The sequence below is a fragment of the Crocuta crocuta genome, unplaced genomic scaffold (assembly GCF_008692635.1).
Source record: "Crocuta crocuta isolate KB4526 unplaced genomic scaffold, BGI_CrCroc_1.0 scaffold36, whole genome shotgun sequence".
Lineage (NCBI taxonomy): Eukaryota > Metazoa > Chordata > Mammalia > Carnivora > Hyaenidae > Crocuta > Crocuta crocuta.
In genome coordinates this window covers 3,638,136-3,782,314 of record NW_027532203.1, presented here as the reverse complement: position 1 = coordinate 3,782,314, position 144,179 = coordinate 3,638,136, and the positions used below count along the sequence as shown (strand labels likewise).

At 40.9% G+C, this 144,179-nt stretch overlaps 3 protein-coding genes and 1 long non-coding RNA gene across 5 annotated transcripts in view; 3 read left to right on the top strand and 1 right to left on the bottom strand.

Moving 5' to 3' along the window:
- The window catches only part of SERPINB7 (serpin family B member 7), a 66,964-nt gene extending 29,887 nt beyond the window's left edge, over window positions 1-37,077 (top strand). Inside the window, exons 2-8 of the mRNA XM_077777629.1 lie at window positions 14,476-14,661; window positions 20,547-20,597; window positions 21,174-21,290; window positions 27,759-27,876; window positions 31,650-31,792; window positions 33,178-33,324; window positions 36,057-37,077. Of these exons, the coding sequence (XP_077633755.1) occupies window positions 14,494-14,661; window positions 20,547-20,597; window positions 21,174-21,290; window positions 27,759-27,876; window positions 31,650-31,792; window positions 33,178-33,324; window positions 36,057-36,455 (1,143 nt within the window). The 5' untranslated portion in view covers window positions 14,476-14,493 and the 3' untranslated portion in view covers window positions 36,456-37,077. The remainder of the gene's footprint in view (window positions 1-14,475; window positions 14,662-20,546; window positions 20,598-21,173; window positions 21,291-27,758; window positions 27,877-31,649; window positions 31,793-33,177; window positions 33,325-36,056) is intronic.
- A 13,231-nt stretch (window positions 37,078-50,308) lies between these two features.
- LOC144242723 (uncharacterized) lies at window positions 50,309-55,239 on the bottom strand. The gene is made up of 3 exons (XR_013338439.1): window positions 55,088-55,239; window positions 50,979-51,517; window positions 50,309-50,354 (listed from the first exon to the last, which is right to left on the bottom strand). It is a non-coding gene; the product is annotated as an uncharacterized LOC144242723 (long non-coding RNA).
- Window positions 55,240-93,550: 38,311 nt separating this feature from the next.
- SERPINB2 (serpin family B member 2) lies at window positions 93,551-108,693 on the top strand. 2 transcript variants are annotated; one of them, XM_077777677.1, is made up of 8 exons: window positions 93,551-93,613; window positions 97,717-97,893; window positions 100,841-100,960; window positions 102,286-102,414; window positions 102,916-103,033; window positions 105,966-106,108; window positions 106,692-106,856; window positions 107,713-108,693. In XM_077777677.1, the coding sequence occupies exons 2-8, from the start codon at window positions 97,726-97,728 to the stop codon at window positions 108,115-108,117; spliced, it is 1,248 nt and encodes a 415-aa protein (XP_077633803.1). In that variant the 5' UTR covers window positions 93,551-93,613; window positions 97,717-97,725; the 3' UTR covers window positions 108,118-108,693. The 2 variants fall into 2 exon arrangements, with proteins under 2 accessions (XP_077633803.1, XP_077633804.1); XM_077777678.1 differs by lacking the exon at window positions 93,551-93,613 and adding an exon at window positions 96,140-96,365.
- Window positions 108,694-112,930: 4,237 nt separating this feature from the next.
- On the top strand, window positions 112,931-138,540 carry SERPINB10 (serpin family B member 10). Its single transcript, XM_077777622.1, has 8 exons — window positions 112,931-112,980; window positions 117,354-117,529; window positions 120,294-120,356; window positions 121,031-121,168; window positions 122,938-123,055; window positions 132,057-132,199; window positions 135,131-135,286; window positions 137,461-138,540. Exons 2-8 carry the CDS (start codon window positions 117,362-117,364, stop codon window positions 137,863-137,865), a joined length of 1,191 nt encoding a protein of 396 aa, XP_077633748.1. The 5' UTR covers window positions 112,931-112,980; window positions 117,354-117,361; the 3' UTR covers window positions 137,866-138,540.
- Window positions 138,541-144,179: the final 5,639 nt, after the last annotated feature.

Genomic DNA, 144,179 nt, shown 5'->3' with positions numbered 1-144,179 from the left:
CGAGCCCATGGATTGCAAAATATAAACCTGAAATGAAAGGCGGATCTTGCTTAGACTATATGGAAACTTCAGAGTGTTCCCTGCACACTCTAGGAGCTCACAGAGGAATACCTGATGCTGAAGAAGGTGATGATGATGATAGTTGTAGTAGAGGAAACAGTCAAAATACATCAGCCTCGTCCTTCAGGGGTCTCCTATAGGTCTCTGTCCCAGCTGTCAAACTTGACCTACACATGAATGCTATAAGGGACCCAAACTGATCTCTTTCCCCTTCAGGCAGTCAGGACATGAAATGTGTTTTTCTGCTTTTAGGCACTGTTTATCCTTTTTTTTTTTTTTAAACTTGATTTAATGGTATACTATTGTTCTATTCCTAGACTATTATTCCAATAGACATTTAAAAATTACATTTTATTGTTTATGAAGCATATGCAGAGAAAGAGAAAAGAGTCTGAAACAAACCCTATATTCGTCAACTAGATTTAACACGTGGCCAGTCTTGTTTCATCTATACCCCCATCTCATTCTACCACATCACGGGGTTATTTGGAAACAAATCCTTAATAAGGTATATATATTAATGCTCAGGTCTTTCCAGTGTGAACATCCTCGCCTGTAGTAGGCTTCCCGATTCTCTTCTAAATGCACATGTTCAGAACCTGGTTCTACATCATCCATGCCGCCATCGTGACAACTTTAGCCTGCGGGGACAGTCTCCTTAAACTCTATACACTTAGACTCTGTATTATTTGTCATGCCACTCCATTGCTCTCATATTTATGCATTTTAATGTCATTTCATCCTAAGTATACTGAAATTCCATGAGGGACAGGGACTTTTTTCTTTTTTTTTTCATTCCCCACATGTGCTTTTATCATGCCCATTTTAGAATCTTACTAATGGAAGGCATATAATAAAGAGGTTTTTTTCTGTTCTTTGGGAAAATTAACACTAACCCCTAGGCCATTCCCCTTTCAGAGCACCCCTATAGATCTGCACCCTCTACTATGCCCTTTCCATTAGTATTCTTTTTTTAAATGTTTATTTATTTTGGGGAGAGAGAGAGTCAGAGCATGAGCCAGGGTGGAGTAGAGAGAGAGAGGAAGACACGGAATCTGAAGCAGGCTCCAGGCTCTGAGTTGTCAGTGCAGAGCCTGACATGGGGCTTGAACCCTAAAACTGTGAGATCATGACCTGAGCTGAAGTCAGAAGCTCAATCAACTGAGCCACCCAGGCGCCCCTAGTATTCTTTCACCACAGAAACCATGTATTCTCTGTCTAACTACAGAGCTCTAACCAGAATTCACAGCCTCCTCAACCCATACCTCATATAATCCTGAATTTATTCTTAGTACTTGCTTCAAATCCTTCTCAAGGGGAAGTTGTTTATTCCCTATGAACTCCTTTTCTGAGACCAGGAGAAGAAGATAAGAGGTTTACTCTGGCTCCCTACCATTTTTAGAGAATTTTTCTATCATCTTCGTGTATTGCCCTTTCTCCTTTGAACCTAAACACCTACATCTGCCCTTTTTCTCCAAGCCTGGCCGCTTCCCATCTGCCAGACTCTTAGTTATGCCCTTAGTTAGAACCCTAGAGGACTTTGGTATCTTAGTTACTTTTTTTGATTTTTCTTCCAAGGTGTCCCTGGCTTGAACATTAACGTTGGTATACCACCTAATATCTAGTCTCCTGTCCTCCTCAGCGGCCCATTTCTCTGAGCACTTATGGACCTTATTATCTGCTGAAGAGGATACACTTTGAAGTTTTGAGCTCTTTACCCCAGTCACACAGACTGACTTCATGTGGTCCACATTCCCACTAAATGTGCTTAGTAACATCTTGTCTTCTGGCATAATGATGTACATAATCTTATGTTCCATCTTTTTTAAAAAAATAAATAAACATTTAAAAAATGTTTATTTTTTTGAGAGAGGGAGAGAGCACGCCCATGAGTGGGGGACGGGGAGAGAGAGAGAGAGAGACAGACAGACAGACAGACAGAGACAGACAGAGAGAGATTCCTAAGCAGGGTCCACTCTGTCACTGCAAAGCATGATGCAGGGCTTGAGCCCATGAACTGTGAGATCATGACCTGAGCCTAAACCAAGAGTCGGATGCTAAGCCGACTGAGCCACCCAGGCATCCCACATTCCATCTTCTCTGTAGACTGTCAAGGCTCACCATGCTCACCACAGTAACAGGAATTTGGGGTGGGAGCCCCATGTGTTGATGATGTCCATGGTTCTGAACAGTCACTGGTCTGGATATTGTGAAGAGGGTCGTGCTCTCTCTTTACTATATTACGTCTAAACTGAACTTTGTGTTTCACCATTTCAACCACACTTTCATTAACACTAAATTTGAATCTACCTCACCTGCATTTAAAACTCAAAACCCAACCAATTTTTTTTCTCTTGGGCTTCCTGCTGCTATTGCAGAAATGTCACATAACCTTGCTATTTAGCTCCTCTTCAGATATTTAATTTCTCACCACAGCGGNGCCATGTAGTATTCCATGGTATAGATAAACCACATCTTCTTGATCCATTCATCTGTTGATGGACACTTAAAGCCTGGGCTTTCTAAGTCTCTTTACTGGTCTAGATCCTTGCTTTGCCTATATTGTAAATGGAGAAATGTCCCAGGGAGCCTACCTAATGAGGTTTTATTCTTCTTGCTCTGGACCCTCTTTGTCTGGTAATCTCATTCATGGTTTAATGCCCATCCAGGTGTCAATGATTCCTAAATTAGCATCTGTATCACCAACCATCTCTTTCTTAGACAGACCTGAGTCTCCAGCTCATTTTTCCCCAGCTGGATGTCCTATAGGCATTTCAAATTCAATGTATCAAAACCAGACCTTGTTATCTCTTCTTTTTCTGTCACGTATACTCTTCCTGCTGGGATCTGTGTCTCTGTTCATGACATTGTCAACCATCCAGGTGGCAGAGCCTCCGGCCCTCCACGCCACTTCACTAGGTACTTGCCAGCTATTCCCAGAGCACACCACGTTCAACACCTCCCACAGGCTTGTACACCCGCTGCTCTATCCCTGGAGGGCCTCTCATCTTCATTTCCCAAGATCCAGATCAAATGCTTGCTCACTTGTGAGGCCTACTTAAGACTCCCACTTCCAATTAATTATTTCTTCCTTAGAGCTATCACTTGTTTGCTTTTCTGTCATAACATTTATTTTACCCTAGGCCCTTTCATTAATTCAATAGTATTTATCAAGGCGGAATGAAATATCAGACACTGTCATATACGTGAGGGAAGAAAGAAATGCCTTTGGGTCTTGAAAGACTACTCTGTTTTTATTTTCCCAGACTTCTTTTGGGAAAGGTGGGCATTTTATTCACTTTGTATTATGCCTTTAAAGAGAATATATGCCTAGCAGTTCCTTTGAGGACAGTAGCAGAACATGCTTCAGATAAAGCCTTTGTATGAAATGTTAAAGATAGAAAGTGTAGTCGTAACGGTGAAGGAAATGCAGACATATTTGGGTCACATGATGGCTTGGTAGTCCCCCAAAGTGCCTACTTATAACTGTTAGTTTAACTGAGGCAAGGAGCCTAGCAAAGGATGCTTATGCACAGGTATCAATGGGCACCGTGGGTGAATGAAACAACAGAAGAACCTCTTCTATTCACCGGGTCCCAAGGAGGAGCATCAGCCAAAGACACCGTTGAGATGACAAATCCTGGGAGATGTATCTCTGCTAGGTGCCTGGCAATCAAGTATAATCTGAGCAGGGAAGGGACCTTCTTCCCATTTCTTTATGGGACCAAATGAAGATGTTGAAAACCCCTCCTTGACAGTTGTGAGGGCACCAGGAAAGTATTCTTGGTGGGGACATCAGTGCTCCCTCAGTGAGCACCAGCAGCGGTAACAAGGGTGAGGGAGCCTCAAGGATCCTGGAAGCTGAGGATGTTGATGAAGGCACCAGAACAGACAAGGAATATGGAAGGCTCATGTGGTGGCTCTAGCTAATGAGCAAACTTGTTTCCTTGGGAACGCCTCAGACATCACAGGAGGCTTCAGTCCTGAGTAAATAAGTGGGAGCAAAAATCAGTCAAGTTTAGCTTATTACAATTTATGAAACCTCATCTGAACTCATCAACTGGTGAGGCCTGTGGAGATTTGAGTTGTTGCTGTGTGGCAAAGGAGAACTGACATGACACACCAGTTCCCATGGCTGAACTTCCTTCTCAGGCCTATGTCACTGTGGGATTGGTTAGTTCTAAATAGACTGTTGCAAGCAGGGTAGTAGGAGAGTTGTCAGGGTTAAAGTAGAGAAGGAAACAGTAGTGAGAATAACCTTAATTATGGTTGGCTTTTGGTAATTCCAGGAGGATTAGCCAGTTTATGTGTCACGTGAATCTCTTACCTTTACCTATCGACTGTTTCACCACTTGGAAGTACTTTCCGCCTATAATGGGTAGATGGTAGAAAGAATTTGAAATTCAACATATTTCCTTTCTGTGCAATCAGAATACAGAGAACAGGAAATCCGTCTGTAGCCCTGTTTTCCATATTAACAACAGCCTTCTCTGTCAGAAAATGTATTGAAACTGCTAAATCAAAATCAAGTTTCACGGATGAATTGCAACTTATTTTTCTCTACTGTTATATTATTCGTAAACCATCATGGAAGTAAATGATCCATTTGATTTTGGATAAGCTAGTTGGATCTCCTTCTTCTTGGGAAAGAAACAAAACTAGACAAAACTGAGAAGCCACTGTAAGATTATGGCTCCTTCAGAACGCTATAGCTCTTTACAATAAAAGATCCAGTCATTTGGGGAAACATTGGCTACTCTCTGGAAAACATTCAGCCAGCAGAACTAGGCTTGCAGTCCCTTCTGTGTCCAGCAGAGCAGGTGGTACAGCAAGGAGCTCGACCACGTGATGTTAGCACCGACACTGGAATGTATGGCCCGGTGTGGTATGTTCTGATGCTAAAGATGTCAGCACCCAGTTGGCTCTAGCCTACCTTTGTTGACAGGTGGCCACTTAAGCAAGGGGCAAACCCACTTCAGTGAACTCTAGCCACTATTATAACAGGGAGGGGCTAGGTGTTGCAGTGTGGCTTTCCTGTGCCAGGTCAGAAGGGTGGAGAAGAGTCTGGCTGAGTGACAAGAATGAACTAACACCCCAAGTTTCAGCTTCTATCTGAGGCTGGTCAGTTCAGGGAAGCGTCTAGAGAAGCCAGCTGAGATTACAAACCCAACAGATATGTTTCTGGAAAATTTCAGGTTAGAAAAAACTGGGATTAAAGAGAAAGTGGGGAGGGGTGGAGGACAGTATAAAAAGTATAACAAGAAACCAGTGAAAATAGTTTGAGGTCCAGATGAACACTGGAGCTTGAGGAATGATGAAGATATTGTGTTAAATTTCATTTTAGGTCCTTAAGCTAAGCACATCTACACAGGATAGGGTTGAATTAGATTGCAAGAGATCACTGACAAGGTACGATAAAATTTTATAGAAAACTCACAGAGTCCCTGCTCACTTTTTTTAATCTACTGATGATTTCTCCCACAGAGGATATGTTTTGAGACAGGCTGATAAATACTGGAGATCTTGAAATTTTGTGTATGTTTACATTAAAACCATTGGCATTGTAAAGAACAGAGGTGGGCAAATTACACCTTTAAATCTGACTCACATACAGAGCGAATCCCATAATGATCGTCTTTAGTCAGATACTATTCTGAAACCTGGTGGAAAGGTCTAAATGCTTATTAGCTTCTTTAGAGACATTGCTTAGTCTGAGTCACAGGGAATCCATCCCAGAAGATAAGTCTACACATCAACAAGCAGATGCTTGGGCAGGGAGGGTGTAGACTGCACCCATGGACAGCCTTTAAACCTAATCCTAAGGTTTTCAGAAAAAAAATTCTACTTAGAAATGTTTGTTTCTTTTTATTAGAGGGTGGTAAATCAGGCTTTCACCTTGCATCTTTTTTGTCCCCTTCAAGTGCGTAGGGAACACATGGAGTGGCATGGAAACATTTTCTTTGTGAGAATGCATCGCTTTGAGAAAGGAGATCAGATTCTCATCACTGCATCTGTGCACCAGGATGTGGGTGTGAATGTGCATTATTGATTTGCATATTCAAAAGGCTGCTCTTGTTTCTGCCTGGGGAGAGGAAAGCTCCCTGCTCAATCTCAAGAAAGATGTAGGAAAATGGCCGATAATCACATGCAAAGGCCTGAAATCTCTCCAGACCGCTTCTCTGGAGGGATTGCTAGGTTTGGGAGGTTGCTGGAGGGAACACAGACCCCTGGTGTCCACCAGGTACCATGTCTGTCTGGTATCTCAGTCTTACGTGGCATCCTATTCTTTACCTCACTGCCACTCTGTTTATCTTGGGCTCAGGGTCCCCAGTTCAACCTCCATCAAAATCTGCTCTCAGGAATAGATCAGTTATCAGTTATATCCAATGCACTCTAGCCTATTCCTGGGGTATTTTATTTCCTAATGTATTTTGATCGACTTTTTAAAATTATGAAATATAACTTGGATATATAAAAGTGCATTCAGTATATGCATACAATTTAACAAATAGAACATTTTTAGAACCTCCGAAACCTCCTTCCTCATTCTTTTACCAACAGAAACTTCTCTCCCCCAAGAGGTAAGTAGAACTAAGTAAAGGGAATCATTCCATTAATGTAGTCTGCTCACCTATGTAAGCATCCTTAAAAATGCAGTTTTTCTTGGCCTGATATTTTCATAAAGGGAATCGTCATGTGTGTATTCTTCTGTGTCTTCCTTCTGACTGTGGCTTGGGATCCCATGTGTCCTGTCTCGGTGATTTCAGGCACCAGTGAGCAGATGAGGACATATTTTGGGTGTCAGGAATACATGTTGTGTGTCTCAAGATAGTTTGAATTCAATGACCATGACCTGGAGTGGAGCACAGTTTTGGGGTGCGCTAGATAAACAGTGGTCTGGGAACTGTCGCTGCATCCCACCAGGACTGAGGGGGTCCCAGGGTGTGGGACTTTCAGGCAAACTGGAACCAATTGAGCACCCTGTTCTTTTGTCTGCATATCCATCTCCATGCCAACAGGGGCCCCTTCCCCTGCTCTTAACTCTCAGCTTTCACTCCCAACTGCCCACTGTTCCTAAAAGCTTCCCCATTCCTATGATGAAAATCTCTTGAGTATTTTAAGAGAGGGAGAGAGAGAGCATGGGGGGGGTGGGCAGAGGGAAAGGGAGAAAGAGAATCCCAAGCAGGCTCCACGCCCAGCATAGCCTGACTTGGGGCTCGTTCCCATGTGACCGTGAGATCATGACCTGAGCTGAAATCAAGAGTTGGATGCTTAACTGACTCAGCCACCTGGGCGCCCCAAAAATCTCCATATATTATTTCTCACTGTATTGTTTTCAGAAGGATGGAACTATCACACTAGATGGATAGTAGCAGTAAAACCCCAGCTTCTGGAAGGTAGAATGCTATATAAAAACAGTTGAAGCGATCCAACTTCTTATATTGTGTGTAATCACATGCAATACGATATAGCAAGGGCAAAGTGATCAGTGAGGGGGAAAAAAATTATCGAGGGCCCATCCTCCAGCAAATGCTAAGCTGGTGTATATAGTATAGTATATAGTGTCTATGTACGTACACATGCATTCGTATGTTTTCAAATAAAAATAAAAATAGAATTGATCTGAATTCTTATTTTACAAATGAGAAAATGGGGACTCAGAGAAGTGAAGTTATTTCCTCGAGGTCACACAGCTAATAGAGTTGCCAGGCTGGAATGTAACCTTAGATCTAGTATTTTATCCTTCATCTATTTGCCAAGTTCATATACGATCTAAGCAGTGAGGAGTCTAAAGGAGACCAAGGAGTAGAGCTGATGGAGTAGACCAGCAGTGCCTTCCCCACAACGCCCCCCTACCTCCTCCCCCCACCCCGTTCTCCTATAACAGGAAAAACAACTCTCAATGCTTTTGGTTTTAAAACCACTTCATTAAAGTATGATTGATTGTGGCAGTGATTTCATGGGTGTATATTCTTGCCAGTCTCAAATGCTTCTAATGCTGGCTTGTGTCTTCCTTCAGACATCTCAATGCCATGCTAATGTCGCTTGTTTTAATGTTTGTTTTGTTTTTTGTTGTTCTTGTTGTTTTGTTTTGTTTTGCATTTTACTTTTATGGACTATCTGTAGACTTCCTTTCATGGAAAGAAGATGTGCCTCAGCATCCTTACAGAGATATATCATGAGTCTTGTTAGCTCAATACTTAGTATTTAAATCATTACAACTAAGAGAATATTCCCTCCGGCTGAGCTACAAGGTATAGAAGGATGTATGTTTCATTGTGGAATCTGCTTTTTCATTGTTAACCATTTTTTCACCCCCTTCTTTTGGTTTTTTGTTTCGTTTCCAGGGTTCTTATCACCAGCTCTTTCCTCTTCTGGTGGAGGCGGGTATCACCCCATGTGTTCAATATGTTCTGACACATCTGTCCCTCTGATGGGGTATTCACCTTAGAGAACTGCCAACGATCAGGAGATCAGGGTATTCCCTCTTAGCATTAACACCTGCACCTAAGGCAGGGTGCGTGAACGCTTGTAGGAATAACGTGAGGCAAAGTCAGAAACACTATGTGAAGTAAGACCTGATGGCTCTGGAAAGAGTGAGCTCACCTGCCGTCCTCAAACACAGAAACCCTCGGTCTCTGAGCCAGAACAGTGCCTGCTTTCCGCACTCAGTCCTCCAGCTGTTTGCCCTCTCCCCTTCTTTAGGGCAGAACGGATGCCCCTCCGTGCAGTTAATTTTATACACGCTGGAGTAGGAATCCTTGAAGGGGAGGCTCTGCGGCATTTCTTGTTAGATACCCAAGTCCTAGGAGGAGGAATCCAACAAACAGGGATAACAAAAATCAGTGACTGAATTTGAAAAGATGCCTTTCCGTATGGAAAAATACCAGGTGTCCCATGATACATGAATATTTACATAGACTGCATAAAATATGATGTGATGTTAATATCAAATTAGATAAAATTTCATGCTAAAATTTGATTATTAAAACCTATCTGACTACTTTGAATTAGATCTGTAGGACATACACATTTCTCTTCATTTGCTTTCTAAAGGGCCTTAACATAATTGCATTTTAATGCCATTATTTAAAATGTCCATGGTCATTATAAAAGGGAGTAGGGAGTGTCTGAGTCAGAGGCTTTATATTTCAGAGTAATGCAAGGAACTTTTTCAGACTCACCCAACCAGCTGCTAACTTCCTCTATGAAGAGAGTAAGGTAAATATTTCTGAAGCCCACAACTTAAAGTCGGGCAGACACTTTGATGAGAGAGACAAAGAGGGTAAGAGAGAAAGATAGAGAGACAGAGGGAGAGAGAACAATGGCTGTTTCTCTGTACCTGAGGGTCTAAACTCATCAAACATCAAAATCATTACCTGTTCTGTCATCAGCTTCTCTGTCTAATGGCTTGTCTGTGGCTGACTTTACGTGGTGTCATGGGGAGGATGGCAGACACTATCCAGCAGGGGACCAGCGACAAGTTGAAGACCTCGTATTCCATTTTGAAACAGATAAATAGCATGCGGGGAATTATGTACAAACCTAGATTCTGTATTTCCAGTGTTCTTCTTTAAGGCATTATGTATGGGTTATGTATGGGTTGGAATATACTAAGTTTTGAGATTAGAACTGAACTTTAAAATCACATAGCAAGGTGTTTGATAAGGGAGTTATCAAAATTTGAAACCATATTTTAAAAGAAATAGATTTGAAAATACTTCTGTAGAAAAGTAACTGCCAATAGCGTTACATCTGACTTATGTGATAGGAATAAAAATCAAGCATGCTTAATAGTAGCTACTGCTTACTGCTTCCTCCCCCCAGTATGTGTATTCAAATTTAGTAAATATAGGAGTTTTTATTTTCTTCAATAATGTACCATGAAATAGGATTGCTTTTCCTTGTATTAGACAAAATTATCCTGAGATTGGTAATATTTTGATCAATCATTTAAGGCACATTATTTATCAATCAAGTATAGTAAATTTAGGTCCATAAAATATTATTATAATTTCATTTTATAGTTTTTTTTTTACTGTGTTTGTCCCTAGCTTTTCCTAGGCTTTATTTAAAAAGTATTTTTCTTGCCTTTTATGAGACTTAAAAAACTTCAGTGAGAACCTATGTGTCCTTTTGTTTTGACATTTAAAAAATGCAGGAGGGAAAGGATAACACATTCCTTGGATTAGGGAAATATACCATTACGTAAGTAAATGGGCTTTGCACTCCTTTGGACTTTTAGATCCTCAAGTTGGATGTTTGGGGTTTAAAAACCTTCATGAATCTTCATCAGTTTGTGTTAACCTGTAAATTATAAATTTCATGTCTGTATATTAAAGTAAAATATTTGTGTAAAGAATATAAGATACAGTATTTTTTAGTGGAATGAAAAATTAATCTGAAGCCAAGTTCTTTCATGATTTGGAAAGAATATGCCTTCACTGCTATGTCTGGACCACAGCATACTGAATAGGATCATGTTGATGTCTTCTGTGGCTTCACCTAATTTATTTTCTTCTTCAACTTCCTTCAGTTATTTAACTGGGACCCAAGTCACTGGATACTTGTGAATGGCTTGTTTGAATTTACTTATTTCTGTTGGTGCTTTTTTATTTCTTTAAAAGTTGCTATACAAAGTAATTATAGGAGAAAGGAAAATCACACTTTTGGTACTCACGCTAATATTTACTCATGTCACCAGATGGAATCTTGGGAATGTATAAAAAGTAATGCGACCTTAAATATAGTTGTCTATTTGCCAATGGGATTTAGACTTTATATCAAAAGAGAAGGAAAGAATCTTGCTTCATTCCTGGAAACTACCAGGCACCTGTGTTGAGAAAGATAAAAACAAGTTATGTGAAGTGGAACATACTATTTGGTATTTATTTTCAAAGTGCATAAACATGTCTGCACAGGAATGTTTAAGGATAAGTGATCTAGTACCATTTATCATTTTATTTAATGTTTACTTATTTTTGAGAGAGAGAGATAGAGAGAGTGAGTGGGGTAAGGGCAGAGAGAGAGGGAGACAAAGAATCCAAAGCACGTGCCAGACAGTCTCTCCGAAGTCTCAGCACAGAGCCCGTCACGGGGCTCAAACCCACAAACTGTGAGATCATGACCTGAGCCGACGTCTGTCGGTTAACGACTGAGCCACCCAGGTGTCCCGCCATTTATCATTCTAAAAGTCATTGCTTGAAAATGTAGAACTCGGAAAGCCTCAACTCATTTTTGAAATATTTGTCTAGGATGGGTTTTCTCTGCCATAACATTCATCTAATTCATAAAAAAGTGCACTCAGTTGCCTCAGTAAACACATTGCTGTGTAGCTTCTCTTCCATATGATGATGGTTTTGTGAAAAGTCACCAGGATGATTAAAGAATTAGAAAATGAATATTCATGGTTATTGCTTAGAAAATAATTTAAGAAATGATTTTTAAAAGCATTCTTTTAAAGAAGAAGAAAAGTTGCTTCTCTCACCCCCCTCACCCTTTACTTTTGTAAAGCATCTAGAAGAGTCAGGGCTTGACCAAAGAAAAGTGCACTGAAATTTTGTACTACTTTAGTATATACCACGAAGTAGCTTCCAGACCCCATTGGGCCACACAGGCAGGTCCCCAAACAGGGTCATTTTTAAATCTTTCAATCTTTCAGGTCTTAGAGGTTCAAATTATATTGAACATACCAAATATATTCTATAGACGATGTCAAAATGAACCCAGAGTCCTCTAGTTTTCACTGTAAATATTTGGAAATGATTATTATAATTTTGCTTTTAAAATCACTTTACTAAGAGTGAGTAATTTCATTTACCATGTTCTTCAGCAGTCAACATGAAATATTGGAAATTGTTTGAAAAGACAGAGTCTAGCACACAATTTCTCTCTAAAATTAAAGAACTTCTTATGAGTAAAAAATTTAATATGAAAACCAACTTATGTTCCAATTTAAGGATATTTACTTGTATGTTCATTAATTTCAATTTTGTCATTTTAAAAAACATTTTAGAAGCAATACTTGTCTTTCCCGTGTAAAATGTGATTTTGAGCTCCTAAAAAGTCTGGGGTCTTAGTCCCCCTCCAGTCTTCACTAGATGAAGCTGTCTGGCAGCTCTCCGCCTGTGTCTTCTCCTTTTTCTGGTTCCTTCTCTCCTTTGCCAGAAGGAAGGGTTTTTTTTTCTGTTCTTAAAATCACAGCTGCCACTGCTCTTCTCCCTAGTTTACATGGATCTGATAGGAAATCATTCCATTTTCTGGATAGCTATTAAAAAAACATAGATGTTCTTCCCTAGAGTGAAGAGTGTTTGGAGTGTGAATGTTTTTTTCATCCTGTATTTCTGGGGGCATAACTGAGGAGTGGGGACCTATTCTGAAAGCTGAATTTCACCTTGCAAAACAGCATCATTTATGGGCTAGTTCCTCAGTGATGTTCTCTTGAAATTCTGAAGTGCTGAATGTGGGTTCTTCAGGAACACTCTGGAAATGTCCAATGTGTTGTCTTTTAGGAAGAAAAATTTATATATATATAAATAGTATTTTAGGAAGAAAAATTTATATATATATATAAAATATATATATTTTTATATGTGTAAAAATATATATATTTAGTATATATATTTAAATTTTTTAAAAAATTGTTTATTCTGAGAGAGGGAGAGACAGAGAGAGAGAGAGACAGAGACAGAGAACAAGCAGGAGAGGGGCAGAGAGAGAGAGGGAGACACAGAATCCAAAGCAGGCTCCAGGCTCTGAGCTGTCAGCACAGAGCCGGATATGGGGTTTGAACTCACGAACTGTGAGATCATGACCTGAGCCGAAGTCAGACGCCTAACTGACTGAGCCACCCATGGGCCCCAGTGTATTTATTTATTTTGAGAGAGAGTGTGGGGAGTAGAGAGAGACATACAGAGAATCCCAAGCAGGCTCCACACTATCAGCACAGAGCCGCACGTGGAGCTCCATTCCATAAACCATGAGATCATGACCTGAACCAAAGTTAGACACTTAACCGACTGAGCCACCGAGGCAACCCTGAATAAGATGGAATTTAGAAGCTTAAGGAAGTGAAAGACTTGACCCAGGTCACACAACTGTTAGCAACAAGGATGAGGTTAGGAATGGGTCCCTTAAGAGACTCTTAGAATCTGCCACACCGTTCGGTGTAATGTACGGAATATTCAAGGAGAAGAGTGTGGAGGACCCACGTTAACTCATTTAGTCTGGACAGCCCCCCCTGTGGGACTGGGGATCAGTCTGAGCATTGTGGAAAAAGTCTGCAAAGAAATACCAAAGCAGATTCCTGAAGAATTCCATGCTGGTGGCCGCCCTCTATATTTTAGAAATGTTATCAAGAATTTGAAAACAGTCTCATTTTCATCCTGGATTCTAAATTAGCTGTTATACCTTAGGTTTTCTGGTAAGAGATAGACCTCTGTGTTATAAGGTCATGTGCATGTTTGTGATACATAATAATGGTTAATAACATTTCCATTCCCCTCAAATTAGAAAAAATGTGTGAAAATAATAAATACAGGATCAAGGATGCATAATATTTGAAATTTGGGCAGTCCTGAAAAGAGTTAGGATGTAGGATTACTCTAAGCACGTGTATGGTGGCTATACTGGAGAGAAGGGAATTATGTGTTCAATCTCCAAATATTAACCATTTAAAAGCATTTTTTTAACGTTTATTTTTGAAGGAGAGAGGGACAGAGCATGAGTGGGGAAGGAGACAGAGAGAGGGAGACACAGAATCGAAAGTAGGCTCCAGGCTCTGAGCTGTCGGCACAGAGCCCGATGTGGGGCTCAAACCCACGAGCTATGGGATCACGACCTAAGCCAAAGTCAGACGCCCAACTGACTGAGCCAGCCAGGTGCCCCAAATGTTAACCAGTTTTAAAACTACAGATTTAGAAAGCAAGGATTATAGCCCCTTTAATAGGCTGTCTAATGTCTTAGTATTTTACTGCAAAGAGCACTTTTGCTGTATTTCAGCTTAGGAAGTTGAATTAATTCACTGAATGATAGGCCCCAGGAATGTGTCTGCTTAGGAGGTGAGAACAGAGCTATCTGAGGCCACTGATGACAGATGTGCCCCGTCAAGGAGAAGTGGAAGTATGTCCTAGATGTGATTAGGAGAGCAGAGGCAGAAACAGAGAGACACTGCGCTGAAGTGTATCCGTGTAAAAAAGATGAGCGTATCGTGATGTTGCTGCAAGAGATCATTTTAGAGTGTTGGTAACAAGGATACTGGAAATTTTTTTCTTTTTGTTCTAAGTTATTTGATTATTTGGTTACCTCCAAAGCTGAAGAAATACAGCTTCAGATAGAAAAAACAAATGAATATAGAAACTTCCATATGGACAGAGAATGTACTTGGAACTCACTCCATGTCTCTGTGTTCTCCAGGCTGCCCACCATTCCACAATGGCCCCCCTTGCTGCAGCAAATGCAGAGTTTTGCATCAACCTGTTCAGAGAGATGGAAAACAATCCAGGGAATGGAAACGTGTTCTTCTCTTCTCTGAGCATCTTCACTGCCCTGGCCCTGGTCCGTTTGGGCGCACGAGGTGACTGTGCTGCTCAGATTGATAAGGTCAGTCTTGGGTTGTGCCACCACCCATGGTTTCCGCAATTAATCATTTAGGGCAAGTTGTTTCCTGCAAGAGCATATTCTACTGCAGTGGTCCATGTAGATGAGGCCATCCCAACGAGGCCCCCTCCAGGGGTGAAGGACACACGTACTGCTCGTAGTACTTGTGTTTGAGATGAGAGACAACACAAATATTCTCAGAACTGTCGCTTTGGTGCTTTGCCTTGGTCAAGTGGCTCTCGAAGTGTGTTTCCGAGACCAGCAGCGTCAGCATCACAGAGAACTTGTTAGGAATGCAGATGCTTGGGCCCCACCTGAGACCTAGTGAATCAGAAATTATGGGGGTGGAGCCCAGCAATCTGGGGCTTAGTAAACTCTCCAGGGGACACTAAAGCTTGGGAACCAGTGCCTGTCAGAGTTGACAAGAAAGAAGAGCAACCAGAAGATACCAGAGTCCCAGTTTAAACATGAGTGGTGTGGGTACAAATGACACAATAGTACATTCCGGATAATAGCAGCCTACCAGAATGGTAGTCACATTGTCATCAACAGCATTAAGTGCTTTTTAACCTGCCTTCGTACACTACCCTGAACTAGGCTGGCCTCGGGAGTTGTAGGAGCTTGATGGCAGGTGGGACACCAGGTCCAGGCTGCGCACGGAGGTCTTTGTATCACTTTCTGCCCACTTGTTCCCCCCATTGTTTTGGTCCATAAATTAGACCTAGAGGAAGCTTGTCCATGTCGTAACCTTTCACAACTAAGCACTGGTTAAAGAGTGTTTGTGCAGGTAATTTAAGCTAGAATAACTCATTTCTCTCTCCGGATAGCTCAGTGAATATTTGCTGCTAGGGAATAACCACGGGTCTCGGAATGCCATTTTTTCCAAGGGCTGGAGGGATTCGCAGCCACAGTATATTGAGCACCTTCAGTGTGATGACGCAGCTAACTGCTGAGAACCTGGTCAGTGTCCGGCTCTGGGCTAAGCTCTACAGACACCTTATTTGTTGCTCGCAGTGATATTGGGGTAGGTCATAGTACTCTGACTGTGTGTTCCTGGGCCATCTTGATTGGTAAGTGGCAGAGTTACGGTTCAAATTCAGGGTGATCTTCTAAATCAGGGTTTCTAAACCTCAGACATTTTGAGCAGATAGTTCTTCGTTGTGAGGGGCTTTTCTGCACGGTGCTGGAGATTGACTAGCGTCTCTGGCTTGTCCCACTAGATATACCATTTGGGTACCTCTCTCCGGTTGTGAGAAGCAAAAATGTCTCCAGATATTACCAGATATCCCCCACGAGGCAGAATCAAAACAGTGGAGAAGCATTCTCCCTAAAGCTACCAAACTGAATGCAGCCCAAAGTACATTATTACAAAGCCTCAGTTATTATGAAGTTAGCACTTCAACAACCAAATAGAGCCTAAGGAGGGGTGGGGAACCTAGCCACTAATAAAAATGTATTCATTCATTAGTATAAGTACATAATGCTTTAGAACCAAGTAAGGCGACTTGCTTTTTGGAGTTAGAAAATTAGATCCAAATTCTGATTTGGGAAAATTAGGTCATCTGTGTTAGCCTCAGTATCCTTACCTGTAAACTACAGGGTGGCGGTTGGGGTGGGGAGGACTTGTATCCACTTTAAAAAATAGCCTAAAAGGTGTTCCTAGGGGCGCCTGGGTGGCTCAGTCGGTTAAGCGTCCGACTTCGGCTCAGGTCATGATCTCATGATTTGTGGGTTCGTGCCCCGTGTCGGGCTCTGTGCTCATAGCTAGCTCAGAGCCTGGAGCCTGCTTTGGATTCTGTGTCTCCCTCTCTCTGACCCTCCCCTGCTCACACTGTCTCCCTCTCTCTCTCAGAAATAAATTTTAAAAAAATTTAAAAAAATATTAAAAGGTGTTCCTAGTCCAAAGACATGTAGGCTTCACAGCTATGATGAAACACCATGCCTTTAACATAACAGAAGACACAGTTATTTATTATTGAATGATCTCAGGTTAGGAACTTTCTTGGGCTATTGCCTGATTCATTTCCTGAGGTCTCTTTGCCAGCCCACACCCCACTCCCCCCGCCAAGCTGCCTGGTGGACCAGTCAACAGCTCATGCGGGGTGGGCCACAGTGGATTCAAAGAGCCTGTTTTGCTGGGGTCTGCTCTTTTATGGTCACTGACGGAATCAGTGCCTTTCCTGAATTACTTTTTAGCCCTTGCTATTATAACCTCCTGTAAGACACATGTAAGAGGACTCTCTCTCCCCTTCCACCCTTCCCCTGCACTCTCGCTCTCTGTCAAAATAAATTAAAAAATAAAAAAGAAGAAATATGTAATAGGAAAAAATGGCAACTATAGACACAAGACCATTCATGAGATGCATTTGTACAAATATTTAGCCCTCTGCAGTATACCTTCTTGGAAATCAATTGTTTAGCTTCCCCCACTTGCCCCCACAACCCTGTCCCAGTTAGTTTCTTGTTGCAGTACCCAACACTTGATGCTGTGTGTCATCAATGTATATTTTCTCCGTTTAGTAATAATCTGTGGCATCCATCTATCTGTCTCTCTTAAGTATTGCCGTGGACCAGTGGTCATTCTTATTTCTGATGCTCAGATGGTCACAGTTGGCCAGTAGAAATCCCTTTAATCTTGTCCTATTTTTTTGTTTTTAAATTTGACAGTGAGTGAACAGGGGAGGGGCAGAGAGAGAGACAGAGGGAGAGAAACCCAAGCAGGCTCCTTGCTGTGAGCACAGAGCTCAATCCCGGGAACTGTGAGATCATGACCTGTGCCAAAATCAAGAGTCGGACACTTAACCAACTGAGCCACCCAGGTGACCCTAAACTTGCCATTTTTAAACAGTCCTCTCAAATGACTCTGAATCTTGCAACCCGACAGCATGAGGTTCTGGGCCTGTCCTGAATTTCCTTGGTTCCACACAGCTCAGCTACTTTCAGCGAAGGCGTGATTCCTTTACTGGATAACAGTGTTGAAATCCAGAATTGGCACGAAATCTAGAATCCTTTCAGTGGAATTCAGGTGACACAGAAGCTGCTTCCCACTTGAGTAAAAGAGCAGAAAAGTACATTTATTTACAAGATCATGTGTTCAGGTTCATAGTTTTTCATTTAGCTCTAATAGTACTGTACTTTTTGATTATAATGGTTTTTAAAATTTAGTTTTCTTTTCTTTGAAATACCTACTTCCTCTCTTTTCTCTCACATAACAATTTCATTGAAATAAAGTATGTCATAAATTTTTGTCTTAAATCATGTCTTTATATCACAGGGTTTTTTTTAAAAGTTATGCAAATTTGAATTTTCTTAAACAATTGAGTTTTACTAAAAACGTTTCAAAAATAATCACTGTAATATGTTCCTTATTCTACCAATTCTGTGAGAAGACATAATAGTGTTATCATTTGGCAAGAATGCAAAGATAGAAAGAAGGCCATTGGGATGCATATCATTCAGTCTTAAAATTTTTTTTAATGTTTATTTATTTTTGAGAGACAGCAAGAGACAGAGCGTGCATGGGGGAGGGGCAGAGAGAGACACACACAGAATCCGAAGCAGCCTCCAGGCTCTGAGCTGTCATACAGAGTCCTACATGGGGCTCGAACTCACAAGCCTTGAGATCATGACCTGAGCTGAAGTTGGATGCTTAACCGACTGAGCCGCCCAGGTGCCCTAGTCTAGTCTTTTTTTTTTTTTTTTTAACCCTCAATTTAAATTTCCTGAAATATCTTACATTGTGTAGATCCAGGATTTTCCTTGTTTGCCATTTTCTGAACATGTTACCAGTTATGAACAAGAAAAAGAAATTCTGACTTTTCTACATGGGTCAGTCAGGGAATATGAGACCACAGGACTGCGAGCATTTTGGATTGTGATAACTATGCCCTTTGATATTTTATTTATTATTCATTACATTTGACTATTTACTAGTGTCACCGTTCATCTTCAGTCATGGTAGTTTTATCGTTGAATGCATAATTTCTTAGAGTTTTTGAAACTATAAAAACATATATGTATCACCTCAATATTTTACCAGTCAGGTTTCCTAAAAGCCAATTAGGAAGATCAAAAGAGATGACTAGATTATCATCCAAAGAGAGTAAAATTAGAAATGGTCAAAGAATGATGTTCAGTGTGTGTTTGTTAAAGTTTTATTCAAAAAATTAATAAGGATGACTTCTGGGGATTTAGACGCTTTTTATAATATTGCTTGGGTTCCACAAAGTTAGTTCAGCAAAGACATTAGGTTTTTTGAGTCCTGACCCTATGCCATGATCTTTTATTTTTCTGGTACACCCATATATTCCCAAATACCAGTCTATCCAATGCCATGGCAAAATGAGAGAGGAGGCTGGTACTTCACATGCTCCGCAATGGCACAGAACCAGGGGGGAGGGGCGGGATGCCCCCCCCTACTCCCCCCATTGCAGGCGTGGTGACTTGATGCCTGCAAAGACCCCACTAGTGAATTTAAATCGACTACCAATTTGTATTTCAAATGTGCCTTGTTGCCTTTGCCTTACCTCTCACTCCACCTCATATTAATTATTATTCCAGATGAAGAGGATATAGAAATTGAGGTAGGCTCCAATTCCCTGTGACCTATTAAGACTAATTGTGACACTCGTAGCCTTCATACATCTTCATTTTTCTTACTGAGCTGTTCCATTTTCTCCTACCCAAGAAGATGGTACTTGATTAGGGTTCTGAAGCCTTGAAGTTGAAAGCCTCACAGAGCCACTGTTAGCCACAATGACTTAGTTAAGTTCCATGCATAATTTCTAATGGACTTCACCCCTTCTCCCTACCTCCACCTCCCACTAGGATATGGTTCAAACGTAGCACATACGACCCCTTCAGGAAGACCTTCATCTTTCTTTTGGAACACCTTAGCTGGCTCTATGTCTCACCCATCCATGCCTGGGAGGCAGAACACATTCAGTTCGGTCCCCACAGTTGCATAAATGAGTATCATAAGCGTAGTGCACTTTGTCACTTCCTAGTAGAGAAGCTGTTTTGCATTTCAGATCCCATGGACATAAGGGCCTGCGGAAATTCAGATAAAGTCCAATAGAAAATTAAAGCTTGGGCAGAATAGCAATTATGAGAACAATGGGATTATGAGAGCCACACTGGAAAAGGAAACACCTAAAATGACTTAATTCCAAATAATTGCAGGATCTGAAATTACATCTCTCAAGTCCCAATTTCGCTTCACATTTAGGATTTCCTAGATATTCAGTAACTACTTCTCCCTTTTCCATCTTGGTGCCTATGTGATTAGCCCTAATCTTGCCTGCCAGGTAGGTAAATAAAGTTTCCGTGTTTTTTAATGTTTATTTATTTTTGAAAGAGAGAGAGACATAGAGTGAGCAGGGTAAGGGCAGAGAGAGACACACACACAGAATCCGAAGCAGGCTTCAGGCTCAGAGCTGTCAGCACAGAGCCTGATGCAGGGCTCCAGCTCATGAACCGTGAGATCATTGCCTGAGCCAAAGTCGGACGCTCAACCGACTGAGCCACCCAGGGGCCCCAAAGTTTCCATTTTTTATTTGATTCATTTTGATCCTTGTCTACTTTTAATCAGGGAGCAATTGTAAAATTGTTCCACTAGAACGAGCAAACCAAAAATAGTTATCAAATACATTTCATGTTGTAGCCATCAATTGATTAACTCTGCCGACCTGTGCCACTTTCCCCAACAAGCAATCTGTGTTCTAACCATGTCAGTAGGGCGGCTGCACCTGTCACTGCTCCCCGGAGCGCTACCAACCACACACGCAGACTCAGCCATGAACAATCAAGTGTCTTCCTTTCTTGGCTCTGTGGGGTCCTTTCTCATTGGGCAGGACCTGCTAACTGCTTTCCTCGTTCTCTGTCTGCAGATGCTCCACTTCACCAGGGTCTCAGAATGGGGAAACTCTTCGAACTCTCAGGTAAGGACAATACGTTCTCCTAGGGAAAGGGAATGTGGGACTAAAATTCGAGAAATTTCTATCTCGCCGTTGTGTTTAATTAGGCTCACTGTCTTCTCAAAGCAAAGGCGTATGTCTCACTCAGATTGCCATAGTGTAGTGTGGTGTCTCAAGTACAGCTCTTGATAATTTACCTGTTAATTATTAATTTCCCAATATTTCACTTGTGTGTTGGCTGGATTTTGGCCAGACAGTATGGAACTAAATGTTTTGCTTTTATCCTTTGATATCCATGGCCAACTTAGAGGTAAAATGAATTATTTAGCACACATGTGACGCAGATTCATTATCTGCTGTTAATAATTTTATTCTAAGGTTAATGACTTTAGTAAAACTTTTAATTAACTTTGATCACAGATACTACTCTGAGAAAGGGCAAGAAATCATAAGTCTCTGTGGCATTGCTGCTTTTACAAGCATCATTCTTCTTCAGTTCCTTTCTGGCACAACATACATGTTTTGTTTCATGTGTAAATGAGACTGTGGATATATTTGCGGTCCCATAATACATTTTTTTATAAATCTTTTCAATAACAGCCAGAACTTCAGTCTCAACTGAAAAGAGTTCTCTCCGACATAAACACATCCCATAGAGATTATGAGCTCAGCATTGCCAATGGTCTTTTCGCAGAAAAAGTGTTTGACTTTCATAAGGTGAGTGCGACCTCCCATATCACAAGGTTATTTCCACTCTGGATCGCAGTCTTGTTCGATCCATCATCTGTAAGAGGGCTGTGTCTTTCTACAGAGCCAGACAGTAGTGATTTTTTTAATTTCTTATAGCTGCTAATCATGTTCCCAGAAGTCTTTGAAATATCATCACTGTGTTTCCAGAGTTCAACTTTACTTGTTCGGCTGAGTGATCCCCACGTTCAGGGTCACCAGACTGAGAGGCTCCAAAAATAGAAGAGACTGTGCCCTCCAGCAGTGAGGTGGAGCTATCAGGGGGAGGGGGAGGGGAGGCGAAGGCGGCCCATGTGGGGTTGTCGCTGGGCAGTGGAGAAAAGTCTCCACACTTTTCCTCTAAGCTCTGTGTCTCCTGGGATTCCTGTGCATCCCGAGTTGAGTTCACCTCCTCTGTTCTCAGCTGTGCCCAGTCTTCTCTCCTGCCAGCATGAACTTTGCAGGGTGAGCACTTGCTAAAGAGCCCCTTGTGGGGGACATAGTAAGGACACCGGCAGCAGAGGAGCAGATCGGGCTGGACCGAGGGCAGGGATGTGGTTCACTCGAGGCCGGCAGGTGCATTGCTAATATTGCTCTGTGGTGTCTGTGCTACCAATTCATTCATCATGGAGTCCCACTCACCCAAAGACCAGTGAGATCCAGACTGTATTCTTTATGCTACTGGGCTCCACCCATGTGTTAGAGCCACCGTCGCTGTGACAACCGGAAGCTGGTTAGTACTCTTCAAGCAGATGCAGTGCCCGTGATTTTCAGGGCATGTTTGTTCTTCTTTTTAATTTTCCACTTGTCAGACAACCGTAAAGCTCGGCTTCCGTGCCATCTCTGGGCTGGTCTCCACTTGTATCTTTGCCAGCCTTCTGTGTTCCACCCAGCCTTCATTGTCTCCTCTGTCTGTCACCCACACGGATTCCTTGCCCCCTTCCGACACCACTCCCCAGCCCTTTGGCAGCATGCCGGTTATGAAGCATGAAGCCACTTTGTTTTTTCATCTTTCCAAGAAGAATCCCGCACGAGCTTTACAAGGGCCACCATGTATGTTCAGATCCACGTTCTGTGTCTCTTTTCCCACACATACTGCTGAGTTCCTGAGGGACTGCCAGGAGGTTGAGGTGTCTATCATGTTACTATTTACAGCACATTTCCGTGTTCCTTTTTCCGGAGCTCAGCATGTGTAGGGAACAGGGCATCCAGAAGCACAATGAATTCGAGATCTGGTCACGAACATGGAAAATAAAGATACTGTCATCTTTTTCCTCCCAAACATTTGCAAGTAGAGGTAGTTATTCTAAAACCTACTTTTTGGGGGGTGCCTGGATGATTCATTTGGTTTAGTGTCCAACTCTTGATTTCAGCTCAGGTCATGATCTCACAGTTCATGAGATTGAGCCTCTAATTGGACTCTTCGCAGAATGTGAATCCTGCTTAAGATTCCCTCTCTCTCTCTCTCTCTCCCCCTACCCCTCGACCTTCCCCTGCTTGTGTTCATGCTCCTTCTCAAAAATAAAAATAAAACTAAATACAAACTTTTTTAAAAAAGTTTATTTATTTTGAGAGAGGAACAGAGCACAAGTTGGGGAGGGGCAGAGAGAAGGGGAGAGAGAGAATTGCAAGAAGGCTCGATGCTGTCCGCACCAAGCCCAATGCAGAGCTTGACTCACAAATCATGCATGAGATGACTGGAGGTGAAATCAAGTATCCAATGCTTAATCGACTGAGCCATCCAGGCGCCCCAATAAAAACTACTTTTGATTAAATATGGAACTATTATTAGCTTTTGGTTGTCAGATCAGCATACAGATAGATCATCTCCAAATTTTTTACATTTTGTGTTACAAGTTTTTAAACTCATATTTGAATATGGATGAGTCTATTTTAGAATTGATAATGATAATAATAATGTATAAATTATCTTTACAAAAAGTATGGTGGCATAGAAGACCTAACCACCGTCTCTGATACCTTCTCCCTCCTCCCCAAATCTGTGCTAAATCTTGGTCAGACCTCTGAGAATGTCCTTCTAGTACTCCCCCACGCTCTGTTATCATTTTGGGTAACTTCAGTGTCCTGTGATACCTAGCTGTGAGGTCAGCTTCCCTCCGTACAGTTCGTGACCCCCGCTCTCTATCCCATTACAGTAACGAATGCCCAAGCCACACCCTGAAACTTATCAACGCCCAGAGTGTTCCACTCCTGAAATCTGTAACTTGAGCTTCCCCATTCGTGGCCACATCATTCCATACTTCTCAGTCTTTCATTATTTCATGCCCAGTCTACCTGTTCTTCAACTGCACTGACCTCTGCCATTTTTCCAACTCCCCATCGGCTCTCAACCTGTCAGCTCTCTCTTTCCCCCAACAGAGCGACACCCGGATCAATCCCACGATTTCTCCCAGCAGGTGTGCCTCAGCTACTCCCTGACAGCTGTACCAAGTCTGGGTGTGTGGTCAGCACCCCAACACCGTGGGTCCCAGCCTAGCGAGTGTTCTCAGTGCTGTCCAGCAGTCAGCTGTGTGCTCAGGGCCGTGTCTTTCTCCCGTTCCTCACAGCATCTCTTGAAATCTCCTCTGCTTCTCTCAATTTCCCGATAGCCTCTTATTGCCACCGTCGGTTTCAACCAGGTGTATGCCTTGAGCTCCAGGTCTCTGAGGCCTTAGATTTTTCTAGTTGGCCCTGGAGCAGGAGAAGGGCCCAGTGCGGGAGGAGCCCATGTGAGGATGGGAAGCCATGGGATTTAGTGGAAATACACCTGGGCTTTCTCCGTGCACTTGTGCTGCCTCCCTGGTCACCAGAGTCATCACAGTAACAGGGTATCAACCACTGCCTTTGAGTGGGTGGGTGTCTGGATCATCAGGGGTCACCTGAGACCGCAGGGTGACACCCCTTCGCTCCTCAGAGCTGCTGCTCTGGGCTCCTGGGATGACTGGCCAGGGGGAAGGGACGGCTCTGCTCGCCGCCCCCATGCCGTCTGTTCTCCGCCTGGTCATGACCACAGACTGGCACTTGATCCTAGATTTTCCAGTCATTTGTTGTGTACTCAAACATAGTTTCTATACCTGGCACAAGCACTTTCAATGTTCAAATTTATTTTTTTAATAGAAAATTATTTAATACTGAAATGGAGGTACATGTTGTAATATATGTAGGATGAATATTTTAGTTCTTTTCTAAAATATGATTTATTGTCAAATTGGCTTGCCTATGACAGCTAGTGCTCATCCCAACGAGTGCCCTCCTCAGTGCCCATCACCCACTTTCCCTTCTTCCCCGCCCCCTCATCAACCCTCATTTTGTTCTCTGTGTTCAAGAGTCTCTTATGGTTTGCCTCCCTAAAGAGTATCCAATGGAAAAAAGACAGGCTCTTTAGCAAATGGTGCTGGGAGAGCTGGACAGCAACATGTAGAGGAATGAAACTAGACCACTTTCTTACACCGTACACAAAAATAAAGTCAAAATGGATGAAAGACCTAAATGTGAGACAGGAAACCATGAATATTTTAGTTCCAGATAGGCAATTTGATCTTCTTAAAGTTAATGGAGGAGATTTCAAGAGACAAAGCAACAGTGTGGCTCTTTCTTAAAGATGAACACATTATATACGTTCATGGAACAAATTGTGTATGGAGAAAAAGAATTGGACTTGAGTTGTCTTATGTTTCAGCTTGTCTTCTATAAGTAGAAGCACAGCCACCTCAGAATAATGACTTTTCATTTTCAAGCAATAAATTCCCATCTCCGCTTGTCTTCTACTTGACAAAGAAAAGAGAGGCCATCAGGGGGGTTCACATCCCAACTCACATCCTGCCCCCTTTCCCTTTCCCTTCATTTTCAGAGGGAATACTTTGTTTAATGGATAATTCCTTCATCTCTTTTTGCCTCTTTACCCCCCAGTTCCTTGGTGACATGTTTCTATCAGTATTTTTCTGGAACATCTCTCACTCTACTGACTTCTTCCTCATAGCATATAAATGTGCTCCAGGTGCACATCTGTTATACCCAGATCGCAGTATCCTCACCGACCAGAGACCACCAGGGAGACCGAGTCACGCATGCAAAGGCAAAGGGCTTTATTACGGGTTTTATTACTTCACCAGCGCATGGGTCCGTGCTGAGAGCCCCGAACAAAGGCAGAGTAGGGTTTTTATGGGGTTTGTGACGGGGGAGTTACAGAAGTTGTGGCATGGGAACAGTGATCCAAGCATAATTATTCAACATCATTGATNTAGGGTTTTTATGGGGTTTGTGACGGGGGAGTTACAGAAGTTGTGGCATGAGAAGAGTGATCCAGTCATAATTATTCAACATCATTGATAGCGGGTTTGACCATACACATTGTCTAGAGTATTCGTTACTTTTGGCGGGATCCAATTACAATTTACAATCCAATTACCTTTAAATTTAACCAATCGCAGAGTGAGCCTAGGGTCTTGTTCGGCGAATAAAGGGTTAACTTTAACATTAGGTAACAGGGTCCTATCCATAGTTTCTATCTCCAGGCCTCTCCCTTAACAATGTGGAGGGTGGTCGCTGGCCTTCCCTGATTGGGTGCTGCGAGGGTGGTTTCTCCTGCCTTGGGCAATGTGTAACTGCCTGATAGTTTCGGGAAAGCTGAAACTCAGGCCTTCTAGTTCAGAGGGGAAACTTTAAGCCTGTCATGGAGTCAGTTTGGTTTAGACGTTTAGACTTGTGGCCTTACACATCTTCTAAATTTTTCTCTCCTTTTTTTTTTTAAACGTTACCCCATGATTCTCTTCCTATTTTTGTACTTCTGACTCTGACAATCTAAGTTTGAAAAATCAAACAACTCCGAAGACTGATATGTATAGGCAGAATCCATTTTCCACCCTCTCTCACTGCTCAATCTGTTGCGATGCAGCTTCTACCTTCTACGTTCTCCAGAAGCTGCTCTTACCAAGGTGACTAATGGCTTTCAATGGACACCAGGCTATGGGAACTTTGCAAGTTTCGATATCATCTGCTTCTTTAGTATTCTACCCTATTGTAGCTCCCTAAACTTTCCCCTTTCGTGGTTTCTATGGCATTGATTTCTCCTGGTTTTCTACCTTCTCCTTCATCTTCATTTCCTCTGTTTATCTGTATTCCTCTACTCATCCCTGAAGTATGAGTGGTCTTTAGAGTTTTGCCCTCAGGCAACTTCCAGTTTGAGTCTACTCCCTGCCTCAATTCGGGACCTTCTGTATCCCTCAGGATAAACTAGAAGGACATTTTAACAAGTCTATTTCCAGTCCATTTTTTTTCCTTACACTGATTTCAGAGTCACCTTTACAAAATGCAGATTTAATTACATTACTCTCCTATTTAAACTCTTTTGCTAACTCTCCCTAAAATAAAATGAAAGCTCCTTATCAAGGGAGACAAGACATTCATGCCCTTCCTGTGGCTGGGGTCCTCCACTTCCCCCATCCACCCCAGGCCTCAGGCATTATAAACTCCTGCTGGGCTCCTGAGTGTGCAAAAATCCATTCCCTCCCCTGAGAGTACTGCTGCCTGGAGGGCTCACCTTTGCTGCTGGTCCTACTCAACACATCCTTCTTTCTTCCTCTCTCTCTCTTTCTTTCTTTTTTTTTAAAATTTTTAATGTTTTATTTATATCTTAGAGAGAGAGAGAGAGAGAGAGAGAGAGAGAGAGAGAGAGGCAGCATGAGCAGGGGAGGCTCAGAGAGAGAGGGAGACACATAATCCGAAACAGGCTCCAGGCTCTGAGCTGTCAGCACAGAGCCCGACGCGGGGCTCGAACCCACGATCTGTGAGATCATGACCTGAGCCGAAGCTGGACACTCAACCGACTGAGCCACCCAGGAGCCCCTCTCTCTTTCTTTCTTTGTTTCTTTCTTTCTTCTTTTCAGTTTTATTTATTTAAATAAGCTTTATACACAATGTAGGGCTCAAGAATCACATGTTCCTCCGACTGAGCCAGCCAGGCGTCCCAACTTCATTTCTTTCAAATACAGGCCAAGTCTAGGGCACTTGGGCTGTATCTTACATGCAGGAAGTAGCCTGGAAGCCTTCCTACTGCTTTCAGTGTGAAGGGGGTGACGCAATCAAGGGATGCAAACTAAGAGGCTGAAGTGTTTCTGATGAGAGAGTAGTGGTAAAGCCAAGGGAGTGGGCTTTAGTCATAATCCCTATTAGTCTCCCCTAATCCATTTCAGATACGTGTACATCAAATAGCGTGCTTGCTGTGCAAATTCAGTTTCAGGTTTTCCAGCTCCTCTTCCAACCATATTTTCATATTTCTTGCCATATTTCCCCATCTTTGAGTGAGGAATGAGCGGAAGACAGTAAGACAATGGAAATAAAGAGATAAGTTCAAAAACAGATGTGCTACATGCTTAGTTAAAGCTGTAAACACAAAAACTGTGTATTACTTACAGACTTACTTATTAGTGAACTTATTACTGTAATTATTAATGTTTCTAGAACTATATTGAGCGTGCTGAAAAGTTATACAAGGCCAAAGTGGAACGAGTTGACTTTACAAATGATGTACAAGATACCAGATACAAAATTAATAAATGGATTGAAAATGAGACACATGGTGAGTGCAACCTTATTTTTCTACGGGATTTGTCAGTGATATGTGAATACAGAGAATGGTCAACTTTAGAGCTGGAAGGCTTTTGTAAGACATGAAAGGAAGTAGTTCCTCCCAAACCAATGTAATGATTGCTGTTATTGAAAATTGCTCGTGCACTGTTGGTGAGAAGGCAGATTGGTGCAGCCCCTGTGGAAAACAGTATGGAGGTTCCCCAGAAAGTTAAAAAGAGGGGCATCTCAGTTAAGTGTCCAGCTTCAGCTCAGGTCATGATCTCACGGTTCATGGGTTGAGCCTCGCAATGGTTTCTGTGCTGACAACTCAGAGCCTGGAGCCTGTTTCAGGTTCTGTGTCTCCCTCTCTCTCTGTCCCTGCCCCACTTGTGCTCTGTCTCTCTCTGTCTCAAAAACAAACAAAAAATTAAAAATAAAAAAAGGAAAGTTAAAAACAGAATTATCAATATGATCCAGTGATTCTACTCTTGGGTATTTATCCAAAGAAAATAAAAACACTAATTTGAAAAGATAAACACATGCCTATGGTTATGGCAGCATTATTAACAGTAGCCAAGTTATGGAAGCAGCCCACAGCAGATTAATAGATATGAAGATGTGGTATATATATCTAGATCTAGATAGAGAGATATATAGATAAATACATAGATGGGTAGGAATATTACTAAGCCATAAAAAAAGAATGAGATCTCACCATTTGCAACAATGTGGGCGGACCTAGAAGGTGTAATGCCAACTGAAATAAGTGAGACAGAGAAAGACAAATATTATGATTTTACTCACATGTTGAATTTAAGAAACAAAACAAATAAACAAAGAAAAAAGAGACAGACAAACAACCAGATTTTAAATACAGAGAACAAACTAATGGTTGCCAGAGGGGAGGCCGGTGGGAGTATGAAATAGTGAAAGAAGTTAAGAGCACACTTATCTTGATGAGCACTGAGTAATGCATAGAATTGTTGAATCATTATATTGTACATCTGAAACTAATATAACACTGTATGTTAATTATACTTCAATTAAAAAATAATACAATGCTGGTTACAAAGGGCTGGGGGTTGGTGCTTCAAGGGGATTTGTTCAGTGCATTTAGAGTTTCAGCTTTGTGAGAGGAAATAAGTTCTGAATATGTGATATACAACAAGGTGTATATCATTAATACCACTGACTTGTTAAGATGATAACTTTTATGTTTTTTAATCACATTAAAAAATGGGGAGCAAAATTCCTAACAATCCTAGCACCTCAACAAATCACTGGCTTCTTTTTCCCATGTTCTATTCTACCCTTGGCCTTATGCATAAGGAATAAGTTGACTTAGTTATGTTTATAGTTTATGTTCACATAAACTGTGTCTAGATTTTTTTCTTCACTTTCTATCTCTGACATTTTTATAGGCTGCTTTGCAATTTTTCATAACCATTTAATTGCACAGACCAATTATGAAATAAAGAATGTAAACATACCCTTATTATATGGTAGAATAACATTTGAGACATATTGGCTAAATAAAATATATTGTTAAATAAAAAAAAGAAAGAGAATTGTATTAGTATTTGTCCACAATGTGGTTTTGAGCAATCTTAATAATTGTCATGTGTTATACTTTTCAGAAATCTTATCTATTACATTTTCTCATTGGATTGGTCAATAATCCTATGAGACAAATACTGATTTTATTATGACCATTTCATAAATTAGTGACAAGCTGAACTAATATGCCTCAATATCTTATTCTTAGTTAGTGAACAAAGACTAAACGTGGTTTATAGGATATTATTTTCCATGGCCCCAACATAACATTTCATTCTAACGATTAATCCAATATCTTACTGTTTTCTTCTTGGGTTGAAGAATCTCATTAAAATTATGACATCCTACTGTCTGTGAAATATATTTTTATATGATTCCTTCTTCTAAAAGATGCATAGTTTATCTCTCATTTTAAAATTCTCTTCATTTATCAAAATAATATATGTGGCAAAGGTAGTATCTTATGAAAAAGTACATTGCTTTATTGGTAAGTGTCTTGCACAGTTAAAAACTGAATTCTAGAAAATGTTCTGGTTATTTCAAAACAAAGAAATGTATTCACTGCTATTTTGTTAATCAGTTGATTCCAAACCCAGTCATTTCTTTACCAAAGGCTGACCTTGATTTGTACTCTAAAAAATATACATGTACTTGCCGAGTCTGGTTCTGTTTCACAAATATGAGACATTACTTGCATTCTTAAATGCAAACATTCAAGATACTGTAATTAATCCTGGGAATAAGAATACAGTGTTTCAATTTACTTTTTGTTCATTGGTCATTACCTCAGTAGACGGTTGCTATGACCATTAGCCACCACATGTTTCAAATATACTATTCACAAACCAAGACAAAATATGCAATTCCTTTTTCTTTCTTATTTTTTAAAGTTTATTTATTTAGTTTTGAGAGAGAGACAGAGACAGAGAGGGACAGAGAGAGACAGAGTTTCTAAAGTACATTTGTGCTGACAGCAGAGAGCCTGGTGTGGGCTTGAACTCCCAAATCGCAAGATCGTGACCTGAGCTTAAGTCAGAAACTTAACTAACTGAACTACCCAGGGGCCCCTGCAATTGCTTTTTCTAATAACTGAGCGGGATTCTATTTAGTGTTTAGTGTTTAAGGGTATCAGATTGCTAATACCCTTTTCCATCTGGACCATTTATTCTCTTCCTTGTTTTATTCAAATCTATCCTAAAATTATTTAATTTTGGTAAGCACTGGTTCTCGATTCTCAACACTTCGGAATGTTGCTAACATTCCACCAAACTCCGCCAGGTCTTATTGCCCTTGCCCCTCCTCCACACACAACCAGAGCACTCATTTTGAAACGTAAATCTGACCCATCATGACCGTGTCCTTTCTTATCTTTCAATGAATGCTCAGCAATCATTTTCCATTGCTCTTCAGGATAATCCAAAATTATTGCCAGACATTCAAGGCTTTTCATTAGCCGGCCCCTCCCTGTAACCTTTCCAACTCTACTTTCCCTAATGCATCAGAATGTGCTGGGCTTCCCCCAAATACACTGTGCTCTTCCAGCCTTCCAGGTCTTGGAACGAAGAACTTCTCTCCACCTCCCATCTCACCCTCAGCTCAAGCAGAGGGCGCCCCTAGTCTGTGCTCCCACAGCACACTGAGCACATGGCTATGGTACCCGTGTGGACAGCTCCCTGTGCTGGACTGTGAGTCCAATGATGGCAAAGACTGTGTCTTTCCTGGTTGTGGATCAGGCATTGAGCATAGGGTTGACATCCAGTGAAAATCTTGTGAATGTGGAATGAAGGAAGTAATTAGCCCTCTCAACAGAATGGAGTTAAATTCTATCTAGAATCCCGTGGCCTCGTCCAGGTGGTAAAGGTAGTTTGGTGCTTACCAGCAAGGAGGGGCTTCGGGAATCCTCTTTCTGGGTTGGAATCCTATGGCTGGGACTTTCTTGTTGTGGGTTGTTGTACAAATTACTTAACCTCTCTGTGCTCCAGCGTCCTTGACAGGAAATGGAAACAATCATCGTGCCTACCCCACAGAGACTTCTGTGAGGATTAAAACAAATCTTGCACATTAAAGTGTTTAGGGAGTCCCAGGCGGAGTGATTGCTCATAGGCTATGACAAATATCATTGTTATTATTCTAATTGTGTCCTAAGGAAAAATCCATGTTCATTGTGTCTTTTTAGAAAAATTGCATTAAAAATTAACATTTTTTTCTCCACTTATTTTTCAAAAGGCAAAATCAAGAACATCTTTCAAGACGATAGCATCAGCTCTTCTGCTGTCATGGTGCTGGTGAACGCTGTGTACTTCAAGGGCAAGTGGGAGTCGGCCTTCTCTAAGAACGAAACCCTAAATTGCCGTTTCAAATCTCCCAAGGTACAGAAATCTATTCAAGTTAAGTTCTTTTGCCAATAGTATTCCTTTGCAGAAATTATGATATTTACATAGACAAAGGATGGACCCATCATTTCTTTATTTCTTTCTTCTACTGCTCACCAGTGCTATATGGTGCGTCGCTTATAAAACACACTGTTCTCCTGATAATGCAGGTTATGAATCACAACTGGAGGTGTCCCAGGAATTGATATTTCTTAAAATACCTTTGTAATTGAGAAAGGTAATAAAGAATGTGTTGATTTTTAAGATATGCTAGTTGGATGCCTATAAGAAGTAAATGGGACAAAAGGGTGCCAATTTTAATTTTTTCTGATTCTGACTGTGGAGCGTACAGTTCTAGTCACTTAATACCAATGCTTTTTCCTGAGTCAAAGCGAGGATGTGTTTCCTTTTATAGAGGAAGAAGTTATGTTCAGTGAAGTTACACATTTCCAAGTGTATATATTCTTGTGGCTTTTTGTTTTTTTGTGTGTGTGTTTTTACCAATTTGTGCACAATAATCTTACAGTACAGTAGAAACACCAAAGCTTTGGAGTCAGAAGTACGGTGTGGGCATCCCTGCCTCGTGTCACAGAATCTGCGTTGTCTTAGGCAAGGCAGCTTAACCACCGTAGACCTTCCTACCCTCACAAATAAGTCAATTCCTCTAATTGACTGGTAAAGTTTCCTTCAATCACTCAGCCTTTTGTGTTCAAGCAGAGAAACTCAGCTTAAAGTTTCAGGTTGAAACTTAGTTTTATTTATTGAAATGTTCTTTCTGCATTTTTCCGCATCAGACGTTTTGGGCATAGGAGAGCTGAGTGCTGGTAGCAATCAAAGATCAATGAATGAGTGATAAATATTTCTATGAATACTACAGATGTTTTCTTTCGTTGGAGGTAAAATACAGACCAGTACTATCAAAATTACACAATTTTAGTTGAGGTCTTATTAAAAAATATATAGCGTTCATTTTAAAGAATTCTATTTAATAATTATTCGTTACTTATCATATTGACATTTTCAGGTAAAATACTAAGTGCAAGGCAATGTACCAAGTGCTAGGTATATTAACTCACATTATCTCTACAATGGTCCTATGCAATAGAGACCATTTTTACCCTCATTATATTGATGAGGAAGTGGACTCACAGAGAGGTGAAGTAACTTGTCCAGAGCTACACAGCTGGGAGTTTTAAACCCAAGCATTTAAACTCAAAGTCTGTGCTTTTACTGCTAAGCCATGAACCAATGCAATACAATCACTATTGGCAACAAGTCAGGAAAAATCCACTGAATCGACTGGACAAAGACTGAAGAACTATTCTTACTGCATAACTGAAAGATGGTGAGTTTATAAAACTTTTTTGTGACTTGACTTTCAGTGTCCTGGGAAAGCGATCACCATGATGCACCAAGAACGGAAGTTCAATTTGTCTGTCATTAGGGACCCACCCATGCAGGTTGTTGAGCTCAAGTATCATGGCGGCATATGCATGTACATCATGCTGCCTGAGAATGACCTGTCCCAAGTAAGTTACTACTGCCACTTTCACTATTGGGGACTTAGAAGATTTTTAAGATATTATTGATTGTGTTTTTATGCATCAACTTTATGATTTTAGGTTGTAAGAATCAGAGATTTACCCGCTTATTCATTTATTTAACAAATATTTAAGAAGTGCCTACTCTGTGCCAGACACCATTATAGATGTGAGATTGACTTACTTCGGTTTAGCCTAAATTTTAGTTGAATAGCTATGAAATTGGAACCCTCTCACACCTCAGCTTTGGAGGGAAAAGGGTATGAGTTTAGGTCTTTGCTCTTGGCCCTCATAATAGTCTTGCATGTATTATTGGAATTTTGATCGACTGAACATTTTTAGGCAGGAATGATTCAGTGGGGTTTTGAAGTCCTGGGCCTTTGAGCATCAAAATGTACGGTCCTACTCTGAGTTGCTGTGTCTCTGGGAAAAGCAGTGTTTAGGGACTGCCCTGTGATTGATGTAGCCAGGGCAACAGACCAGCATAGCGCAAGGGACAAAAAGAGGCATCAAAGGGGCCCTGCAAGGCCACATAGCATCACCATGTCTCAGATCCTAATTTTCTTCCAGCCCTTCTTCCTCTTCTCCTCCCTGTGAATTTGGCCTCCTAAGCCTATGACCTCAAATCCCAGAAGCCTGGATCTTAGGTTGCTCTCTGTACTTCCCATCGAAAGGAAGAATAGACACCGTTCATTGAGCACCTACTGTGTGCTGGGCTGTGTGCTCTGAGCTTCATTCATGTTTTCTTATTTGATCCACACAACCATGTGAGATAGGGAAAGGAGGCTCATGGAATTTGGTCAATTGGTCTGATAAATACATATGTACAAATGTGTATGTGTGTGTGCACATATATCAACTACCCTAAAAAGTTACGAGGGTTTAAAATATTTTTGTGTTTTGATTCGTAAAATAATGAATGTTGCTTATAAAATAACTGGAAAGGAGAAAGAGTATGAAGAAATGCTCCTCCTACCCAGAGACATTATTTTTCATTCCATCTTTATCCTATGATTTAGAAACTTTGGACTTTAAGACTTTGGAAATATAATTTCTACAGGGACAAAACCACTGAATCATTATAATGATTTTCAGTTAGTTTTTATTTTAATTACCTTTTCTGACATGGACAGCAAGAAAAATGCCATAAAGTTGCTATTATTAAATCTAAAGCTGACAATATAAAATATTGGTATTCCGATTAAATCAATAATTCACTCAATAATCTTTGTCAACATTTTTGCACACATGAATTATTTTAACCTCAAATAATCTACAATAATAGAAAAAGTAGCCCATATAAAACAAACCGTAGGTAACTCGAAAGATAGATTTGTTCTTGCATTTATTGTCTGAGTTTTTCTTTTCTGTCATGGATTTTCCTAACAATTTTTCAATCAGATTAGTATAAATCTACTGTGTACCTACATAACAAAATAATGATGAGGAAATTGGCTTTACAGTGAGCTAAACAAGGGAAGACTTCTAAGTCAGAATGAGAAGTTATTATAGACTAACCATGAACTGGATAATTTACACACATCAAATTTAAATTAGACTAAATTTGATTATATAGGTTTAGGTTCTCGGTAAAGATAGCTATGAAAAACTCTTTAGGATTCCAGTGAGCCTGAATTTGAGAACAAATTTCTGTATATAATATTTGTAAACATTGTGCACGTGACTAGTTTCTGATCAATTCATAGCATTCAGAGCTGGTCCTACTCATGAATCATTTGGGGCAGCAGTGGTGCGGGAGAGAGAGCTGTGGGATCCTAGCTGTGTAACCGAAGTCCCAGCTATGCAATTCAGCACATTTCCTCACAATGTTTTGGGCTTCAGTTGTCACATGTGTTGAGTAGGAGAGTGGATTTGGATCCAAGCCCCCTAGATGGTATTGGTAACTGTGCTGGAAGGCAGTGATCACCTAAACCCTGGAAGCTAGAGCTCTGGATTCCTTGCCTTGGGTCACCTGGGGTCCATTTGGTTATTCCCACAAGTTGTGCAAACATTACCATTTTCTATGTCTTTAGTGATGAGAAATGGTCAAGAAATGCTGACTTAAATGACTACTGAGTTCCTTTCTCCCTCTGATGATCTCTGATACCCTAATTCCTTCACTTTCCCATTGTTCCACTTTGGCTATATTTGTGGCTATATTTGTTCATATGGGGGCAGAGAACAGAAATGCCTAGAAATACAAGTCATACTTTGTCATAGCAGAGCAAATTAAGCACATGACTTAATAAAGAGTGCTTGAACTATTTGTGCTAATAGTTTCCCATTTTCAGACTTCCCCGAATCCATTTACGTACTTACATGCAAATATCCAGGACAGGATATTTATGGAAAACCATCTGTCTTTGTAGCTGATGATATTTCATCTGTCTCTTAAGCATATGGTTCTTTTTTTTTTTTTTTTTGAGAGAGAGAGTATGTGTGTGAGAGGAGGGGAAGGGCAGAGAGAGGGGGAGAGCCCTAGTGGGGGAGAAGGCCAGAGGGGGAGAGGGGAAGAGAGAGAGAGAGAGAAAGAGAGAGAGAGAGAGAGAGAATATAACAAGCAGGCTCCATGCTCAGTGCAGTGCCTGATGTGGGTTTCAAGCCCACGACTCTGGGATCATGACCTGAGTCAAAATCAAGCATCGCATGCTCAAGTAGCTGAGCCACCCAGGTATCCCTTGAGCATATGGTTCTAAATTGCTTTTTCAACATTCCTACAGATTGAAAACCAGCTGACTTTTCGGAATCTAATGGAGTGGACCAATCCAAGAAAAATGAGCTCCCAGTATGTCGAGGTGTTTCTTCCTCAGTTCAAGATAGAGAAGAATTATGAAATCAAGAACCATTTAAGAGCCCTGGGGCTGAAGGACATCTTTGATGAATCCAGAGCTGATCTCTCTGGTATAGCTTCAGGAGGTCGTCTGTATTTGTCCAAAATGGTGCACAAGTCATACATAGAGGTTACTGAGGAGGGCACAGAGGCGGCTGCTGCCACGGGGAACAACATAGTAGAAAAGCAGCTCCCTGAGTCCAGGGTGTTCAGAGCCGATCACCCGTTCCTCTTTGTCATCAGGAAGGATGACATCATCCTGTTTAGTGGCAAAGTCTCTTGCCCTTGAAAATCCAACTGGTTTCTATTACAGTACTTCCCTGCAACATCAGGGAACCACCACAAGAGAATAGATTTGAGTGTGATCGAAGCACATGGTGTTTTGCTTGCTTACTTCCTTCTAATAGTGGTCGGGCAGGTGACTTGGGTGGCTTGACCCTTTGTAGACACCCGGTTGATTGTCCTGATCCTGCTTTAGCCAACCGTGTGCCTCACCCATTTCTAAGTTCACTCTCTTTTTACCCCCACTCATTCCGGCTGTTCTCTGCTGTAGCCCCTTGCACCCAGAGCTGGGCACCGTCTGGGAACTATAGGGGGGTCTGTTGGCAGTGACGATGCAGAAGCAGCCCTGGGGTGTTGTCTGAAATGCTGTAGTTATCCCGGTTATTCTGGTTTCATGGTTAATGAGCGTGGAAGGAAGCCCAGCTGCTGAACCCGAGTGTGAAGGCTGACCTTTCCCTGCCGACCTAAGAAGACATCAGAGCTGACTTTCACACATCTGATTTGAAATCAGTAACTAATGTAGATGCTAAAAACTATAGATTTGGGATAAGGGGACACCTAAAATATTTCATGAGTAACTTTATGTTCATGTCTTTTGGTCTTTCCTTGATACAGACTTTCTTTTTCCTTGATAGAGACTTACTATGTACATAGTTTTTCAAATATTAAATATCTTTTAACTATTGCCATTTGTTATTTACAGTATATATTTTGTGTGCTGCGTAGTTTACAAGTTTTTGCTCTTATTTATCAGAATAAATAAGTACAACGGAGCTGGACAGTGTGATTTTTGTCCTCTAACCAATGGTGAGACTACCAGCACTTTCTTTATCTGGTAGGTCAAGGCAAACAAGCAAGAAAGAATGCTTTTTAAATATAAATCTGATTTGGTTCAGGGTTGCTAATTTATGATACATGAAAGTTACTTTTACAGACACACAGGCTGATAAGGTAAGTATAAATACTAAGATTTAAGTTCATTAGGAAAAGGATTTGCATATATGAATATTTATAATAAGACACAAGTAACTTTACAAAAACAGATCAAAAATAAATTGAAGGGGCGCCTGGATAGCTTAGTCGGTTAAGTGTCCGACTTTTGCTCAGGTCATGATCTCGCAGTTCGTGGGGTCAAGCCCTGCGTAGGGCTCTGGGCTGACTGCCAGCTCAGAGCCTGGAGCCTGTTTCAGTCTGTGACTCCCTCTCTCTCTGCCCCTCCCCTGCTCACGCTGTCTTTCTCTCTCTCTCTCCTAGACATACAAAAAATTAAAAAAGAAAAAAAAATAAATTGAAAATGAGTAGACCAAGCTGAACACACTTAGAATTTTATAAACAGTAACAGTCTATTGAATTATGTTGTTTATCACACATGACTTTCACCTGAATAGGAACTAAATAAATCTGGAGTCTTCTACAGCATGGCACTGTGGTGCATGATACTTACCCTGGCGGCGATCTGATTTTCAACAAATATTTTGAAGTCCATGAAAATAGCATGAATGAGTTAACGTCACATGACTTGAGAGAGGTAGAAAAGCCTCGACCAGGGGCGCCTGGGTGGCTTAGTCGGTTAGGCGTCCGACTTTCACTTGGGTCATGATCTCGCGGTTTGTGGGTTCGAGCCCCGCGTCGGGCTCTGTGCTGGCTGCCAGCTCAGAGCCTGGAGCCTGTTTCAGTCTGTGACTCCCTCTCTCTCTGACCCTCCTCTGCTCACGCTGTCTCTCTCTCTCTCTCTCTCTCTCTCCTAGAAATAAATAAAAAACATTAAAAAAAATTTAAAAAAAAAGAAAAGCCTCGACCAAATAATTAATCACTAACCTGCATACCTGAAATCATTATTATGTCTGTAAGAGATATTTATGGGTGGGAGTGAAATTAACCTGTATTCAGTGGTATTTTTTTTTGAGGAACTAATTTTTCCAATTAACCCCATTCACACCTGTTGCCATTCAAAAATGGCATACTTCTAGATTCTGCTCTTAGGTGATGAAGATACAGGATGGGGGTGCAGGAGCATGCGTTGTGACGGCAGCCATAATGTCCAGAAGCGTGGATGCCCTTTTCTGCTGATAGTGTTTTCTGTGGGGCTCAGAGCTGCTGAGGTTTGAAGCACATACCAGGGGGGATGAGAGGTCTGTAAGGAAAGACCGGAGTCAGGTCTGTAAGGCAATAGTATGGAAAAACTGATAGAAGCTTTCCCTACAATTTTGGTTGGTTGGTTCTGCCCATATGTCCACCTCATGGTTAAGGACTCCCGCTCACTCAGAGAAGGACTACCTTGTCTAGCCGTGATCTAGGCTTGGTTTGGTGTTACTTTCACAAGGCTGTAACTGTTGTCAGTACACCTCTGGCTTAGTGACAGCAAAGGTAACAGTTGTCGAACTTCTCTGTTAGCACTGAGCTCCATGCTTCTTGAGGCAGGAGCCATGACTGGTTTGTTTCTGTAACCAACACCCACCTGGAACAATACTTAACGTATAATAGGCACTCATTGTGTCTTTAGAATAAATGTAGCTGTTAGTCCCAAGGGTGTGATTTGAGACGGAAATGAGACCTCAGGGACCACTCTGGTATAAGATCAGGTCACTGATCTTGTAACTGATTTATTTTCATACAAAGACTCCTTTCTATCTTTTAAGGTCATGTTGTTTTTTTTTTTCTCTTAATCTGTTTATTTAACCATAAGTATTTCCAAAGCTCTCCTTCTCTCACTCAAAATTCTGTCTCTGTATGATCCCACCTGAACGCATGGCTTGTGTAATAGCTGATGACACCTGTCTGTATTGTAGCTTCATCCAGACTCACGACTGTCTCCGGAAACATCCACCTGAATGTCCTAGAGTAAAACTAAACATGCCTCAGCCACAACACATCATCATCCTCCACGTGGTCGCCTTCGGGGCCCACCTTTAGTTAAGGACAAATATTGTCTAAAATTCCAAGCTCACAGGGTGCCTGGGTGGTTCCGTCGGTTAAGCGTCCGACTTTGGTCATGATCTCACAGTTCATGGGTTCGAGCCCCGCGTCAGGCTCTGTGCTGACAGCTAATTCAGAGGCTGAAGCCTGTTTCGGATTCTGTGTCTCCCTCTCCTTCTGACTCTCCCCTGCTCATGCTGTCTCTCTCTCAGAAATAAACAAAACAATGGATCAAAAAGATGTGGNATAAAAAAAAAAAAAAAAAAGAAAGAAACAAAACATTTAAAAAATATTAAAATTCCAAGATCAAAACATCAAGATTATCTTTGTATATTCCTTTTTCACAGTGGAACTGTTCACTGGCCTTACCACTAAAACTCTCTTGAATTTATTTCCTTTTCTTTCTTCCCATGAGCACTGCTTGAGTTTAGGCAAACTCAAACTACTGTAGTTTGTTGCTTATCTTTTATTCTTGCTTCTTGCAACTTGGATTTCTCTTTCACTCTTAAGCCCAAAGTCGTGAAGATTTTTGTTTCCTTCTTAAGAAAAATTTTTTAATGTTTATTTATTTTTGAGAGAGAGAGAATGATAGAGTGTGAGTGGGGGAGGGGCAGAGGGAGAGGGAGACACAGAATCCAAAGCAGACTTCAGGCTCTGAGCTGTCAGGACAGCGCCTAGTGTAGGGCTTGAACCCACAAACCTCAAGCTCATGACCTGAGCCAAAGTTGGATGCTCAATGGACTGAGCCACCCAGGCGTCCTGAAGATTTCTGTTTTCATCCGTAGATGCCAGTTATCTTCCTGAAACACAGATGGAAACAAGCCACTTTCTTATAAAACACTTGGTGGCTCTTTACCACCTAAGGACAGAGTCTAAACTCTAGCATAGCACTCCAGGCCTTCCCCAATTTTCCTTATCCTCCTATCTACCTGGTTTGGCCACTCCCTGACAAGGCTCTGAACTCAACACACCTTGGACTAATGAAAGCCAAATCCACAATTTCATGTTGTGCAGTCTGTCCCCCTGAGTGGCACACTCTCTCCATCTTCACTTAATATCCATCAAATTGTTCAAGCACCTGACCATGTTCGTATTCCCTGGGGAGATCTCTGTTTAGGTAGACCCATCGAACACATCATGCTTCCTTTTATGAGAGCTGTGCTCCAGTGTCTTGCTATGTTCCGCTAGTGTGTGTGTGCAAGTGTAGGTGTGCACGTGGCTTGCTACAGTATGAGCTCTTTAAAGGCAGGGTATGGCATATGGTAGGTATGGTGAGTATCCCTTCCTCATTTTAGATGAATAAATTCTCTAAAGGTCCCCAAAAAAGACAGAAGTCAGAGAGTGTAGTGTAGACAAAGACTCTGGCCAGATAGCAGGTACCCTTGCCACCACTTGTCTCTACCTCCATCAGTGCCTCCTTGAGAGCATACTGTGTTCTGCCAGTCATGTGCCAAAGTCAACGTAAAGGCGAACTCTCAAAAGTGGGTGAAAGAGCACTCTATCTCTGCAGGACCAGGAAGAGGTTTTTTTTCACCCATTCTTCAATGAAGAGAAAGGGCAATATTGCCATCTTCGTTAACTCCCATCACTGCTTTATCATTTACAAAATGTTTTCACAGACCCCATCTCAGTTCTGCTTACACTCCTGTAACGTGGAAACTATTATGATTATTAATATCATTTTTATTTCATAAGGAAAATTAAGGTCAGAGAAGTTGGGCAATTGCCCACGATCACGTGTGCTCTTTCCATCATAACACGCTGCCGTGAACTTCGTTATAAATCTCACTTGCACCTTGGCTCTGCTCAGGGTCCTCTCATCTCATGCTCCAACACCTCACATGGCTCACTCCTTCTTTGGGACCATACTGACTGATGCCACGTGTCTCCGATGACCTCAGGCTTTCCTAAAATACCACACCTCTTGTAAATTTGGGCAAATCCATAATTACATGACTCTGTGTTCTTATATTTGGGTCATTTACACTTTTATGATTTAGGTGATTTAATTTGACTGTGCATTATTTGTTCTAACAAACTTTTTGAGAGTTTATATGGGAATGATAATGATAGTACAAACTCTTCTAATCGTAAACCCTCCTAAATATAAACTCTCTGAGACAAGTGACAATTATCTTCTGCTGTCTTTGTGATTTCTCGTCCGCACATTCTATAACCCTTCACTGACTGAGTTCTAGTCATCAACAGAGAAAGGCAGCATATGCATCTGTAATCTGGTTATCATTTGACACTAATATATCTGTCCTGACTGCCAAACCTAGAATTTGTAAAGACTCATGACTAGAACAGCATTCATAAGCTTAATCTCCCCTAGAGATGCCGGCAGCACCTTGAAGAAGAGAAAGCCACAGTGAGTTTACCTCCAAGGGGCTAAGTGTTGACTATCAGAACTTAGTTGTGTTATGGGACCTTTCTTTGATATTCTCTTTACTTCTTGCTTCTTGCCTGTGGCACTGTGAACCAAAAACACGAATACCATTCTACTTAAAACATGAAATTATTGAGTGAAACTAAGGTGACTCATCTTTTCTAAATACTGAATTTTATTATTGGCTTGTGATTTAAACAAAGACAAATAATGTACTTTGATATACTCAGTGCATTGAGAGGGAGAGGAAAAGGAGCAGAATGGAAAGAGTGTGGTGGGAAGAGAAGACAGACAAATACTTTCTAGATATTTCTACAATATTCCATTTTAAATGTAAAATTTCTCTCCAAGTGTGTCTCTTCAGACAATACTTGTCAAGGCTGTGAGTTTGAATCTTTGGCTGGACAGGACTATCACAGTGTTTGCAAATCGTAGCAGTGTGACTGCTACATTCTGTGAACGAGGGCAGATGCTGTGGAAGCGTGCAGCATGCGCTTCTCAACCAGTCCTGGAAGGACAGGAGGGCTTCCTGGAGGAGGGGACTCTTGTAGTTCAAACCAGGAGGGATGAGTAGGTAAAGGGAAAAGAAGGAGAGGGGGAGAGGGGTCCAGTAGAAGCAGCGGCCTGTCCAAGGCCCACCAGTAAAAGACCATGGACTCCTCTGAGAGCTGCAGGGGCGACCGCGGAATGTGAGGCCAGAAGGCTGTGGAAAGTGGACTGAGAGGAGCAAGAGCAGGGCCCTGGGCACCACTATGTGGGGTTTGCCTTTGTTCTAAGTTTAGTGCAAAGGCAGGAAAGGCTTCAAGGAAGAGAGTGACGCTTTCAAGTTTGCATTTTGAATGATTGTGCTTGCTGCGTGGTGGCCGGGCCACAGCGCTACAAGACTGTTAACAGGGAGATGTGGGCAGCGGCGCACCTGGGAAGCAGTGATGGTCTGGACCAGGATGCAGGTCTTAAGGGTAGACAGAAGGTGACAGACTTAGTACATAGCTTTTGGTTGAATGAATATGGGGTCAGGACTTCATGACTGAATGAATTTGGGGACAAAAGATAAAGACTTCTCAAGATTCCGTTTAGCAGTCTTTACACGATGGGGACATCAAGTAGCCAGAGCAAAGGGGGTGGACATCAGAGAAGGGGAAGCCTGAAGCACAGGGGTTCCGTGTGAAGCCTCTAGGAGCTTTGATTGTCATGACCCTTTATGTTTGAAGTAAATGCTCCCTTTAAGAATCAGATTAAAATATCAAAACAGGCACATATATCAGAATTTACAAATTTAAGTTCAAAGACCTCTTGAATATTATCCATAGATCTGCTGGATTAAAAACCATTGTTATATATACCTCAGGGGCGCCTGAGTGGCTTGGCTAAGCGTCCAATTTGGCTCAAGTCATGATCTCATGGTTCATGCGTTTCTGCACCCTGCATCAATCTGTGTGCTGACAGCTCAGAGCCTGGAGCCTGCTTCAGATTCTTTGTCTCCCTCTCTCTCTGCCTCTCCCTTGCCCATGCTCTGCCTCTCTTTGTTTCTCGAAAATGAATAAATGTTAAAAATTTTAAAAAAATCATTGTTATATATACTTCAGTTAATGCATTCTGGGTGGAAGCCAACCATTGTAACACAAAGAAACTAAATACAAGAGCCATGGTCCACTAGATGGGTCCAGTTGATGTGAAATTAGGGCTCTGGAGGTAACCGTGTACAATGATCTGTCCATTTAAACATCTAAGACAATAGGCAGGAACACACACACCCTCACTCCTATCTGTTAATCAGACTCTTTATAGAGAAGAGGCTTTCTATGCAAGAGAAACCAGTACATGCTCTTTTGTTAGTGGTGTTTATAGGTAACAGCACAAAAGTCGTTGAACATGTCCAGCCATCTCTTTGCAAATAACCCCATGGTTCTGTGAATAGTGAAGCAGTGAATTAATAACCTTTTTCTTTTAAAGTATCTGTTCCTTGGGGGGCACTTGCGTGGCTTAGTCGGTTGGGCGTCCGACTTTCGCTTAGGTCATGGTCTCGCGGTTCGTGGGTTCGGGCCCCGCGTCGGGCTCTGTGCTGACTGCCAGCTCGGAGCCTGGAGCCTGTTTCGGGATCTGTGACTCCCTCTCTCTCTGGCCCTCCTCTGCTCACGCTGTCTCTCTCTCTCTCTCCTAGAAATAAATAAAAACGTAAAAAAAATTTAAAGTATCTGTTCCTTGGGTCTCTTGGGGAACAGCATCTATAGACGATGAAAGCCCTATGAAGCTGATAGAATTCTTTATTCACTGGAACCCCTCCTCCTCCTCGAATCCAAATCCTCCTCAGGACTGTACATGAGAGAAGTCAAGTTCTCTATATCGGTGGACAAAATGTTTCAAGATGTATTTCTTTCTGAGTCTAAAGAAAATTTTAAGAGTCATTTAGAAGTTTACTTCTCTCCCGAGCATGAATATTGATCCCTTTCCCTTGCTCACGAGTCCCTATGCCCTTCTTCACTTCTCAATAAGGGACACCGTGTCTCCTGCATCCCTTTTAAATGGGTCTTTAACCAGAAGGGAGGATTGCAACTTGGAGTGCTTCAGGGAGGTGAGTGGACTCTTGACAATATAGTCTGAGCATCCAGGATGCCACTTGCTAATGTCATAAGTAATTAAGTTGCTTTATTTCTTCCCTTTTCCTTCTGAGAATCAGAGAACGCAACAGAACAAAGGGCTGTTTTCTACTGGCTTGTGTGCCATTTTCTTTTCACATTCATTAGAGTGAAGCTGAACACTGCCACGAATGGTCTGATGTGGTCGGCATTTGGCAATTCTGTTTTGGGAAGACCGTAATCCAAGTTTTATTCCTGGACGTGCAATAATTTTATAAAATTTTCTATCAATTCACTATAAAGTTGTATAAAGGGAACATTGGATTTGTTTCCTGGTATAACTCTAATTGGTGTCTATTTTTATGTTACCTTTACAAATCAGGGGCCATTTAACAGAAATACAAAGGAACTAAATCCTGCCCTTTTTTTTCTTTTTCATTGCCTTGAATCTTTTTCTTCCATGAGTTAACTTTCTCTTCCTCTGCACATATTTGTAGTTTGGATATCATTTTTAAAAAGTAGAAGCTTTTTTATGTATGTATATGTGTGTGTAATCTGATAAAAGGAGTTGATACAAATGGCTGGATCTGACTTCAACTGCACCCAATTAGTGTGAGATAGTAATTTATTGGGGTGATTCTTAATGAAAAAGGCAAAAATATATGCCTTATTTTTAGCGAAGAATGCATTTTTAGCATAGAGGTTTAATTTGTAGGGGTAAAATCCAAGCCAAAAGGTGGTAGGGAATTTAGGTGAAATGAATGAACTCAACCAGAAAGCCTAATATCAATATATAGACAAAATCTACAGATGAACACAAATGCCCAGAATTATCTTTTATGTAAGTTACTTCTCTGTGCTAAATGATTTGAAAACACGAATCCATTCTAGTCTAAGCACTGTACTAAATGCATACCTTGTTATATTAAACTTATTTAGGGCATCATTTCCTCTTTTGCAAGACGAGACAGTTGGGCCAGATCAGCATTTTCCAACTGTGGGATGGGACCAATTAGTGGTTTGCAAAAACAGTTTAGTGAATTGCTACCAGTGTTTAAAACATCAAAAAGGAGAGACTAGCAAAGGAAATCTCAGAATGAGTCATTAGTCCTAAGGGGAAGTATTTTTTGCGTAACTCTTGTTTCCATTTTGAATACCTAATTCTGGATCACAGTGAAAGAATATTCTTCACTGGGGATTAAAAGTCTCTGAAGAAACACTATTTAAGTTACCTTCATGTGTCACATTCTGATTTTACACCATATTGGTCTTCTTCTGGGTTAGAGCTATCATTGATTTGTAACTTGCTTCCTGTGAGAATCATGGCTATATTTGCCATGAGAAGTTTGAAATACTTAACTCAACAAGGGTTACTTCATCCCTGGGTGCTTCTGTTCCAGAGAGAACAACATTTCCTTCATCGTGTCTCATCTTAGGAGTCAAAGAAAGAAATCTGTTTCCAAGTTCCCAAGACAAAAATGCCTCCACTCTGCCTTTTATTTTTATTTTTATTTTTTTAAATTTATTTCTAGGAGAGAGAGAGAGACAGCGTGAGCAGGGGAGGGTCAGAGAGAGAGGGAGACACAGACTCTGAAACAGGCTCCAGGCTCTGAGCTGGCAGTCAGCACAGAGCCCGACGCGGGGCTCGAACCCACGAACCGCGAGATCGTGACCTAAGCAAAAGTCGGACGCTTAACCGACTAAGCCACCCAGGCGCCCCTCCACTCTGCCTTTTAAACACCAATAATTTATTGTCATAGCCAGAGGGTGTATGTAATACATACACGCACATTACATTTAATTTTTCAACATCCAACATATTCTGTAATTATAAAATAGCACTCAATTTATTGTATAAAATCCATGGCATCAAAGGTTTCATTAAGATTTTCCACATCTCAGGGTACCTGAGTGGTTCAGTCAGTTGAGTGTCCAGCTTTGGCTCAGGTCATGGTCTCATGGTTCATGAGTTCAAGCTCTATGTCGAGCTCTGTGCTGACAGCTCAGAGCCTGGAGTCTGCTTCAGATTCTGTGTCTCCTTCTCTCTCTGCCCACCATCCCCAAAAAAGAAAGAAACATTTAAAACATTTTTTTAATTAAAAAAAAAAAAGATTTTCCACATCTCTTGGGTCACTACATTGACCTGAGAAACAGTGTGTTTTATACTGCATACGTCAGCTGGCTCACTCTCTACGCCTTCGAATAAATAGTTTAGATCACTTCACGATGCAAAGAAAAATGACATGGACAGCCAAATTCTGAGAAGACGTTGGGCGGTGAGTACGTTGTGTGTCTGTGTGTTGGAGACATAGCTGTGGGCACACGGAACAGAATTTCAACCAACCTGAAGACCAGGGATAAATGCAAACTCTAAACCGTAGCTTCTTTGACATGATTTTTGTAGCAGCTGATGACTTGTCTAAGAAACTACAGGAGAAAATGTTTGGTTGTGATCAAAGGCAAAGGGCAGTGAGACGCGCCATGGTTCATTCAGAGGGTGGGGGCACAAATGTAAAACAAGGCATGTGGTTCTCTTTCCCACCATTCCCACTCACTGACAGAGCTTTTTGATGTCATGGTTTGCAACACTGGAGAGAGCCGTTCTTGTCACCCATCTCTATTCCCAGGTTAAGGTAAGGACTCTCATGGGGACTGAACTAAGGCTGGCTGAGAAATTTGCTTGTAAATGGCTGCAACACCTAAGAAGAAACTGTGCTCTGTGGTGCCAAATTTAGACCTTCTTTTTCTAGGTTGCATATCTTTCTGGCAAGTTAAAGGGGACAGTGAGTCAGGAAAACCGGGTGTTCCTTGTGAATTGGATGTGTTCCAGCTGTGTGGACTTGAGTAAATCATGTAACCCCACTAGGGCCACTTCAGTGTCTCCATTTGTAGAATTAATTTTGGGACCTGACACATTTCCTTCTCAAATCTATGACTCTGCCTCGAGTTAAATCCATAATCCCTAGGAGTGGGGGAGGGAGATAACAGTATTGAATAATGTTTCTATTCAGAGGCTTTACCTGTGTAATCATATTTCACCCTCACAACGACCTTGTCAAGTGGTCCTATTTTATACACAGAGATTTATTTTATGGGTAGGTTCGGAGAAGTCAAGTAAGTTACTCACACGTGTAGCAGAAGGCAAAGTTCATACTAGAACTCGAGTTTGTCAGATTTAAAAACTCTCTATTATCAAAACCCATGATTGGCCATTTCAGCTAATTGTCCTTTTAGCAATCGTATTTCTCAGATTCTGTGGATCCAGTTAGAATGAACTGGTGTAGCCAGAGGACTGTTTTTCCTTGTAGGGTGGCCATAGGGGGTTACCAGGAGGCAGAATTAAACAGTTGAATGGGGGGGGGGAACCAATGGGTCGGAGTCTCATAAACTCTGAGACACAGATCTTAGTCTGTACATCTATTTCTATTTTCTTGTGAACTTGAACCCCATCTGAGTCATATTTTTCTCCCTTCCCCTGCTCCAGTCCTAGAATGTACAGATATATATACTGGTGTCTTAGAGGGTTTTACATCCATGTTGATGGGAAGAGAGTGGTAGTTTTTAAGCAAGTGGTAACATTTCTGGTCCCTATGAAATGTCAGCTTCCTAGCTCATGAAATTGTTTAAACTTGATCTTCTCTGTGTAGGAACTCTTAAGGCTGTTTTATTGCAACCACACCCCTGGGTGGGGAAAATTGCTTCTGGGTTTCTGGATATTGGCAAGATGTCCTATAAGTTAAATACTTTAGTGGAAAAAATGATAATTTTTCTATTGATATTTTCACTCAAACTCAGCAACTATATTTTTCTTTTCAGGTGTTTCTTAAGGAAATGTACCATGTTGGGTTCTTTCCCCTTTGAAACATGCTAGAAAAGGAAGGTGTTTTCCTAAAACACTTTGACTTCCCTAAGGCTAAGATACTCCATTGACATCAACAATAGACAAAGGGAGAATTTCACTCAGATTCCAGAATCTTAATGGAAACCCCTTAAGGGGTCTGTAGTATAGTAGAACAGTACAGCCACCAGAAACACAAACCTTCAGCCTCCTCGATCCAAACCCCTGACCTTGAGTCTCAAGCAGGGCCAGGATCAAGGACAGGCAAGCAAGCTTCCCAAAGGAGCAAAATTTAAGGAAGCACTCATTCTTAGGTACAGGCCCTGTGACCTCATGACCCTGAGTGCACGTACCTGCTGAGATTTTGCTCAGTGGGTGGCTCATTCTTAAGGAGGTGCTCACTGCCAGGGACAGGGTCGCACAGGCAGAGGGTCAACACAGTCAAGTGAGTGCTTCCTTAAATTTTGCACCTTAGGGTCTTCCCTGATTCCAGTCCCCTGATTCTGAACCCAGGGGGCCATGACTCCGGGTGGTTCTTCAGAACAGCCCCATGCAGGCCACAGAGATGCAGAACATGGTTGTACAGTACATGGGGATCCATTACCTGATGCCACCAAGCACCAGTAGAAGCAAAAATGCTGAGCCCCCTCCCCCCCCACCATGCCATTATTTTCTAAACTCACTCCTCTAGACACTGCCCAGGGGAAGGGAGAATTTAGTGAGTGAAAAAGGAATGACAGGCCTGTCCTTCATCTAAGAATGCTCCATTCACCGGACTTTACATAACTCCCTTGGAAAGATTCAGAGCTTGAAGCCCTGGAGTGGTTGTGAGCGGCCACCGGAAGGCATCAAGGCAAAGTAGGGTTCTGCCAACCTGACACCCTAGGGCGGCAAGCTCTGGCTTTCTCAACAAATATTTGAGGATTAAAAATTTTTTTTTTTTCTTTTCTTTTACTTTTTTTTAGAGAGACCACATGAGCAGGTAAGAGGGGCAAAGAGAAAGAGAAGGGAAAGAGAATCTTAAGCAGGCTCCATGCTCACCACAGAGCCCAACATGGGGCTTGATCCCATGAGCCTGGGGTCAGGACCTGAGCCGAAATCAAGAGAGGTGTCCAACCGACTGAGCCACCCAGGCACCTTGAGGATGGTTTTATAGAAGAAAGTGGGTTAATACTTCTGTAGGACTCTAATGTGCTTACTTAATATTTCTTCCTTTCTTAAAAATATATGTAAAAGAATACTCTCCATTCCATATGTTGATGGCACTGCCAGCCCACAGTGGGACATGTGCACCTTGAGATGTTTTTTCCAGTGGTGCAAATGGGATAGGGGTGGTGTGTCCTTACTCTCTCACTCAGTCAGTCCCTTGTGTGCACTTTGGAAAGACTCGGCAAGGTCACATGACTGCTGGGATCAAAGCTATAATCTTGCCGTCTTTGTCATTACCCGAACCAAATGAACTACACTGAACTAAGAACAACATCAATAATGACAATATTCCCTGACATTCCTGACCACCTCCGATCTGCAGGCACAGTCCTGGGTCCTTTACAGCTATTACATAATTTAATCCTCACAGGAATCCTTAAGAAAGTGGTCCCTTAGCCACTGCCGGAGGGAAAAGAGGGACCGGGAGAACTAAAGTAACTTTCCTAGGTTTCTAAAGCTAGATTGTGGCAGAGATGGAAAGGCATTCTGTTCCAACATCTGTGTTCTTTTTGCTTCCATGAAGCCCCTCTTAGAGCATTTTGATTTCACGAAATACAAGTAACTATTTCCATAATAACGTGACATAAACTGCTAAATAGTGCTGGTTCGATGTACATTTTTGTTGTTGTGTGCCTCTGTATTCCAGAACAGAGGTGAAGGGATGAGGAGTTCTGCTTTATGTCTTTTTTTTTTTTTTTAAGGTTTATTTGTTTATCTTGAGAGAGAGCAAGGGCACAGGGGATGGACGCACAGAGAGAGAGAATTCCAAGCAGGCTCCATGCTGTGCTTAACAGCCCGAGCCACCCAGGCACCCCCTTTGCTGTCTTCAAGGAGATGAGCTATGACCTCGCCACTGAGACCCTCTTTTTTCCCCCCTTGAGTCTCCTCTTCATCCTGGCCGCGGTGCTCTTCATCTGGAGGCCACGATGCATCATCAGAGATGAAAAAGGTAAGTCACACACGTGCATTCCGCCATGTCTAGAAGAAAATCACAGGAGGATTTCAAGCACCGTCTTGTGAGATTTCATAGATGCCCCGCTCTGTAAACATAGGAGAATGTCCACCTTCCTTTCAGGTTATGTATCAAATTGGCTCTTTCAAAAAGGACTCAGGAGGTAACGTTTCCCATAGCTCTGGTCTGAGGGGCAGGGGATAAGTGAACACTTATCCTGGTAGACCTGACCCATGGCAAAACCGAGAGTCCCCACCTCCACCCTCACCCACATGCATCCTTGGGCCCTCCCTGTTGAGGTTCACATAAAGAATATTTTCAAGGACTTATAATCTAGACAATTAAAGTTTCAAAGAGATCACAAGTGCTTTAATTCAACCAATAATTTTGGGCGACTGGAAGAAACATTTCTCAGTAGGCCTCTGTCAGCATGCCTGAATCATCTCCCTGCTTATTACAGAGGGAATGATTGACTCGTGGAACAAAGCTTCTCCCCGGTCAGGATTTAAAGTGGAAATGAATTTGAAAAGCTGGCGTCAAATTCTGAATTGAATGAAATTTAAACTCAAGAAAAAATTAAATGTAAAAGCTCTTGTGTTCAATTTTATTCTACTTCTGTGCTTTGGAAGATTAGGTCCCAAGCGTCTTACCCACAACACATGTTCAACAAATACTTGTTTGTGGAGGAGAAATAACAGCGCCTGAGGATGCCGAGGGCTCGTTACAAGTCTTCATGGGATGAGTACGTGCAGAGTCACCTCTTCCTGGCAGCCCTCCTTCAGAACGAGGGATGACCTGCTCTCCGGTGGCTCCATCTACACTTGTTTTTGCTTCAGGTTTTGCCACCGGAGACGGCCTGGCCCACTGTGCTGAGGACATGCGTCAGGCAGGGTCCGGAGCAGAAATAACTCATTGTCTCTTCTGGCAGCCAAGCAGCCTGAGTTAGCAGAGAACTTAAGAATTCAATTTTTTTTTCTTGCAGCTTCCCATTGCAAAATGGAGGAAAATCTCTCATACTTTCATCCTCTTCATGAGTCTCTCTTACAAACATTCAAAGACAGAGACAGATGCTCAGCGTGTCGGGTTCAACAATTGTGCTTTCTTTTGATGAGGAGGAGGATGCTGGCCACCGAAGCTACACCGGGGGGCGCCATTCACGCAGAGTCCATGGATTATGGATCAGCATGTCCTATAGGAAGTAGGAAACAGCCAGGCAAGCTCAGAGCTAGAAGTCACTCAATCCCCACTCTCCACTCTGTGCTTCCGTCCGGAAGCCAGCAGGCAAGAGGTTGCTCATTTCTTTGAAGTCCTCCAATAAGGCCGAGCTTAATAGTGTGAGGTAGCCTTTTTACAAACATTCAGAAAACTCAACATTGTAGAAAGTTCTTCCTTGCCTGGAGCTAAAGTCTACCTCTCTATTACCATTGCTCCTTTATTTGCTCATGTTCCTGGTTTTAAAGACATGCACAAAAATTATATCCTCTCCCATGTGTATTTTAAGGTTGAAATATCTGCCTGATATCAACTGCCTCTTTATCACGTTTCTGCAAAACATGTTAAATGTATTCTTTGAAATATTTGAGGAACGTTGCAACATTTTATTTCAGCTGCCCTCTGACAAAGGTCTTAGGAAACTAAGTCACACCTTGAGTTAGACAATAGGACTGGGGAAACTTACTTTGTGGAGAAAATGACACAAGCTACCGGAATGTCAAAGGGATACTATGAACATCAAATCAGACATCTGTTTGCGAAAATAATTTGACAATAATTACCTATTGTATGAATTTAATCATCATCTTTCCATACTTGATGAGTAACCAATGATATTAACTGCCTGCAAATGATGTTAAGATCCCTTCATTAATTCACACAATCATTTCATTCTTCACTCAACAAACACTTATGCGGTTTCTACTATGTTTCACAATCGGGGAAGTAGGGATGAACGCAATTAAGTGACAACAGAAATGAATAAGACTGAAATTATTTTCAAGTACTTTCCTAAAACTTTTAAAAAATCTTCATCTTGCATTCTGTCACAGGGTTGTAAAGGTAAATACACACACACACACACACACACATACACACACACACATGTAAGTGCCTACAGCCCACCTCTAACACTGTAACACTNAAGTACTTTCCTAAAACTTTTAAAAAATCTTCATCTTGCATTCTGTCACAGGGTTGTAAAGGTAAATACACACACACACACACACACATACACACACACGTAAGTGCCTACAGCCCACCTCTAACACTGTAACACTCCTGTTTAAGAGTACATGAAAGATTTTGTTTTCCAAACTCATCTTTCCTCTTTGAAATTATATCTTCCCCTCCCCCCATGAAGAACAAAACTAAGGAACAGATAAGAGAAAGAGGTGATGGATAATAGAAAGTTCATAAAAATGTGAACAGCTTAACATTTATGGCAAGCGATCGATTTCCTATGTCACTATCTGGTCTCTTGGAGCAGCATTTGAACAGCCTTTGAAAATAATTCTTTGTTTCCCATTGTAGATGCTTCACTTGAATGAATTCACAAGAACTGCAAATTCTTGAAACACAAAGGTACGCACAGTTCCTATTTCTCTTTTCATTTTTTCATGTTTGGTTCATGAGGATGTGCACTAAAAGTTGAAGGCAGTAAAACAGGTATTTATTCCACATGCCCTATGAGTCTAGAATATAGATAGTCAAACTCCTGCACATGCTGTCTTCAAATTATCACACTGAGGTGTGGACACAAGAGATGACGAAATGGAAACTGTCAAAAAGTTGAGAGAGAGACCATTAGTCTTTAAGAAGAGAGGTTATTCCCTTCCTTGAACAATAAGTGTGGAGGGGAGATTAGTGTCAGATTGACTTCATAATGGAACCCAAAATACCCAGACAGTAGAAGTGCCTGGACCATAGTGAGTGCTCAAAATACGTAAATATATATATTTTTTAAAAAGTAACTAAAGATGGCTTATCTTTATGAGATTTATTGTTAAATGCTTTTTCTTATTGGTAATTTCCATAGAAACAATGTAGTATATTCCTTCATTTATGTCAGGAGGTCTATAACTGTCTAAAAGATGTGACCTTCTCACTGTTACTACGGTGGGCTATTAAGACCAAGCATCATTGCCCAGGATTCTTATTCATTACAAAATATATAGTAAACACACTTTTTTCCTGATGCCATCTATACTAAAATTAATGTCTGTATGGATGCACGTTCTGGGCCATCTTGTGGAGGAGACAGGGCAAGCTCTAACCAGGGCATGGCCCACACAATTGCCCCTGCACACCCATGAGGTGATTGTGACCCACTGTGGTACCTGCTCTCCAACCATGGTCTCCTTTTCAGAGTCAGTGAAAGGCAACAATTTCGACTTGTCCAAATGGTGGAACGAGTAGTCTTTTTTTTTTCTTTAATGTTTATTTATTTTTGAGACAGAGAGAGACAGAGCATGAGCAGAGGAGGGGCAGAGAGAGAGGGAGACACAGAATCTGAAGCAGGCTCCAGGCTCTGAGCTGTCAGCACAGAGCCCGATGTGGGGCTCAAACCGATGAACCACGAGATCATGACCTGAACCGTAGTCGGACGCTTAACCGACTGGAACAAGTAGTCTTTGATTCTTTTTTTTTTTCTTTTTTTTTCTGAAATTGCATGTCCTAATGCAAACCCAAGATGACCTTGTCTAACCTCAGCTGATAGTAAAGTGGGTGATGATACAGCCCTTGTTTTCAAGTATTTTCTAACTTCAACCTAGTGTGAACAAGAAACAGGGGTCCATTTACACATTCAAGCACTTTCCTCAGGAATCAACATGTCCAGGCAAGTCCCCGTGGCAAGTGGACTGTTTGTAGAAGGAGCCCATCCATTTCTCCCCCTGAGTTAAGATAAAGCCTGTTTCCAGAAGTTAGAAGCCTTTCCTTTCTCCCTTCATTTAGTTTATTCTAGCATTGTTTGTGTTATCAAAACTGTAGGAAAATAAACAAGAGATAATGTATATATTGAGATAGATATTGCTATATGGAAAACATGCAATATATTTTATATATGAGTTTATTTCATATAGAAGGGTTTAGGCTTCCAATTATCAGATGCTAATTTGTGACATACATGTTCAGTCATGTTTCAGACGAGCCCAGTTGAAGCATACAAAGAATACATTTTACACAGTTTATGATTAAAAACACCAACACTAAGAAGATTTCCATATCAGTAATAAAAAAGGAATTGGTATCTTGGAACCCAAGATATCCGACACTAATTACTGATGGCACTAATTCTCCCAGATTATCCTAATTATGTAGTTATGGTATGAAGTACACCCTCAGAGGCTGAAAAGAAAGAAAAATGTCCTTTGTAGAAAGAAAAATGTCCTTTGTCATTGAAATAACATCCTATAGTAATTTGTTCATTTAACTTCACTATATGCCTCAAATATGACAAATGTATTAGTTGGTCCTGCACACTTGCATTTTGTATATTTCTGTCTCTGTTTACATATGATTTCTACCACGTATGATCTAAATGTATTAAAATCGTAATTTATTTACTATACCTCTTCTTTTTCTACACTCACTTAATAGGAATATTTAGACCCTATGGAACAACTGTATAACTTGAAAATTTGGATTTCAAGAATAACTTAGTAGAAGTCAGAATGCGGATTAACTCATGGATTGAAATTAAAACAAATGCTGAATTTATAGGTGCCCACACTGGAATCTGACCATAGTTTTGCCACAAACTCACTCTCGAGCTGCTGGGTGATCATTTAACCTCTCCAAACCTTGCTTCATTCACACCATGAAGACAGTCCAATAAATGATTCCTATGCCTCCTTTCAGCTCTTCAACTTGATAATCTTATGAAAGGTCAGTGAAATGGCATCCATCTAATATAAGGTGTACAATTACATTGTCAGTGCTTTGTGGTATACTTCAATATCCTTGACCTGGGCCATAACATTGGAACATTTTAGAATAATGTTAAGCTCTCTGTGATGTAAGCAGATTCTGGAGCACAATCGCAGTTGGATAAAATGATCTTAAAGATGGAATGGGGGTGCGATTAGTTGGTCTTTATAGTCAACCAATTTTCTCCTGTTATGATATCTAACATTAATACATCTTTGTGGATAAGGACAGTGAGCCCTGGTTTCTTAAATGAGTGTGAGTTGCAGAACAAAAATTTTTTTTCCTGCTTGAGATTGCAGTGTTTAGTGTCTGAGCTGCCCTCTTCCTGGTGGAGTCCATCACCAACAAAGTCTAAATGAGTCATGGAACACTTAAATCTCCTCCTAGTAAAGACAACCGGAAGGAGGAGAAGCCAGAGAAGGTGCTCTGTGAAGAATGAATGAGGCAAGGGACACTTTGTCAGGGAGTACGTTGGTTGTGTCACAATATTTCATACCCCTCTGGAAAAAGAAATGGATAATGTTGTGTGGCTCCTGGAGTGAAAACTAAAACCAATAGGTGGGAATTACAGGGAAGAAGGTTTATGGTCCAGATGAGAAGGGCCTTTCCTGTAGGCTGAGCTGTGCCACCATGGAGCCGGCTGTTTTTTAAAGAGGTGGGCCACCAACACAAGGACTTTTCCAGTGGGTGTGACTGGTGTCACTAATGCTGTGGGAAGTGCTCCTTGAAGATCTTTTTCAAATTTAAGATGATTTGATTCTAATCCTTAACAAATGTACCTCTGATATAAATTTAGTCTCTACAGATGGCTGACTGATGAGGATGTTGGTGTGAGTTGAGGCAGAAAAGCAAACTGGTCAGTCTCAAATCATAATTGACGGTGTCAAAGTTGGAAGATCTCAGCTTCCAAAGATGTCTCTTAACGTGGGTGAGAGAAAAGGGTGGGCACTTACAGAAAGTGTAAAATTATAATACATGTTGTGCTCATTATAGAGGGATCATAAAAGAAAGAAAGTAGGAATTCCCTATGATGATTTAGTTTTTTTCCCAAGTGAGTCCTGGATGGTGAGTCAAGGCATAGATTCCAGGGTTTACATGTTTCAAGTGCAGTTCATGCACCCGGTTGCATTTTCCCCACATGTTCTTATACAACCTGCTTTCCAAAATGGCAAGGGGAAGTAGCCTTACCTGTTCATACGCTCACACCCAGCCCTTAGAATGCTTCACATTTGGGTACAGTTTTTTTCTAAATACAATTTTCATAATTTGCTTCCTACATTCTGTCCCGTAGTTTGCATGGAAATCACTTAGGAGAAACAGAGACGCTGGACAGGTTCAGCGGACATGAAAGACACAGCTGTGGTCCTGCCTCCGCCCCAGCTCAGACTCGACGGCTGTCACGAAGGTGTAACTTTCACACGGTGGCTTTGGGAATGACTGATGTCTTTGACCCCTGGAGGGCTAACTTGTCTGGCATAAGTGCTGGAGGAGGCCCTGGCCTCCAAGAGAATCAGTAAGGCCATGCTAGAGGTCACAGAGGGTGGTTCAGAGTGAACATTTACCAACCAAACGAGCAAAATGGAAAATCTTGAAATCTTCAAGGTGGACAGTCCTTTCCTCCCCTCAGTCTTTTTTTTTTTTTAAATATTTTTTTTATTTATTTCTAGGAGAGAGAGAGAGAGACAGTGAGAGCAAGGGAGGGTCAGAGAGAGAGGGAGACACAGACTCTGAAATAGGCTCCAGGCTCTGAGCTGGCAGTCAGCACAGAGCCCGACGCGGGGCTCGAACCCACGAACCGCGAGATCCTGACCTGAGCGAAAGTCGGACGCTTAACCGACTAAGCCACCCAGGTGCCCCTCCTCCCCTCAGTCTTATACAAGGAAGCTATGATTCTCTTCCTTGGCAGACTCTCCACCCCTTAAGGAGGGGAATGAATTTATACGCAAATAACTGATTCTTCAAATTAGCTGGATTGCATGAGCTTGAAGAAAGCATTCGGTATAGTTGCAATTGAAATAGATAAACCATATTCTTAGCAATGTTTTTCTTTCAACTATGTCATGCAGAATACCCAGCCCATTCTGCCTTGGTTTGGTTTATGCTGAGGAAACAAATTATAGCATGCCATTAATTGTAGTTATTAAAAAAATTATGATCAACATCACGTCTTTTCTTTGATAGCCTTCAACTTATTCAGAGCCTCGTTTGTAGGTTGCTGAAACTCAGAATGCCTTTTTCCAAAGAAACAATGGTGTTCAGTGTGATTAGATGACCTAGATAGTTCTTCAAACCTTGTTTCCCTCCCCTGCAGCTGAGCTGTGGTATCAGTGAGAGGAGAGAAGCTTCGCTGGGCGCGAGGTACGCGCCAGGCACACAGCGAAGCCCTGAGAGGCAGGAATGATTATTTTCTCCATCTAAAATGTTTTTACGTGTTTATTTATTTTTGAGAGGGAGAGAGATCGAGAGAGAGGATGTGAAGCGGGCTCTGTGCTGACAGCTGAGAGTCCGATGCAGGGTTCCCATTCACAAACCGTGGGATCATGACTTGAGCCGAAGATGGACACTTAACTGACTGAGCCGTATTTTCTGCATTTTACAGATGGGAAACTGAGGTTTAGGCTTACTAATTTAACACACAAATGAAAAATGACAGGCTGGGTTTTCAGACCCAGGAAGTTTGATACAAGACCTCACACCTTGACCATGATACACCCCGTCCTATTTACCGGGTTGTATTGTAGGACTCAGAGCCAGGGCCTCTGTGGTAGAAAAGAAAGCAGAAAGGAAACGAAGGGAGTTGTTTTGCTCCTTTTCCTCATGTGGGAATGGGCACAGTTTAGAAATAACATTTATGGAAGATTTTCAAGTTTATGAAGAAGTTTCATACTTGAAATCATTTCATAGGCAAGAGTGCTTTATTTTATGCTTATTCTTTTTTCTGTGTTTGTCTCCACTTCTTACCTCTCACTTCCTCCTCATCACGCTCTTCTTTCTTCTGGCCTTTAGGGGTTCATTGTCTCAAGCCCCTCTCCAGAATGGAAGGGAAAGACCCTTGGATTTGGTGTCAGGAGGTCTCAGTTGAAATCCCGATTCTGTGCACCTAGAGGCTGACAGGCTTGGGGGAAGGCATCTGCCTCTCAGAGTTCAGTCTCCTTCCTGTGCAGAATGGACATTCCAAGTTGGCTTCCTTAACGGCTGCTGGGAGATTCAAAAGGAAAGGCTTGATAAGCTGTTAACTTTAAACTCCACACCCTAAAAACAAATAATCCAGTGAAGAAGTGGGAAAAAGACACGAACAGACACTTTTCCAAAGAACACATCCAGATGGCTACCAGACACATGAAACAATGTTCAACATTACTCATCATCAGGGAAATACAAATCAAAATTACAATGAGGTACCACCTCAAACTTATCAGAATGGCTAAAATGAACAACTGAGGCATTGAACAACAGCACATGTTGGGGAGAATGCAGAGAAACGGGAACACTTTTGCACTGTTGGTGGGAATGCAAACTGGTGTAGCCACTCCAGAAAACAGTTAGGAGGTTCCTCAACAAATTAAGAACAGAATAACCCTATGACCCAAGAATTGCACTATTAGGTATTTATCCAGAGGATACAAAAATGATGGTTTGGAGGGGCACATGCACCCCAATGTTTATATCAGCACTATCCACAATAGCCAAATTATGGAAAAAGCCCAAATGTCCATTGACTGATGAGTGGATTAAGAAGATGTGGTGTATACATATATATACAATGGAATACTACTAGGCAATCAAAAAGAACGAAATCTTGCCATTTGCAACAATGTGGATGGAACCAGAATGTATCATGCTAAGCGATAATAAGTCAACTAGAGAAAGACAAGTATCATATGATTTTACTCATATGAGGAATTTCAGAAACAAAACAGATGAACGTAGGGGAAGGGATGAAAAAATAAAATTAAAACAGAGAGGAAGGCAAACCATAAATCCAGAAAACAAACGGAGGGTTGCTGGCAGAGTATTCTGTAGGATGGGCTAAATGGGTGATGGGCATTAAGGAGGGCGTATAGGATGAGCACGGGTATTATATGTAAGTGATGAATTACTAAATTACTCCTGAAACCATTATTACACTGTATGTTAACTAACTTGGATTTAAATTCTTAAAATAAAATAAATAAATAATTCTACCATACATGATAAAAAAAATTACAGGCTGCCAAAATGCATAGCTGTCCAGGGTCCTGCACAAGGGCCCCAAAGAATGCTCTTTGGGTCATCCTTTCTTTTGTTGTGTCTCTCCCTGTTTCCCTCTCTGCTTACTCCTTGTCCATGTTGTCTGCAGGCTCGATTATCTAAAGCCAATTCCTGACTTACCCGACTGGTGTCATTTTGTCGTCATTCTAAATTTCTAGTTTTGTCTGGTGGGAAAGATTCAGAGAAACAGTTTTTGAGCACTTTCCTCAGGTTTTTAAATTTTAAATTGCATCTCTCCTTTTAAGTGAGTCGGGGACGCATTCCAACTCACAACTAGTTCAATTTTTTTGCTTATGATGGAACATTATTTTTTTCATTTCGCCATTTACCTTTAAATTTACTGACATAATAAATCTAATATTAACCACTTCGCTCAACTCATTTGATGGCTAACTTTGTATCAGGGGAGTCATTCCAGTGATGCTGATTCATTGTAATGAGGTTGTTTCTCAATGTCCACTACCTCACAATTTAGATTTTAATTGCTTTAGGTTGGATATAGCAATTATAGTTTGACAAGACTGAATAAAAATTCTGCAATGTATAACCACTGAGGAAATATTGATGCTGCTGCACTATTAAAATTTACTGTTGCTTAGAGGGTTTTCCAGTGAGTCACTTTGCACACCCAATGTGGGTTGGTACATGCTAATAACACATTCCCAGAGTTGGCTGTAAATAGCTTCCATTGTCTAAGCTGACCTTTGAGTCCTCATAGTTTCCATATGAAGTCCTGTCAGAGGCAGCCAAAGAGGCGCAGGAAGACAATGCCGCAGAAGCCAAGGAAGTAAAAAAATAAAGGGTGGGGAGCAAATTATACAGTATGTTGGAACACTTTAACTATGGGTTTTTTTTTTTTTCGTTTTCATTTTAATGCTTGGGGGTTTTCTTCTTCTTTCAACTTTTATATCCATGTCCCTAAGCAGTTATGCAAGGGGAAGCAAAGAAAAGAAAAGAAAAAAGAAAAGAAAGGAAAGGAAAGGAAAAGAAAAAAGGAAGAAAAGAAAAAAGAAAGGAAAAGAAGAAAAGAAAAGAAAAGAGAAGAAAAGAAAATGCAATTGGGGAAAGAAGGATTCCCACGGTTTTGTGAACTATTTTCTAAAAACATAACTTGTAACATTCTAGGTGTCTCACCTTTAGTTCAAACAGAATGCACAGAGGTTGAGTATTGAGCCATCCATCTCTAATGGAAACAAGACAAACAAGTCCCCCTCACGAAGATTTTTCTTGCCAGAGACATGCTCCTGGATGGAGTAGCAGCTAGCTCTGCTCTGGTTATGGAATGCCAACCCTTTCTCTCCCAATGAATAGAATCAAGAAGCTTAATTGGCCATTTTTTTTTAATATGGTGACTTTGGTTCTACTCATGAAAAAGTGTTATTGATAAAAAGAAGAGATATCTGAATAATTTTAGTATCTCTCTCACAAATGAATTTGCCGAATGTGTGGATTTGTTCATAAATGATCCCATTGATTATACTTTATGAATTCTGTGTTGGCTTATACCATCACTTACCTGACCAGGTGCCCTGGTGCATTAGTGTGTTTTTCTCTTCAAATCCAAACCATTTTGATCTTTTCCAGTAGATCGATATTGGTTGGAGAATGGGGGGCTGTAATTGTGTCTTTTCTGTACACTTATTATTTTATTCCTCAAATTCCTCTGCCTTCTTCCTCCAAACTACATCACTGCACCCCTCACACACATACATTTCCATACTCTTCATCTCATGAGATTCTTCTGCCATTTTCTGCTCTTCCATTTTTACTCTGTCAGCATGTTTCTTTCTGTTTTCCTTTGGGGGAAGTAAATTTTTTCTGGGTCTACTAGAATGTTACTAACTCCCTTATAGACTTAGATCTTTCCCCAAACTGATACTTAATGATGTCAAACATAATGTGAGAATAAGACATTTTTCTTTCAATATCATGTGTGAGAGCTTAACTTTAATCACAATATCATTACTGAATATATAAGTAGTTTGATACCTTTGATGAATATATTTTATTTTAAACAGCATAAAGTCCATTTGATAGAAGGAAACACAATGTAATCAACATTAGATCACAGGGAACCTGGATGGCTTAGATAGTTAAGCGTCTGCCTCTTGGCTTCAGCTCAGGTCATGATCCCATGGTTTCGTGAGTTCGATCCCCACATTGAGCTCTGTGCTGATAGCATGGAGTCTGCTTGAGATTCTCTGTCTCCTTCCCTGTCTCCCCTCCCCACTTGCACTGTCTCCATCTCAAAACTAAACTTAAAACTTTTTAAAAAGAAATTAGATCACAATTTCCATTTCCTGCAAAGAGATATAGATAGATAAGCATGTGGCATACAGGACACACCAAGAATCATATACATTAACTACCAACTATGAATACACTAAATTTCTTAACATCCAATGATGGAAATTGTAAGTAGAAATTATGTGAATTCCAGCTGCTTAATGAGGGCAAGTCAAAATAAAACAGAAAATTATCTACCCATTAAGGGGAGAAAACATCTATGTAAAAGAGAAAAAAGGAATCCATCCAAAAATCAATTATTAGGTTTTTAAAATTAGGACCCTAAATATTATTTCAAATTAGTCTTAACAAGCATTTACTCTTGAATACTGAGAACAAACTGAGGACAGATGGGTGTGTGTGGGGGGGGATGGGCATGGAGGAGGGCACTTGTGGGGATGAGCACTGGGTGTTATATGGAAACCAACTTGACAATAAACTATTTGTAAAAAAAAAAGAAAAATAAATAAAATAAATAAAGACAGGTTCTAAAAAAAAGAAAATAAACGCTTTTAAAAAACCAAAAATGGTTTTTGGTAGGTAAGATGGATTAAAGAAAACTGCCTTTACTTCAAATAAAAGTCTGTTTTAAAAGAGTCTGGAATGTGTGTGGAATATATACAGACAGTCAAAAGTGACCAGGGAGCTGCCTGCTAGGACAAACAATGGGTTCAAAGAAATCCCTTACTTCATACTTGATAAAAATATTTCATTTCTATTCATCCAAATTTATATCTTTTATGCTTTACTTTGTATATAACTAACTCAGTCCACTCATGTATAGCTATACTTGAATCTATACATGAATTGAGAATATTAATGAAGTTGCTCAATAAGCCAGCCACCACCTGTTGCTTGAACATCCACAGGGAACGTGGCGCCACCCAAAAGATTTCTCCTTCCACCTTCGACACAGCAACAGGGAGACTCCATCGCACAAGAGAACCTCAGCCCCTCACGCAGCTGTCCTTCCAGAGCAGAAAGCCTGAGGGCTGTTCCCTGCGCAGCTCTGTGCTGCTGTTTTAAGAAAAATTTGGCATGAGATTAAAGATAGGATTTGAAATGAAATGTCTTATGAATTAATCTCCTTGATCTTGACATTGAAAAATTGAAAACAAGGAACGAAGGGAGCAAATCTGTCAAAATGATGAATAAATCATGAAGTTGAACACTTAAAATAAGCCCCACCTGGCTCTATCTGATACCAAGACATCTAGGCCGAAGGATCAAGAATAAACACTTGTAAATAATTTTATGGGAGTAATGAAAATTTCAGAGCAGAAAACCATATATTTCCCTATAGAGAATAATATTATTTGAGAAATATAATCTAAAAGTTTTTCTAAATTGCTCTTTGGAAGCAAGTATTCTATTTAGGAAATGTTTCTAAAACAGAGAACCATAAAAGCTATGGACTATAACTTGTACAATATCTTATTTTTCCCTATTGAAATATATATAATTTTCTAGAAAAGAGCCCTCCTATCCCTGTGACTATTCTACAAAAAAAATATTTTTTTTGAGAGAGAGAAAGAGAGAAGGCACAAATGAGTGAGGTGGCAGAGAGAGAGAGAGAGAGAGAAGTGGGACTTACCCCAAGTGGGGCTTGTGTTTACCTGAAGCAGGGCTAGAGCTCACCCAATGGTGCAGGACTCAAACTCATGAACCATGAGATCACGACCTGAGCCGAAGTCAGATGCTTAACTGACTGAGCCACCCAGGCACACCAACAAATACTTTTGAAAAGGAGTTACTTTCCTTACGATAATATCATCTCTCTTTCATTAATTTGTACCATGTTTAAATTAGCTTAAGATATTATATCCATTAACTTGTTATTCTTTATCATGCACAAACATGGACCCCAAATCCAACCACTGGAAGGTCCCTCAAGGCAGATCCCAAGTTATTTTGACATGATTCCATCATGTTTGGAGCGCTTCCTTACTCTTCGGTCCAACAAGACATCCCAGGGCTACTCTGTACTTTCCCTGTCTAATTTCTGAAACCAGCCAGTCCTTTGAGAAGCTCTAGCTCCTTTTAGTAGAGAATGGTAGTTAGAAAAGAAGATATAGGTGCTGGAAGGCTCCTTGCTTTATGGGTATCCTCATTTCTAAGACATTTCAGTAAGCAGGGAGAGAAAAATTAACATGACATGATATGATATATAATAAATGCGATATAATAACAAATAGAACAAATGCAATATAATAAAAATGTAATATAACAAATATAACACTAATATAATACAAAACTAATATAATGTAATACAAACTATAATATATGTTGTGTATTTACACTGGTAGCCACGTGTCAAATCCAGCCCTTCTGGGGTTTGGCCTCACCCTGCTCCATTTTTATTTGTAAATCATTCTCCCACAGGAAAGACCTGCTTCTCAGAAACGTCAATATTTTTACTTACTTCCTGTAATACATAAAAAATGTTTTAGAATCAATTTGGAACTCTTTTAATAGGGTGAAGATTACTTAGAGAGTGACATTTCCTGAGTCCTTACTGCCCCCTAGTGTTTGCTTTGCTGCTTCTGTAGTTTCTCAAACGCTTCTCCGGAAAGGGGTTGCCGGTTCTACCTCAGGGTTTTTCACCCTCAACATTAATGGCATTTTCTGCCACATGAATTTTCCTTGTGGTTGACTGTCCCGTGCATTGAGAGACATAGATTCGGTAGCATCCATTGCCCCTCCATAATCAAATAGCGCCACTTCCTCCCAAGCTGTGACAGTCAAAAATGTCCCCAGACATTGCGGACAACCCCTACTGTTCTTAATTTTCTAGTTAACCACAATACCATCTTTGCCTCAGAGAAGGAATGGAAGTACTTCCAAGTATGAGGATTCAAAAAAAAAAAAAAAAAGGGATAAAGAGATTAAGATCATTGAGGGCAAAGCCCTCAACTCAGGAATCAGGATTTTAGAGGCTAGGCTGATCCAATAAGGGGCTTTTCTTGACTAGAACATACTATCTGTAGACTGACCTGAGAAGAATTAGATAATACGACCAGATTTCCTGAGCATTATGATCCTAAGCTGTATAAAGTATATGTAGCTGACTAACTAGGTGAACTGGCAATTTAACATCATCTTGGCTCCATGTGGAACTAAGAAGTAAGCATTCTAGGATCCCGGATGCCTTTCTTGATAGACAGGCCCTCTGTGTTGAACCTGGTCTCAGTTGGTTGATTAGGGTCTCAGTTGGTTCCAAATTCAATCACTTGTCCTGGGTATTCAATGTAGGAAGGGGGTCTTGGAGAATATTTGCCCTGAATTATCCCTTTTCCTACTTCCTCCAAATAGCTTCATTGGGAGTCATGGGTAACTCCCTTTCTAGTCTGGGACAGCAATCTCCTACAGGATGTGGGAATTGCAGATCCACACCCTCAAAAATATTGCTCCATTTTCAAGTGCTTACATCCTTCCTCCATATTGCTCTTGCAAATTTCTGCAAGGTTTTTAAAAATCTATCCTATCAAGTTTTATATTTTTGGGTTTGACATATACTGAATGCATTATCTTACATACCTAAGAGGAATGTATTTCCTCTTCGATTCTTGTCATCTACAAATTCAAACAACAAATACCCAAATTCATCACTGCTTTGGGTAAAGTCATCAAATAACATATCCAATGACTCTGCCCTTTAGTGTGATACGAGTAGCCCTTAAAAACCCTGTGGCCAAAAATTTCAGCCATGGCCAGAAATTTATAATAATGAACTATACCTTTGGCCTAATGCCTGAGAAGATTTGTTAAAATAAAAATGTAATATCTTTTAGTGGTTATCAATTAAGTTTTGAAGGTCGCAAGACCAGAGATTGAAGCCAGGCTCCACTGCCATGGGAATTTAGAGACTGACTTTGCCTCTCTGGCTCTCTGCTTCTCCAGTAAAAATAGGAAAGACTAGCGCCAGCTCTGGAGCACTGCTGCAAGGATCAATATGGTGGCACGTACAATGTACCTAGCACAGTCCCAGGTACACAGTAGACCCTCAATGAAATCTTGTTCTTTACTAAGTTCCGCCAACATTCCCTTCTGGCAGAAAATAACCTGAGTAGCAAGGTGTGCCTGTTTTCGCCAAAGTACTTCCGCGTTAACATCTGCATGGAACCAGGAGTTCCTAATTTAAGATCCCTCTTAGACTCTACAGAGAGTTCTCCCATCAAACGTCAACTGTCACCATACTCACTCTAAGGAATGCTTTTTTTTTTTTTTTGGAGAGTGGTGGGGGCNCACACACACACACACACACACACACACACACACACACCCTCCAATACATTTTAAGGCTACTTTTCACAGTCAAAGTGAGGTGGCGCCTTTACTGGTTTGAATTATTTTTCTGGTACAAGAGTGACCCCTAGAGGACAGGTGTTGCATTTACGCTACCAAGAGCCAATGTCCGCTTTTGGTAAGTTTCAGACTATCGAGGTGTCAGACAGATGCTGGAGTTGGCAGGGTGTGAGTGAAGATCTTAATTCCACACTTACTAATGAGAAAATTTGTATATCTCCTTGATCTCAAAAGTATATTTTTTACAACTTTATTGACATGTTATGTACAATAAGCTGCATTTTAACAATGTTTGTTCTTCCAATCCATGAGCATGGAATGTCTTGTCATTTCTTTGTGTCATCTTCAATTCCTTTCATCAGTGTTTGTAGTTTTCAGAGTACAGGTCTTTCACTTCTTTGGTTAGGCTTATTTCTAGGTATCTTATTGTTTTTGGTGCAATTGTAAATGGGATCAACTCCTTAATTTCTCTTTCTGTTGCTTCATTATTGGTGTATAGAAATGCATCAGAATTTTGGGGCCCCTGGGTGGCTCAGTCGATTAAGCATCTGACTTTGGCTCAGGTCATGATCTCATGATCTGTGGGTTTGGACCTCACATAGGGCTCTATGCTGACAGCTCAGAGCTTGGAGCCTGCTTCAGATTCTGTGTCTCCCTCTCTCTCTGCCCTTCCCACACTTGTGTTCTGTCTCTTTCAATAATAAAAATAAACACTAAAAATTTGAAAAAAAGGAAATGTATCAGAATTCTGTATGTTGATTTTCTATTTCACTGAATTTGTGTATCAGTTCTACCAATTTTTGGTGGAGTCTTTGGGTTTTCTACTGTCTACATGACAGTATCTGTCATCTGCAAATAGTGAAAGTTTTACTTCTTCCATGTGATTTGGATGCCTTTTATTCCTTTTTGTTGCCTGACTGCTGTAGCGAGGACTTCCAGTACTGTGTTAAATAACAGTTGTGAGAGTGGGCATCTCTGTCGTGTTCCTGACTGCAGAGGAAAAGCTCTCAGTTTTTCCCCATGGAGGAGGATATTAGCTGCGGGATTTTCATATATGGCCTTTATTATGTTGAGGTATGTTCCCTCTAAACCTAAACCTACTTTGTTGAGTTTTTTTTTTTTATCGTTAATGGATGTTGTACTTTGTTACATGCTTTTTCTTCATCATATCGTTCTTATCCTTTCTTTTTTTTTTTAAATTTTTTTTTAATGTTTTATTTATTTCTAGGAGAGTGAGAGAGACAGTGTGAACAGGGGAGGGTCAGAGAGAGAGGCAGTCACAGACTCTGAAACAGGCTCCAGGCTCTGAGCTGGCAGTCAGCACAGAGCCGGACGCGGGGCTCGAACCCACGAACCGCGAGATCATGACCCAAGCGAAAGTCGGACGCTTAACCGACTAAGCCACCCAGGCGCCCCCGTTCTTATCCTTTCTTTTACTAATGTGCTGTATCACGTTGCTGATTTAAAATAGTTGAACCACACTTGCAACCCCGTAATAAATCCCACTTGATCATGGTGAGTGAGTTTTTAAATGTATTGTTGTATTCAGTTTGTTAGTATTTTATTGAGAGTTGTACATCCATGTTCCTCAGGGATATTGGCATGTAGTTCTGTTTTTTAGTGGAATCTTTATCTGGTTTTGGCGTCAGGGTAATGCTGGCCTTGTAGAATGAGTTTAGAAATTTTCCTTTCTTTTCTATTTTTTTTTTTTTTGAATAGTTTGAGAACAATGGGTATTAGCTCTTCTTTAAATATTTGGTGGAATTTGCCTGTGAAGCTATTTGGCCCTGGACTTTTGTTTGTTAGGAGTTTTTTGAGTAGTGATCCAATTTCTTTGCTGGTTACTGATTTGTTCAAGTTTTCTATTTCTTTCTGTTTCAGTTTTGGTAGTTTATAGTTTTGGGGATTTATTCATTTCTTCCAGATTGTCCAATTTGTTGGCATATAGTTTTTCATAATGTTCTCATAATTGTATTTCTGTGGTGCTGATTGCTATTTCTCCTCTCTCATTTGTGATTTTATTTGCATCCTTTCTCTTTTCTTTTTTCGTAAGTCTGGCTAGAGGTTTATCAGTTTTATTATTTTTTTTCAAAGAACCAGCTCCTGGTTTCATTTATCTGTTCTACCGGGGTTTTTTGTTTGTTTTGTTTTGTTTTTTAGTTTCTATGTCATTTATTTTTGCTTTAATCTTTATTATTTCCTCCCTCCTGCTGGATTTAGGCTTCATTTATTGTTCCTTTTATAGCTCCATTAGGTGTAAGGTTAGGCTTTTTACTGAGATATTTCTTGCTTCTTAAGGTAGGTCTATATTGCGACATACTTCCCTCTTAAGATCCCTTTTGCTGTATCCCAAATTTGAACCATTGCTTTCTCATTTTCATTTGTTTCCATGTATTTTTAAAAATTTCTTCTTTGATTTCCTGGTTGACCCATTTGTTGTTTAGTAGCATGTTGTTTAACCTCCATGTATTTGTGGTCTTTCCAAATTTCCTTGTGGTTGACTTCAAGTTTCATAATGTTGTGGTCAGTCTTTCCGTAATTGTTGAGGCCTGATTTGTGGCCTATTATTGATCTATTCTAGAGAATGTCCCATGTGCACTTGAAAAGAATGTGTATTCTGTTGTTTTAGGATGGAATGTTCTGTATATGTCTGTGAAGTCCATCTGGTCCAGTATCTCATTCAAAGCCATTGTTTCTTTGTTTATTTTCTATTAGATGATCTGTCCATTGATGTCAGTGGGGGTGATAAAGTCCTCTACTATTATTAAATTATTATCAATTCATTCCTTTTTGTCTGTTACTGTTTTATATATTTGGGTGCTTTCATGTTGGGTGCATAAATATTTCCAATATATATCTTCTTGTTGGATTGTCCCCTTTATTATGATACAGTGCCTTTATTTATCTCTTATGAAAATCTAGTTTGTCTGATATAAGTATTGCTATTCCAACTTTCTTTTGACATCCATTTACATGATAAGTATTACTCCATCCCCTCACTTTCAATCTTCAGGTGTCTTTAGGTCTAAAATGAGTCTTTTGTAGGCAGAATGCAGATGAGTCATGGTTTTTTATCCATTCTGATACCCTGGTCTTTTTGATCAGAACATTTAGTCTATTTGCATTTGGAGTAATTATTGATAGAAATGTATTTATTTTCTTGCTTGTTTTGTCATTGTTTCTGAGGATTTTATCTGATCCTTTCTTGTCTTTTTCACTTTCAGTCTTTCCTTTCCACTCCAAGAGGCCCCTTTAATATTTCTTGCAGGCCTGGTTTAGTGGTCACAACCCCCTTTAAACATTCCATGCCCATTGATTGGAAGAACAAATATTGTTAAAATGTCTATACTAGCCAAAGCAATCTACGCATTTAAGGTAATCCCTATCAAAATAACAGCAGCATTTTTCACAGAGCTAGAACAAATAATACTAAACTCGTATGGAACGACAAAAGACCGTAAATAGCCACAGCAACCTGAAAAAAGAAAAACAAAGCTGGCGGCATCACAGTTCTGGACTTCAAGTTATATTACAAAGCCGTAGTGATCAAAGCAATACGGTACTGGTACAAAAATAGACACATAGATCAATGGAACTGAATAGAAAACCCTAAATGAGCCCACACCTATATGGTCAATTAATGTTCAACAAAGCAAGAAAGAATATCCAGTTGGGAAAAGACAGTCTCTTCAACAACTGTTGTTGGGAAAACTGGACAGTAACATGCAAAAGAATGAACCTAGACTACTTTCTTACCTTATACACAAACAATAAATTCAAATTTGGATTAAAGACCAAAGTGAATCCGAGGTAGACTCAGCACTGTCAGTGCAGAGCCTGATGTGAGGTTCGATCTCATGAACCATGAGATCATGACCTGAGCTGAAATCAAGAATCGGTTACTTCACTGACTGGGCCATCTAGGCACCCCGAAGCTCAGTGAGTTTAAGTAGCTCGCCCAAAGTCACACAGCTAGTAAGTGGCAAAACCAGGCTTGCCATCCACTATCTACCTGTATAGCCCACGGGTTTAGCTATCACGCTGCACTTTTATTATTACATTGATGGTGGATTTTTCAGTGGAGTTAACGAGACTTAACTAAAGGTGGTGGAGTCAACAGAGTAGAGCAGTGCGGAACTAGATGGTGTGTCATATACTGTGCTTGCTCTTGGGGCTTGGAGGCACGTCCCTGCTGATCATGGGCTCTCAGGGGTGTCTCCTAACACCTACTACCCCCAAGACCCAAATCCAGGCATCTGATATCTTTAACTTTGTGTCCAGAAAGTATGAGAGTTCCAGCTCTGATCCTCAGTATCTGTGTAGCCTTAATGTCTTTTAAGCTTGTTTTCTTCTCTGAAACAAAGTAACAATAGTACTGAATGCATTTATTACTATATGAATTAAATGAGATTACAGGTTAATCACTTAGTACAGTGAACGCATATGGTAGCTACTCTACAACTGTTATTTATCGCTGTGGTATTATTGGTATTGTTATTAATTAAATCGAAGCTTGTGCTCTTTTCACTGGTAAAACATACTCTCTGTATATAAGTATGAAAATAGGGGAAGCTCAAATGGGGTGGTTACTTCAGCCCAGCATTGATGGAAGAGGGTTGTGGGCAGAGGTGGGAAGGAGGAAGCGGTGGTTCTTGGAGTGCTCACAGAGAAGGTGCTGGAATGGAGGTACAAAGGATCTGGAGATGGCTTTGGGTGGCTGGGGGGCTTGAGTGAGGACCAAGAAAAATAGTTCAATTGAATTAAATTCACTCAACATTCACTGAATGCTTGCTTTACTCAAAGCAAAGATAAATATGATATACCATAAAATCGTAGTACACCATTGTCTGTTTGAGTTTGGAGGGAAGGAACCAGGTATGTGGTGAGGGGTGAGGGGACATTCTCAGCCTAGGAAATGGTTACAGCAAGAACAAGGAGCAAGATGCACTAGAAGTCCGATGTGGAACTTTTTACACCCCCTCCACCCCCCAAAAAAGCAAAAAGAGAACTTTAGGAATTGCCAAAGCCAAAGGACACCAAAAGCAATGATAAAAACTGGGATATGGAAGCAGATAGTAAGAGTCAGGAAGGAATGGACATGTTTGAACGAGTTGGGAGTAGCTGGGTGGGGTGAGGTGGGGAGTCAGGAGTGGCAGATGCTTCACACAGCTGTTCGTGCCCTTGGGTGAGTTTTATGACAGTCATAAAACACTCTCCAGTGAAAAGAATGTAAATCCTCATTTTAAATTGTATTAAAACAGTTTAATGATTTATTGAATTAACTGCATAAATTAGATAATAAGTAAAGCAACAATAACTTCACAGTGACTACAATACTTAATTATTAATGAATGAGTTTTCACAACTTCCCTCCACCCCTGCTTCCCTCTATTCTCTCTGCTCTTGTTAGGTGGGGAGCTCTCTTGCTTCATATATTCACTTCCAGGCAGGAGAAGCTGAGTAATGCGTATCACAAAGAGGAAATGAAAAGAGGCTGGAGGGTATGAACTGATTCAGTCCTTTAGGGCTGATAAAACAGAGGTGAAGACAGGAGCCGAATGAATTGTCTTCCAGCAAGGGGTCTGAGCTGAAAAATGGACAGCGGGGCAGGTGGGGGGAGCTTGGGCCATGCGAGGGCTGGACTGGGTAAATAATGGCAGGGGCGCCTGGGTGGCTCAGACGGCTAAGCATTGGATGACTTCTGCTCAGGTCATGATCTCACTGTTTGGTTCACGAGTTCCAGCCCCACCTGGGGCTCAGGCTCTCTCCTGTTGGTGTAGAGCCCACTTCGGATCCTCTGTCTGTCCCCCTCTCTCTCTGCCCCTTTCCCCCACCCAAAAATAAATACACATTCAAAAAAAAGAAGGGCAAAGAGACTTACCAAAGCGCTGCTCTGGGTTCCCACCTGGAAATCCTTTAATATTCTCCCAAGAGATGGAAGTAAAGGGTGGAATTGCTTGATTATTTCTGTCCCTGGACAGTCAGGACAAGGTGCACTGGGGGCCACATGTCTTTGGTGTTAAGTGTTTAACTCAGGTCAGCTTGATCTGGGTGGAACCTCAAGTAATGGGCGTCTGAAGAAGACCCAGAGCACAAACATTCAGAAAAGGACAGAAAAAGTTAGCTTTAGGCTTCCCAAGGAAATAATGTGCAAAATCACCATGGTTTCTGAATTTACGTGTATCCACACGGAGAGGAAACAGCCTTCATACCCCTGTGCTGTTCAGGAGCAGCGCTTCACATGTTAACATAACAAAGTTCTCTTAAGGTGTCCAGGTTTCCTCAGGGTTTTGTTCTTTGAGGGACCATCACCAGATCTGACCGAGTCATTAATGATCTCAGGATGCAATCTGTTTCCTCTTGTATACAAGGTGCTGAATCCCACTGGAAACAGGGAAAAGTGTCAGTTTTTATGTTTCCGTACCAATGAGGTTTCATAGTCTATTATAAAAGCATGAACAAATAATTAGAAATGAAATGAAGTGGGCCAAGGCTACAAATAACAACAACAACATTAAACAAGAGAAAACTGCATGAAGAACTAGGAATGATCAGCAATGCAAGATGTAAGACAGAGAGGATCACTTGCCACGCAGGTGTGTGGGAGAGTGTTTTAGGCAAACATCCTTTGTCACTGATTTCACTCTTTAAAAAAACAACCTTTATAATGTTTATTTTTGAGAAAACGAAAGACAGAGCACGAGCAGAGGAGGGGCAGAGAAAGAGGGAGACACAGAATCTGAAGCAGGCTCCAGCCTTCGAGCTGACAGCAGAGAGCTCCATGCTGGGGTCAGATTCACAGATGGCTAGATCATGACCTGAGCTGAAGTTGGACGCTTAATGAACTGAGCCACCCTGAGTACCTTGATTTCACTTTTGTAAGCCAAAAGTGCTTCACACTTCTCCTCGGAGATGGAGATTGTCACTTGAGCAAAACATTTGTTTTACTTTTCTATGTTTGGCGGTCTCTGTGGCCAGCTAGCTGCCTCCATAATTCTATTTTTCACCTTGTGTCCACATGGGCCATGAGATGCATTGATTTTCCATTTCATTTCTCATTGAGCTGTGCAATATCTTGAAGGGACCATAAAAAATAGAAGATTTTGTGCACATCTGTTTTAAAACTTTCCATGTAAATTCATCGTCCTTAGAATGACGAGGTTTCCTTCCACGTGCGTATTTGCTGGGTCTGCATCCCAAACATGTTGCAAGAATACGTGCACGGTGGGGTTGCCACACGATTCAGCAGCTGTGTGATGTGCGGCCATTACAAATATGCAGGAAATGGGTTTGCGTGTGGAGTGATCTTCCTGTCTTTCCTCACGATTAGGAAGCCGTATTATCAGGGAGGGGTGCTGGGTCAGCAGCAATGCATTGATGTGTCAACTTTCTAGATATCCTGGTGTTCTTTCCTGGAGCAGGGGTGAAGGGTGGAGCGAAACCGACCAGGCAGGCCTGCCAACAACCAAGGTCTACAGTATGGGTCTATGTAAAAAGAGTGGGATCTGCGGACATTTGTGGCCGAAGCTTCCATACCGCTGGAGGTCCCAGGAGTGCTTGAGAGGTTTAGAGGAGTGAGAGTAAGTGGGCCAGCCCAGTCTGGGCAGGTATTCATGGAGGAGAAGCACTCGGGCCCTGCCATGACCACAGGATCAGAAAATCACATAAGGTGTTAAATCAACTTTATTGAGAAAGCTGATTCAATCATGCGAATCGTTCAGCTTGCCAAAGACAAAACTACAATTGAGTAAAGCCTTTGATGTCCTTTATTCAAGGGAAACAATGCATGGATCACAGGCAGTGGGGGGCCATTCTGGAGCGGAGTCAAGAATGAGTTTTATGAAGGCTTAGAAGAGACAATGTGGAAACAAGCATGATTGGCTAGGAGGCAGGGGATTTCCTTATAAGGCCAGGGCTCCTGTTTTCTAGGGCAAGGTAAGCTAATGAAAGCAAAATGGCAGCATTGTGATTGGTCTGTGTTAGGTTTCCTTGATAGGATTTCGTGTAAGTGCAGGCTGACTTTGGTTTACATTTGTGACATGGGCCAGGCCAGTGGGTAGAGCCTCCATCTTTTGGGTCCAGATATGTAAATGAACTTTATCAAACTAAAATTGGCGAAGCATTTTCTACATGCTGGGTGCTATGCTGGGTGCTGGGACAGAGCAGGACACAGTCTCTTAAGGTGGAGTTTTCCTATTGTCAATCTCTCTATTGGATGAGGTCACCCGTTTTAGGTTGCATTAAATAAATATTTAAGGCTAGGATTTCTGAAGAAGTGATTTATTTAAGGATATACCTCCAGGGGAAACCAGGAAGGTCTCAGGGGAGGCATGATGAGGAAGCCAAACAAGGGTGGAGTTTCATGTGAAGTCCCAGACTCACCTGATCCCATGGGGAGCTCTAGAACATGACACTCAGAACCCAGGAACTGGGCTTTGCATTCTCACATGGGTCTCACATGGGTCAGCTCTTGGCTAGGGACCTCTCATGGGAAATGTAAAACTCACAGGCACTTCCAGCTCTTATTACTGGAGACGTGGCTTTAGCATCCACCGGAAATTTTCTGAATGTTCCAGATACAAGCCTTTAGCAGCAATTGGACAGAAGCTGGAGGATGAGCAGGTGGGCAAGGTACCAACCATGTCCCCAACCCACCAGTGGGAGAGTGGGGAGACAGGACATAATGAAGAAAAGCACACCCAGAGTCTTGTTACTCAAACTGTGGCCTCAGACCAACAGCATCTGGTCTAATGGGATCCATCAACAAGGAGCTCGTAAGAAATGCAGAGTCTCAGGCCTCATTGAAGACCTAGTTAACCAGAGCCTGAATATTAACAAGATCTCCACAAGATAGATATGCATATTAACTTCCAGTGAACTTGGCTCCAGAATGTTAGAAAAGATGATCTACTGACCTCCTAAACTGGCAGGAATAAGCATCGTGATCTGAGCCACAATACGGTGGGCTTGGAAAGTTCTTAGTCTGAAGGCCCTCTGGCCTAGCAGCTGAAACCAGGGGCAAGAGAATGCATCCCTGGCTGAGGGTAGGGCAGTGCCCACTTCCCTACCCGGAGCTCTATCGTGCCAGGCGTTAGGGTCCCAAATTTCCAGACTCTTCAGTCTCCATTATTTCATGAGAAGTTAGTATCTTTTGGGGTGGAAAGTGGGGAGAGGATGAGGAGGAAAGTTTTGGACATTGACATAGGAAAGAGCAAAATACAAATAATGCAAGATTTAGAGTTATCCCACAATTTGAGCTTGAAAAGCATATTGAAAAGTCTCAGCAGGTAAATCACTTGACTCAGTTATGCATCATTAAGGAGTCATGGCACAAGTCATGCATGAGGAGAAAACTCGGGGGTAAAACATATTGGTCACCAGAAGGCCCCAATAGGACAAAAATGTCTCTTCCACAACACTGAAAATTCCCATTAGAGTCACAATGTAGTTGGTTAGCTAACACCATCTCTGAAAGGACACCATCTCTGGAAGGCGGCTTGCAGCAAAGTTTGAGGGACATCTGGTTACAGACGCAGATGACACACACTCATCTGACCTCAGGATATCCCTAAAATAACATGGGAAAATCATAGTTTTGGCTGTTGTTGATTTAAAGCAGTAAACTAGGAAGATAAAGGGAATTGAAGAGAATAAAACAGCAATAACTTTTAGGAGGCAAAAAGTAGATTGGTGATTGTGGGTGGTAGTTGACTTAGTAGAACCAAGAAAATTGAATACTAGAAAGTGAGCAATCAGGAAGGCTGATAATAAATTTAATGTATCCACAGCATGTCTCTAAAGGCTGAAGAATTAGCAACATCAGATACCTTAGAGATGGAAGCTTGAGCCAAAAATAGACCAGTGGACCAATTGGTAGTCTGTTGAAGATTCAGTTTGACATTCAGATCCTCTCCCAGAGTCCATGCACCCAGCATGCTGCCCTTCCCCCTCCAGGAAGAAAGGCAAGTGACTGGAAGTTGATTCTCTAGAAACAGCAAAACAGATGGTAGCCTTCAGATAGCCAAATGCCAGCCACAGCTAAGATCAAGGTTACCATAATGCAAAAAGAAGAGTAAGTAAAAGTTTAAATTTTGAATTGTATAAGTCCCCAGAGGACCCGGAAATCCCATAGCCATCAGCTTGCTGCTAGGAGATCGGAACGGTTTTGTCTGGCATTGAAAGATAGTAATATTGGGGATCTCCCAAAGAAACAGTCCATCTCAATCATCATCCCACATTCCACACTTTTCTCCCTTTTTGCCAGGTTCCCTTCCAAGCAGGTTTCCAGTTAGGTTTTTGATGCCCCATTCTAAACCAGGAGCAGATTGCCAGGTGTCCACAAGTAATGCAGCAAGATTCTCACACCGAGAGTTGTGACACCGAGGCTTCTTAATTACCAGGAAGCAACTTTTATTCAGGCTGGCACTGCTCAGTTGGGTTTGTACCCAAAGAACTGAGTACCGAACGTCATGTGGTGTCATTCTTTTTATATATTTTCTATTTCCTTGTCTCCCGTATATGGTAACACACATAACCGTGCGGTCTGATTAAGAAGTCTCAGTTTACAAGGTCATGAGGGATGTTGTCACATCCCAGAGGCACATAGCCAGGTGACGTTGAAGTTTACTCTCCCTTTTTTTTCTCTCTCCTTAGGGAGGGGACCCTACCACATTCCCCCCTCAGATGCGCAGACCCCTCGATTTTGGGTCAAAGAGCATCATCTTGGTGTATATTTCCATAACATCATTACATGAGTGGCCGTTTTTCTCTCAACCGTCACCTGAGTGACACCGGAGACAGAGCGGACGATCAAGGGAGCTAAGCAGGGTAAGATCAAGCACCCTCCCAAGGTATCAATACTGAAAGAACAACATCAGAGCATTTTCCATGTTTGAGATGTTTTGCGTGAATGAGCATCTGGTTGGGTTTTCAAGTTCTGGCCAACTATGTAATTAGCTTTCCTTCTTTCTCTGGATCACTTTCCTTCTCTTTTCCTCTTGTTGCCCCAAAATTGCACCATATAATAACCATTAACATGCAAGCTTTGCCTTAGGCCCTTTTATCAGATAACACAAGATACTATGCCCAGGCCTGAGAATGACCACATAGAGGAGACTGTTCACCCTCCACTCACTGGCTCACGTGGGACTATGGAGGAATTGAAAGTAGTCTTTTAGTGCATTAAGGTGTTGATTTTTATTTTACTTTGATTTCAGAAAATTTCAAATATATACAAAAGTAGAGATAACAGTTTAATGAGCCCCCATATACTCATCAGCTAGCTTTAGTTATGATCACCCATGGCCTCTCCTGGCTCATCTATTCCTCTACTCTCCTTCTCCCTCAACTTTATGTCTCTGAAGCAAATTCTAGGCATCATCTCATGTTATCCACAAATATTTAAGTATATCTTACTAAGGTAACAGGTCTTTAAAATCATAACACAATATCTTTGATCATAACTAAAAAAACAATTTATCCACATCATTAAGAAGCCCATTATTCTTTAAATTTCTCTACTTAATTTCTAATTTACTTCTTTTGTAGTTGGTTAATTCAAATAAGAATTCAATTAAGTGCACTATATCTATATCTGTATCATCTATACCATCTATATCATCTATACCATCTATATCTATATATAGACTTTTCCAGTCTAAATTTCTCTCTTTTTATCCTTGAATTACAAATTTTGAAGAAAATTAGTAATTTGTCCTAAATATATTCCCATGAAATTCCATAGTGTTGTTGGTGTATTCTTTGATGATTTTTCCTTAAAGTATCATTTTTAACTCATGAATTTTAATGCATTTGAAATGTTTAAATTCATTTCCATTTTAATTTCTTTTCAGGCTCAAATTGCCTTATTTGTGGTCAATGGGAACTTTCTTACGCTGGCTCCTGGGTCCTTTTGAAATGACCCCAGTAGTCTTTCATGGCCTCTGCTTTCTGCTGTAACAAGATCTTCAGACTCATCATATATTTCCTGCCCAAGGCCCAGAATCAATTACAGTAAAACCTTGGTTTGCGAGAATAATTAATTCTGGAAACATGCCTGTAATCCAAAGCACTTGTATATCAAAGCGAATTGATTTCAAGAACCATTGGCTCAGTTGTGATCATGTGATGTTTGGCATCATGTACTACTTATATTGGAAGACGTCGCTCATATATCAAGTTGAAATTTATTAGAAATGTTTGCTTGCCTTAAGGAACACTTGCAGAACAAGTTCCTCAAAATTCAAGTTTTTGCTGTATTTTTTTAAGTAGCCCTACTCCTCTATAGCCACAAAAGTTTTAGAAATTACTATAGGAGGATATCATTCTGATTTTGACATAGAAAAAATTTCCTTAAAAAGATATAAAATGTTAAGCATGTAAGAAAATACAGATATAGTTAACAGTATCAAGACATGTCTCAAACATTTTAAAATGCCGAATTAGAGTATTTTTGCAACATATGTAACCAATAGCATATAGAAAGAACTCCAATAATTGAATACAAAAAGAAAAAAATGCTTCCTCAAACTTTCCCTGACCAAAATAAATTTCAAATAAGGATTTCACATTCACAAGAGAGGAAATCCACATCATCACAGTGTTATGAAAGAACGTTCAATCTCTTTGGCAATCAGGGGAATGCAAATTATGACATACCATTGTATCCATGCCCCGTAGTCAAAAATCAAGAAATTTGACAATATCAAGTGCTGGAGAGGTGCATATTGGAGATGTCTTTGTATAGTGCTGATGGGAATATATATTAGAAAATGGGAGAATGCATAAATAATTTGTAATATTTTAGTTCATTCAATTCATTGCTATTCCATGGAAATAATGAACTATCTGGGGTGCCTGCATGGCTCAGTTGATTAAGTATTGGACTTCAGCTCAGGTCATGATCTCACGGTAAATGAGTTCAAGCCCCACATTGGCCTGTCTGCTGTCAGCACAGAGCTTGATTTGGATCCTCTATCCCCTCCCTCTCTGCCCCTCCCTAGCTCATGCTCTCTCTCTCTCTCTCTCAAAACTAATTAAACACTTAAAAAAAAATACCTGGAAACAACCTGACTCTTAGAAACACCATGTAGAATGGAACAACCAAGATCCAGAAGACTACAGAATATGTAAAATTTTAATAAACAATTTGACATTGTATTGTATATACCTAGAGAAACTCTTGCATTATCCGTGTACATACGCAATCTCTGTAGGGCAGGGGTCAGTGAGCTACAGCATATGGCCCACCACATGTTTTTGCAAGCTTTGTACTTGAATACAGCCGCACCCATTTGTTCATTTCTGTTTTCCCACCACAATGACAGAGTTGTGGTAATAGAGACCAGATGGCCCACGAAGACTAAAACATTTACTATCTGGCCCTTTACCAAACACATTTGCTGCCCCTCCCCCCACGCTACAGTACGTGTACCATAGTGCCAAGTTTTAATAAGTCTCACGCAGAAGCAAATATAAGCAACCTATTATTTTCTCATATTTTCCCAATAAGGATATACAAATAAAACTAGGGAATGATGAATAAAAATTCAGAATAGTGTTTACTTCGGGTAGGAATCAGAAGGCAAAGGACGGAATGGGGAGAAATACATATATATAGAAGTTAATGGCACTATTCCCTTCCGTGCATTAAATATTGTATTAGAAATATAACTAAAAGTAAATTTTAAAAACCAAAATAAATAATTACAGAAAAATTTCTTAGGACTGAATGACATAAGCTTCCAGATTAAAGGAGCCTGAGTACCAGTAAAATTGTACAAGAGTCAGTCCATCCCAAAGCACATCATTATGAAATTTCAGGACATTGGCGACAGAAATTTCATAAGCTTCCAGAGATCAAAGTTAAGGTCATATACAAAAGATCAGAAATTGTTGTTCAAGTTTTGAATTTTTACTAGCAAGGCTAAATATTAGAATATGACAGAAAAAGCCTGTTGGTATTTCAGAGGGAAAATATTTTTTCCCTAGATTTTTTAGCTTAGAATCCTATACATCACTACACTAGGAATTTAACAGAGGGGAGAGAAAAGGCATTAAATTTTTTTTAATGTTTTATTTATTTTCGAGACAGAGGGAAACAGAGCATAAGTGAGGGAGGGGTAGAGACAGGGGGAGACACAGAATCCGAAGCAGGCTCCAGGCTCTGAGCTGTCAGCACAGAGCCCAATGCAGGGGTTGAACCCACAAACAGTGAGATCATGACCTGAGCCGAAGTTGGATGCCCAACCAACTGAGCCACCCAGGTGTCCCGAGAAAAGGCATTTTGAAGTATTCAAAATCTAAAAACTCTTACTCCTTATGTCTCTTTTTTCAAGTTGCTAAATTGAGCATTTGCTCCACAAAATTGAGTCAGTGAACCAAGAAAAAGATGAAGATGTAGGATGAAGATGATGAAGAATGTAGGATAAAGAGAGTCCAGTCCCAGAGGGACATAAAAAAAAAAAAATTCCTCAGATTCTAGGTCATCACAAGAGGACAGACAGCCTTTCAGGAGCCTTGAGAGCAATAATTTGGTCTGGACCAGATCAGAGGCTCTGAGCATTGTTATTTTAAGAAAATGAAATTGCTTAGATCCCTCAAGTGTTTGAATGTATTTTTTTCCTCGGTTTTATTGAGAAAGAATTGATATACGTGTCTTTAAGTTTAAGGCATACGGTCTGATGCCTTAATTTACATATATTGTGAAATGATTCCAACAGGTTCAGCTCAGAGCCACTTTGTCATACAGATACAATAAAAGGAAAAGAAAAGAAAGAAGGAAAGAAACAGGAAAATGAATTTTCTCCTTATGGTGGAAGAATTTTCTCCTCATGGTGGAAGAACCCTTAGACTTACTCTCTAACCAACGTTTTTAATACGTCATACATCAGTGTTAGCCCTAGTCATCGTGCACATTACACATAGTACTCGTGTATCTTATAACTGTAGGCTTGTGCCTTTTGGCCATGTTCTTCAAGTTCCTCTTCTCCCCACCCCTCGTCTCTGGTAAACTCAAGTCTGATATCCTTTCCTATGAGTTTTTTCTTTCCTTTTTAAAAATATAGTACTTCTCTTTCTATCTGGCCTATTTCACTTAGTATAATGCCGTGTGGGTTTATCCACCTTGTAATGCTCCTGTCATTCTTCATATTTTATGGCTAAAAAATATTGCATTGCATATATCCACCATGACTTCTTTATCCAGTTATCCACCAATGACCACTTCAGTGGTTTCCATGTCTTGGCTATTAAAAGTATTGTTTCTATGAACATGGGGGTGCAGATAATCTTTTCAAAGTTAGTGTTTTCATTACCTTTGGATATATTCCTAGAAGTGGATATATTCTAGATCATATGGTAGTTCTATATTTATTTTTTTGAAGAACTCAATACTGTTATCCATGGTGGCTGCACCAATTTACAATCCCACCGACAGTGTACAAGGGTTCCCTTTTCTTCACACTCACACCAACATCTGTTATCTCTTGTCTTTTGATGGCCATGTAATGGGCATGAGGTAGTATTACACCACAGTTTTAATTTGCACATGGCAAATGATTAGTGTAGGTGAACATCTTTGCACGTACTTGCCTTTCATACATCTTTCATATACCTTTGGAGTGAGGTCTATTCATGTCCTTTGCCCATTTTAAACTAGGTTATTTATGTTTGTGTTATTGAGCTTCATTAGTTCTTTATATATTTTGGATATGAACTGATATCAGAATGTGGTTTGTAAATACTTTTTCCCATTATGTAGGTTGTCTTTACACTTTGTTGATGGTTTCTTTCTGTTGCACAGTTGTTTTTTAGTTTGATGTTGTCCGATTTGTTTATTTTTTATCTTGTGGTTTGTACTTAAGGTGTCATACCCAGAAAATCATTACCAAGACCCTTGCCAAAGAACTTTGTTCTTATGTTGTTTTCTAGAAGTTTCATGGTTTTAGGCCTTCCATTTACATCTTTAATCAATTTTGAATTAATTTTTGTGAGTGGTTTAATCTATGGATCATTTAGTTCATTTACATGAGAATATCCAATTATCCATTTATTGAAGGGACTGTGTCTTCTCCATTGAGCATTCTTGACTCCCTTCTCAAATATTAGTTGACCATATTTTATTGTGTCTATTTCTGGGCTCTCAATTCTGTTCCATTGATATGTTTGTCTGTTTTTATACTAGTACCAAACTGTTTTGGTGACTACAGCTTTAAAATATAGCTTGAAATTGGGATTGTGATACCTCCTGCTTTGTTTTTCTTTTCTTTTTTCTTCTCATTAGATGCATAATATAAAATTTATCTTGCTAGGAGAGGTTTGTGGCTGAGTTAATAACAAGTATATATAAACTGAATACATTAAAAATGTTTATTTCTTAATTTTGAGAGAAACAAAGAGAGAGTGTGTGTGAGTGGGAGAAGGGCAGAAAGAGAGAGAGGGAAAGAGAGAATCCCAAGAAGGCTCCACACTCAGCACAGAGCCCTACATGAGGCTCAATCTCAGCACCGTGAGACCATGACCTGAGCCCAAATCAAGAGTCAGACTGAGCTACTCAGGCGCCCCTAAATACATTTAAAAGACAAGATAATTAAGAATGCTAGAATAACAAAATGTGCAAAATGTACAATTATAGAATTTGGCCCAGCTTGAATTCCATGCACATGGTCATAATAATGAAGATAGCAAATAATTATGTAACCAAAATTTAGATATTATCATATATGGCAGAATGGAAGGGGTGCACATGCATATCTCTAAAGGCCATGCTTATATTGCTACTTCTCAAAGTAGCAATATGGCGCTATGGATGAAAACATTAAAAGAATTAGCTAAAGCAATTAAAAATAATTCCGTTATGGAGTGAGAAATCTGGGAAGAAAAATGATGTGCCTTTACACTTGTAATTAAAAATTTAGAAATAACTTACCAAAATGACACCAAAGACCAAAATCTGATACATTAAATAGGATCATCCCTTCCCAGTTTAACCAACTAACAAGAAAATATGGCAGTATCTGGAACTGACCTCTCCCTTAAAAGAAATTAATTAAACAAGTCAGCTTGAGTCTAAGAAGATGAGATACTTAGTTTTTGTTGTCTTCAGCACGTTACAGAATCTTTCCATTCACTTGAAGCTGTTCTTCCAGAAATGAGTGTTGTTTGGTAGTTAGAAAGGAGGGAGTGGGGGAAGAAGCATCCTCTTCTCTGACACTCAGAAATGGGTCATGCTGTTGTATTAGACATAAAGCTCATCACAGAATCCCACCCTCAGACAAGTTACTCCGAGGCCACGCCAAAATGAGATAAGATAAGCCCATGTCATAATTTTGTTCAAGTACAGACAAAAGCAAGGTGACTCTGCCATCCATAAAATAGCAAACACACCTGTCTCTCACCCAAAAATGATTGATTGCTACTTCTTTATCATTTATGGTTTTATGCTCCCTATAAATAAGATTTATTGAGATACCAATCAAAGAATTAGACCTCCTCCCTTTTCTGACAGCATCCAATGCAGAGCAAATCCCAGCCATGAGTAGGGTGGGATGTGGCTGGTGCCTTGTCATATGCAGCGTGAACAAGAGGGGATACAGTTTTACATTGCTAAGCACTGGGCAACTCAAGAGTGAATGTAACATTGTTTCTGTCCTTGAGTTCCTAATGTCTCCTTAAACAGAGGCAGCAACATACAATAATGCATTTCAAAACTAGAGAGAACATGATACTCCTACGGGAGGGGTGTGTGTGCCTGGGTGGCTCAGTCAGTTAAGCATCCGACTTCGGCTCAGGTCATGATCTCACGGTTTGTGAGTTCGAGCCCTGCATTGGGCTCTGTGCTGACAGCTCAGAGCCTGGAGCCTCCTTCAGATTGTGTCTCCCCCTTCTCTGCCACTCCCATGTTCCTGTTCTGTCTCTCTCTGTCTCTCAATAATAAATAAAAATGTTTAAAACATTTTAAAAAACTAGAAAGAACATGAAAGTTATTTTCAGTGGAAAGAACATTGACCTAAAACATTTGGGTTTAATTTTTACAACTTATTAACACTGAAGCAAATCACTGGACTACTCTACTGGTCTGTTTTCTCACTTATAAGACAAAGATTTATCCTACTAAACAATCACTGAAAATATTAAGTAAGATCATGTGCACTGAAGTGTTTTATAAGTAGTATGGGATGACTATAACTTGGGGAGCCCAAAGGGAAAGGAAGCCCCAAAAAGTGAAATGACCTACCCAAGATCATAATGGATATTATGAGACATCAGTATAACACTCAAGTGGAGATAATTACCAACAGTACTTCAACAGTAAAAATAATGATAATAATAATAATAATAGCAATTGCTTATTATGAATAGACATTCTGCCTTACAATTTTTCTACATTATTTCATTTATAACAAAAATACTTTAGTCTTGCATGTAGAAGGTGAACCTCCTTTTATATTTCTCTTACTTTATAATTTTACCCAGAGCTGATGGAATTCATGAACATGATTATGTTTTACGACTCTATCAGAAATTTGGGAAAGAGAGGATATGTGCTCAACTTTCTACATTAATATAAGAAGAAAGAAGATCTTAAACTTCAAGATCATGAAGCTGTATTTGAATATCATGCAACATAATTTCAATTTGAGTCAGGCTAAATGGTCATGACTCTTGATTTAAAAAAGGTGATGAACTCCCTTCTTAATAAAGACCCTCGAGAAAGTCGGGATAGGAGGAACCTACTTAAACATCATCAAAGCCATCTATGAGAAGCCCTCAGCTAACATCATCCTCAATGGGGGAAAACTGAGAGCTTTCCCCCTGAGATCAGGAACACGACAGGGATGTCCACTCTCACCACTGTTGTTTACCATAGTGCTGGAAGTCCTAGCATCAGCCATCAGACAACTGGAAAACAGTGTGGAGGTTCCTCAAAAAATTAACAACAGAACTCCCCTATGACCCAGCAATAGCACTGCTGGGAATTTACCCAAGGGACACAGGAGTGCTGATGCATAGGGGCACATGTACCCCAATGTTCATAGCAGCACTCTCAACAATAGCTAAAACATGGAAAGAGCCTAAATGTCCATCAACAGACAAATGGATCAAGAAGATGTGGTTTATCTATACCATGGAATACTTCATGGTAATGAGAAACAATGAAATCTGGCCATGTGTAGCAACATGGATGGACCTTGAGGGTGTTATGCTGAGCGAAATAAGTCAGGCAGAGAAGGACAAATATCATATGTTTGCACCTATAGGAGGATTAGGAGGAACTTAATGAAGGACCGTGGGGGAGAATAAGGGGGGAAATAGTCGGGGAGAGGGAGGGAGGCAAACCATGAGAAACTCCTGAATGCTGAGAACAAACTGAGGACTGATAGTGCGGTTGGAGGGAGGGGAAGGGGGGTGATGGGCATGGAGGAGGGACTTGTGGGGATGAGCACTGGGTGTTATATGGAAACCAACTTGACAATAAACTATTAAAAAAAAAAGGTGATGACAAAAGGTTCCTCCTTGATGGTAAGGTTTTCCAAGAAATATTTTGAAATGGGCTTTATGTGGTCATGTCCAGGCAAACAGGAACTTGTTATAGAGTAAGAGTGGTTAAACATTTGTAACCCTAGGAGTTGGTCACAAAGATATGCATACTTGAGTGTTGTGGAAAAGTTTAGAACTTTCCTTGAGTAAATGGTATGGATTTATTCTTTATCCCTCCACATATTTGGGCTTCTTAGCATCACTTGATGATATATGAGACTGATATAGTCCATAGCCAGTTCTGATGAATCAAAGAGCCTTTGCATTCTAAGAAGGTACTACTATAGAAAGGTTATATTAGAACACAAATCTACATCCTGCCTCTGTATGAAAAGAGATAGTAACATTAATGTTTTTTTATAATTTTTAAAAACATTTTTAATGTTTCTTATTTATTTCTGAGAGAGAGACAGCGTGAGCAGGGGAGGGTCAGAGAGAGAGGGAGACACAGAATTTGAAACAGGCTCCAGGCTCTGAGCTAGCTGTCAGCACAGAGCCTGACGCGGGGCTTGAACCCCCGAACCGTGAGATCATGACCTGAGCTGAAGTCGGACGCTTAACCGACTGAGCCACCCAGGTGCCCCATAGTAGCACTTTAATATTAAGGCAACAAGTATATGGGTACAAATATTGAAATGACTAAGAAATATGATTGAAATAGTGCTGGAAGCATGGTAAGGGTAAAAGTCACTGAGAAATGATATACTTTGGGAGATAGTTCATTCAGATAATTCATCTGACTCAGACTTCCGATAAACAAACAACTGTAAAAGGATAGATTAAGTCTAGAATGAAATCTCCCTCTGTCTCTCTCTCTTTCTCTCTCTCTCTCTCTCACACACACACACAGCCACCACAAGCCCTGACCTGATGGAAATCTGAGATGTTCTGATCTTTGTACGATCTCATTAACATACTCACTTCAATGTCAAATACATAAATCATGTAAATTATTTATTTCCCTGAAGTCAAGAGTCTTGCAATCTTATTAATAGGATGGTGTTTAGCCACATCTTCAAAACACTTTTTCCCATTGAAAGTTTACGTATTTCTGTTCATAGTCAAATGTCTAATGCAAGACTTAGAAAATTGAGGCAAATGAAGTGGCCTTCTTCCTTTGTGTCCTTAAATGCTCCCACCCCCATCTTCTCTCAGCTCTTAGCCTCCTTTCCTAGTGCTTGGAACTTGAGCATTGCTTACACCTCCTGGGTCCCCAACTCCTTTGATGCCTTCACCTGAAGCCTGGAGTAGATGACGTATTTTCCCTGCCACAGGCCTGACACTCTCTATGTCTATTGTAGCTAGTCACGATCAAAGTCTCTGTTATTTTGTTGATGGAGTCCTATCTCACATCTGATGCTGAAGTTCTCCAAACTCCTAGACCGAGGAACCTAACATTCAACTTACATCATTTGATGGGACTCACCCTTAACTGCTGCCTATTCCAGAAGATAAAGTTTTCTATCTTCATAGCAAAGGAGGAAGGAAGAGAAGGAAGGCCAAACTTTGAGGCTAACTAAGGAGGATCAAAATTAGAATACAAAAGTTTGTCTTCAGTTTAGTTCAAAAACATTAAGTAGGCAGTGAGTGCATATTATACTAAAAGTTGTGGGTATAGAAACTGAGATATACAGTTTCTGTTCGTAAGAGACTTACCAGGGCAACAAACATGTCAAAATAGAACTTAATATTTTTCTAAGTCCAGTAATAAAGCTGACCACTAATGCTAACAAATTTGGGCATTGTGGCCAGATATTAAAGATTTATTTCACAGTATTTAAATTAATATTATTGGATAAGAAAACAGAGAGCAGATCACAGATGGTCTTGGACTCTGACTGGACTTTATCTTGTATTTACTGAGGACTCGATGAAGAATTTTCAGAAGAGTCATAGCTAGGTCAGGTTTACATCAAATAGATCAGGCTTGCGGCTTAAGGAACAAGAGACTAGAAATGTGGGGATGAGACCAGAGATGATGGAGACCAAAGCGCAATCGTTTCAGAGAAAAAAGAGGAGCACATCAAGAAATACTTCAAAACTAAAATTAGTGGACTAGTTAAATGATAGATGTGAACGTGGACATAAAGAAAAGAGTAAAGGATGTTGCTTCAATTTTGGCTTGGATGTCTGAGGCGGATGGGAAGCAGATGTGGAGAAACAGGTGGACAAAAACAGGCCAAAGACAGATGGACAAAGACAGGCAGTCAAGGGCGGGTGCCCGCTAGGAGGCTGCTTATGGCATCTTGGGATCCCGGGAGAGGTCAAGGTTGGAGACAGAGTAGCAGAAGCCTTTGCTGTCTCCTTCTCACCCCTCATGCTCTCGTCACCCACGCATCCCATTTACATTCCCATATTCCTGTCCACGCGCTCTGTGAATTATGACTAATTAACAGAGGGAGAACTGAGCAATCACTTCCCTTCCTTCTCCTCACTTTGACACAAATCTAAATAAGGCTGTCTTCATTTGAAGGTGATGTAGGTACTCCGGCCCCACCCTGTGATAAGATGCATCACTGTGTCTCAATACACTTACTTCTTTTGGCAGTTCCGTCCTAGAGATCAGGGATTCCCCTCATCATTTTATATGGGACCAAATCTGATACCTGTGTGTAAATCATTTATGTATTTTAGTAGGAAGTGTCTGGTCATTTTATCTACTCTTAATGAAAAAAGAAGATACAGAAATTCATAAAGAGGGTAAAACAAAAGTAATTGACATCTGGATTTGGAATGCTTTCTATGACTATCTTTATTTTTATTTTTATTTTTTTACCTTCTAAGTATGTTTTATGAAAGTTATCACTGAGAGGCACCTGGGTGGTTCAGTTGGTTGAGTGTCCAACTTTGGCTCAGGTCATGATCTTGCAGTCAGTGAGTTTGAGCCCTGCATCAGGCTCTGTGTTGACAGCTCAGATCCTGGAGCCTGCTTCTGTCTCTCTCTCTCTTTACCCCCCAGCTCATGCTCTGTTCTCTCTGTCTTTCAAAAATGAATATCTGTTAAAAAAAAAAAACATAGTTATCATTGAAATATGTTACTTTTTTTAGGCGTACAGCAGTGGCCTAGATGTACTAGGAACATACTAGATAAAAGAGAGACTAAATTAAGACTTGTTAAGCAATATAAATAATCCACTTATCCAAAAATAATCCACAAGGGTAACAGACAGCCGAATGATGCATGCAATTGTGGTTACACGAATCCAGTGTTGTATCATTAGATCCTTGAAGGAAATGCATCATGACAAGCGCAGTTTCATCTGCTGTGTAGAATGAGTGACTTCATGATTCACAACACAATCGGTGGCCGCTCTGGAAATGTGATCTCTCTCTGCATGCTTTTGGCATGACAGGTTTTAGGAAGGTTGTTGGTTTTCTCAAGTAGCTGAATCACAGAACACTGGATATTTGTTCCCACAGCCTACCAGCCATGGCATCTATGTTGGGATTATCACTTGGCAACAAGGTAAATACTCTGAGTGAAGTGTTACACTCCCTAACAGAGCTTGTTTCATGTGCAAACTTTCTCACAGGCTGGCCCAGGGCGATACCTCAAAATAGGCAAGGTTTGCTTTCTGCTGCTCTGGATTCTGATATCGTTCCTTTCTGTGGCCTTGGCTCACTCATTCAAAACTGCCTCGGTCTTTTGCTTTTCTTCCTCACACACCCTGAAACTCTTTTTCCTGGCCACCTCTCCCCACTCTATCAAAACACTTTTTGCAGGAATTAAGAAACATGTATTATTTCTCCCAGAGCCATGATGAATTCTATCGCTAATCGTAGAAGGAGATGTTTATTCTCTGATAAAGATATTTCAAAAAGCATATACTGCACGAATTCTTAGTCAAGGTGGCCCCAAAGTCACACCATGGAAGTAGCCACTTTCACATTCATTTGCTCCTGCTTACAGTGACAGCTACTAAATTTCTAGGATGCACCATGTTATCAAAATACTAGGGCTAATTAATATTAATGATCTTGGTTGTAAAAACAGTGTTTCAAGACATTTCATGGAAAGTCATTGGTAAAATAAGATTATTAGATGGAATTTTATGTCAGAATGGGACTTCCTTTTGGGTCTACAATTGAATCATGCCTTGGATAATTTTAGTGGTGACATTGCTGATGTAGAGATATTTCCCATCAACCAGCAAATCACATGGGAAGAGTAACTGTGGAAGTGCCGGTGGTTGTACATTCAAAGTGGAGAAGAGAAAAGAAATAACATGGCAATGTGCTGAGCATGAGCAAGCACATACCTAGTGAGCACTTTAATTTGAGCCAAGTGCCTATCTCATTGGGGAAGACTGTCATGGTCATAGAGTCATGGTACTTACCAGGTACAAGGACATCGAGATGACGAGATGAGTGGTTAACGGACAGCTCCCTCAGTCACAGTTGGACGGGTGCTTCCGAGAAAAAAAACCACAGTGCCTATAATCTCCAAATTAGAATATTAGAACATTATTCATAAAGTTGTTTTCTTATCTTGGGTCTTATTTATCCTTTATGCATGTTTCACTGCAGTGCTACCAGGAAGAAAATAAACACCTTGATATAGACACTTTGGTCATGTATTTCTGGTTTTAAAAGTAATGCATTCCTATTGTGGAAAATGGGGGGAGTTGTTTGAAGTAAAAAAAAATTGACAAACATCTATAAACTTACTGGAGTCAGTTTATATTTTGACACTTTCCCTTTGGGTCATCTTTCTGCATATATTTTACTTATATATGTGAGGTCGTATTGCATATATAATGTTGTATCCTATTTTTCATGTATGATTATCTGACACATTTTCCTGGAGGATAAGAAATAGAGAAGGGGGAGCACTTGCTGTTTCATTATTCCCAACTTCCACAGAAGTGATCTGATATATAGCTGTTGCAAGTACTATTTCAGGTTAACTGAGAAACTTCATCTTATGTATTCTATAAGGGTGAGAGTCACTATGTAGTAGCTCTGCTCTTCTAAACCACCTACCGACTGGACAATTTCAGTGGTCTCCTGGTAGGGGTCTCAGCCTTCTGGTTCCCCGTCTTCTAGACTTTTCTTTTCCTCCTCCTCCTCCCCCCTCCCCCCCCTTCTTCTTTACACTTTTTACAAGCAACTTCTCTTCCCCAGAGTTTACACAGGATGTCTTTAGATTAGATCTCAGCTCAGGGTGGTATCAAGTCCCCTCTGTAAGATGCAGTCCCCTCTCCCCTCTCTCCTTCTCCTACAACAGCGGCTGCACCAGGCAGATCTCAGGCAACTGCTCAACAGTCTTCAATTCCCACTACTGTAATTTTAGTGCCTTCCCTTTTCAATCTTCATTTTATTTTCATTTCTCTTTATTGTCTCCTTGAGTCCCTCACACGCATTTGTCAATCTTTCCCCCTCTTTCCTGTGACACTACCATTGGTGCCACTCAGTTTGGCTTTTTATCATAAATTGCCTTTTATGCTTCCTCCGGTAGTTTGATGTGTAACTCAAACTCTTCGTCAAGGGTTTATTTTTATACTGAGCTCATAAAATTTCTCTCATCTAGGCAGGAAGGCAACTTCCAAATCACTCCGTTATACTAGCAAACCCCGTGGAACACTTACTAGGTGAAAGGTAATATGCTAAGCATCAGACACACATGATCTCGTTGATTCTTCACAAAAGGCTATGCCATTTAGGAATGCTTAAACAACATAGACTTATTTACCATCTCATGTAACCATAACCATGAGAATGAAAACTAGAGGTAGGTCATTTCCAGAATCGACTTGGGAGTGCTCTGATGTCAAGGCTCTGGTTTGGTATCTCTGCAAACCCATTGGCCTTCCTGTGTGGTTGATGTATGGCGGAACATCTCTTGGCATCACTTCCTCATACAGCCAGGCTCAAAGTCAGGTAGAAGGGGTGGCATAGGATAAGGAAATTCTGTCTGCATGCCTCCCTCCTATAAGGAAGGAGAAATTTCCCTAGACATTCCCCAACGGATTTCTCCCAAACTTCACTGACCAGAATTGGGTTATATAGACACCCCCTTGGCCAACAACTAGTCCCTCTTTCCCCAAGATAAAGAAATCTCTTGACACCTAAACAAAATCAGGGAGAATAGCAAAAACTGGATTGCTTTTGCATAAGCAATGAACAGTACCCGCATTATTAGGCAATTTAAGCTCAGAGAGGTTGAGAAAGAAATTTGTGCAAGATTATACAACTAGAAAGTGGCAGATAGAAAATTCAAATTAGAGCTTTCTGAGTCTCTCAGAATCCATATCTTTGCTCACCACACTAAATGGCCTTTCTCGAAAATGTTGGCATTTCACTCAGTCAAAAGATAGTTTGTAAGTCCAACTTGATGCTTAGCACTGTTCTTGCTCCTCAAGGGGGATCCGTGGGGAATATATTTAGGAATAGAAGTCCACTCAAATGAAATAGGTAGAATACACATGATTAAAAAGTTAATCAATTAATAATATATTTTCATATTGTAGCTCTGAGAGGTGCAGTTCTGCATAGTATGAGTTCACTGAAGATTGTAGAAATCATACTGGGTTTTGAGGAATCTATGGGGTGTGAATAGAACCTCACAAGTTTGGACCAGTGGGGAGAAGGGAGGAAGGCATTCCTGTTGAGAAGAATAACTTGGAAAACTGTCAACGGCTGCCTGAAAGTTTCCTTCGGTGTAATGGGAGCATTTAGGAGTTGAAAAATCATCGTTGTGGGTGGGATTCCAACTTCTTCTTCATGTGACCTGAGATCTTCCAGCAATTAAAAAAAAAATTGTATAATTTGGCTTTTGGCTGCCAGGCACAGATTCTGAAGGACACACCTATCCTGTTGTGCCTCTGATGCTAACGAGGGGTTTGGGTTAAAGCGCCTCCACTCATTATGACCAGAGATGCAAATAAGCGAGATGAGGTGAGGGTTGATCAGGTTCTGGGAATCACCGCCAAGCTAAGCAGCTCACGCAGGGCTCAAACACACCATTTTGGTGTCGCTGACATGCACGTTGTCAACCCAGCTGCAAAGCACGTCCCTGGAGCTCCTCACAGCAACGGAGAAGAAATATGATGTTATTTCCACCCATCCTTTCCCTTTGGGGATTTCCTACACATAACAATAAAGCAAACAGAAGAGAAGCCACCCTCCCAATGTGTTGCGCTTTTCAAAAAGCTATAACAATACAAACATTTTTAGACTCAAATTATCTGTCACCATGCCTATCTTTTATCTGTTTCTGTTCCTCAAATTCCTTTGGCTGTATCTAAATATCTAGTGATTTTCTTCAGTCAAGTTTTCAATATCGTGATTCTAGAGTTAAAAGTAAACTTCAAGTATACATATCAGTATAACAAAAGATAAGATCTGTGTTGGAAACATGGGCAAATAGAAAGTTCTTTGGGTGTGGCTGGTGACAGGGAATTAGGGTGGAACCCTGAATCATTTAGGTAATTACAGTTGGAGAAATCTAAGACAGTTTAAAATAAGCTCCAACTAAGAAAAATAGTGGTTTTTCTGTTCCTTTCCATGCCCCAGGGTCACTTGGGGTCTGCTTAGACTCGCGAGAAGAAAAATGATTCCATTGACTTTAAATATTACAAAAAGCCCACCAGCCATTCCTATGCAAAGATGGAAGGGGTGTTGTGGAATTCGGCACTCTCCTTGGGCGCATGTATAGAGGGGACACTTGAACCTGAGGCGGACAGACATCAGCTAATTTTAACAGGCATGTGTAAGTATTGCCAAATTCTTAAGTTTCTGAATGACGTAATCCTCTGAACAAATTTCTTAAATGGTGCCTTAGCAAACAAGCATTTTTATAATAGTGATGTCTTTCTGAGTAAAATGTTGAATCACTCAAAGCGTACAGATTAGAGAGAGAGAGGGAAAAAAATGCTCTGTGGGAGGGGCAGAGCTTTATAAAACCTGTCTTCCCTATGTGTGTACTCTGACAGCTCTCTGAGGACCGTTTCTTGTCAGTAGCGCCTCTGGGAATAAGCAGGTATGTCACTGATTTTCATGGCGATTGCCATGAAATATGGTGTCATTTATTCTTCTTCTTTCCTATTGCAATTACTAATATAATGAAATTAAAGTGTGGCATGTCTTTAAAAAATGAGTAAAAATGTAGCGGTATGTTTCTTGTTTAGATTTTTTTAATTAAAAATATTTTAGTTTAAGATTTGAGCTAAATTTACATTTAATATTGAACTAAATTAAGACTTAATCTTGAATCTCGGAAGCCAGAAAATGCCTGTGTAACATTAACCAAACCAAAGTGCACATTCAAGTCATGATGCCAATTTCATCGAAGAGGTTAGAATATGTATATTCTGTACTAAGTAGGGTTTGACACTGAATTTGATGGGAATAGTTGGATCGATTAAAATATATTCATTAAGCAAGGAAAGTAATCTATAAATTGTATATAAAGATAATAAAAATTTAAAAAAAGAGGATGGTCTTTATAACGATCAGAATCTGCAGAGATTAAGCAATCTGGGTTGGGTCAATTTAACACCAGAGTATATCTATTGAAGTTTAGTTTATAATTGGTCAATTCAGTGAAAGAGAAGAATTAGTCAAACTAGTTGTTGGATTGGCTGAAGTAACAGTTTAATATATAATTTTTTTTTTTTAATGTTTTATTTATTTCTAGGAGAGAGAGAGAGAGAGAGACAGCGTGAGCAGGGGAGGGTCAGAGAGAGAGGGAGACACAGACTGAAACAGGCTCCAGGCTCTGAGCTGGCAGTCACCACAGAGCCTGACGCGGGGCCTGAACCCACGAACCGCGAGATCATGACCCGAGCGAAAGTCGGACGCTTAACCAACTAAGCCACCCGGGCGCCCCAGTTTAATATATAATTTAATATGCATAAACAGACACTCATTCTTTATGAAAGTCATCAACTAACAGGAATTGCTTTTGATTTTGTTGGGAAGAGAATGTGTAAGTTTGGATGGGAGGTTTCCTGAAAGTTATTGTTTTCTCTTTGTTTCCATTGATGTTTGTGGTCAATTTCTAAATATTTCCACCCTGTAGTCGCAAAACAAATTGTTTTAAAAGCCACAGCAAACTGTAATCTCACATCCAGTGATTGTGAGAAGGAGGTATGATGGTGTGCCTGGGGGCACATCCTCACCTCTTGGTTAATGGGCGAAGTTTCAGCACACATTTGTCAACGTGTGTTGCAGGAAGTGACACAGATATCATGGAGCCCAGCCCCACCTATGCTGTCCATTTATTCTTCTCCATGATAATATTAAACCTTAATTAGCTGCATGATATTTGGGAGTTAATGAAGCTGTAAAATGTTAAGAGTTACGAAACTCACAACAGGTGTTACCTGTTTGGGGCAATTAGGCTATTTGATGTCATTCTGCGATGTCAGTTTGACATTGTCAGATTCCCACCCAAACGTGAGCCGTGAACTTGTCTGAGGGGAAACACACTCTCCATAAGCCTTTCATAGGTTTGAAAGGCTAAAACCTTCTCAAACCCCATTTGAAAAGCACCAAGCTCGGAATCAGAAGGCTGAGAGGCAGTCTAGGCTTTGGAGCTCACTAGCTGTGCAAACTACATCTTTATCTTTTTGTAACTAGATATGGCTAGATTTTCCTGGGCAAGTAATTACATAAATTAAAACAGTGTTGCTGAAGGAATTTAGTAGCTACAATATAGACATGACATATTACTGTTTTACCTTAAGTGTAGTTAATAGCACCTTGTTTATAAAATAAAAGCTAGGGGCACCTGAGTGGCTCAGTTGGTTAAGTGTCCGACTTTGGCTCAGGTAATGAGCTGTGCTAACAGCTCAGAGCCTGGAGCCTGCTTTGAATTCTGTGTCTCCCTCTCTCTGCCTCTCCCCTGCTCATGTGCTCTCTCAAAAAATAAATAAGCATTAGAAAAAAAATTAAAAAATAAATAAAGCTAGACTATTTTTAAAAGAAGTAAATGTATATGGGACAATTTAATTCTGTCCCTACTCATTTACTTCTTTTTTCTTTATAAAGTCACCAGAAATCTAACTTGGCGTTCAAAGCCTCTCCAATAGTTTGTCTTGACACTTAAATTTACACTTAAATTTTGTTAGTGTCAAAGAGACCTACTACACAGGAGACTATAAAGATTTCGGTATAAGAGATGCCTACAATTCATTTTTCTGGCTCTAGGCCCTTATTTATTTTTATCATATGAGGATAGAGAAATTTTATTTATTATGCTAATTATCAGTTTGTTTCCAAAATATTATTGATATACTTTACAAAAATGATCTGCCAATAAGACTAATTAACTTACAGATGATTTTAAATCAGTAGAAGGAAGAGGAAACAAATTTCTGAGCGACCCAAGTGTCTAATATCAGTGATAAAGTAAGACAAAAAGAATCGTGAAGTTTTTTGTTTTGTTTTTGTTGCTGCTGTTGTTTTTACTTGATACTCCTTCTAGGAGCTTTACAGACTCACTACTTCCCTGTTTTCATTTCCTCTTTCTAGCATTTCTCTAGCTGTTAACTTGTCCAAACTCTTACACATAATAGCGCGTGGGGCATCATCAGCAGGGCAGGCAATGCGGCGAATTGGATGGGGCGGGGTTCATGAACAGACCCAGGCTTGACTCCCTGCACCACTGCATAGGAGCTCTGTGACCTTATGCAAGTCTCTTAACTTCTCTCAGCATCAGGAGGTAACCTACAAACCACAGATAACAGTATGGACCTTTTGCAGACGCTGTGAGGATCGAATGAGAAGAGGTGCGAGTTTCAGGGACAAATTTCCCTTCATTTACAACTGTGTCCTGAAAAATACAACCGGCTGGGATTCCAAATGAGACACTTCGATACAAATGGCACTGCTTTTCTTAAAAAGCAGTGTTCATGACCCAGTGGTCACCTACGACAGCCATGGGTCAGGGAGGGAAGTGAGGGCTGGCCCCTGTTTGGAAGCCTGCTGAGTGAGTCCAGCCTGCAGACGCAGGGCGTCCTTCACCTTGGGGCCTACGCTCAGCCCCTCCTCAGCTCTGAGAAGCCACTGTCACAAGATTTCCTGTGGATTAATGAGTGTCAGCGTCCTGTGGTAGATTTATATATTTTGGTTAATTACAGGGTGTGTTTTAAGCCACCGTGAGAGCATAATGCACAGTCGAGAAATGATCGCTGGCCAGTACTAACAGATACCTGCACACACCTCGGGTGTGGCCGTGCATTCCGCTGCACCCGGAGACTTGGGTCATGGAAGGCGTGTCTGTCCTTTATCTTCAGGTGGTGATAGGGTGTGTGTGCACGCCTGTGCGTGCGTGCATGTTTCATGCTCCCAGGATGGTCTCTGCAGTTTTGCCTACAATGGACTTTCCTGCTAGGGGGTCAGGAGAAGCAGGTGGCCCTTCCAGCACCCGCATATGAACTCCTTAGCAGAGGGAGCTGTTTCACAGCCGGCTGCGGATGTAGGTGTGTGTAGGGGGGTGGGCAGAGTACAGGAGGTAGGAGCTGGGTGAAAATACCAACCCTCAAACAACGACTCCAAACCACTTCTGGAAGCAGAGAATCTGAAAGAAGATTGACAATCTCACCCCGGGGCCAACAAGAATATGTGCGCACGAGGCACACGTTTGAATATGTGTGTATTTCCTTCTGTGTGTGCCGTATATTCGCGATGCAGCTCAGAGCTGGAAAGCCTGACTCTGGAGGCCACGCTGCCTGCTTCAGTGCCCTGTCCTGCCCCTCCTAGGTGAGGAACGCTGGTCACTTTTCTGATGCTCTGGGTGCAGTTTCTTCCTTTATCTAACAGGAATAGCAACGCCTTTCTCAGAGGGGTTTGGCAAGAATTAAATGGTTGGTAAAATGTTTAGGACAGCATCTGTTGTACAGTAAGAGTCTAATAAACGCTATTTATTGTTACTACTATTATACCGAACATCACTATGGCTGCACAGGTCACATGAGCCTGACACTCTCCCGGCTCCACTTCATGTTTGTCCATGAAGGAAAAGCAGAGAGGGAGTCCCTGTCCCGTGCAGGGTACACCCTGTCCTGCTCTGCTGACATCACCCAAAACGTTGAGTCACCTTTTAGAGCTGTTTTTTTTTCTTCCTCATTTTCCTTCCAGACTGAAACAATGGAAGACCTTTATGTGGCCAACACAATCTTCGCCCTCAATTTTTTCAAGCATCTGGCAAACACCAGCGCCACCCCCAATCTCTTCTTCTCTCCATGGAGCATCTCATCCACCATGGCCATGGTCTACCTGGGTGCCAGGGGCAACACCGCAGACCAGATGGCCAGGGTAAGTGTGTGAACGCCCCCAACCAGGACTGGGGCATTCCCGGATGGAATTACAGAGTTGCAATATTACCTGTGAGGTAGCTTGGCTTGAACAAGGTTGGTAATCGTCACATGCTATTATACCACGAGCGCCCTAGATTCAAATCTGCAAAACAACTAAACCACAGAAACTCTCAACCATAGATAGCAGAAGGCGCACCGCGGTTTCGTATCCTGCAAGGCTAGAAGCAGCGACTACCTCTGGTGTTTTATAATATAATGTTTATACGTTTTGAAATATTTTGCGTGCTTTATCTCATTTGGTTTGAAGACAAGTGTCATTTTACGGATGGAAGACGAGGCAGCGTGGGTATAGCACCTCCCACGGTCTTCCTGGGGTTTCCTCACTCCTAGATCAGCCCCTTTTGTTTTTCTTTTTTTTGAACTTTGTTTATTAATTTTGGGACAGACAGAGACAGTGCGAGTGGGAGAGGAGCAGGGAGAGAGAGGGAGAGAGAAAGTCCCGAGCAGACTCCACACTGCCAGCACAGAGCCCAATGCGGGGCTCGATCCAAGGAAACCGTGACCATGACCAGAGCTGAAAACAAGATTCGGAGGCTTAGTTGACTGAGCCATCCAAGCGCCCCCCCCCCATCAGGCTCTTTCAATGGCTCTACCGCTGTGGCATGTTTGCTCCTCACACATGTAGAGAATTCCTCCAGGGGTCTTCGGAGAGTGTTGTGAAGAGCTGAAGAGCTGGTCGCCGCACTGCCGGAGATGCCAGGGGAGCCGTGTGACCTCACATGGCCTCAGCCATGCTATTGACCCCATGGCGTCATGTCAGCAAAGTAAGAGGTGGCACCGTGGCCCATTTTCCAAACCAAGGTCGACAGGGTGTGCAGCAGCAGTGTAAGGTTATTTATGTCAAGGCCATTGGCTTTAGTCCTTGGTGAAGGGACATAAGCTCAGTCAGGGGACACTTTCACCGAGTCAAAGGCCTTGGAAATATGTCGAACTGCTTCCACCACGCACCACAGTGCTCCCGTAGGGTGAATCCGGCACATTTAACAGGCACATGTCCCTGAGATGTCCTCAGTCAGTGAGCCAGCTACAGTCATCATGCAATTAAGATTCTTTTCTTTCAGAGAAACATGCACACAGACCTTGACATTGTATGTTTGAAGTACAGGCTCCCCTTTCTCACAAGCACAGCCTGTGTTTTAGTCACACCAAAGTGCCCCCGGCCACATTCGGGTTTCCCATGAGAACTGTGCCTGAGTGTAGATATGACCTTGTCTGGTGCACAGTGACCCAGTTACGGATGGGCCTTGCTGGAGGTGGCTCCCAGATAGAGTGTTAGTCAATCTCAATGCAGCAGGAAAGGAAGAGAAAGGCATCACCCCCTGTGAGTATTTGACAGTTTAAACATCAAGACTTACAACAAAACTCAATTGCTCAACCCTGATACCAGCAACATTTGGCAACACCTCTTCCTCTTCAGTTTCTTCCCCTTGAAGAAATAAAAACCATGAGCTGCACTGCAGGGTCTTAATATTTTTTATTTATGTTTTAACGTCTATTTATTTTTGAGAGACAGAGCACGAGCAGGGGAAGAGCAGAGAGAGAGACACAGAATCCGAAGCAGGCTCCAGGCTCTCAGCTGTCAGCACAGAGTCCGTCACAGGGTTCAAAGTCACAAACTATGAGAATCATGACCTTAGTCGGATGTTCAACTGACTGAGCCACCTCGGGGCCCTGGGTCTTAATTTTTTTCATGAGGGGGGTCAGAAGCATTATGTTTTGAGGAAAAATGATAAGTGAAGTGCTCTAGGTTGTTCAAATTAAAAAAAAAATAGATTTTGATCCCAAAGGAAAATGAACTTACTGGTCACTCTGGGCACAGCACAGCTTTTCTGCATCCAGAAAGAGTTTTAAGCTCGTGGGTCTATGCAAGGATCTTACGCTGTTTTCCCATAACTCCGCTGCACGTACAGACTTTAAACTTCAAAGCCAAATTTGGTTAATTCCCTACTAGAAAGAAGAAGAAAGGCTGGTTGGCTCAGAGGAGGAAGCACGGACTTTGGGGGACAGGCCAGGGTGTGTGTGAGTAGTGGCTTCGCCCCTCTTCACTAGGTATAGGAGGAAAGGCATTGAAACTCTCTGCACCTCTGTTTTCTCGTTGACGGTACGGGAATGGAAATACCCAGCCTGCAAGCCAGTTGTGCAGATTAGAGATAGCGGGCAACTCAGCCGCTAGCAGCCCTTGACCTACCAGCTAAGGCTTATCAGCGCCTCAGCCGGGTACCTTTAAAGAGCGTTTTATGGATTTGCCCACATGACACACAATCCTATGAGGCCAAGGCTATGACCACCATACTCATTTTATGGATAAGGAAGCAGGGGCAGGAAGAGGCCATGTTGCTGAGAATCGGCGTGGCTGGTAAAGGAAGCAGTGCTGGAGTGGAAGGAAGGAAGACACGGAAGGGACGGACTCCTGCAGCGGGTGTCTTTGCGAGACTGGCGCGCAAGCAACAAGTGTTTCTTCCAGCTCTATATTTATTTATTTTTAAATATTTTTTTATGTTTTATTTATTTCAGAGAGAGAGAGAGAGAGAGGGAGAGACAGTGTGAGCAGGGGACAGTCAGAGAGAGAGGGAGACACAGAATCCAAAGCAAGCTCCAGGCTCTGAGCTGTCAGCACAGAGCCCGATGCGGGGCTTGAACCCACGAACCGCGAGATCATGACCTGAGCCGAAGTCAGACGCTTAACTGACTGAGCCATCCAGGTGCCCCTCTAATATATATTCTTATATATTATGTGTAAAGAGTATCTGTGCTCGTTCCCCAGACATGAAGACAGGGAGGTAGACATGACCACTAAGAGGTACTCAGTTGTCATTGGTTTTCAGGTTAAGTGATCTAGCAGGAAAATATACTCATAAATCTATTTCCTCTCATTCCAATTGTAGGTGTTTCAGTTTAACAAAATTGGAGTCAATGAAGTCCCCCCAATGACCCCGGAGAACTTCACGGGTTGCAAACTCATGCAACAGGTCCAGAAACGCCCTTATCCTGAGGCTATTTTGCAGGTATCTGACTCACCGGTTCCTAATGTCTTTTGTATTTTATTTCTAGAACCTTCTTGTCTTAAAGTCACAATGTTAGACAGGGAAAGAACCTAGCACAACTTCCCCTGTTTGTAGAGAGAAAACAAAGACTGAGAACCCTTAAATAAATATCCTATGGGCACACTGCTAAGTATGGGCAGGGCCAGGGTAGAAGTTAGACTTTATGACTTTTAGTCCAAGACTGAGTCTAAATTTGATCACACCACTCTGCCAGGAGCTGGGCTCGTGTAATTTATTCTGAAACAGTGGTAGCAACTCTTAGAATACACGTGCATGGATGCAGATTTCCAGGTGAGAGAAGGTAAAAAGTGACAAAAACATGAGGAATGAGGTAGGTCACCCTCAATGATTTTATGAGAGACCACTGTCCCTTAGATCTCCCTCCCCGAGCCTTCTATCTGTCATCCGTCCATGTATGTAATGTCTGTCTGTCTGTATGGGTGTATATGTATATATGTATCTATTTATCATCTATCTCTCTCAGGTGTTAATATATTTTCTCAGTACTCTATTTCCTTACACATCAGCTATCCAGCTGACTTATGGGAACTGGGCATCAATGTGCTCCTATTGATAAACAACGTCCACAATCATCCTCCTCAGGCTAGAGAGATATCTCCCATAGTCTCCATCTTGGGAATCCTGCTCCATCTGTCCATTGCCCAAGGAATTATGGGCTAGAGGAGGTGGAGAGGACCCCTTCAATATGGAGATTCATCAGGTCTCCTGTGGCACCTGGGGCAGTCCGTCAGCAGGCTTCCATCCTCTGCTTCAGCTGGCCGTGCCGTGACTGAGCCCTGTGTCTATCATCATGCTGACAAACTCCGGGTTGAGGATCAGAATTCCCCTTTGTTTTCAAGGCTTTCTAAAACCTGGATTTTCCACTGCACAAACTGCCCTTTACTTATAAAATGGGTACTTTCAGGCATTATGTAAACTTTTTCTACATCACCTCTAAGGTAAGTTTTAATCTAATCAAACTCCTTAGAGACTTGGAAGTTGAGGAAATTATAAAAGAAGCCTCACTTTCTTCTAGGATGTCGGTTACTTCATGGTTAAGTGCAACCTGTAGATGCAGCAAAATGTGAAACAAGTAAAATATAACCTTATCGGTTCTAATGTACTATATCAACGTGTTTCCCCAGAGATTCTTCTAAAGCATTGGACAAAATTATATATTAATACAGCATTTTATTGTTGCATTGGAAAAAATATGTTTGCTTATAAGACATATCTCGTTTAGCCTTCCTGTGTTGGCTAAAGAGACTCCCTCCTTTCTGTTTAAGGCACAGAGTAGAGACAGAATCCATTCATCTTTCCGTTCACTCAGCTCTGCAATCAATGCATCCACAGGGGAGTATTTGTTGGAGACCGTCAATAAGCTGTTTGGCGAGAAGTCTGCGAGGTTCAAGGAAGTAAGTGAAGCCTGTAATTGAAATTGCAGGGCTCCCAATGTGTAACGAGGTCACTTTCAAAGCTGTAGTCTGTGATTGCCACGCAGAGAGTCAGAATGCCACGCAAGCTCCCTAAGGCTCCTGAGTGCCCTTGGTCATGGCGGCTATTGCCCATGCTCCCCTTGGTGGACACTCCCTCCCGTGGCTGCAAAAGCCCCATGTGCAGAATGAGTCCTAAATGTGGAGGAACAGTGAATTCCAGAGCCACTACCCACAAGCCCAGCCTTCCCCTCCTACCCAGTGTCTATAATGCACAGTGAGTGTGGGGAAGAGGGTCAACAGAGCGCTTGTAATCTGCACCATTTCCTCTTACAGTCCCTCAACCCCCATGCCCACCCTCCACCCCTGCCCTTACCTACTCAGGCCCCTGAATCTTGACAGGAAACCTCATGATTTACAATTATACCAAGTCTTTCTCGGTATATGTTTGGTGTAACCTTTGGCCTATTTCTTGCTTTAAAGGAATATATAAAACTCTCCAATAAATACTACTCTACAGAACCCCAGGCACTTGACTTCTTAGAATGTGCAGAAGAATCTAGAAGAAAGATTAATTCCTGGGTCAATACTCAAACCAAAGGTAAAGCCAAAGCAATATTTTCTGTTCTTTTTAGTTAGAAAACTCCGATCTATTTAAAAAAAAAATCATTCTTATACTTAGCCCTAACTCCCTTAAAATTCACCCAAACTCAGTTATTCGGTTAATATAACCTTCTTCTTGTTTATCTGAGTGGCATTTTAAGTGAGAAAAAATAGTTGAGGTCTCTTAATGGAAGACATATATTCAGTACTTAAATAATCTGATTTTGGATACAACCATGGGATAGACTATGAGAGCAGGAAGACATGTTTTCCAATGTAGGAAATAATCAGAATTGAAATCATTGTGCTCTGTGTCCACTGTGGACAAAAAAAAAAGAAAGAAAAGAAAAGAAAAGAGACATGCTCCTCCAGTGAGTAACTGGCGTGAGACCATTGGCAATAGAAAGAGAGGGATCAGAAAGTTATTTTTAACTATTTTGCACCATTCAGAGCCAATCTGCTGTGGAGTTCTTTTGGTCCCTGATAAACCACTTCTACTGGTGCAACTCAGGCCACTAATTCTTTCATAGGCTCCTGCCTCACTTTGTATTCTTCATAAGGACTCAAACTTAGTTAACTCTTCCGTTCATTCTTACTGAATTTAATCCTTCAGTCGACAACGGTATTCATCCACCACATACTATGTGCTAGGCACTGTACATGAGAAGGAAGATAAAAATGATCAATGAAACAGAACACAGACACTGCCACCCTAGAACTTACAATCTAGTTTAACCCAACAGACTGGGCTTCACAACTCTTGGCTCTCGAGCTCTCCACAGCGCGCTGGTTCCTACCGCCATACTTACTTTTTATGCATTCCTTAACTTCAGAGTTAAATTTAAGTGGCAAACCAAAGTCCTAGCCTTTCCTAGAGGTATCTCTCATCCAGCCAGGTCCTGATCTCCCCCTCTTCTCCACTCTTTTGGTGCTTTGTCAGCTTTGTGATGCCTGGTAATGGTTGCCTTGTACAGCCTTAAACTGTTACTGAACAGATTTGATCTTGTCTGCTTTGCCATCGCACATAAACTACAATTATTTGAGGGGAGGGCCAATGTGTCCACCTCTCCTTTGTCCCCACAAAAATTAGCACAGTCTTTGGCTGATAATGAAAACTCTTGATTTTTCCAAATTTCCAGGTAGAATCATAGGTCTTAAATAATTACTGAATAATAACATATAGATGGACTTCTAAGAACAAAACCATAAAGACTGTTATAAAGGCAGAGCTGTTTTCATATTTCATAGATTAATGAGCTCTTAGGACTAGAAAGGTCCTTGAAAATAACTTATCCAGATTTACTCCTTTATGGTTGTAGACTCCAGGCCTCTGAGAGGTTAACTCATTCAAGATCCCACTACCAATGAGTGGTGAAGCTGGGGGGGTGGGGAGGGGAGGTTCCTTTTCTTTGATCCCTAGTCTCATTCTGGAAGTCTTCAGTTGGATGTTTAAAGAGTTTGTTTGATAACTTAGTCAAAAAATAACTTTTCATGTAACTCCTGTGTGTAAAACATTGTTTCAGGCAATAGTTTGGTGTGGCTGGGTTTCTTGGCTCCCATGATGGGAAAAAGCATATGAATTACATCCTATAGAATTAAAAAAATATTTTTGCTTCTCTGAAAATAGCTGATCTACTTCTGTTCTTCATTTCTATTATGTATTTTGAAGTTACTGTTCTAAAATAGTGATCAACTGTGTACACAAAGGAAGCAGAGAAAGTGAAGATTAACAGAAGTGAAAGTAAAAACTGCAGAATTCAAGAGACTTGTGGAAGTTTTACTTTTCTGAGAAGAGCATGAACTGTTGTTTTCCTTAAGTATTGCCTTCAGTGGCTATGAATCTGGGAATTATGTTGTCAAAATGCCAAGTCATCCTTTGGGCTGATTTTTTGTCAAATTTTATAGTAATTTGAGAGAATGATCTGTTTATTTGTTAATGATCACATTCATTCTGTCATTTATGTCACAAAGTTAAGTACAGCCTTGGCAGTTTCCAGTAGTAACCAAGAACGTTAACTGCCTGGGGGATATACCGAGTGGCATATGGAAGCTGGTCAGATGACACTGACCTTTTTATTAGAGTCCTGATCTGAGGATTGGGAGGCAGTGGGTGCTGGAGAAATAATTCTGACCTGCTACCAGCTTGTGATCTTGGGGAGATTGCTAGCCTCTCTTGGCATCGCGTCTTTTTCTGTAAAATGATAATAATGACACCCCAATAAAATAGTTGTGAGAATTAACTAAAATAATGTATTTAAGCAGTTGAAGTATCATAGAGTAGGTATCGACTGTAAATGTTTCTTAAGCCATTTTTTTTTTGATAACTACCACACTTGGATGTTACAATTTCTGAGAACCTTCCTTCTCTGGCACACTCTTGTGTTCCCTTCTCTGCATTGCCGTAGGACATCGTGTTCTCATAGTTTCTTACACATTGTTTGACAGCTGATTTTGAATGCCTCTTCCAATATTCTCAGCCCCTCCAGGGCAATCTTTCCTTTCTCTCCTCTTGTTTCTGTATAACTCCTAGCATAAGTCTAGCAGGACTTAAAAAAAAAAAAGTTTTTGAATGAATCAATGGATCAGACCCATCGATTATCTGGGTCAGATCTAGAAGAAGCACTAACTAAACTGAGAGACTTTGAGAAAATGACGTAAAAGGAGGTGACAGTCTTTCCAAGTTTAATAGTCATTCTAAATTTTCAATGCATTACTCCTTTTTCTCTTGGACTTTGCAAACCCTCTGAGAAATGTGGTCTGCTTTATTTATGCTATGAATACATTGGGAGAAAAACTTGTGCCTGAGTCCATCGCCTCTGCAGAGTTTGACAAGTGTAGATGACGAGTTTGATGGTGACTCAAGAATTTCAAGTCATAGTAAGGTAACACTTCTTGGTCATGAAACCTAACATGCGTCATGTTTTCTGCAGGCAAAATCCCAGACTTGTTACCTGAAGGTTCTGTAGATGGGGACACCAAGATGGTCCTGGTGAATGCCGTCTACTTCAAAGGAAAGTGGAAAACTCCATTTGAGAAGAAATTAAATGGGCTTTATCCTTTCCGTGTGAATGCGGTATGAGACAACAAGATGGATTTTCCTAACATATATTTTAGGATCTTAGCCAAGACAGAGGAAGAAAAGTTAAAGACCATTCATGCTCCTGCATGACTTGCTAGTCATAAATCATGCACATTGGAGAGTTGGTTGACTCTTTCACACTACTGAGTATCACATGGTAATTTTCTGAGAGGCCATATGAATAGTGGTGAAGACCATGGGCTTTATAATTAAACAATCCTGGATATAGATGTAGGCTCTACCACTAAGCTTCTATTCCTAGCCAGCCAAGACCTTATTTATCTTCCGTGTTGTTCCATTTTTTGTGCTCAATTAACACTTGGCCTTTGTAAAGATTCAAGAGATTTCACAGAATTCTTGGCCCATGGTGGGTACTGAACAAATATTTTAATGTTATTATAATTAGTATTATTGTCCATCTTAATAATAATAAGGGCATACAGATAATTTGTTTTGTTGACTTTTAAGAATATATTTCCCCAGCACTAAAGCAGAATCTATTCTCTTTTATGTCTAATTGTAAATCTCTTGAAGTCTTAATATCAACTTTCTTAATTTCACTTTTTAATAATTTTAGACTCAGCGCACACCTGTTCAGATGATGTACTTGCGTGAAGACCTGAACATTGGATACATAGGGGACCTGAAGACTCAGATTCTAGAACTCCCATATGCTGGAGATGTTAGCATGTTCCTGTTGCTTCCAGATGAAATTGGGAGTATGTCTACTGGCTTGGAGTTGGTAAGCTGTTCCAACTTGTATTGTTTTAAACCTCTGGAGCTAAACTTACCTTCCATGATAAACATGTCTGCACCTTTGGAAGCGGTATGCAGTTTCTCACAGAAACATATAAGTTGGTTGGTAACAAACGCGCACATCTCAAACTTTCATTCTGAGCATTAAAATATGTCACACATGCTATCTTTCTGCAAAAAATTTACCAGAGTATTAAATTGTAACATCACTCACAATATAGTGAAGTTAAAATTATTGATTTTTTTAAATGTTTATTTTTGAGACAGAGAGAGAAAGAGAGAGAATACCAGCAGGGGAGGGGCAGAGAGAGAGGGAGATACAGAATCCCAAACAGGCTCCAGGCTCTGAACTGACAGCACAGAGCCCGAAGTGTGGCTTGAACTCACAAACCAGGAGATCGTGACCTGAGCCAAAGTCAGACACCCACTGAGCCTCGCAGGTGCCCTAAAGTCATTTTTAAAAAATATAGTTTATGGTCTAGTTGGTTTCCATATAATATCCAGTGCTCATCCCAACAAGTGCCCTCCTCCATGCCCATCACCCATTTTCCCCTCTCCCTCACCCCCCATCAACCCTCAGCTTGTTCTCAGTATTTAAGAGTCTCTTGTGGTTTGCATCCCTCCCTCTCCTTAACTATGTTTTCCCCTTCCCTTTCCCCATGGTCCTCTGTTAAGTTTCTCCTGTTCCATGTATGAGTGAAAACATACGGTATCTGTCTTTCTCTGTCTGACTTATTTCATTGCAGCCTAAAGTCATTGATCTTTAACATTAGACTGTTAAGTTGCTTTCCTTCTTTTGTGAGCACTTACTGGCTTTTTTTGTCTTATGTTCGCATTTGTAGCTGGAAAGGGAAATAACCTATGATAAATTCATCAAGTGGACCAGCAACGACACGATGGTCGAAGATGATGTGGAGGTGTACCTGCCCCAGTTCAAATTGGAAGAGCACTATGAGCTCCAGCCCATTCTCAGGAGCATGGGCGTAGAGGACGCCTTCAGCAAGAGCCAGGCCAATTTCTCTGGAATGTCTGAAAGGAATGATCTGTTTCTGTCCAAAGTGTTCCATCAAGCCACTGTGGATGTGAACGAGGAGGGCACCGAGGCAGCCGCTGGCACTGGGGCCATTATGTCAGGGAGAACTGGCCATGGTGGCCCACAGTTTGTGGCGGATCATCCTTTCCTCTTCTTTATCCTGCACAAAACCACTAAGAACATTCTCTTTTTTGGCAGGGTTGTCTCGCCCTAAAATGGGAAAGCTCCGTTTCTGCACAGAATTTTGTAGTACGGACCGTAAGCCTCAGAATCACTATAAGTGCCAAACGTTTAGAGGCTTTTTCTACCTATTTCTGTTTTTTTCCCTCTGAACAACCTCTACTACAAGCTAATGATAAGTGCAGAGATAGCTGGACCGCTGTTGTCCATAACACTGCAACCCTGTTAATCATTCGGTCTCTAAGTGGAATGATGTTCCATTTAGTTCTTCCTTACTATTTAGTTTATTTTATAGCATTGACTTTTACTGTATTATTTATTATTTTATATGATGGTTTTTGTTATTGTTCACTGTCGGTTTCTGAAGCTGATACAGTTACAGAAGCAGGTGATCAGTTATTTTTCTACCTAAAGAAATATATTTACTCATTTATGTAATGAAGAATGAGTAGTTGTCCTTCCACACCCTTCATCATAAAGGCCCAGGAGAAAGCACTGAATAACAGGAAAATGTATGTTATGTGCATTTCCAGCCTTATGTATCACATGGATGTGTCTATAACTTATGTAAAGTTGCAAGTACATAAAAAATAAACATGTTTCCACACAACCATTTGTTCGTTGTCAACATTAGATTCTTAGACTATAAGACTGTTATACCTCAATTCTTAGGAATCAAGCATCATGTCTCATTTTGGGGGATCAAAAAAAAAAAAACTAATAAAGGACACAAAGGGAGAATTGATCCTGCAAGGAGCCCCCTTGTTGGGAGTGGGGTGGGATTGCATGAAAAACGGTTTTGAGCTGCCTTCTCATAGCAGCAATAGGCACAGAGATGAGGAAGAGTTTGAGACTTGGTCCTTTGGGGACATTCATATTTAAACCTCAAGGATATCAGGAATAAACACCAAGTCCAGTGGTTCGGACATAGAACCAAGGTCAAGGTCATTGAGCTGAGAGTTCAGAGGAGGGGAAATGGGCTGTAGGAAGAGAAATGCAAAATGGCTTCTGTTAGGGGTGTTTGTTTCAAAATAGCAGTGAATGCTTTTAAGTGGGTCTGACTTAGAGCAGAATGTAATCTAAGTCCTGAGAACTAAGGCAGGTCTAGTTTGGGGAGTCCCAGCTCATGGGAGAGTCTGTCTACAGGAGTGTGGCTGGATCCTGGAAATGTTTCCCAGGCAGTCCCCTCCCTGCATTGGAAGACAGGGACCGATGACCCACTGGAACATGGTGGCTCAACAGGTAACCTCAGGCCCTTGACTGTCAACACCTAAAATCTCACTTTTAGTACTTATGAATCCTCTAACTGTGGGTCAGGAATAGTGCTTCTATATGCTTTGGTTTGCCAACTAGAAAAAGTAATACTTTCCCATAAGGTTGCTATGATGGTTAAATGAATTCATATATCATGTGGATTATGCATAGTGTTTAATAAATACTAGTGCTGGTGATTATTACCTTTGTCAGAAATAAAACCATCACACTGTCAACTTGTCAGAAGTAGAATCCCAGGGGCACTTGGCTGGCTCAGTCAGTAGAATGTGTAACTCTTGTTCTTGGGGTTGTGAGTTTGAGCCCTATGTTGGGTATGGAGATTACTTAAGTAAAATAAAATAATTTAAAAAAATGTAGAATCCCAAAAAATTATAAAAAGTTAAGTTTTTAAGGCTTGAATGGTGGTTTATTTCCTTTAAATCAGACATTATTGAAAATTAAGGGTTCTTGCCTCTTGCATTCTCTTACGTTGAAGTTTATTCTTCTGTGTACTTCCAATAATTCAGCAACAGGATAAGCAGTAGCTTTCTGAATCATTATGTCTTCAGGTTTCAGTCTCATTATTGAGTTAAAATATGGACATAAAATTCTAGGTTCAAAGCCCTCTTCAACACTTTAGGGGTTCTAGAACCGGACTTGCTGATGAGAGAGTTGATGTCAAGATTATTCTTGCTCTTTGTAGTTTTCATAACTTTCTTCTTGTTTTTGACAATATTCTTGCTATTTCATTGCATTATGAATTTTTTTTAAATTTTTTTTATTTTCTAGGAGAGAGAGAGAGACAGCGTGAGCAGGGAAGGGTCAGAGAGGGAGGGAGACACAGACTCTGAAACAGGCTCCAGACTCTGAGCTGGCAGTCAGCACAGAGCCCGATGCGGGGCTCGAACCCACGAACCACGAGATCATGACCTAAGCGAAAGTCGGACGCTTAACCGACTAAGCCACCCAGGCGCCCCGCATTATGAATATTTTTAAAAATTGTTCTCAAAAGTTTGTCTTGTTCCTCAGCACATTTTTTTTCCATCTGGAAACTTGTGTCTTGCTTCAGTTCCGGGGAACTTTCGGCCATTGCTGTGGACCGAATGTTTGTGTCCCACCCCATCCCCACTTACATGTGTTAAACCCCTAATTCCTAATGTGATGGTATTTGGAGCTGGGGACTTTGGAAAGGGGTTATGGTTAGATTAGGTCATCAGGGTGGAGTCCCATGAGGTAACCGGTGCCCTTATGAGGAGATGAAGGGATCAGAGATTCCTTTCTCTACCATATGAGGACACAGAGAGTAGACAGCCATCAAGAAGAGAGCCCTCACCAAGAACCCAACCATGCTGTCACCCTGACTTCAGACTTCTAGCCTCTAGAACTGTGAAAAAGGTATTTGTTGTTTAAGCCACCCAGCCTTTACTGTTCTCTTACAGCAATGCAAACAGAATAGCACAGCCATTATGCACGTATTGTCTCTGCCCACTCTATTTATGCCCTTCTTCTGGGTTCCGAGCAGAGTAATACTGATGCATCTGTGGCACCTGGGTGGCTCGGTCAGTTGAGCTCTGGCTCATGACTTTGGCTCTGGTCATGATCTGATGGTTAGAGAGTTCGAGCCCCACATTGGGCTTGCTGCTGTCAGCACAGAGCCCCTTCAGGTCTCCTGTCTCTCTCTCTCTGCCCTTCCTCCGCTCACACTCTCTCCCAAAAATAAACACTAAAAAATAATATTGATGCATCTGGAGTTCTCTAGGTTTCAAAATTATTTGGAATATCTAATAAATTCATATGGTCTAAATCCCAAATATCATAAAAATACTAGGGCAAAAACTATCCCTCTCACTCCTTTTCCCCCGCTCATATAGTTCCTGTCCTCCCTCCCTGCTAGAAATGTCCGTACATCTTGCCACATATACATAGGGCAGGCCATAAATAACAACAAACAAAATTGTGTTAATAATATTGTGTTGTTAACTAAGGAGACTATTACTTCCTTTCCTCTCCCTTCCCACCCCCAAACAGGCATCAAAATTAAGCACAACCATTATTTTCTTGACATGGGGAGTGTGCCTGTATGAATTTTAAAAGGTAACTGGGAAAGGGATCTGGAGATGGTTTGGGGAAACAAATGAACAAAACTTGGTCCGTGACTTTTATTGAAGATGAAACCATTTCTTGGCTAGTTTGGCAACATCTGCAATGATGCATTTAGAGCAACATAAATAACTAGAGCAAGTCTCCATGCGGTGCCTGAATGCGGCCCAAGTCACTCTCTAGTGAGCTGCTGTCTGTCAAGATAAACAAGCCCCCTTAATCTCCAGCTTCCATGTGATACTTTAAGCTGAAAATAGTCTGGAGGCCCCAGTGGCTACTACTATCTGCTCAGCACATGTCAGGCAGGCATCACGGGATTTCCTACTGCAAGTCACATTCGCGAGTGAAGTCCAGGGAAAAGCTCTGTGCTGGGTTTCCCACTAACATTCAAAGGTTAAACTCTGAGCCAGTTTCCCACAAGACGTGTGCCCCGTTTTTATGCAAAGTGCACGAAGGACATTCCAAATCTGTTATAAGGGGCTCCTTTTCTCCTTCAATCCCTTTGGAAAGCTCCCCCTACGCATCCCGCTGTCCATTCCCCTCACCACCTTGCTAAGCAGGCAGGCATACAGCGGTAGAAAATGAAACAATAACTATTGTTTTCCCTGTTGAATAAATACGGAAGAGTGAGGGGCCATTCGTAAGAAGAAATAAAAGATAATCAAAAAATGAACCAGCATCCGACTCAGTGACTGTGTCTAAAACATTGATTCAGCCCCCTCGTCCTTGGGGTGGAAGAATGGACATCCAACGTGGTGGAGTTATGCCCGGGGTCCACACCAACTCACCAAGGGAGAAGAAAACCAGCATTTTCTGGATGCCTCTCACACGTGGCACCATAAAAAAGCAGATTGAACAGTTTAATGGCAAATATTTCACCCATAATATTTTCCATTAGCTGCCCATTACTATTCCACTAATTTGGAGTTTTCTGTTTTCTTCATTTTTCATTTTTATGATTTTTAAATGCTTATTTATTTTTGAGAGAGCAAGAGAGAGTGAGTGGGGAGGGGAAGAGAGGGAGAGAGAAGATCTGAAGCCGACTCTATGCTGACAGCAGAGAACCCGACGTGGGGCTCAAATTCATAAACTGTGAGATCATGACCTGAGCTGAAGTAGGACACTTAATGGACTGAGCCACCCAGGGGCCCCTCTATTTTTTTGTATTAAGAAGACTACCGGGGAAAACCACTATAATTGTGGCCAATTGGCAGCCTCGAGAAGAGATTAAGCAAGGAAAGTGTGAGTTACAATTTGTCAGCATTCAGGTCTCTACATGTGGACAGACGTGGAAAATGCGGGTAACTAAGTAATTCAGGCAAAACCTTAATTGTCTAGCTCTGTCTTTTTATTTGAGCTTTAGGCCAAGATAAACCTGAAGGGAAGAGTGCATGGGCCTCTGAGTGAATCAGAGGGTGGGGCGAAGAAAAGGGAGGTGCTAGAATGTCTAAAGAAGATTTCTACAGTTACAAGTTACTTAACTCAGCCACAGTCTCTTACAGAAGGAGCCACTGTCAGTTCTGCTCCAGCAGAAGGAAACAAGGTATCGTAAAACTTTCTTTGTTTAAAAGTGTTTATTTATTTATGTTCCCCATCTCTCTGAGGTGCCTAGGTAAGTCACAAATGATCAAGAGCTCCCTAAAATGGAAATAATAGATAAAGAAAGCTTCATTCCCCTCCCCCCAAGAATGCTGCGCGAGTCAGACAGATTTAACCCCAATCTGCTTCGAAGTTTGTAGGGGAGAGAGGGCAAAGGGGGCGGGGAGAGAGCATTCCTTTGAAAGCAGTTATGGTTTTACCAGGAATGGTGAAGCTGTAAATGTCATCTCCTCCAGTCCCATGTCTAGATTGGCTACTTCTGTATCCATCAACCTAGGCAAAGAGAAACAGAGTCTTGTTAGAATAATTGAGCCCAAACCCCTCTAACCCTTCAGAAGAGAGGGCTTGGCAACATGAATTTGATGCCAGTCATTAATGTGTGGAATTAATGGCCTGGCTTTCAACCCGGATTCCCACCCGACATCCCGTCCTGGCCACCACACCATGGACTGTTAGCTTTCTTCTCTTCCATGGCTAGTCTAAACCCCACTCTTCCACTATGTGCTCATCATAAAACACCCCAAACTATTGCCTCCCTCAGAAAATGGCTTCGGGTGAATATAGAAGTGCTGAGGGTGGGGGACATGTCTTCTTCTGGTAGACACAGCCCCAGAGTAGGCAATGTCATCAGTATCATGGAGGCGTCAAGGAGCTTTGGGTATCCTTTTATAGGAAACAGGGTGAGGATCCTTCCCACACTCTCCTCCTTCACACCAGCTTCCCTCCCTTCTTCCTCCTCCTGTTCAACCTTCTCTCATCACACAATCCCTTCCTTTTATCATTAAAATATTTTTAAACGTTTATTTATTTATTTTGAGAGAGAGAGAGAGGCACAGTGGGGGAGGAGCAGAGAGAGAGAGGGAGACCGAGAATCCCAAGCAGGCTCAATACCATCAGCACAGAGCCAGACAAGTGGCTTGATCCTGTGAACTATGAGATCATGACCTAAGCAGAAATTAAGGGCCAGACGCTGAGCCACCCAGGCACCCCTTGCCATTAAAATCTTAAAGACGATGAGAAGCAATGACAAAAGCGATTGTATTTAGACTCCAGAGAGGGGGGTTGCAGTGATAGTATTGCTCTGAGCTGGCTGTGCATATTGGGCAGCACATTGAACCTCTTTGGGCCTTCGTTGCCTTGCAGATAAAACAAGGTAATTGGATTAGAGGGGACTGGGAGGTTCTTTGGGACCCTAGGTATCTATAATGTGATATTTTGATGAATGACACTATCCTTTTATTACTTTCTTTTTTTAAAATATTTTTTTAATGTTTTATTTATTTCTGAGAGAGAGAGAGAGGGAGATACAAAATATGAAGCAGGCTCCAGGCTCTGGGCTGGCTGTCAGCACAGAGCCCGATGCGGGGCTTGAACCCACGAACCTCGAGATCATGACTTGAGCCGAAGTCGGACGCTTAACCGACTGAGCCACCCAGACGCCCCTCCTTTTATTACTTTCATAGTTCTCCAGCTTCTTCCCTAAATCCTTGACAGGTTGAAGTTTTACATATTTTACACACATAGTGTATGTATTGCATATTTATGTATTTATATACATGTAAGCTGATACATCTATAACTTTTGAAAACTGCAGAAGAAAATTTATTCTGAAAATAGCATAGTAGGAATTTTACCTAGACATTTATAATCTTCTCTGAAAAAAATCATTGTCTAACCCTCATATGGGTAAATTATTTCCTGTAAAATAGCATCCTAAAATTCTGCCTCCTTCAGAAAGTAGTTTCCACTCTTGGGTTAAATTTTATTAATGGATGACCTCTTCCATATGTTTTTTTGTTGTTGTTTAAAAAAAGAGCAGGAATTGTTCTTTTCCGTTCTGGGTTATACCTCATTTATTAGTGTTGATATTAATAAAAGAATTAATGAAGCTGAAGATAGCTGTATATTAACTTTTCACAAGAAATTAGCTCTTTCATTAGAGAAAATTATTGTTTTCAGGAATCTGTTATAAATAATTAAACTCTAGAATAACTATAGGGAGAAAGACCAAAATCTCAGGCCTGAAGATACTAGTTTCTCTTCCCTTCATGGTCAGTATGATTTGGAGGGGCCAAGCGTTTTCCATAAGAATGTAATCTATGAAATTTGAAGAGATAAAGCTTAATATAGAGGCAGTAAACAGAGCATCATTTGATGAATACAGCTGTAAAGAGATCAAGGAGATTATTTCCAAGATGACACTGAATCTTTCAAGAAAAAATAGACATTGGCAAGTTTCAAACATTTTGAGGGTGTATAATGACTACAAAACTAGAGTTGTTTTTTTTTCTTTTAGTTAAGTAATATAAGCCTAGGATTGTCATTATTTGCAGCATTAAGCAGAAGCTACAACTGAGGCAGCAGTTAGAGACTGGGATTAAATGTAAGCCTATGGTTAGAGGGATTTCAACAGGATCACTGGTAATCCAATTCATGATGAAACCAAAACTTTGCCTATACATGTCTCTCCCTTGATGCAACTGTTTGACCACAGAGAACTCCTGACCTTTCTAACGTTCTGAGGGCCAGGTGATATCAGTGTAAGATGAAGTTCTATATGATTGTTGGCACGAATGGGAATTTCTAGGTCTAGGAATTTGATTTATGTTTAATCATTTAACCAGTTTGAGAAATTATTTGGCTATAAAATGGCAACAGAGTGACATAGCTATTTCTTTGATAGAACCCAAGTCTTAAAAGACTTAAAATGTCAGGGTAACTTGAGGTGAAATTTAGAGGTTGAATACAATTTTTTTAAAATGAGAAAACATGAGTTTTTTTTCAAGAAGACCAGCTTCAGAGGCTCTCAAGTGAGTGAGAGTAAAGGCAATGAGCCTGGAGTTCCTTACTTCTCTAAAAGCATCTCCCACTAAGGTGTGAATGGTTTCAAGTTTAAGTGAACAAAGTATGGTGGCTGGAGCCAAAGGATGAACATTGGAAAGAAGTATAAGCGAGTATTTACAAACATCCATCTTGTGGGAAGTCCTGAGCAAGGTGTCACTAGACCCACAGACTCTCAAGGAACTTACTCTGGGGTTGGAAAGATCTGGACATATGAAGACAGAACCAGTGGTGTGAGAAATGTCGAGCAAGGGGCAAAAAGCGAGGTTGTGGGACATACTCTTGAAGCTTCTAAAGAAACAGAGAAACTTTGAACAGAATTGGATTTTACCAGAGTAAAGGAGGATTGAGGCATTCCAGGAACTGGGAATAAATATCATATAAAAGAGCATGAACGAACAATAAGGTTAAACTATATAAACATATGGGTGATAGGTAAGTAAGAAAAAGCATAAAGTTCCTTGAAAGATGTATAGCCATTTCTCATCTACTGTGTCAAGTCAGCAGTCACATGATGCTTTGAAAAGAAACACGGGGCTGACAGTCCGGGGACCTGATTCCACTGCCATTTTTTTTTTTTTCTAGGAGAGAGAGAGAGAGAGACAACACGAGCAGGAGAGGGTCAGAGAGAGAGGGAGTCACAGACTGAAACAGGCTCCAGGCTCTGAGCTGGCAGTCAGCACAGAGCCCGACGCGGGGCTCGAACCCACGAACCGCGAGATCATGACCTAAGCGAAAGTCGGACGCTTAACCGACTAAGCCACCCAGGCGCCCCATCAATGCCATTTTTATTGTGTTTTATTTCAACAAGGAGCTGCTAACTGACCAGCATCCAATTGTTCTCTGCTGTTCCTTCATGCTAAAATTTGAGCAATTCCCTTAAACTCTCTGGACTTCAGTTTTCTTCTTTTTTTTTTAAGCTTGCTTATCTATCTATCTATCTATCTATCTATCTATCTATCTATCTGTCTATCTACTTATTTATTTACTAATAGAGCATGAGCCAGGAGAGACAGAGAGAGAGAGAGAGAGAGAGAGACAGAGAGAATCCCAAGGCTCTATGTTGTCAGCACAGAGCCTGACACACGGCTTGAACTCACCAACCGCAAGATCATGATCTGGGCTGAAGTAGAGAGTGGGCTGCTTAACCGACTGAGCTACCCATGCGCCCCTGGAGTTCAGTTTTCTAATATGTAAGCTGATGGTGTTGGTGTGGACTTTTCCTATAGTTCATTCAGCTGTTATGAATAGCTACATGTATAAGGATGAGAGGAAATATATATGTACATAATGGATGGAAATATATACATTCTATATACTATATAAAATCGAATTCGATAATATATTTTTTTTGTCATTGCAGGAAGAGGTGATTTAAGGGAGATATTTATGTCAGCCAACAAATCGTTTTTTCAAATATAAAATAAGCAGAGAGGATTATTAACACATTTTCTATACCTGCTTTATTTTTCTTAGGTTTTCCAATGGACTCTCTAGCAAAATCAATCAACCAATTTACCCTGGATTTTAGCAAAAAGCTAGCTGAATCTGCTGAGGGCAAAAATATTTTCTTTTCTCCATGGGGCATCTCCACCTCCTTGGCCATGGTGTATTTCGGTACCAAGGGTAATACTGCAGCCCAGATAGCCCAGGTGAGTGGGAGAGAGCCTCCTCTGCGGCCTTCACACCAAATGCTTTCTTTGACTTTTATCGTCATTTGCCTCCTGAAATCCAAATAGCTTACATCCTATGGCCATATCCTTCAAAACAAAAGGTACACTTAATCATTTACTTAGGCCATCAAAAGAAGTCTTGGAAAGAGAATCATTTGGAAAACTGCTGCTTGAGAAACGATGTAAGAGTCTGTGTGTACTGGCAAGATCAGACAGAGAGGATAACGTTATCAAGTTGGGTTCAACACCAAGAACAATGTAATTTCGATTATTAACGTATTTCAAGAAGTTAGGGTGCATACTTTATTTTATTTTATTTTAAAACTTTAGTTCCAGAGAAGTTAACACATGGCATTATATTAGTTTCAGATGTACAATACAATGATTCAACAATTCTGTATATTACTCAATACCCATCACAAGTGAGCTCTTAATCTCCTTTACCTATTTCACCCATCCATAAACCTACCTCTCCTCCCCTCTGGCAGCCACCAGTTTGGTCTCTATAGTTAAGAGTCTGGTTTGTTATGTTTTGTTTGTCTTTTTTTTCTTTGTCCCTTTGTTTTGCTGCTTAAATTCTACCTATGAGCGAAATCATATGGTATTTGAATGGCTCATATTTTAAATATCGTCATCATCTTTCCTATCTCAGAAGGATTTTCTTGAAGACACAAATGGAAAAATCAAATGAATTCTCTTCTTTGGTTTGTTTGGTTGTTTCTTCATTCAACCTCTAATTGTCTGAATGATCATAAAGAGCTCATTGAGATCATTAAAACAACGAAGCAATATTATCCTATAAGCAATTATTGATTTGCTGTAAGCATCTTCAGGCATAGTATGTGTGTGTGTGTGAGTGCACACATGCACACCTGCAAGTATAGCCATAGATAGCAAAAATATAATTAAAAAGCCATATATGCGTATGTGTGCATATGTGTAAACATATAAATATATGTGTGTTTTTAAAACAAAAAAATAGAAAAGAGTAAATCCACTTCTAAATCATGCAATAATAAAAAGGACAAGTGATAGAATTTCCACTCAAGATGCTTTTTTCTTTGCCAAATATAGAAAAGGACACAGCCACTAATTTTTTTGTAAGTATTCCATCTTTTTATTTTATTTATTTATTTATTTACTTATTTATTTATTTATTTATTTATGTTGATCACNGTCAAGATAGTTTCCATATAACACCCAGTGCTCATCCCCACAAGTGCCCTCCTCCATGCCCATCACCCCCTATCCCCTCCCCCCCCACCTCCATCAGTCCTCAGTTTGTTCTCAGCATTCAAGAGTTTCTCATGGTTTTCTCCCTCCCTCTCCCCCACTATTTTTACCCCCTTCTTCTCCCCCACGGTCCTCCATTAAGTTCCTCCCAATCCTCCTATATGTGCAAACATATGGTATCAGTCCTTCTCTGCCTGACTTATTTCGCTCAGCATAACACCCTCAAGGTCTATCCATGTTGCTACACATGGCCAGATTTCATTGTTTCTCATTGCCATGTAGTATTCCATTGTGTAGATAAACCACATCTTCCTGATCCATTCATCCATTGATGGACACTTAGGCTCTTTCCATGGTTTGGCTATTGTTGAGAGTGCTGCTATGAACATTGGTGCAGCCTCTCTGGAAAACAGTGTGGAGGTTCCTCAAAAAATTAACAACAGTCCTAGGGGACTAGGACCCAGCAATAGCACTGCTAGGAATTTACCCAAGGGATACAGGAGTGCTGATGCATAGGGGCACAGCCACTAATTTTAAGTGAAAGCGGCAGACTATATATTCTGTCAGTTTCGGCCAAGGATGTCATTCTTATTCTTTTGGTTCACAAGATATTGTGTAGTTTATAAACAACAAAATCCTGGTTCATGGCTAGTTGATAATTGGTTAATTATTAAAAGGTTTAACCGTTAATGTGATAGGCACTCTTAGATGGAGTCCAATTTGGGTCCATTTCATATAAATATATTGCTATGTGTTTCTCACCCTTGCTTTATTTAAATGTTATTTAAATATCAACAGCTTCAGTTTGCATGGAGACGGAATTGTTCATGTACCCCTGTCTGTCACTATGTGTCAGCATAACCTTTAGTAAACTAGACTTTATTCCTAATTGTGAGCTGGGTCCATGATGTGGGAGATGGAATTATCACCTTGTTCTCTAATGTGGCACACTTCAGAGGAAACAAGGATGTGCACATCCTTCCTGTTAACTTCCAGATGAAATGTTGGGGTGAACACAAGGAATGTGTCTATAAATATGAAAGGGGGAGACACAATGAGAACTGAAACACTGAACTAGAATAAACAACTAAAATTCCTCAATGTTCTAGATAACTAGAGCAATGGTTGCTTTGCTGAAATTGTCTAAATGATACTCTCAACAGAACACCCAGTTCTCAAAACAGCCATAGATTTTTTAAAAAACTGAAACATGGAATACAAGAAAATTTTAGCTCTAAGTGTATTCCCAACATCACCTTCAATGTCCTATAAAGAGTATTGTAAGAAAGAGACTAGTTACTTAAACTGGAATTTCAAAAACTTACTTGAAAGCCACTGTTGACTTCATCTGTTCACGTCATTTAAGTGAAATCAGAAACCCTCCCCCTAGTTAATTAATTATATGTTCTGTATTGATGGGACTGACTGACTTGTGTTTACTGAAGAGTATTTCATATGATTACGTCTTTGCAAAGTGTGTTCATATATTGCCTTTTTGTTCAAATGATAGGTGCTTCATTTCAGAGACCAGGACATCAAATCTTATCCTGAAAGTGAAAAGAAAAGAAAGACGGTATGTCTTATTTTTATTGTCTATTTTATGATCAAGGAGAAAACACTTGCAGCACATGTCTTTTCATGGGGGAATTTAAGCACCCTTTAATAGGTAATTTTCCTTAGAAAAATAGCATAAGGCACCTGGGTGGCTCAGTCAATTAAGCATCTAACTCTTGGTTTCAGCTCAGGTCATGATCTCACTCACTGTTCACGGGTTTGAGCCCCACATCACGCTTTGCGCTGATAGCATAGAGCCTGCTTTGGATTCTCGGTCTCCCTCTCTTTCTGCCCTTCCCCCACTTGTCTCTCTCCCGCCACCTCAAAAACAAACATTAAATTTTTTCAATATCATAGAATTATAGAAAAATTTCCAAAATACAAAATTCTGTACACTTCTTGGAAAGGTCGTATTCTTTTCCTTTATCTCTCTCCACTTTTTTCTTCCCTTTCAGAACTGCCCCACATTCAAACTTGTTCTTGCCTTTACAAACTAAATGTGAAGAAAACGAAGCCCCGAAAACTTTTAAATCTTGCACCGACAACATTAAAGAAGACACTTTTTGTTGATCGTGCAATCAATATCAGCTTTTGCACGCAGTACAACAAATTATTTCATTTAAATATAGGGTGTTGATCTATAGACAGTTTTTGTTCGACATTTTTATTTGACTAATCCCTTTTCTTTTAAAGGAATCAGGTTGGGGCAAGGTTGAAGAAATGCACTCTCATTTCCAGACACTCATCTCAGAAATCAACAATCCCAGCAATGCTTATGCACTTAAAACAGCGAATAGAATATATGGAGAGAAAACGTATCCATTTCACACTGTAAGTGCAAACATGTTTTAATCTAATGGGAAAGAAAGAGCCATGTGAGACCAATCAGTAGACTCTTTGTACATTGCTCTAGAGATCCCAGGGACGAAGCTAATATATATGGTCAGGCTTTCTAGTAAACAACCATTTGGAGCACCAGTAAGTGTCTAATTGTAAAGGAAACCAAAAATCAGTCTCAAACCAGATCTAGTAATCGGATCTTTACATCTAGAATAAAGGGGTACACCCGAGGAACAGCCTGTGAACATGTACAAAAATGCAGTCTGTCTGATCTCTGGGTTAGCATTTGTTTCACAGGAAGTGGAGTAAAAGCAGTGGAGTAACTCAGGAGGCTAAACCTGCAGAAACGAAGGGACGCGATCGTCCCGGGAATGTGGCTGGAGACTGTGTCCTCAGGAGCAAAGCTGACTTTGGGGTCAGACAAGCCATGTCACAACATGACTTTAGGAGACACTCTTAACATAGAATAACATCAACTTCTCCCCTTCTCTGATGGTTGAGACCCCACAATGCAGACGGTGATTTCATCCCTAGTTCAGATTCAAGGGCGCCTCAGAGTGGTGAGCCTGAACCAGGCCGAGCATGGACTTCTTTCATATTCGTCCATCACATCCTTTGGCCCATCTAGTGAGAATGCGGGTGCCCAGTGGCCAAACAGCAAGGAAATCAGATCGGGCAGAGGGAAAGCGATAGAAGGGCTGAAGCGATGTTGTGGCATCAGCAGTGCTATCCCTGGCCATAGCCAGTGAATTCTGGAAAGTGCAGGAGTTGGGCTTTGTTCTGACTAAAGCATGAAAGCATCCAAACAAGGTCTTAAAGACATTTCTATTACTGGTAGTCGTGTGCATTCGGGTGTGATCCAGAAGCAAGAGGTTTTGAGTCCGGCGGGCACTTACAGATAAGAAGGACACAGAGATACAAAATGATACATCTGTTAAAGTGTCCACAGGTCCTGGATGTGCTCAGATGGGTTGATCAGAACCCATGAGTCAAGACAGAGAATGGTGCCATGTGAAACTTTAAGCTTTTTTTTTTTGTTTTTAATAAACTCTATAGAATTTAAATTTCTGAAGCTGAGTTAACTCACGTTTTTACTGCACACAATTCCTCCATAAAGTAATAAAATGAGGAAGTATGACAGCTGTCCTGAGGAATAAATTTTGTTCCCGAGGCAGGTGGCTCCACGAGCAGCTACCCCTACAGCCCACGTACATGACTGCCACCAGGGTAGACCTCAAGGGGCCAGAAGTATGAGGCCAGCTTTCTTCCCTCAGAAAGCCTCTGAAACTCCGACCGTGCCTGGCAATCAGTTTTCACGGCAGGGTCGAGTTTTCCTGAGTGGCCCATCACGGGTTTGTGGGCACTCAGAGTCCCCAGTGGGCAGACCCTTCAGGCTTCACGTAGGCTCCGTCCCTGCTGCAGAAAGCCAAGTGCAACTGCCCAAACCTCTTGCTCACTGGAGTCCTGGGATTCCTAGAGTTCGTCTCTTTTCATTCCAGCCCCGTTTCACAGACATGAATAAATCTGGGGCGTGGGAGCCCCAGAACTGCAGGAGGCAGGCTTCCCTCCACATCTGGGCTTTGGCACAGGGCGTCAGTGCCCAGCCATTTCTAAAGGGAGGGTTTAGGTTTTGACCAAAATGGGAGTATGGAAAGACAGAAAGGGGGCGACGAGGTGGGGGGGGTGCAACTGTCCAGTAATAGACTTGATTTCTCAGTTTTGGATAAACTACAGACGGAGATATTACCTGTATCTTCCAGAAATATTTAGAGGACATGAAAACATACTTTGGTGCAGAACCACAATCTGTTAACTTTGTGGGAGCTTCTGGACAAATCCGAAAGGAGATCAACTCTTGGGTTGAAAGCCAGACTGAGGGTAAGCTTTCACCAGGGTCCTTGGCGAAGTGCTTCCTCCAAGCATTGTCTTTTTCTGAGTTTGTGTTGTGTGTAAGCAGGTGTCTTTCTTAAGTAGAACAATGGTCACATTCGAGGTATTCAGAACGTGTCTTTCTATTCATGCCCATGATGTTTAGACTCCTAGCTTTCCCCATGAGTCTTATCCAAAACATGGAAGTCAGGATAGATACCACCTTTACTAAGTGGACAAGAAACTCTTATATCCCAGTCAGTCTAAAGAGAAGTCCAGGGGTAAAAAGTAGGAAAATTTGGAAATTTGGGGTACTGCTCCATTTGTGATTTCTAAAGAAAAACAGCTGGTAAGTAATAACAAAATTGTGGCATTAAAAGTGTCATGATTTTAAGTAATTTTCAAAATAAGATCACGTGTTAGAGTGTGGGCTGAGCTGCTATAACAGAGAGACCTGCAATACAGTAGCTTAATGATAAGATAGAAGTTTCTTTTTCTTTCACATAATTGTCAAAAGGGAGATAAGCAGTCTGTTCCTTGAGACCATCCAGAGACCCAGACTCGGGGGTCAGCTCTGCCATCCTCAAAACACGGTTTTCATATTTACCTCTAGGAGGTTCTTGCATTTTCCATTTTATAGTCAGCAGGAAATGGGGAAAAGAAAGCCTCTTTGCTCTTAAGAAGATGACCTGAGAGTTTCACACGTCAGTTTCACTCATAGCCCAGTCAGTTACATGGCGCACTGTATGCTCTAGTGACCAACCTGTCTGAGATTTTCCTGGAATTATCACCTAACGGTCTCTCAGTTCCAGGCAAACCAGGACAGTTGGCTGCCTAGACTTGCGGTAATAAAGACCTATAATATGTCTTTAAAATTTTTTGTTAACATTTATTCATTTTTGAGAGACAGAGCATGGAGACACAGAGAGGGAGACACAGAACCCAAAGCAGGCTCCAGGCTCTGAGTGGTCAGCAGAGAGCCTGTTGCAAGGCTTGAACTCATGAACCGCAAGATCAAGACGTGAGCTGACCAGATGCTTAACCGACTGAGCCACCCAGGTGCCCCTATAAGATGTCGTTTTTACCTGGGTATCCACATGCTCACCTAAAATTTGAGTGTTCCCTTTCTTTTTTAATTTTAATTTTAATAGGTTAAGTTTTCATTTAAATTCCAGTTACTTAACATATAATGTAATATTAGTTTTAGGTGTAAAATTTCGTGATTCATCACTTCCGTACAACACCTGGTGCTCATTACAACAAGTGCCCTCCTTAATCCCTATCACCTATTTAACCCATTTAACCCCACCCAACTCCCTTCTGTTACTTTGTTCTCTATAGTTAAGAGTTGGCTTCTTGGTTTTCCTCTCTTGTTTCTTCCACTATTATTATTTGTTTTTAATTCCACATATGAGTGAAATCATATGGTATTTGTCTTTCTCTGATCGTCTTACTTTGCTTAGCATAACACCCACTAGCTCCATCTAAGTCAGTGCAGATAGCAAGGTTTCATTCTTTTTGATGGCTGGGTAATATTCCATTGTGTATATATACCATCACTTCTTTATCTGTTTGTCAGTCAATGGACATTTGGGCTCTTTCCATAATTTGGCTATTGTTAATAATGCTGCTATAAACATTGGGGTGCATGTGCCCCTTCAAATTAGTATTTTTGCAGTCTCAGGATGAATACCTAGTAATCCAACTGCTGGACTGTAGGGTAGTTCTAGTTTTTAACTTTTTGAGGGAACTCCATGCTGTTTCCCAGAGTGGCTGTACCAGTTTGGATTCTCACTAACAGTGCAAGAGGGTTCCCCTTTCTCCACATCCTTGCCAACATCTGTTGTTGACTGAGTTATTAATGTTAGCCATTCTGACTGGTGTGAAATGAGATAGGAAACTATTAAAATCCTAGAGAAGAACACAAGCAGTAACCTCTTTGACATTGGCTTTAGCAGCTTCTTACTAGAGATGTCTCCTGAAGCAAGGGAAACAAATAGAAAAATAAACTATTAGGATTTCATCAAAATAAAAAGCTTCTGCACAGAGAAGGAAACAATCAATGAAGCTAAAAGGCAGCCTACAGAATGGGAGAACATATTTGCAAATGACATATCTAAGAAAGGGTTGGTATCCAAAATATATAAAGAACTTATAAAACTCAGCACCCAAAAAACAAATAATCCAGTTAAATATAGGCAGAAGACATTTTTCCAAAGAAGACATCCAGATGGACAACAGACACATAAAAAGATGCTCAACATCACTCATCATCAGGGAAATATAAATCAAAACTACAATGAGATATCACCTCACACCTGTGAGAATGGCTAAAATTAACGAGACAGTGTTCTATTTCTAAACGGAAATAGTAGATTCTTATAGACAACCTAGAAGTCTTTTTTTTTTTTTAAATGTTTTATTTATTACTGAGAGAGACAGCGTGAGCAAGGGAGGGTCAGAGAGAGAGGGAGATACAGAATCCGAAACAGGCTCCAGGCTCTGAGCTAGTAGTCAGCACAGAGCCTGACGTAGGGCTCGAACCCACAAACAGTGAGATCATGACCTGAGTTAAGTCAGATGCTTAACCGACTGAGCCACCCAAGCGCCCCCCTAGAAGTCCTTTAATGTAATCCTTAACTTAGAAATTAGGAAGCTGAGACTTTAGAGAAATTAATTTGCTCGAGATCACGAGTTTAAATCTTCAGAGATAAGATTAAGACAAGATTCAAATCTAAGTCAGTTTAGCCCTAAAGTCTGAACTCAGACCAAGCTGCCTTTTAAATCGATATAACTATGGATGGTCCGTTACATCTCACAAAGAAATACAAAAGATGTCATTATTAATGGATAGTAATAATTAAGCCTTTGCATTGCATCAAAGTATGTGGAATGTTTAGGCATACCACGGGAACCTTGGTGGTCGTTATATATACCTGCCAGGACGTACCTGCTGAGGGCCCCACATTTCTCAAACTCAGCAGACCTGAAGTCAGACCTCAGAATGGTTTTGCCACACCTAGTCTTCCTCTTGGTTCATTCTCAATCTCAGTGATTGTGTGCACTGGCACACACACTCTTGCTCACACCAGAAATCTGACAGATGCTCTCAGCTCTCCCCTTTCCTTTGCCTCCTCCTACATGTTTCTGAGTCCACCTTCCCTTGCAATTTCTTCCTCCCCTGCCTTTGGCTTTGGTTATCATTCGTCTGTGCTAATACAATAACCTGCCTCTAGTGCTGCTCCCCTCAAATCTAATCTCCTTTCGGCCACCCAGATGATGTACCTCTGATATGAATTAGGGAGATAATGTCACTCTTGTACTCAACACCCATCATGGTGCCCCATGACCCACAGGATGACTTCAAGCTCCCTAAACTGACATAGAAGGCCCGGCAAGACCCTAGACCCCTGCTCGTCTCCCTGCTTCAACCCTTGTCATTCTCTGACTCAGAATCTGTACTTCAGGAATTCCTAGTGCCACAGAGTCTCCAGAACTCCCTGTGCTACCTCATGACCCTGTGCGTTGGCTTAAGCTCTTCCCTCTACCTGAAATCCCCTGCCCTGTCCTGGCTCCAGGCCGGGCTAAGAGCCTTCCTCTTTGCTCTCATTGCACTTGGTGGGAAAGTTTACCTCGACAGGTGCCATATTATTGCTGAAGTTAACTGCTGAAGCCTCCCCTACTAGATTCAAGGACCCCAGTGCAGTGATGCTGCCTGGTTTGAGTTTCGGCTTTGAACCACTAACACACGGTAGGCCTGCTCATAGCAGTTGTTCAGAACGTTACTGTTTTAAACTAAGGAAGTTGGCAGCCCTGAATTCTCAGTTCTTTTTTCGTTGTACTAGTGACTCAAAAGCCATGGTGAGGCAAGAGTGACCATATTACTTAACTTATATCTGACTTGAATTCATTCAAAAGTAAGCCTGTTTTTAGAATTCTAGATCAGCTAGCATTTACTGAGGACTTGCGCTGTGTCAGTTAGCGAGAGGACCACATGGGATTGTATAGGCAAAAGCATTCCACACGGCAGAAGTGGGCCTAAGGGTATTCTGGGGCTGCACCATATCTGAGGTCTCAAACTCCTAACCCAGTGCCTGTTATGTCATCTGGTAGGAAAAGGGGAGCTGTATAGACAGGAAGGCTAGGAGCAGTTAATCTCCCGTCTCTACACACCGAGCAACATTTTTCAGAGCTGAGAGGAGAGCCATTGACTGGTGAGGCATAAGCTTGGCTCTTAGGGTCCTTCCCGCGCTTCCCCAGCACAAAATAACACCTTCAAGGAACACGATCAGATCCAACTCTCTGGATCCCATAGCTGCCCAAGGAAATTTTCCCGTGATGGTAGAAAAATCCCATAAGTCTGCTCTGCCCAAGTGCTATAGTCACATGTGCTACCCGCATGTGACTCTAGATGATTGGCAATGTGGCTAATGTGACTGAGGAACTGAATTTCTAACATTAGTTCATTTTAATTAAATTTAAGTAGCCATGTGTGTCTAGTGGCTACCACATTTGACAGCACATAGGAAGTTCTGCTTCCTAGGAAGCACTGAGTAAATAATCTTACATTATGGAGGAAAGAATAGACTTCAGATTGCAATTACTCTCTGGTCAAGATATAAGAGAGTCCACACTTTGAAAAATCCTGTTGTCATACTACTAGTAAAATGAGGGTTCCCCCCAAATGAGCTAACCAAGGGCATGGTCCGAATCTTTTATTAAGCCCCTGTTTCCCACATCCATAACTTTGTTCCTCCAGCTCATCCTGCCTGCTCTGTTTCTTAGAAGTGGACTCTTCCAAAGAGGCAGGAAGCTGTAATACTTCTGTATTTTCTCTTTACATATTGAACACAAATACCTGCTATTTGAGGGCTATTCAACATCAAATAAAGTAATAAATTAATCAGCTATTCAGGAACTTTATCGAGGCAAAGTTTTGCACGTCCTTAAGGCAAAGTTACTAGAAACTCTTTGGCATGATTGCGTTCCCTCTGAACCGCCTGAAGGAAGTTTCTTTCCTTTGGCTTTCAAATAGGTTGTCTTTCAAGTAGTCATGTGGACGACTGGGACATAGACAACATACACACACTGGGACATATGCTGGACACACACATATCACTCAGTGATAGTGTCCGTTATATTTTGCAATTTTTTCTGATTTGTCTTCTTTATAGTCTACAAGCTACTTAAAAGTTGGGGGTTGGTAGTCCATGCGTGTGGACCTGTTTGTAATCTCAAAATCTATCATGTGCTTCGCACATGGGGCCCTCTAGTGCCACATTAATAACCCTGTGCCCAGCAGGACTTAACCCCGAAAGTCTTCAGATTGTCCTTCCCAATACCTAAAACTACCAAGGATGCGTGCAATGCACGAGCCAGTAGGTGGCCCTTCAGTTCTCAAGAGTGTAATAAAGTCCTGGTCAAATTTGGCTTTGTGTGTTACTTTAAAGTTGTGTTTAACTACATTTTTTTTTCATCCTTTGTAAAATAATTATATTTTACACGTTCTAACAGAGCTGTGGGGGTTTCAAAAGTTTCGCTTCCTTGAAAGCATATGAACCCAGGGAACAATGCAAACAGCTTAAATCATCTGGATCTCGATCACCTTGAGCTAAGTCAGTGCAAAACCCAATCCCCAAAACCTACTTTTTCCAGACCTACTTTTTGTTTGTAAATATAAAGGGAAACTGAGAAGTTAAGCAGACCTAATTTTAACTGTTCTTTAATAAACATTTTTAAAGTTTATTTATTTATTTTGAGAGGTAGGGAGCAGACAGAGAGGGAGAGGGGGAGAGAGAGTAGGCTTTGCACTGCCAGCACAGAGCCCAATGCAGTTCTTGAACTCAAGAACTGTTAGGTCGGGGAGCCTGNAACCGTTAGGTCATGACCTGGCCGAGATCAAGAGTCAGACGCTTAACTGACTGGGCCACCCAGGTGTCCCTAATTTTAGTTGTTCTTAACCACTTTTAAAAGCTTTATTATGGGGCGCCTGGGTGGCTTAGTCGGTTAAGCGTCCGACTTTCGCTTAGGTCATGATCTCGCGGTTCGTGGGTTCGAGCCCCGCATCGGGCTCTGTGCTGACTGCCAGTTCAGAGCCTGGAGCCTGTTTCAGTCTGTGACTCCCTCTCTCTCTGACCCTCCCCAGCTCACGCGCGCGCTCTCTCTCTCTCTCCTAGAAATAAATAAAACATTAAAAAAAAAAAGTTTTATTACATGTGTTACATATAATCCTTACTTTAGAAAAATTTTTTTAATGTTTTATTTATTTCTGAGAGAGAGAGAGAGAGAGACAGTGTGAGCAGGGGAGGGTCAGAGAGAGAGGGAGACACAGAATCCAAAGCAGTCTCCAGGCTCTGACCTAGCTGTCAGCACAGAGCCCGACACGGGGCTCGAACCCACGAACCATGAGATCATGACCTGAGCTGAAGCCGGTCGCTTAACCAACTGAGCCACCAGGTGCCCCTATAATCCTTACTTTCTAAAAACACAATTCAGCAAACCCACTATGTCCTAACCATAGTGTGACATGAGTGTCCTAACTCATTGCACTAACCTGCAAGCTGACATATTTGCTAGCCATTGCTGGCACGCAGGGAGGTATAAAAGGCCAATAGACCAAATGTTTTCAAAGTAGTGGCTCTCGGTCCTCACTATATGTGAAACTAAATTTAATAATTTGTAAGTCCAACCCCAGGTGAATTATTCAGATCTCTGGAAGTGAGGCTCAATCATCAGTATTTCTAAATCCTCAGGTGATTCTAATTCACAGTCCAGGCTAAGATTAATTGCTGTAAATGGCATAATTCCTTCAATCTTATTGACACCCACCCTTTTCCAACAAGCTCCACTGCTCATGGCCTTTGAGCTTCCAACACCCTGGATAACACTTGGACTTCTGTAGTCCTCTGTGAGTGTGTGCATGCGTACATATGTGTGTGTGTGTGTGTGTGTGCACATGCACACTGTGGCTTTACCTATCAGTCTAATCCATCTGTATTTTCTCTTCAAAACTTCTAGTCCTTCTATAACATCTTTTATTAGCTTACATTCCTGTTTCAGAATTATTCTTTTGAACAAATATTTATTCTAGTAAAAGAATATTTTGACTATGAAATCTAAGACTTAAAAAAGAGAACTGTATACAAATCATGTACCCTAGTTATCAAATTTGTTTTCCACAGGAGAATGGGTTAGCCATTCTGAGCCTATTTTATATATGTTCTAGGATTGAGCAAATAAGTAAATATATTGGGAATAATAAGATCCAGGTTGCTAACTGACAGAGAAAGGAATTACAAATAAGGAAAAGCAAAGGTGAGCATAAACCCCATGGTGTTGGATTGAAACAGGTGATGTCAATCTGACTTCCTCATCTTTAATATAAAGCAGAGATAGAATTATATAGAGATGGAAATATTTACAGATATGTGTATAATATGTGTATTTCCTAGCTTTCCCTGCTGAGCAATGACACCCCAGTAGTAATCAGTATAGCTAACATTCACATCTTGAGTTCTAAAAGCCATCCCTTAGAAAAAGTAACCAGGGCTCCTAGAAAGCATCAGACAAACCTTAGGGTATACTGCGATACCAAAATGTAGGGAAGTGCTCAAAATATTTGGGAACAATGTCAAAAGGATATAGGAGCCAGGTTGAGGAGATTTCCAATAGCCAAATCTGGGACAGTTTGAGAAAGAAAATAATAACGATAGTACTAAATTATAACACATAGAGTAAAACAAATATTCATGAGTCTATAGTGATATAAATTATTGAATACCTAAGTACAAGAAGGAGATGGGAAAGTTCTTCCTCACAGTAGAATTCCAATTAAGAAATGTAGAACAAATAGTGGAAATTGAAAAATCACCATTTGGCAAAAACTGCAGCAATCATTGTTTCAGGCAAGATCATCAATAAATACTAAAATTAGAGAGCAAAAGTTTGGTGAATATAGGAAATTTACATGGTCTCAAAGTATCTCCCAACATGATACTTATTCATTACAAAGGGAAAGCTTCATAATTTTACACTGAGAAACCTGTAGAAATCGGATCATCAGAGTTAATATCACTAGTAATGGGACATATGAACATCATATATTTTCTGGTATGATTCATTGAGAAAGACACAACATCGCTTCTTTGGTTGTGATGATTTTTCAGGGCTGCCATAACACATTACCACAAACTGGATAGTTTCAAACAATAGAAAACTATTCTCCCATAGCTCTGGAGGCTGCACATCTGAATCAAGGTGTTAGCAGGGTAAAGCTTCCTCTAAATGCTGTAGGGAAGGCACTGTTTCATGCCTCTCTCCCAGCTTCTGGTGGTTGCTGGCAATCCTTGACTTGGTTTCTGGACACTCCACTCCAATCTCTGCTTCTGTTGGCACATAATTTTTCCTTTAGGTCTGTCCTATGTCTGTGTTTTCACAGAGGCTTGTCCTCTCTTTGTGTCCATGTCCAAATTTTCCTCCTCTTGTGTATCGGTCATTGGATTGGAGGTATCCTAATCCAGCATGACCTCACCGTAGCTTGATTTGATCTGCCAAGACCCTGTTTCCAAATAGGATCGCATTCACAGGGACTGGCTTTTAGGAACTAACATATCTCTCTCAGGGGATACAATTGAGGAAACATCAGACAAATCTGAACTGAGAATTGAGGGACATGCTACCAAACTTTTTTCAAAATTGTGTAGGTCACGAAAGACAGAGAATGAATGAGGAACTGTCCCAGATTCAAAGGGATTAAGATGAAATGACACTTAAATACAACTTGAGATCTTGGATGATTTCTCGTCCAGATGAACGACTTTATAGGAAAAATAGATGAAATTTAAATAGGATCTGTTAAGTATTATTATATCAGTGCTAACATCCCGGTTTGGATCATTGGTGGATATGAGATATTATCACTTAACAGTATCCCATATTTATCATTTTTTAAGTGTGGCTTGTTGCCAGGATGTAATGATACCATTTGTAATCCCTCCTCTTTCTCTTTTAGGAAAAATTGTGAAACTCCTACCTGATGATGCTGTGGATTCCACAACTAGAATGGTTCTGGTGAATGCCCTTTACTTTAAAGGAATCTGGGAACATCAGTTCTTAGTCCAAAATACCACAGAAAAGCCTTTCAGGATAAACAAGGTAGAAATCTCTTAATAATCAGCATGAGCTTTTACATGGCATTGTAGAGGAGATTCTACTTTAAATTCACTCTTATTTCTGAATATATGTTCCTGTAAACTCTCGTTCTTACCAGGACAGGAACGGCTGAGCTAAAAGCCCCCAAATCCATCATGCTGGGAATTTCCTCTTTCATTGTTTTTTTTTTTTTTTTCCCTTCTGAAAACAGGCTATTTGCTTATTTTATCAGAGTCCTTGCTACGACTCTGATAGAGTAGATAAGGTAGTTATTATATTTATTTCCCAGGTGGCTAAGTTACTGGAGTCACATGTCTGGAGTTGTATCTAAGTCAGAAATCTACCAGAACCCCAACCCTTCACTATTAGTTCTGTTCTTATTCTACTAGATCAACACTCTCTTCTACCAAACTCTTACCCTTCCATAAGTGATAGAGATAAAAATTTAAAATCGCATCTCTTTCACTGAGTTATCTCCTAGTGTTAGGATGTAACATGCTTGTTTTTGTGATAGGAACCAATGACAACAAAAAGGGAGACTAATGTAAGATGACAGATAGATCTAGAATCCAAGGGCTGGAATATGGCGGGTCCTTGGAACTTGAGTGGAAACAAGATTCAGTCTCTATCTTTTCAACTCTGTTTCTTCTATCATTCTTCCCTCAGGCTAAAGTCTAACTTTCTCTCCTTCCCAGTCCACAAGGGCACAATCTAGCTACTCACAACACTGCCTCTGTTTTAGACACCACCCTGATAGATCTCATTTTAAATTCCCAGCAATCAATTATCCAACATTTGTTAGAGCTGTTTGGTCCTGGGGTGAGGCATCTCACGTAAATAGCGCTGCCAGGGACCTATGGCAGTAATCACGTGGATGCGTGCAATAGACGGTTCTCACACCATCGGTGGGATAGCGATGGGAAAGAGACTGAACATGTAATCGAATAGGCTACCCGGAAATGAGCTGGATAGTTACCTGACTTAGTATATCCACAAGGAATTTTCAGTGGCGAGTGATAAATATGGCATTCCAAACTAGCGCCCATGAAATGGGAATTGTATTTGCATTAGTTTATGTAACTAAGAGGAAATGAGAAGTCCAGGGAGTCTGATACTGAAGATACAATTTACCCATATGATCTGGGAATATGGTCGTCTCTTTTTCAGTGCTCTAGCTTCACAACCCTGGTAGATAGTCCTTGCTGCTAGCTCTAACAGAATGGTCCCAAGGAAGACTCTATTTTGCGCCATTCATGTGCTCATCCCTGAAACAATCACTGTATCATGAAGTATCCTGAACGAACAGCTCTACCCATATGGCCTCTACCTTAGCAGAAGGGTAGAGCTTTGTGATTGCCATTTAGCTCCTTGTAGAATGGATAAATGACATATGTCTATAATATCTGAATTGCAGGGTTTTGTTTTTGTTTTACCATTATCTTTACTAAAACTGGACATTTTAAAGAGCATTTCTAGGTTTATAGCAAAATTGAGAGCAAAGTAGTGTTCCCATATTTCCTCCCCACAGTCACATAATTTCCCTTATTATTAGCATTTTGCATTACTGTGGTACATTTGTTACAATTAATTAGCCAATATCAATAACTCTTAATTAACTGAAGTCCACAGTTTACATTAGGATTCAGTCGGTCTTGTACGGTTCCCTGGATTTTGACTAATGCATTATGTCATGTATCTGCCGTTACAGTATCATATGGAATGGTTTAACTGCCCTCAAAGTGCCCTGTACTCCACCTATTCATCCCTCCTTCTAAATGCCTGGCAACCACGGATCCTCTTACTGTCTCCATAGGTTTACTTTTTCTGGAGTATCTTATCGTTGGAATTGTAGAGTATGTAGCCTTTTCAGATTGGCTTCTTCCACTAAGCAATATGTAATTAAGTTTTCTCCCTGTCTTTCCACGGCTTGATAGATCCTTTCACTTTACTGTTGAGTAGTATTCCATTGACTGGAGGTATTGCAGTTTGTTTAGCCATTCACCCTCTGAGGGACATCTTAGTTAATTTCAGTTTTTGGCAATTATGAATAAAGCTGCTATAAATATTTATGTGCAAGATTTTGTGTGGACATAAGTTTTTATCTCATACTGGTAAGTACTCACTAGCACACCTGGATCCTATGGTAATACTACGTTTAGTTTTGTAAGAACCTACAAAAAGAACTGTCTTCCAAAGGGGCTTGCTCTTTGCATTTCCCATTGGCAGAGAAAGGCATTTCCTGTCGCTCCACATTCCTGCCAGCAGTTGATATTTGTCAGCATTTTAGACTTTTAGCCATTCTAAAAGGTCTGTAGTGGTGTCTCCTTGTCCTAATTTGCAATTACCTAATGGCATATGGTTGAGCATCTTTTCAAATACTGTATGTCTTCCTTTGGTAAGGTATCTGTTCATGTCTTTTGCCTATGTGGTAAAATTGTTTTTTTTTTCCATTGAGTTTTTAAAAGTTCTTTATACGTTTTGATACCCGCCCTTTATCAGATATGTATTTTGCAAATATTTCCTCTAGTCTATTATCTTTTTATTCTCTTGATAAATTGCAGTGTTTATGATACTACAATACTTTCTCAAATGCTTGCATGTGAAATGCACCTTATTCTGTTTCTGAATCGTTGAAATCTACATAGTTTGCATAAGATTATATAGTTTTTAAGAGTTCCGTAGGATCCAGCTTGCTATGATTTACAGAGATTGTCACAATCATGTTATAAAAGAAACTTCCACATTACTTATTGATAATGGTATCCAGTGAAACATGTACTTCCAGAAAGCAAAGTCTGAATAACTTATTCAGCATTTTGCAGAGAATCACTCATTTTACCACCGTCTCAGACTACTGGGCACCAGTTATGATAAAAAAAAATTAAGGATTAGGTGGAACACTTCCTCAGTGACTTTGCTACTTACTTCCCATAGAGTATCAGCAAACCAGTGCAAATGATGTCCGTGAAAACAAAACTCAACGTTTTCTGCATTCCAAAGCCACAGGCCATGGGCCTCCAACTCTACTATAACAGCCGTGACCTCAGCCTGCTCATCTTGCTTCCAGAAGATATCGAAGGACTGGATCAGGTACAGTCTTTCTGATGTGAAGGTGGATCCGGTGTTTACCCCTCTGGGGGCGGGGAACATAAGACATAGTCTCTCTGTTCTTGGATTCCTGTAGAGGAAGGCAACCAAAGTACCAGAGACCTAGGGACTTTACTTTCACAGTATCATTTAAACTTTCTGAAACTCTGTCAGTTTGGTACTACTACCCTCAGAAGGCTTAGGAATCTACAGGCACTTGCATTGGGCAGGTAAAAAAACAGCCACATGAGCAACAGAATGTCTGTCACAAAGCTGTGTGCATTGATCTATCTTTCAATCAGTCTAGGCCTTTCTTCTCCCTCTGGTAAAGCCTCCCTAATTGGAGGTTCCTTTTTCAAATTCCTGGCATCAGTCTAGCTTTAGATATACATTTTTAACCATGACCCTGACTTCTAAAGCGTAAAAAAAGACATTTTAATCAAGTAAACAGTCTTCAGGAGAAATAGTCCATATCAGTACTACCTTCAAGCATTATTTAAGTTATTTATCAGCCAAATTTCTATTACAGTGGATAGAACTTTCGTCAGACCATGTTTCTGAGCCATTTGTAAATTTAAAAAAATTTTTTTTACATTTAATTATTATTGAGAGACAGAGAGAGACAGAGCACCAACAGGGAAGGGGAAGAGAGAGAAGGAGACACAGAATCTGAAGCAGGCTCCAGGGTCTGAGCTAGCTGTCAGCAGAGCCCGACGTGGGGCTCGAACCCACAAACTGTGAGATCATGACCTGATCTGAAGTCAGACGCTCAACTGACTGAGCCACACAGGCGCCCTCTATTTGTAAATTTAAATCGAATGTTAGTTTCCCATGCAGTGAGTGGCCTGGCTTTCTTTGCACAGTGCATAACTTCTCATGTGTGCCAGACTCCTTATGGTACAAATAAGACCAAGTGTGGACACTTAACTATTAGGGTCCCACCCTTATGAGATAAGCCTTTCTTCCTAAGAGTGCAGGTTCCTGAACTGATTATGTTATCAGATTAATGCACATCATCTACAGGTATGTAATTGACAGCAATGCTTGGGTATAAAAAACTTTCAAACCGGCAAAGCAAGTGTTTTGAAACAAGCATGTTATTTTAAAAGATGTGGTGCAATCAGCTAAGAATCTGACTCTTGATCTCGGCTCAGGTCATGATCTCACAGTTTGTGAGTTCAAGCCCTGCATTGGCTCTATGCTGACAGTTTAGTGTCTGCTTGGGATTCTCTTTCTCACTCTCTGATCCTCCCCTGCTTGTGTTCTCCTCCCACTCAATAAATAAACTTAAAAAAATCAAGCACATTTTTAACATATATTCTTATGCATATGGATGCATATATATTATTTAAAAATGTTAAGATATAAAGAGGAGGAAAACACTCTCAAAACTACACTAAAAAGGGCATTACTCTTAAGATGTGAGGATTTTCCTTTCTTTACATTTCCCTCACTTCTTTTTTGCATCGCTTATGGTGACTAATTTCATATTGTTGTGGCATTTTATCTTATCTTTGATTTTGTTTTCAAAGAACTGTCTGCCATGTTAGTATAACAAATGTCTGGGTTTTTTTTTGTACTCTGGCACACAATTTCTTCTAAAGCTTATTCTTTTGTGTAGACATCATCTAAGTGTATATTTCTATTGCTGCATTTCCATGTGTAGTTTATATCTTGCATGGCTGTTATAGAAGTACTGCCTTGTTTTAAATGTTCATTTGTTTATTTTGAGAGAGAGGGAGAGAGAGAGACAGAGACAGAGAGAGAACGAGTAGGTGAGGAGCAGAGAGGGAGGGAGGAAGAGAATCCCAAGCAGGCCCCATGCTGTCAGCACAGAACCCGATGTGGGGCTCGAACTCACAAACTGGGAGATCATGACCTGAGCCTAAATCCAGAGTCAGAAGCTTAACCTACTGAGCCACCCAGGTGACCCAGAAGTACTGTCGTTTTGAATCAAAGTTTTATTCTCCTGTATCCAGAGAACTATTAAGTTGCAAAACAAAGATTCTGTAGGTCAACAGTGTGAAGGATCTCATGACACAAAGGATTTTCAAAAGCATGTGCTTTGTTACCCAGCGTAACAAGAGTGACAATTCATCTATGTATATGTTGAGGCCTCGCTCAACCAATACTCCTCTCTCTACCTTGACTCTCTCCTCCTTGTTCCAAACCTGCAGCTGGAAAAGGCCCTGACCTATGAGGAGCTGAGCCAGTGGACCAGTGAAGACATGATGGAGTTGTGTGAAGTGCAGCTGTACCTTCCCAAGTTTATGCTTGAGGAGACGCATGATCTCAAGTCGACCCTGAGCAGCATGGGGATGAGCGATGCCTTTAACGAGGCCGTAGCTGATTTCTCAGGAATGTCTATGGGGAGAAACTTATTTCTGTCCAATGTTTTCCACAAGGCTTGTGTAGAAATAAATGAACAAGGTACCGAGGCTTCAGCCGGTACTGGGAGTGAGGTGAGTTTTCGAAGTAAACTCCCCTCCATTGAATTTAATGCAAACCACCCATTCCTCTTCTTCATCAGGCACAACAGAACCGATAGCATTCTCTTTTACGGGAGATTCTGCTCCCCCTGAACCATATATCTCTCTCATCAAATAAGACTGTTTTACAGTGTGAAAAGCACACCAAAAGATGGAAAAACACAATTATAATAAAAACCAGTTTAGAGCTTGTATCTTTTTCACATTCGAATGTTCGCTGATAAGCCTTGAAATAATGCAATCTAGTGATTTTATCATACCTATAGAGCTATTTTTGCCACTTAACATTTTGTCTTAATGTGACTTTTATTTACATTTCAGACGTACTATGTTATTCAATTGAGTGCCTTAGCATTTTTGAACCCCGTGGTCACTGTATTATCATTGTCACGTATAAGTCACGTGCCTCATTGAGCGAAGAAAAATCTTTACAAAGGTGATATATGGATAAGCAAGAATTTTCTCAGGAGTGGAATTTTGATAGTTCACAAACTACCACTATAAAATGAAGCTCCCACACTTTCTGAGTAGTAAAAAAGTACTTATGTTAACATTAGTAGAAAAGCCATGAAATCCAAACGAAATATGGAGTTTAGTTCATAACAACGATCCAGTGTTGCCTTTTTAGTTTGAACAAATGTATAATGATAATGTTAGATGTTAGCACTGGGGAAAATGTGTTAGGCGTATACACAATTCCCTGGATTATCTTTGCCACTTTTCTGTGACTGTAAAAGTATTCAAAAATAAACATTTCACTACGAATAATTATCCTGTATAAAAGTGGAGTCATACTAATATCCCTCCTTTTAAAAATCTTATGAAGTAGAACACATTTCTTTTTTTTTTATATTCTTTTTTTTTTTACAAATAGTTTATTGTCAAATTAGTTTCCACATAACACTCAGTGCTCATCCCCACAAGTGTCCTCCTCCATGCCCATCCCCCCTCCCCCCCACATCCATCAGTCCTCAGTTTTTGTCAGCATTCAAGAGTCTCTCATGGTTTGCCTCTCTCCCTTTCCCCCGCCATTTCCGCCCTTCTTCTCCCCCTTGTTCCTCCGTCAAGTTCCTCCTAATCCTCCTATACGTGCAAACATATGATATCTGTCCTTCTCTGCCTGACTCATTTCGCTCAGCATAACACCCTCAAGGTCCATCCATGTTGCTACACAGGCCAGATTTCATTGTTTCTCATTGCCATGGAGTATTCCATGGTATAGATAAACCACATAGAAGAACACATTTCTAATTGATATAATACATATTGTAAGTTATAAGTGTAAGTTATAAGAAGATGCTTTTAGAAACACAATCTTCATAAAATCGGCTGTGTTTTTCCAATTTCTTCAAAAGCTGTTCACACAACTGCTTACTGGTAGCCCATTAGCTGTTATTCTAATTTTAGAGGTTGATTATATACTCTAGGTGCTTTTTTACATTCATCTGATAAAATGAAAGACTAGATCTGTCATGAACAGTGTATAAATTAGTATAAGAAAGTGTGTTTTCTGGTATCAAATCCTGGTTCAGTATTATAGGATTAAAAAAAAAAAGCCCTAGCTCCAAAGACAGGAAATTGTAATACGTATGACATTTTATCATATCTCTATGAAATATTTCGCCCCAATCCATATCTCACACTAAGTCGCAGCAAAACAAATCCTTTGTGTCTGTGTTCTAGTAAATTAAAAGTCCTCAAATATCATAAAGGAAGACCATCATAACACTCTCAGAGACTGACAATCACAGAATATTGAACACAATGTTTTTCAAACAAACGACAAGGAAAAAAGGATGATACTAGAAACTTCGGATGAGTGAGAATGAGATTAGTAGAATAAGCTTTGCAATCAGTATGCTATTTTGTGTAATTTTTTATTTTTATAATTTAACTAGTTTTTGAAAAGTTTATTTTTGAGAGAGAGCATGAGAGGAGGGTGCGGGGATAGAGAGGTGGTCAGAGAATCTGAAGCAGGCTCTGTGTTGACAGCACAGAGCCTGACACAGGGCTCGAACTCACAAACCACGAGATCATGACCTGAGCCAAAGTCGGATGCTTAACCGACTGAGCCACCCAGGCAACCCTATTTTGTGTGTATTTTTAAAACATGTTTGAATCTTAGAAAAGTCTAGTTCACTAGACTTTTAAGTCTTGATTTATTAGATTCACGGAAATTCAAATGTTTATAAAAGTGTGTTTGTGGGGCACCTGGGTGGCTCAGTCGGTACAGCGTCCAACTCTTGATATCCGCTCAGGTCACGATCTCGAAGTCCTAAGATCGAGCTCCTCATGGAGCTCCATGCTGAGCATGGAGCCTGCCTGGGATTCTCTCTTTCCCTCTCTTTCTGCCCCTGTCTGCTTTCTCTCTCTCAAATAAATAAATAAATAAATAATTTTTAAAAGTGTGTTTGTGAAATTTTGTAAATCTATTTTAAAGGTGTTTAAGGTTTATAAAGATCTGACAGATTATGTAATCAGTTCTTAAAGATTTAAGAAAAATTAATTTCTTGCCTACGTAGGTAGTGTGCTTTAATGTTCGAGAAAAAAATTATTTTTACTTGTTTGGCAAAAAATAAATTGCCTGTTAACTCAGGTACGAAGGTAGGAAAGTTGTTCCCTGCTTATGAGATTACACTTCGGGACTGAAACTCCCACAAACTTTAAAGAACCGTTTCCTCACCAGCAGGGGGGCAGAGCAGGAGAAGAAAACTGGAATTCATGAGTTTCTCAAATAGGAGTGAGCGTGTGAAAAATCATCCACAAGTTTTTCCCGATCTGTAGAACATTTAGGGGCTCGTTTGCCGTAGGTACCTAGAAAACTAAAGAAATGGGGAAGAAGGCAGTGTGAATATAAGGAAAAATGGTGTTATATGAAAAAGGAATGCATTCATAGGACAGACACTGTTTAACGTAGCAATGAGTACTATTTAGTTGTGATAAAGTAAACACAGTAAGCGAGACAGTGTGAGTGGTGTGAGAGGACTGAATCCTCAGCCTCTAAAGTAGGAAGGATAATGTCTATAGTTGTTAGATCAAAAACGGTAGTACAGCCATATTACTTGGAAATATGGAGGCAGATACCAGGAGAAAGAACAAATGACCAGAGAGGGATTGCTTCTGGGGAGTTGGGAGGGGAGGCTCGGAACCTATTATCTTTTCAAATATCTCCTCCAGCACTGGGCTTTTTCAGCTAAGTGTACACACATTCATTTCACCAAAAAAAATTTTAAGAAACCCTAAGAAAAACATAACTAACATAAAATTTCCCCATTGCCCAGAGACAGGTGATGTACAGAATTTATTTCCTTCTGGTCTGTCTATATAATTTTGCTCACATGCAAGCTTATTCCTAATTTACACTTAATATCATTCCCATGGCAATACTGTTTTTTTTTTCTACAGGATACATTAGTTTCCTAAAATGGATGTGGTAGAATCTAATCTGTTCTCTGTTGTTGGGCATTTAGAGGTCTTCTCTGTGCATAGGAAGTCAAAGATGAAGTGGCCATCGTTCTGCATAATATTCTACTCCATATCTGTGAGTTTTACTTTCAGTGAAATTCCTTGAAATGACATTTTTGATTCAGAAGGTATACATGTTTTCATGGCAATTTCTTTTCTTCTTTCTTATTTTGCCCATCTTTCTTTTTCTTTTCTTTTCTTTATATAATTCTAAATCAGACTCTGGAAGTAACTGCTAGCCAATTTACAGCATTGCTTATAAGAAGTCATGCACATATATATGGGGCACCTGGGTGGCTCAGTCAGTTAAGCATCTGACTCTTGTTTTTGGCTTAGGTCATGATCTCGATGTTTGTGAGATCGAGCCCTGCTTCGGGCTCTGTGCTGACAACGTGGAGCCTGCTTGGGATTCTCTCCCCCCCCCCCTGTTCCTCCCCAACACATGCCCCTTCTCTCTTTCTCTCAAAATAAATAACCTTTTTTTTTTTAAGTAAAAAGCCATGCCCATCTTACCAGAATTGGAAATTTTTAGTTTTTATACTTGCAGATTTTTACATTTTCAAAAGGTAACTTTAATTTGCTCTTCCTCACTTCTTCTTCTTCTTTTTTTTTTTTTGGAAGGCCATCATGTAGCAGTTGATTGAAACAGTGAACTCCAAAGTCACACAGACCTGGCTTCCAATCCTCTGTCGATTGCTTAGAGCGGTGTGACCTCAGAGACCAGAAACTTAAATAGTTAAGGCTTAATGCTTCTCTCAGATATTCACAGCACCGACCTCACAGAGTTGTCCAGACTAAATGATTTCTTGCAAGAAAAGCTCTAGTATAGGTTCTAGCACATAGTATATAGTCAAGAAATATTTATTATTTTCGCTGAGGTTAGCAATTTTTATATGATTAGCTATAGCTTTTGTTTTCATTCCCTTTATAATTTAATTTGAGTATAGTTGACAAAGTATGTTACATTAGTTTCCGGTGTACAACAGCCATTGCTTTTCTTTGTTGCAAATTTGCTAATGTCTTTTGCACATATTTCTACTAGGGTCTTTTTTTTTAAATCAACTTTTCTCTTGAGCTATTTAAGTGACATTAAAAATTTTTTTTCAAATGTTTTCTTATTGTCTCATTCATCTCTTAATTTTGTGGCATCTTTTTGACCTGGAAATCAAATACTTTTTGTCAGACGTATTGAACTTTTGTGATGACTCATTGTGAACGTTTCAGAATACTGACAGGTAATGTAGCAGGATTCTTGTGCAGAGAGTGATGACATCGAGGCTTTTCTTTCCAGGAAGCAACTTTATTCCTATTTCTGCCGGCACTGCTCAGGGGGGTTCATACCCAAAGAACTGAGCCCCGAACGCCACGTGGTATAGTTTTTATGTATTTTTTACTTCTTTGTCTCCCATATGTGGTAACACACACACATGCAGTCTGATTAAGTGGTCTCATATTGCAAGGTTGTGAGGGATGTTGTCGTGTATGGGAATAGCCAGGTTGCCTTGAGGTTTTTTTTGTTTTTTTTTTTCTTTCCTTTGGGAGGGGACCGACCCTACCACAGTAAAATCTTAATTTTGTAAATATTTATAAAAGATATCAGAGCAGAAAGGTACTGTTCCCACGGAGCTCACCTACTTACCTACCCGGATTTCTGTCTTCATTTACAGACTTTCTGGCTAATGGGGCCTTTTAGTTCACCTCTGGTTCTCATTCAGATTCCCCTCTGCTCCTCCCCTGCCCTTCCTAAAGTTAAGGACTCTTCAACAATGGCCACAACACAGGGCATTGGTGTGAGGTTAATTGATTATTTGCATTTTTTAAAAACTCTAGTGTTCCAAATGTGCTGACCTCTTCTGTGATGTCTGTAAAACCATGTGATGGCTAGTAAAACACCTAGCAAGTATTTTTTTAAAAAAAAAATACTGTTGTTTGACAACTGCCTTTTAGGCAAAGCTGTGTTTTATCCATGAATGTGAAATCAATTGCTTTTGAGAGATCATTCGAGAACATCTATTGGGATGTTTTTCCATTGTTATCTGATTTTATTCCTAAAAAAATGTTAAAACTGGGAGTACTTAAAAAACTTGCAAAAATGTAATTTTCCAAGCTTCATAAAAATCTTCTCAAGAGAAAATGTTTGGTGGGCTTCTAACTGTTCAAATACTGAAAGTATAACATTGAAAAGTTTTGGTTTGCAAAAGCAAATGGTTTTCAAGGGGTTACACAGATTTTTAACATTTAGACTTCAACCAGAAATCTTTGCACAGTCAGTATGTGAATGAAAATCAAGTATCAAGGTTTAGTCAATACAAACAATGATGCCTTTATTTTAATTAATTCNCCTGAGCTGAAGTCTGAGGATCAACGGACTGAGCCACCACCCCAGGCGCCCCTTGCACATCCTTCATCTGTTCTTCTCTGGTCTTGCTTTTATAGTCCCTTTCCAAGGCGAAGCCCCAAATCTGAAACTACTGTTGCGCGCGCGCGCACACACGCACGCGCACGCACACACACGCACACACACGCGCGCACACACACGCACGCACGCACACGCACACACACACGCACGNCGGCCTCCGCGGCCCCTCCCTCCTCCTCTCTGCCGCCTCCCTCCCGGGCTTCCGCCTTCCTTCTTGTTTTCTGGTTTTTTTCCATTGTCTTTCTGGTTTTCTGTGTTTCAATTTTCCTTCCTTCCTTCCTTCCTTCCTTCCTTCCTTCCTTCCTTCCTTCCTTCCTTCCTTCCTTCCTTCCTCCCTTCCTTCCGAAGCGGCGGAGGCACTGGGGGGGGGGGGGCACATAATTCCAGCAGCTCCAGGGTCTGAGCTGTCAGCACCGAGCCCAACGTGGGCCGAGAACCCGGGGACCCGGGAGAGATCACGACCTGAGCTGAAGTCTGAGGATCAACGGACTGAGCCACCACCCCAGGCGCCCCTTGCACATCC

Bases quoted from the DNA above. Each gene is read 5' to 3' on its own strand.
- SERPINB2 (XM_077777677.1), top strand. From the start codon at position 97,726: ATGGAAGACCTTTATGTGGCCAACACAATCTTCGCCCTCAATTTTTTC. The intron at 102,415-102,915 runs GTAAGTGAAGCC...CTTGCTTTAAAG, and splicing joins AGTCTGCGAGGTTCAAGGAA to GAATATATAAAACTCTCCAA. The intron at 103,034-105,965 runs GTAAAGCCAAAG...TGTTTTCTGCAG, and splicing joins GGTCAATACTCAAACCAAAG to GCAAAATCCCAGACTTGTTA.
- SERPINB10 (XM_077777622.1), top strand. From the start codon at position 117,362: ATGGACTCTCTAGCAAAATCAATCAACCAATTTACCCTGGATTTTAGC. The intron at 120,357-121,030 runs GTATGTCTTATT...TTTCTTTTAAAG, and splicing joins GTGAAAAGAAAAGAAAGACG to GAATCAGGTTGGGGCAAGGT. The intron at 135,287-137,460 runs GTACAGTCTTTC...CCAAACCTGCAG, and splicing joins ATATCGAAGGACTGGATCAG to CTGGAAAAGGCCCTGACCTA.